The sequence below is a fragment of the Rhipicephalus sanguineus genome, chromosome 11, assembly GCF_013339695.2.
Source record: "Rhipicephalus sanguineus isolate Rsan-2018 chromosome 11, BIME_Rsan_1.4, whole genome shotgun sequence".
NCBI classification, from domain to species: domain Eukaryota; kingdom Metazoa; phylum Arthropoda; class Arachnida; order Ixodida; family Ixodidae; genus Rhipicephalus; species Rhipicephalus sanguineus.
This window is the reverse complement of record NC_051186.1, coordinates 5733819-5876495: the sequence shown is the minus strand read 5'-3', so window position 1 is coordinate 5876495 and position 142677 is coordinate 5733819. Positions and strand designations below refer to the sequence as shown.

The 142677-nt window shown below is 46.8% G+C and overlaps 8 protein-coding genes across 9 annotated transcripts; 3 read left to right on the top strand and 5 right to left on the bottom strand.

Moving 5' to 3' along the window:
- Positions 1–17755: 17755 nt before the first annotated feature.
- On the bottom strand, positions 17756–25465 carry LOC119374261 (BTB/POZ domain-containing protein 6). Its single transcript, XM_037644336.1, has 4 exons — positions 25456–25465; positions 23047–23105; positions 21690–21913; positions 17756–18341 (listed from the first exon to the last, which is right to left on the bottom strand). The coding sequence occupies exons 1-4, from the start codon at positions 25463–25465 to the stop codon at positions 17756–17758; spliced, it is 879 nt and encodes a 292-aa protein (XP_037500264.1).
- Positions 25466–42914: 17449 nt separating this feature from the next.
- On the bottom strand, positions 42915–49147 carry LOC119373924 (BTB/POZ domain-containing protein 6). Its single transcript, XM_049410847.1, has 4 exons — positions 49062–49147; positions 48321–48444; positions 46155–46378; positions 42915–43791 (listed from the first exon to the last, which is right to left on the bottom strand). Exons 1-4 carry the CDS (start codon positions 49145–49147, stop codon positions 43206–43208), a joined length of 1020 nt encoding a protein of 339 aa, XP_049266804.1. The 3' UTR covers positions 42915–43205.
- Positions 49148–65978: 16831 nt separating this feature from the next.
- LOC119374259 (globin) lies at positions 65979–68594 on the top strand. Its single transcript, XM_037644335.2, has 2 exons — positions 65979–66434; positions 68304–68594. Exons 1-2 carry the CDS (start codon positions 65979–65981, stop codon positions 68592–68594), a joined length of 747 nt encoding a protein of 248 aa, XP_037500263.1.
- A 1386-nt stretch (positions 68595–69980) lies between these two features.
- Positions 69981–74176, top strand: LOC119374258 (myoglobin). The gene is made up of 2 exons (XM_037644334.2): positions 69981–70514; positions 73868–74176. The coding sequence occupies exons 1-2, from the start codon at positions 70059–70061 to the stop codon at positions 74174–74176; spliced, it is 765 nt and encodes a 254-aa protein (XP_037500262.1). The 5' UTR covers positions 69981–70058.
- Positions 74177–77353: 3177 nt separating this feature from the next.
- LOC119374255 (mucin-1-like) lies at positions 77354–89750 on the bottom strand. The gene is made up of 5 exons (XM_037644332.2): positions 89717–89750; positions 88283–88546; positions 83929–84135; positions 79743–80127; positions 77354–77494 (listed from the first exon to the last, which is right to left on the bottom strand). Exons 1-5 carry the CDS (start codon positions 89748–89750, stop codon positions 77371–77373), a joined length of 1014 nt encoding a protein of 337 aa, XP_037500260.1. The 3' UTR covers positions 77354–77370.
- An 18547-nt stretch (positions 89751–108297) lies between these two features.
- On the top strand, positions 108298–128601 carry LOC119373376 (uncharacterized). Of its 2 annotated transcripts, none has more exons than XM_049420420.1 (5): positions 108298–108992; positions 110779–110910; positions 117877–118035; positions 124181–124365; positions 128388–128601. In XM_049420420.1, the coding sequence occupies exons 1-4, from the start codon at positions 108531–108533 to the stop codon at positions 124355–124357; spliced, it is 930 nt and encodes a 309-aa protein (XP_049276377.1). In that variant the 5' UTR covers positions 108298–108530; the 3' UTR covers positions 124358–124365; positions 128388–128601. The 2 variants fall into 2 exon arrangements, with proteins under 2 accessions (XP_049276377.1, XP_037499328.1); XM_037643400.2 differs by having other exon boundaries at positions 108299–108992; positions 124181–124361; positions 128386–128601.
- On the bottom strand, positions 125185–125856 carry LOC119374254 (tigger transposable element-derived protein 6). The gene has a single exon (XM_037644331.1). The coding sequence runs from the start codon at positions 125854–125856 to the stop codon at positions 125185–125187; it is 672 nt and encodes a 223-aa protein (XP_037500259.1).
- Positions 128602–133865: 5264 nt separating the features above from the next.
- LOC119373378 (DNA-directed RNA polymerase II subunit RPB4) lies at positions 133866–135724 on the bottom strand. The gene is made up of 2 exons (XM_037643403.2): positions 135419–135724; positions 133866–134218 (listed from the first exon to the last, which is right to left on the bottom strand). Exons 1-2 carry the CDS (start codon positions 135599–135601, stop codon positions 133967–133969), a joined length of 435 nt encoding a protein of 144 aa, XP_037499331.1. The 5' UTR covers positions 135602–135724; the 3' UTR covers positions 133866–133966.
- Between the last annotated feature and the right edge of the window lie 6953 nt (positions 135725–142677).

The window sequence follows — 142677 nt, the reverse complement described above, 5'->3', positions numbered from 1 at the left end:
AGCCGCTGGCACATAGTCGTTCGCCGCCGCATCGAAAATCCGTGCTTGGCCATGAATCGCTGGAGCCATCCACGGCTCGCATGAAACTCGCGTGAGATGTTCATCTCGCGGGCCAACCTCAGCGCTTTTATTTGCGCCATCTCCGTTGACACAGCGTAGCCGCGACTCCTCCGCTCCTCAATAAATTTGACAAGCTGCGTCTCAAGAAGGGGGTACGCACCAGTCTTCGGGCCGCGAAATGCTCGCTTCTCCTTGTGTGCACTTTCGAGAGAGGCCTTTTTTTTTCGCCAGTCGCGAATGCAGGGCTCGTCGACGTCGTGCCTCCTCGCAGCAGCTCTGTTGCCGATTTCTTCCGCAGCAGCTATAATCTCGAGTTTTTCTTTCACGGTGAAAGATTGCCGCCGAGACCCACTCATGGTGCCTCACCAGACAAGGCTGACCAACGGTGCAAACTGGCCACACCTGACTCAGAGACAGACGCTGTCAAATCGTTGTTGTGACGCGGTTGGCCAAATCAAACAAAGTACGTAAAAAGTGAATAAACACGCTAGGGAGGGGATCTGTCTGTGGCATGTGTTGGCTTTTATTGGCTTTGCACCAGACGATGCCGATGGGGATGCGGACTGCACGGCAGGCCATGCATTGCCGTGAAGCCGACCTCTGCTTCCGGATTATTCGCAGATAACCCGCACCCCCACCTTTCAGGCGATTTTTTTTTTCAATTTTTGGTGCGAGTTATATGCGAGAAAATACGCATATGGCTGAATTCTTTTGCAACTCCTAATGATTTCTTTTGCCACCTCATCCAATGATTTTCTTTTGTAATCTGTCACGTATTCTGTATTTTAGGACCCTTGCACACGATGCTTATATTACGGATCCGTCCTTGTTTTCTTGTCATCACCCTCTCGCCTTGATTAGACGCTTTGTACACTATCACAAGCAAAACAGTTTGAAACTTTGAGTTTATCAATCATTCATATCACCGCCACAAGTTCACGCATCATGCGTCCACCGACCGTCTAAACGATCAGTGTATAATTAGCATGGAACTTAAAGGCTCTTACGGCGTCGCAGGCGTAACGTTCAAGTGGAAGCCTGTCTGCGTCGGCCGAGACGCCATTTTAAGATGGCGGAACTCAAGAGGTGTGCCACGACAGACAACAGCGATAATAGGAAGGTGCAGAGCAAATGTGGCACTTCTCTAAAGGTGGATACAACTTAAACGGGTATTCACACGAGGGGAAAATCCGCGGGGGACACGGGGGATTGCGGATCACGTGACCGCGACGTCACGGATTAGTGAGTGGGCGCGAACCCCCCGCGCCTCCTCGGAGGACACGTTGTTGGGGTTTGTTAAATCCAAACAACATAATAGTTGTTGGGTTTTAACGTCCCAAAACCACGATATGATTATAAGGAACGCCGTAGTGGAGGGTTCCCGAAATTTTGATCACCTGAAGTTCTTTACCGTGCGCTAAATCTAAGTACACGGGCCTTTAGCATTCTCGCCTCCATCGAAAATGCGGCCACCGCGGCCGTGATTCGATCCCGCAGTCGAGGACCTTAACCACTAGACCATCGAGGCGGGTTGATCTCGAAGTTCAAAGCAGCCGAATGTTAAAAGGAAAATATTGATCACCAATGACCTATTTACACGTGTCGTCCCAGCTGCGCGCTACTAATTGCATTCACCAAATACTATTGGGCTAGTCGGTAACCTATCTCTATAGAGAGCGACAATCCCTCATGCAACGTTAAGGAGAGCACAGGCCTATGCTCTCTGCTCTTCGCCTGGTGTCGCCTCACATCTGGGATCGGGCCACATCAAATGTGGGCCGATCCCAGATGTGATTTGGCGTCATCAGTTGACGTCACAAAATACCGCAATTTATGACGACATCGATGACGTCATGTGCGGTTATGTGGCTTTTTGTGCCGTTCATGTTTGACGAAGACGACGACGCCGGACTTTCAGACTTAAGATACATATAAGGCTTTTGCCTTAAGATAATTAGAGCGCGATTAGGTACACTTGCATGCGCGCACACATCTGCACTCGCAAACACTCGAATACACTCACGGGCACTCGCCAACAAATGTTTATTGATTATATTAATACCCACATTTATACTGTATGTGACGTACACGGTATCGAAATCATGGACCGTTTTGTTTCCATCAACACGTGACATTTGTTTTGTCATCGCCTAGACTTCACGAAAGACGAACCGTTGCCACCAATATGTTACGTACACATCCGCAACGAAAATAAGCCTGCATATTCTCCGAAGGTGAACTCTCAATATCCAGCCTGACATATCTGATTTCATTGTCACTTTTCGGCCTTGGTGCTAGTAAGGTTGAGAAAGCACTGCAAATGTGCCAGATAGTGTGCATTCATAACTTATTGAAGAGAACGGAAAGGGGGAGTGCATTCCATTCGTATTCAGTCCATCTTGCTCTATCAGTAATTACTCAGTTAGTAGTATTGCATCATTAGCGAGACATTTCCAGGTCCTTCAAAAATGTTTGACTTCTTGGGACTACGGAAGTGGCAATTTCAATGCGCTCAATACACTTTTACACCTTGAATATCCATTTCGAAATGGCCGCTTTTCTTTCAATCTTCATCGCGCTCATTTCACTTGTAACAGTTGATCTGTCCCCGAGCGGTAATCCCTCAAAAAATAAATAATGGCGCGCACCACAGAGCAGTAGTAGGCAGAGCCGTGAATTGTAAGGGAAAATTCGCGTAGTGTTGCTGATGAGTACGGCGGAAATGTGAGAGGTCAAGCAACTGACTGGAGTTTTCGGTGATCTCTTCCACGGCGTACAGGTTCTGGCCTCGTATCTTGTGCTTCCGTCGCCAAGCCACACGCAGCCGTCGTCGATCCAACGCGTCGTCGGCCACGCTGAGCCTCAGCTGCAGACGCGAGGTTCGGTTCAGTGGCCACATCAGCCAGCAGCTCCATTCGGTTCGGTTGAAGAGGTCACAGGGAATCGCTGACGTCACACCGCCTCTAGCACCATTTGCCCTGTAAGTGTAATCACCGAATCACTCATTCAATCTATCATTATTGTACGTAACAGTTTTAATATCAGTTCCCGTTTCTTCCATCAGTTCACCAGTCTTTTTCGAGGTTTGTTCTCGTCGCATATGCTAGAACCCGACAGTTAGAAGTACATTTCGTGGCCGGATTCAATCCCGCACTTGAGCACACTGAAGCACCGTCTCCAAGGCAGATCCTATGAATGCATACCCTGCTATCATTATCAGGCATGAAAGATATGTGAAAAAAAGCTCTCGTGGTTGAATTAGGTTAAATCAAGTTCGTCGAGCGACACCTTGCTTTTGGTTGCTTTTGGAAAGGACGAGACTTTTTAAACTTTTTCGCTATATGAGATGGGCGATTGGATTGGGCTCGCCGTTTCTGATGTTACCGGTGGTATTGTGAGCCTCTTGGCTCGACGGTACTGCTCCTCTTTATTCTTCCTCCATGCTTGGTTCTAGCGAAGCGGCTCCCAGACAGCCGCTTTTTAGCAGCGACTACAGCATCTACAATTTCGCCAGAAGGTAACACACACATACTGCACAGCGGCGCCGGCGCATCTCCACGGAGTCCACGTGGGGCGCTTTGAACGAAGCACGTGATGGGATGGAAACAACTTTATTGAACGAAGCACGTGATCAAAGCGCTCATACGCTGGAGAGACGCAAACTCATCAGCGAAGACATTGCGCCATCTCGCGGGCAATACGTAAACATTCTTCTGCGGCGCTCGGAGATGCCGGCATGACCTTGGCTGAGCTTTAAGGTCAGATTCGCGGAGCCAGCCTTTCCGGGAGTTTACCTGGAGGCGCAGAGCTCTCGCTCTGGAAGCATATATCGAGAAAAATATAACTCAACCATTCGTCTTTATGGTGCACGCGTAGTGCTCTCTAACATAACTGATGATGATGACACCGCAGCATACAATGAGCGTGCAAATACCCTCCCACCATGTTTCAAAGCAGTTTGTTAATGCAGCTTGCTTCATATTCGGTTCCTGTTTTCACCGTAAGGTCACCAATTCCTATTAGTGACCCTAGCAACATGCTCCTATAGGAAGATGGCGCTAAATTACGCATGATAATAATAGCGCGAAAATAATTATGCATGGTGATATATACGCACGATGATAATTGCGGTATACCGCTACTTTCATGCATCGTCTTGCAAAGCATGTCGGGTGCTTTGAGTAGCTTTGTATCTCGGCCGCGCTGGTTGCCGCCGAATGCGCTCCACTCAAAGCCATACTCCACCTAAGTACCAAACAACGTCGGCCGCCTTCGTGCAGTTCACCAAAATGACCGTATACCTTGTTTCTTTCCCAAAAACGTAGCGAATGTTCCCTCCATTTTAAACGAGAAACAGTCCTGCCTCGTCTTTTGGTTCTCTTGGACGCGTGCGCCGATGGGTGTGCCTGCGCATCTACTTTTTTGTTTTCCTGTGCTCATGCGTATAGAAAGACTAAAGAAAATATTGCACACGATGCAGTGATGAGGTCTGATAAGGAAGTTATTGTTCTGTTTTCTCCCTTGAATAAGAAAACTAGCTGTAACAGTGTTTTACAAGAAAGGAGCTCGCATTCGGCCTACCTTTCCTTACAAAAAAACGTTTTCATCGTGGATTATTATAAATTACAGTACAGCGATGACCAATCATAGTGGCACAGTCCTAGTAACGTCTTCTTATTCCTGCCTATCAACGTTTTCCTATTTTTATGTCGATGAAGCCTACAAAATACAGCACAAAAGAATGTGCTTTAAAATTAAATCAGCTATGGTCTTATTCAATCGTAACCATCTTCGCAAATAAGAAAAGTGTTACGGCCCGAAACAAAGCCCGAATGTTTGAAAATGGTCTGCAAAGTTCGCAAAAGCTAAGCGCTTCACCAACGTAGGCAAAAAATAGAGCGGCAGTTCTAGAGAAAGTTAGTCTAAAAAGAGCGTGCCGATATCGATTCGGGCTGTTCTCTATTCGAGGCAGTGAGTATATCTTCCTTCCATTTCCTTCAAAGCGAACTTAGATTGGGGACCCGTAGTTCTGAAACGGATGCTACCTGGATGTTTTTTTAAGCGTGTGCACCGACCATTTCAGGCGCTGAACATTCTATGAGCGAACAGCACTTAAAGACAAAAACGTTTCTCAATTAGGTTACAATAAAGCTATTGGCTGGGTTGAGATCGAGAGCCCTGCGGCTATAATAGAGCGCTCTACTATTAATGCCCGAGCGCATTTTATGCTATGCATAAAAAACGTTGCTTTAGAACTTTCAACACTTGCGCTCCTATTTTTCAAAATTTTAAAATTAATATATGAGGTTTCAACGTCCCAAAACCACGCTATGATTATGAGAGACGCCGTAGTGGAGGGCTCCGGAAATTCCGAGCATCTGGTGTTCTTCAACACCATAACCACTCCTCCACCGCGCCGGACTATTTTTAGAAATTTAGTTAATGAGTAGCGTTAAGGGCAGAACAATAATACCAGATACCGTTTTATACTGATTCGTAATGAATATGAAGTACTGTTAAATCAACAAATTCTGACATCGTTGTGGTATACGGATACCATGCAGTCGACTGTGTAAAGAGTATGACACACTTCCGTGGACTTCGAAATTCACAGCGCCGTGATTTAGGGTTCATGTACCACATTCCGGATATGCAACTGTGTAAACACGCACGCTTCGTGCGTCGTGTTTAAAAGTATGCCTTATATTAAGCCAATGCCCCGTACTCAAGGGTGCAGCAGTCACAATAACATTTCATTTATTTGATTTATTTTGCCCTCAATCGCTTAAAGCTTTACAGAGGGGAGTGGGGTACATAACATAACAAATTATAAACAAAAGCAAGCGAAATAATATCAGAATAATAACAATTACGATACATTTGAAGATACAGTACTAGGCTAATACAACTTAATGCAAATGTAGGTAAGATAAGAAATGCAGAACAAATAAAGTAGAAAATTTATATATACAATATGCACTTTACGCGTCATCAAGTAATTGTGTACTAAAGTAATTGTAAACATTACTTGCGTTGCGCTGCGGAAATAAATGTCTAAGGATTTTGTCTTGATGACACATGCTGCTGACACGCTCGAGAACTAAAATTGAGATTACAGAGAGACGATGAATGTCACGAAGTGGAAGCATTTCCCGGCTTTCAGTTCCAAATGTTAAGAATGAGCAGGGCACACGGTGGAGTTTTGTCAAAGGGAAATATCTACTGCGCCTTCCGTTAAAACAAAGTCGTGTCAAGTGGTGCATAACACCGAATGTTGAGATCTCAGTCGTCGGCGTCAGGATAAGAGGTCCTTCCGAAGAATTTAGGATTTTCTTTCACAATCCTGTCATACGCATACTGTCCACTTTTGCGCACGACCCTCACTGTGTCGCCAAAGTCAGGACGTACCCGTCCCCTGGGCTGCTGGTATCAGGCGGAACATTAGCGCCAGCCACGATGGCGCGTTCGCGAATCCTCTCCATCAAACCGACCTCCTCGGTCTGCTGCCAGTAGCCCCGATCGACAAACGCCGTCGCCGCCGCCAGCACCTGTAGAGGAAACGATATCGCCCATGCTTGATCTCACGCCCAGGTTCACGACAGAAGCACATAAGAGCCGCGACTGTTTGAAATCCTGAAGTTCCAGGTCTGCGGCGGTTTCGAACCTCAAGCTTTGCCGTATTTCGTTCCTATTTTGTTAGATTAATAAGCGTTTTCATAGTTTGCTCGTTTGTAACTGCCAAAAAAATTGACAAATTGAATTGAGAAAAAGCACGCCACCAATTTCGTTGAACGCGAAGTAGGTGTGGTACACAGGATCCCACTTGCGGAATGTGCTATGTCAGTCAAATTGGCCGCCGCATTAGTGAAAGGTTGAGAGAGCATCGCGCAGCTGTCATTTCATTGGCGGGGGGTGGACATTTGGCAGATCACTGCCGCAGGTGTTCTAGCGTGCTTCACTTTAAGGGCACCCGTATCTTGCGCAGCTTTGCTGCTCGGCAAGCTCGCGAAATCTACGAGACATACTGCATCAGTATATAAGCAGATGACTGAGTACACCTTGGCTGCCTTTGCATGCGAAAGAAACGGCTTATCTGAAGTGGCATTGCAGGTATGTGCGTTAGTAGCGCCGTCTGCACCTCCTGGTGGGTTCTGCGCATCTTTGAACATTTCAAACGGTTTGTCAGTAAACTTTCAGTTGATATCTAGCGCCCGTCCTGTTTACGGGTCTCTTTCTTCTGTGTTTGTTCTGGTGCGCTTGCTAAGATGCACAAGTTCTATCCATCGCGACATTTCGCACACGAACAACGATGATTTTTCGCACACAACCGCCGACGCCGACACCGGAACTTTTGCAAAACGAGTTCTTTAACGCTATCGCGTTTATCATTCTGACAGCCACTACACAGCGTGCATGTTAACTGGGCGTAGGTCAATATAAGGTTTAATAAGTAAAACGGCGTTTCGTTGTCACGACCTAGGGCATATTGCTCCCTCATGCTCACGTTCCTCAATCAGACGTGTGGGGCAACCAAACTTCACATACAAAACTTAAATTTGGTAAACTACATCAAACATAGCTTTTTTTATGTATAACGACAGTTTCTGGCGATACCAAATATTGCCGGTTTCTAGGTCGTCATTATCTCATCTTTAAGCCGTGGTCACTTAAATACACCGAAAACCTATCTTTCCCTAGAGAAGTTGCAGGCGTCGAAACGATGCTATACTTGTAACTGTGCGTGGATGCGCATATCGATGTAGTTGCAGTGAGATGCTGCGATGATCAAGGTGTGATTTGCCTTAGTTTGCAGTGAGTAAGTGATTTTAGGGGCGAAGCTCCTTAAGGCGGCACCCGTTCGTCCCTCGTAGTCGTGGTAGTGCGTAACCAGTCGTAACGCTAGTACCAGATCTTGACCTCCAAGGTTGTGTCGGTGGGAGATTTTTCCTGTGCGTTGTTGAACAATAAAAAATTCGCAGCGTGCGCGTTAACTAAAAGCAGAATTCTTCTGTCTCTCATTCCCCATTAGCAGCCATTGGCATGTTCCAGTAGGAAACGTTAGTAGAAGTGTGAGTATTAGCTAAAAGCCGACTTCTTCTGTCTCTCATTCCCATCAGCAGCCATTGTTTACCTCCAAGGTAGTGCCTGGTGAGATTTCTCCTGTGCGTGATTAAACAATAAAAATTTTGTTCAAAACGCCGTTGATTGATGAAATAAACCAACGAAAGACGCCAGATGTTTTCTAAAAGCAAAACGAAAAGACGCCAGCTGCTTAACGAAAGACGCCAGATGTTTTCTAAAGCAATGGTTTTCTAAACAATGAAAATTCACAGTGTACATGTAAAATTAAAGTGAGCTGCAAGTTGTCATAACTCATCGAACCTTTAGTATAAACGCGCCCGATCTCACGCCGGTGATGATGTACTGGGCAGAATTCACGGAAGATTCACGGTTTACCGATGAACCTCCGCAGCTTCGCCCACTCATAATCATTCACTCCTTGGATATGCTGTGATTTTTACCATTGGTCAGCCGGCTTTAGCTTAGCTTGTCCCTTATACCCTGCATCACGACTGCCTGCAAACCTCTCTTATGAACAAGCCTATAGGCGATGCGCAAAGCGCCGACGACGCCATCTGCCGCCACGGCTCGGAAGCGCTGACGGGTCCCGGCGAGCAGTGTTCCCGCGAGCGTCTACGCGAGTGCACGGATGGATGTGTTTTCGTCGTGATTTAACGACTCTGTCGAGCCTCAGCGATGTCGAAAAATAACTGCTGCGTTGTCGGCTGCTTAAACACACACAAAAAATCGCAGGAACGCACTTCTACAGGTTTCCGGTGCTGTTTCATGAGCGAGAGCGACGGTGGATTGCGGCTGTACGACGTAGAAAGTAAGCAATCGCGCTTTGTTTACGGCAGTGTTAGAATGATTACCGTGTTTTTATTTCTCCATTTATGTCGCTACGTATTCGGCGCACGCTACTACGTTTACACATGGTCCCCTCGCCTGCATTGTAGACGCTACAATGCACATTAGGTTGTTATTAGTGTGGAGACGCGATGCCTAGGCTCTCTTGAAAAACGAATGGCGCGAAGCGCAATGCCAGAGAATGTGGGGAAGGTGACGGCTCTTTTACAAAAGCGCCGTGGAATCACACGTGTGCTGGACGAAATCGGCTGCATTCTCCTCTTGATGGCACTGGAATGCGATCATCGGTGCAGAATGTTCGCTGTGCGCTTCTGCACCGATCATAACAAGTGTATCGTTTATTTTTTCACAAGTTTATCGTGCTGGTTTCAAAGTTTTACCAACGCTGACCCTTCGCGTGGCCGCACCTGTGAAATCTATACGACGGTGCGACAGCACTCCCTCAAAATCTGCTATATAAACACATGGCACGTAAACGAAGCTACTGTGTCGAGAAAAAACGTTGGTTCACGCGTCTACGCATGCAGGCATTATTGATCGCGACGTTATAACGAAGGCGGTGTACTTACGGTGAGCTCCACTTCAAGGGAAGCTTGTTGACGCTTGTCTGTGGCAAACACTTGGCGCGTATGGTGACGTACACTGTGGTCCCGCACAGCTTTGACATCGGACACATGTCCACTATTATAAAGTGCGGCTCCTTTGCGCACACTATCGCCGCAAAAGTAATTATCTGGGACGCGCACAAGCGGCAAATCGCACACGCGCAAACGAAGCGTCTGCTGCGACCGACCAGCGGTTCAAACGGCCGCCGCTACGCGGCTTTCAGTGGCGCCCCTATAGGCGCTGCGCATCGCGGATACGTCGAAAGTGTTTTTGTGAACACTTTAACTAAAGCCGCAATGCATTGGCCGCGCACATACAAACTGGTGGTGGTCCACCACCGACTAGCAATCTTGATTGTGCTTGTAACTTGCGCTTCATTGCCAAGAACTGCCATGACATTTTAAAGCTTGTACAGAATCGAACGGTGCGGTGTGATCAACAGCTACCGACACAGTATTTCCAATTCCCAGCAAAAGCCAGCAAAGATAATTATCTGCCACCTGCCTTGTCAGCTGCAGAGGCATACAGCGACAGGCGTGATTCCGACACTGCCACACTTTCATGCGTTGACCGTTATCGAATAACGCATCTTGGTCGACGAGTCGGTCATACATCATTAGGCAAGGTGCTACGCGATACGGGCGTAGACGAGAAGCGCACAAGGACAGGTGCAGACAAGCGGCTGGTTTTATTCTGAGTACGTATATTTATGCCTTACAATCTGCAAATGTATCGTGTACGCGTATGCTAGAAACCTGCTTTCATTCTGGTGCGAATTGAGCGAGATATCACTTACAATCTTCTGGCTTGCTCGTTGTGAAAAAATTGCGGGCAGCTTGCACTAAGTCGTGCAAAGCTTTCGACAGCGAAGCATGGGCCCGTCATTGCTCGTACGCCCCGTCGAGAGACAAGTCTAGCTTCGAGATGCGCGGCTTCCTCCTCGGGAATACGCAGCGGAGGTTGTGCGCGATGTCTCCGTCGGTGGCCGTGACTTAGCTACTGCGTATGCGCAGCTTGGCCACGTGGCGCGTTATCTGGTCCCTAGACGGCGCGATGCCTGAATCCTCTTTCCTTCTATCTTTCTTTCTCTCTCTAAGTATTTCTCTCTTTCGCTGATGTTCTCTCTGTCTCTCTTTTTTTCTTTCTGTACTTCTTTCCCTCTTCGTTTCTCTCTGTACTAGTTCTCAGGTTTATTTCAGGCCACGCCGTAGCGGCGAGTAGTGGGATCTGCCCAAATTATGTGGCACATAATTATGTACACTATTATGGCACAAATTATGTAGCACATAATTATGTCGCGCATAGTCTGCGACTGTCCAAGTGCTCTGCTCGCCCGTTTTTTGTGTTGCGTAACACTTTGCTACACTGTGGACCCTAGTGTACTTTCTCAGAAACGCACGCCACAGATGCGGCAGTAACTCCCAGTAAGGGCGCAGTATGACTTCGTCGAAAGGGCAACAAGACCTCGACTGAACGTCGATCATGCAAACTCACTTGGAAGGCGAACATCCAAAGGGTGAGAAGGCGGCGGCGGCCGCTCCACACGGGCGACATCGCCCGCGGCGCCCATGCGGCGAGGCGCCCAGGTGTGGCGGTTGTTCATCGCAGAAGTGCCTCATACCCATTACGGGGGATACGGATAAAAATGCGAAAGCTTTAAGCGCCTCATCAGAAGAAGACTTGTAGCGGGCTTGAGCTTCGGCTTCAAGAGTAGAACGCGATAGCGTAATCGGGCCCCGTGCGCATCGCCTTCTCAATTGCAAGCGTACCTTCGGTTCTCTGTGCATGTCTCAACGTTGCCGCAAGAAAACGAACGTCTGTGCGCTTAACATTGGCCGTTTCAAACTATCCTAGAATGCCTACGGCAAGTAAAGTTACGGAGGGCGAACTACGCCATAATTCTTCCTTTTGCGAAGCAGCGGAGGACACACAACACGCGAACCTACGCAGCTGTTCAAGAGGCCCGTGTACTTAGATTTAGGTGCACGTTAAAAAAAAACGGGTGGTCAAAATTTCCGGAGCCTTCCACTACGGCGTCTCCAATAATCATATCGTGATTTGTAGACGTTAAACCCCAACAATTATTATTACGCAGCTGTTACTTTTGTTGATGTTTTTGCAGCTGATGACGATTAAATATGTGTGAACGCTTTTTTTGCAATGGTTGGGCCTTTAAAACGCCCACTCGTTGCTCAATTCACATGTTTTGACGCCTGGCGCGATTCTACGCTTCTGCCACGCAATATTACGTGCGTTAAGGAGTTTCGTTCCGCTACATGACATTCCCACAGTATTTTTTCTTTCGAAGCCGTTTCAAGCAACAGCGTGGATTTCTGTTAGAACACCTGCTTGCCACGCAGACGGCCTAGGTTCTATTCGCACTCGAACCTAACATTTTAAATGCGAAGCATTTCTTAGCTAACCTCTGGCACTTTAAGCGTTTCTATATACATATCTATCTATCTATATGTCTATCTAGCCGCCTACGTCTGGGTGCTCTCATAATCGCCTCCTTAACTTGGTGTAGACCAAAATTTGCATGGGAGGGTAAGGGGATTTGACGAATATGACTGCCGGGTCATGACACAAATAACGTTAAAATCATGTCGCGTACGTCGTCAAACCCTTTCCACTAGACACGTGTGGCACATACCCGTTTACCACGGGCCGCGGTGTACGGGTATGCGCCACAGGTGATTAACAGTTTATATCTACCCAGGAACGGCGAGAACAGACATTGGTAACTTAAATGCTAGAGTGTTAAGGAAAACCAATATCGGCAGCGTTGACTCAACGAATGGAAAGAATGAAAATTAGGATCCCAGCAGGAATCGAACCCAAGCTTTCTGCGTGGCAATCAGGTATTCTACCATTGAGCCACGCCAGGTCTATAAACTGGTTTGGAAAAACAGCCTACGCAGGCGTAATATCGGTGCAACGTCAATTGTGGTTGTGGTGCTAACTTTCCAAGAAAGCAATAAACACTACATGATACTCCTACGATACAGGCGTCATATCAGATTAACGTCTGTAGTTCCAGTGTTGGCTACGCTTTTATAGCAGTCTAATAAACATTACATTTGTATTCCTATGATTCAGCAAGCTATATTGAAGCATTGTTCGACCCCGGAGGAATACAATAACAAAAAGTTACATATGATATCCACACCGCCGCACCGTAAAGTGCACTTCGTCCACCAGAACGACGCAGTGTCTCTTCATTTCTTACGAGGCTGGGCGATGGCCTCATGCTGACCGAGGATGATGCCAGATTGATTGACAGCCGCTCTGTAGACTAGGCTACGTAGGCCACATACGCCCAGGTAGTCTACGAATACGACAAACACCATCCACTGATGTTGGTCTATGTAGCACTATCCAGGCCCAGCCTCGACGGCCTATACCTCACCAATGCGAAGGGTGGCTTCAGGTTCCGACATGTCGCCGGCTCTGTCGACAGATAATTTGTCGACGAAATGACCGAAGCATCCACGAATTCCAACAGCTCTACTATACCACATACTTCCCTACACATGGACCCCTCGTCACCACGATCACGACCGGATCCCATAACAAGTCATGACCAGCTGCTGGTGCTCACTGATCACGGTGATGATGCCCTTGTTCAAGAACTGTCAACTTCTTGCACACATGCACACGGGTTCGTAAAACGTGCGTGCGTTCTCGGGACACGTATAAGCACTACATATGAGCTTACCGCTTCTGGTGTTGGTAATACCCACGTTGCCATTGGCAGCGTTACCCAACCATAAACAACTGGTTATATAACACATATGCTGCTCTTCAACATATATATGTGTGCGTATAAAATTTATACAAATCTTTAGCGTCATTTTGTAACATGTCGCTCAGTAAAAAAGTTACGCCACAGTCACCTACCCGCCGCATGCTTCGCATAACATCGACTCCCACGTTTCGTGGGATCTGCCGATTTTTTTATTATTTATTTTATCTGCATCTTTCTCGATTTTTCGGTCACGGACAAGAAGATGATTTTTCGCTCAGAAACAACGACGCCGGCACCGGAATGCCTGCGAAACGAGCTATTTAACGCTATTGCGTTAAGAACGAGGCGTGCGGTACAAAATTTATACGCTTAATGTAGCGCTGTAGTCGTTCTCGCGTAGGCTCTGGCGTAATTCGAAATCCCGCGCTTAATGCGACTCCACTATCGTGAAACCCGAGGAAGTGTAGCACGGACAACCCAGCGTTTCCCTTCACAATCGCGCGCCTGCCAAGGCGGTGGTGGCGCCCTCTCTTGCGCGGCACGGGTGTCACCCGGATGCTTGAGAAGCGTTTGTCGCGATTTTGCGGTAAATTAATGCGATTAATTCGTAGTTATTTCTGTAGTTTATATTATTTTAGACCTCGTTAGTTTATTTCGAACTGGTTTTGAGCATTTTTAGCCTTGTTGTCGGGCTGTATTTACTGTATTGACCACTGCGTGACCATGCGGCACGGGACGGCGGACGACAAGCCGGGTCCTTAAGTGCTACGCACTTGAAACACACGACTGTAAGAAAATTCGGAGTTCGTTCCGGAATGGAACTCAGGCATTCTGCTTGGTAGTCAAGTCTTCTACCACAGAACGACGCCAGTGCATCAAAGCGCTTTGGAAAACGACCCTATGCGGTCGGGGTCGGGGAGGTGAGAGGTGGAGCGATCCCCTCCCAGCGGGTCGCCGGTGGCCGCGCAAGTACACGAATACACAAGAGTCTCGTATAGCTGCTTGTGCACGAAAGCGATGCCGAAGGCAAGGTTTTCCAAGATGCGGACGCGAAGTCCGAGAAACACATAAAGGCGAACAAAGATCTGCACACCTTTGAAAAAGACTACGTAATTCCGGTTGATCCCAGAAATTGCGAGAATCCATTTCATACGAAGCAGACAGCGAGTTGCTGCTTATGTGGCATTTTAAGGCTTTGAGCGAAGTCCGACGAGGTTTACGCCGCCTTTGTGTAATTTGAGTAATTGCGTGCATAATGGGCCATTACCAGGCATGTGGACTGCACTGGCGTGTAAAGGGCCCCACGTTGCTGTCCAGCGTAACGTCGGCGCTCGCGTTACAGCACAGATGTCACTTTCACCGAAATGAATTGTTAGCAGCGCTCGTTGGCGAATGCCTGCTGGGACAAGCAACGGCCCGCTATAGCGGTTTGTGTCATAGTAGTGCATATTTAAAGTTTATTAGACTGTTACAAGGCGGAAGGTCAACACTGCAAGCATACTTCGCGTTAGAAAAGAGCTACCTCCGCCAAATGATATTTGGCGGAGGTAGCTCCGTTGATGTGCAACCGTTGATATGCAACCGTTGATGTAATACATTTATTCACGATCTGTTTACCGTGTGGTTGCTGGCTAAGTGTCGTTGCAGCACGTTTTTGAGAATTTGTCCCATACATTAAGATTAACAACTATAACGAACGGCAAGCCCAGGTCTTATCTAACCCATGCAAAGAGGCTTATACTTTTTTTTCTCTGTTCCTTGGTTGGTATAGACAGGTCATCACCCTATGGCGCATACAGGCATACCACGGCACTTGTTATACGACTATGATCCAAACAGATCAAGAAAGAAGACAAGCAAGCTTCGTCCACGTCGTGTAAAGTAGCGAAACCGTTGGTGGATGAAACCACACAAGGTAATCAGCCCAAAGAACGTATCTTGCAAACACCCAGTGCATCTGCGATCGTCTATCGTATGAGTACTTGTTACCTTCGCACTGTGATTTCTCCAGCCTGTCCGTCTTAATTAATTCTAACGGAACGAAATATGACGTCATAAATTCGGATCGCAAATGTCTTTTTCATTTCGCAACCTGTAATAAAGATACGCGAGCATCTTCGCAACGGATCCCGCGCGACAACCAGAGAGGTACCACTGTGGGTCCGTGGACCAAATCTACAATGTTCCCGCGGCATTTAAAGTAATTTTCATGTACACGAAGCTGAAGGAAACTTCCGCAAACGTTTTCATGCGGTATCGGCGCCCGGCAGAGTGGTGAATATTAGGACGTCAATTAAAGGGCAGCTAGTATGCATGTGTGCGTGCGGATGGTAAATGCCAGCGATAGAGATAAATAAAAAGCCGAAGAGGACTGGTGACATGAATGTAGAGATACAAGAAAAATCTAAATAGCATCAAAACCAACTTTGTTCTACCACTAAGCGCGGAAAGTTAGGCTATGAATTTACAGTTAATTTACGAAAATACTACTGCGGTAAAGGGGCTCTGCATGAAAGGAGTTTATTGCCTCACGAATCAATCGCCGCAAAAATTTTTAGAATCCGTCAAGTACGAGCGGAGTCACAGAGACATCGCACGCTGTAATCGCTTCCTGTCTTCTCTCGTCCTGACGACCGCGCTGGAAGCTAAGCAGGGATGGATGGCACGGGGGGGGGAAGAAGTTACGTCACGCGCACGTCATGACCTTGAGCACTTTTTTTTTGCAAACGCGCGGCTTACCTTCAGTGTGATTGCGGGCACGTGGCGGCATCCCGCGGCCACCAGAGTAACTATGCAGCTCAGGGTGCTCAAATCAGCCAATGGCCGTAAATTTGGGAGTATGGCGCGGGAATTTGGGTATTTCGCATCAATTGTATAAAGAGGGAAATTTCTAGCTGACATTGGGATTTGTAAATTCCAGGCCGCGTGCTGCTCTATGTTTCGCTCGCGTGTTCTCAAAAGCCTCGACTACCGATCGGCAGCGCTTTCCGACCGTACTGAAGAAGTGCTGCAGGGCCCCTTTAAAACATGGAGGCCATGAGGCCGAATTATATTTGATCTTTGTTTTACAAGTCACCCTCCCTTATAGAGGCACCGTGGTATCCATTCATTTATCCACCGACTGCGTTAACAGATTTTCGTGTTTTCATTTTTTTATTTATTTCTGCAGACTGCAGCCCGTTGGGACTATTGCAGAAGTGGGAATCATACATAACACCTCAAGTGCAGACAAAAAGTAACGACACGGTAATTGGCGAACCCCTCCTGGTAACCAGCATTGTAGTGTTCAATTGTTGAGGAAAAAACCAGCATTTTAACATGTCAACTCTAGTTTGAAATGTTAAAAAAACATTTCTTAAAATGTACTGATGGGCTAGTTGGTGCGCCATGATTTTCGAATAGGCAGCGCACAAAAGGGCAACGAACACGTACACAAAAAAGACGCAAACACAAGCGCTGTGCTTGCAAACACAGCGCTTGTGCTTGCGTCTTTTTTATGTACGTGTTCGTTGCCCTTTTGTGCGCCGCTTATTAAAACATTTAGTTTGCGAGAGTTGCGAGTACGGAAAGAAGCGGCGAACTTGACATATTTTTCTAAACAATTGAGGAATGTCAAGTTAATTAGGGGGCACAGAAACTTTAAACAATCAGTGTGGCGACGGTTGACAAAGGGGCAAGGCTAAGACTAGAAATGTTAGAGAAAAGCGAAAAATATCTGTCATATTTGCGGCGTATAAAATCAACGGCTTTAGACTGTACAGGCTCATTCTTGTGAATGTTATTTTTCAGAAAAGGGTTCCATGCTATAGACACGTATTGCATAATTCATCGGATTAGTGCTTCACCGGTCAGTAAGCTCACCAGGCCACCTCCACATAGCTTCGCTTACACCGATTCCTAAATTGTGGTATTCTGTATTATGCTTCATTGCTCCCTTTTATGATCACCTTTGCTAAGACAGACTACTTGAAATCAAGTTAAAGTTCCAAGTAACCTGTCAAATCTTTATTTTGCCGAGATACGCTACAAGTATCCATCACTATGATAGTTCGGAAACAGCGAAAGGTAGACCACGTAGAACTCACGTTTCATCGCGTCACTTCATGCGATTGACCCACCGGAATATTACGGTACATCACCTTCGCAGTGACAATCAATCGCTTATTTCGAGTCGTCGCCCGTGGTAGTTTGCACGGCATTGCAATTCGTGAATTTGTAGGACTTCTGAGAAAAACACACTATGTTATTAGACAAACAGTTCCTTAATAAAATAACTTTATTGTACCAGAGCAAAATGGCACTAAATTCAACCGTGTGGCCGAAGTGGCAGTTAACGGATATGGACGGACCACGACGAGATCAACGGCCACCACACGTTCTTGTGCGACAAGGTCGTAACCGTTCTCCCCATAACTAGAAGCGATTGTTGGTGACGTTGCAGAATCCTTCCGGCAGACTCTGACATCCTCTCTTTACGATATTGCGCAGTATCGCAAGATTCTCGGCGTCTTCAAGCAGACCCCAGGAACTGAATCCCGCTACAAACTCTTCAGCCGTCATGGTCAAGAACCGCAGCTTTGGATAGAAAGTGCGCATAAGTGCCTTCACTTCGATCGGGTTGTCCGAATGCAGGCTTTTGACGCACTGTTCCTGGGCCCAGCCGAACACGGCCTTGATCACGCTGCCTTCGGAAACCTTCCTGATTTTATCCACGATGTACCGAACAGTCTCCTCGAGGGCCAAGTTGAATTCCTTCGAGGTGAGGATGGCCGGGGCATTGAACGACGTAAGGAGTGAATCCACAACGGCGTCCATTTCTGGCTCGCGGCTTTGCATGTAGTAGTCTATAAATGAGCACAGCCGATCGGCCTTGAGGTTTTTCGCTATGTATTCACTGCAAGCGTCGACAAGACCCTGAACCAGGTACTTTTTGGCGGCGAACCTCGCGTGAAGCGCGTCGTCAATGCTCCTGATCTTAGGCTTGCCAGAGTACAGGAACCTGAGTGCAACAATTGAAAGGTCGATCAGAAAGACACTTCACGGACTGCTAGCTTCGCAAGGCAAGTTGCGTAATGTTAACACATATCAACCACAATTCCTCGTATTCAAGTAACACGAGGGACTACGGGTAACAAACAAACAAGCGCAGACGTGCGTGCAAGGACAAAACCCAATGTATTTGAATGCACAGATACCTGAGTGCATGGATTTAAAAGTCGATCAGAAAGACACGTATGAGACCACACTACGCAAGGCAAGTTGCGTAATGTTAAGACATCAAGCACAATTCCTCGTATTTCAGCAACATGAGAGACTACGGGTAACAAATAAACAAGCGCAGGCGTATGTGAAAGAACAAGAGACAATGCATGTGACTGTTTATGTATGTACCGTCATCAGATTCGCATGTTTCGCCCGTTTTCCCAGCAGTGCCTGTCAGTGACACATTTATAAATCCTTACTATGGAGCACTGCTTTCGTGCACACGATGCACGCTCGTTTCATCTTTATTCATTATCGCGTTCAAACTCAGAAACGCAGAAAGACCTAGTATAGTCAGGCGCAACATTAAAAGGCAGCACCATTTCCACCTCAAAAGCGAATGCACGCAAGGCTTCATCAATGGGCTCTGTATACTAACGTCGTAAGCCGGTGACCTCGTCGTCCGACCGTCAGGAGCGGGACTATTTCCTGTAGTCGCTGCGGCAATCGGCGGTCGCGACTGGGTAACCTGGGCGGGGCCGCTACAGACTTCTTAAGTTGTATCCGACTGTGCAAACAATGTAACTCACCGCGAACTTTTAAATATGACGTTTCAAAGAGTAATGCACAGCACGACATTCAACTTGGCACTAAAAATTAAAATTATTTCTCAAATTTATTTCTGCTCGCCTACTCAATAACCAGAACTTTTTCTGTATGTATTTTTTTCCTGCCAAATACCGCTGTTGACATGACTGACTTTTAGAACAAGGGCGCCAAAAGTTTGCACGTTTTATCTTTCGGTTGCACAGGATGTACGAAACTTAGAAATGGGTGTTGCGCTTGCACTTGCGCCTAGGACTTGAAGCACTACGGCGACTAGAAAGAGAAGCTGCGATTAATAGTTATTAAAACCTCATATAACCATATGGCTTCGCTGCGCGTATGCTGTTAATTGTAGTTAAAACATGGTTACGGGTCCGTGGTTGATAGTCACCAATTCTGTGAGTAAAACTGCTTGCGATCCTCAGCCAAGATAATCCATCCCTGATTCAACAGCCACCTTGAGCCTAGGGGCTCTCAAACCGCCAACCAGCCTTAAAAAGCAGCAGCTAGTTTTCTACGAAACTTCGTTGCATGTGTGAGATGGGAGAGCGTGGCCTACACTAGAAATTGCAGTAAAACCTCGGTGATACGAATCTCGCGGGGTTACCAAAAATATTTGTATCATCAGAAGTTCGTATCACCAGAAAACATGGGAAATCAGTATGCGACAAAAGCAAGTTGGCCTACGCTTTGATTTAGTGTTTTTCAGGGCCGCAGCGACGTCATGAACAGCTCTGAATGATTGCAAGTAAAGTTTTTAGACGTCAGCGATCATACCTGCACTCGTATATATACGGTGCATGCGAGCCTGTGTAATTAATGAACCAGATGTGTTGTGCCCCGTGACCGCTAGTAGCCCCTTCATAATCTTACTGCGCTTTTCCGCATGACACCAAAGTACTGCGGTGAAAGTGATTTAAGAAGCGCTTTGCACATGATAGATAGAGGCCAAGCTCTTTCGCCAAGACCCTCCGCTTCGTCTCTTGGAGTCTTCGTCCACGTTTAATGGGACTTCATGAAGAACCCGCCGCCCAGGTTTCAGTCTTGTTTGATAGAACCTCTGATTGCGGGGACATGGCTTGCATCGACGTGGCAGGCACGAGTTAACACAGTACAAACACGCTGCCGCCTCGAGCACAGGAGCACGAGTCAACGCTTCGGGGAAAAAAAAAAAAGCGACGTCAACGTCATCTGTAACCTGAACGCGAGGGCGCCTAAAGGCCTCCAAGATTCGCGCGCTCTATCTCGGAGGCAACGACGCACCGTTCATGGTCGCGCCGCGCGCATGCCCGCGCCCGCGCGTGACTGCCGGGTCTTCCGTGACAACGCGGGCAGCGCTGTTCGTACCTGTGCGCTAGCGTACCTTCGTATCAAACGTCGCGGGGTGCAAATCGGTTCGCAACAACCGTACTCCAATACATTGCAGGATAATGGGCCTTGGCCGGGACCACAGAAAAATTCGTATCACACCGAAATTCGTACGAGCCGTGATCGTATCACCGAGGTTTTACTGTATTTACTAATGACGTCATTATTTAACCAGCGGTAGGATGCCTGGATATAGATTACAGCGATCGCTTCAGTAAGTGCCGCCATGGTTGCTGACGGAAAGCTATTGGCCCACGTTTTGGGGTTCCCGCTGAATTCGGGCTTAGCGTGCCCGACGCAAAACTTTAACAAAGTATACGCGTCTCGCGCATGCGCACTGGCTTCGACGCATTTCCTTTGGGGCCTTTACTCTTAAAGTCTCAGTGCCGTTGATTTCATCATTTATTTCGTATGATGTTTTTATTTTTTTCTCAATTACAGTGACATATATGGCAGGTAAATGAAGGAAGGGATTGAGGGCGTATCTTTGTTTGACGCAACCTTGAAGGTACACTAAAGAGGAACAATGAATCGGTTTAGATCGATAAATTGTGCTCCGAGAAGTCTAATGTCGTTAATTTCGCCATCATAGGTTTATTAATACAGGACAAAATCAAGTTCAAAGTTTCATTTTTAAATTTCGCGCCGGAATCTCCCCGCGTGACGTCACGAACTTCAAAGTGTATTCATCGTATTTTGTCGCCATTGGCTCAACAAAATTACCCCGGACTTGGTATGTTAAGTCTATGGACACCTCAGAGGACAATGCACTTCATTTTTATCGAGTGGGAACTACGTAGTCCCTAGTAGGCGCCGTCAAAATATGTGACGTCATGGCGAATGGTGCGGAAACTTCTAGGTGGCGCCGCCACCCACATTTCCTTTTCGCGCGTTTTCTCGCTTACTAAGCGTCTCCTCGCCGCAAGCGTGGTGTTTTTGGTATCGTGAAAGAGTACTTTACTAGTTTGAGAAAAATAGTATTGCTCTTTAGTGCCCTTTAAATCTACCACAACTCACAATGAATCAAAAGCGGCTCATCTTGCGTATAGTTATTTGTGCTGGTTTTAGTTAGATGCCAAATGACATGCCTCACGATAACCTATGTCAAAGGAGAAACTTCCTGCTAGCCTGCAGGACGCTGTAGCTGAGACACTGTGACCGTTCATCTCACCTGAGGAGCAAATCGAAGCCGTCTGGGTGTACGTCCGTGATGACGACCTCACTTTTCTCAGCCAGGTCTCCAAAAAACATGGCGTCGAACACCTCGTTCCTCATGGCTAGGAAGAGTTTGTGCACACGGAATCTCCGCTCGGGGATGTCGGGATCGTCGTCCGGCTTCACCCGGAACTCGAAGTCCGTCATTCTGCCACTGTCCAGGAAAGCCTCGACACTGAACTGCGTCCACAGAGGAGTTGGCATAATAGAATGCGTGAACTTAGTTGTAGTTCTTGCGGAAAGGTCAACACGCACAACCAGAGACTAGTCTGAGTGGAACATACTTTTCGCCATCTTTCAACCACGTCAAAACATCGTGCTCGATAACCGTAATATATTGACGCCTAATATGCTTAATGCCTAATAATACAAACGGAAACTATTCCCAGTGGCTGTGGATTACTTACAATAGCTTTTTTTTTCTGTAATTAGCGCGAGTACCGCCTACACATTAGCCGGGGACTGAGCATGCGCGGAGGGGGCGTACAATGCAATGCAACTCCTGAACTGGCGTATGTAATTTCGGTAAGCACGGATATTGCATCATATTTAGACTGGATGAGGCGCGCACAAAGACAGGGACACAAGAAGGAAACCATGCGAACAACACAAGCGCGGTTTCCTTCTTGTGCCCCAGTCTGTGTGCGCGCCCCATCCAGTCTAAATATGAACCAATACCAACTAGCCCAATTAGCCGTGCTTTTGCAAGGATATTGCAGTTTCTCACTTATTGAGAAAACATATGGATGCGAAAGATGGCTAAGTGTGACGCGCGTAAACATTACAAGACGACGTCCATGCACTTCTAGCTAACCATACCATTTCGGCAAGCGGAACTTGCCACGAGCAGCTCAGAGTCTTGAGACTGTGTACATCGGGCCCACCACTTCGGTTAGCAGGGGTGGCTCTTTCTTTTGGGCAGAGGGTAGGCGCTCTTCTTGTATGGTTAGTACCTGTGGCATATAAAAGCTACCCGTCGGGTCTATTCACTAGGTCCGCAAATAACCAGTACGGACCTAGTAAATGGAACCTTTACGAAACGATTATTGGCGAACAAAGGGCGAGCCGACCTCTGCGCAGGAGCATGCAGCGAGCTCGTCACTGATTGGCGAGACACGCTATAGTGCAACATACCCGCCTATCGTACCAATAGCATCGGATAGTTCATTTAGCACGGCCACCTAAACTATAAATGGAGCGGAACCATCAGCCTATCTGTCCCGACGTGGGAGCGGCCCGCTACGTGCTAGTTCACGCCCCGATGGACCTGAATAAAGTTTTTTTTCCATTCAATCACGCATAGTAGGACTCACCGCGTGTTGGATCTCCCACTTATTGGCCTCTGGAAGCTTGACACGGCAGTTGTTGCAGTCTGTGGATGAAACCAACGGAACATTAATACACTTCAAGCGTATACGACATAAAAAGATTACAAACCAGTATGTGTGATGTTGCATAAAAAGGCAGCGTGAAAGTGAAACCAGAAATTATAGCCGGTTAGCACTGAGGTTGACCTGACTGGAACGCTAGATGTTTATACAGAATACAGCCGTAAACAATAGCGAAAATTGAAAAATTGGGTAAATAAAAATTTGGCAGATCCCACGTACCGTGGTAGTCGACGTTATGCGAAGCATGCGCCGGGAAGGTGACTGTGGCGTAACTTTTTTTAACTGAGCGACACGTTACAAAATGACGCTAAAGATTTGTATAAATTTTATACGCACACATATATATGTTGAAGAGCCGCATATGTGTTATATAACCAGTTGTTTACGGTTGGGTAACGCTGCCAATGGCAACGTGGGTATTACCAACACCAGAAGCGGTAAGCTGATATGCTTATACGTGTCCCGAGAACGCACGCACGTTTCACAAACCCGTGTGCATTTGTGCAAGAAGTTCTTGACAGTTCTTGAACAAGGGCATCATCACCGTGATCAGTGAGCACCAGCAGCGATCGTGATGACGAGGGGCCCATGTGTAGTGAAGTATGTGGTATAGTAGAGCTGCTGGAATTCGTGGAAGCCTCGGTCATTTCGTAGACAAATTGTCTGACGACAGAGCCAGCGACATGTCGGAACCTGAAGCCACCCTTCGCGTTGGTGAAGTATAGGCCGTCGAGGCTGGTAGGCCTGCATAGTGCGACGTAGACCAACATCAGTGGATGATGTTTGTCGTATTCGTAGATTACCTGGACGTATGTGTCTGCGTAGCCTAGTGTACAAAGCGGCTGTCAATCAATCTGGCATCATCCTCGGTCAGCATGAGGCCATCGCCCAGCCTCGTAAGAAATGAATAGGACACTGCGTCGTTCTGGTGGACGAAGTGCACTTTACGGTGCGGTGATGTGGATATCATATGTAACTTTCGCTAGTGTATTCCTCCGGGGTCGAGCAATGCTTCAATATAGCTTGCTGAATCATAGGAATACAAACGTTATGTTTATTAGACTGCCATAAAAGCGGAGCCAACACTGGAACTACAGACGTTAATCTGATATGACACCTGTATCGTAGGAGTACACATCGTAGGAGTATCATGTAGTGTTTATTGCTTTCTTGTAAAATTAGATAGCCAGTACCACAACCACAATTGACGTTGCACCGATCTTACGCCTGCGTAGGCTATTTTTCCAAACCAGTTTATAGACCTGGCGTGGCTAAGTGGTAGAATACCTGATTGCCACGCAGAATGCTTGGGTTCGATTCCTGCTGGGATACTAATTTTCATTCTTTCCATTCGTTGAGTCAACGCTGCCAATGTAAGTTACCAATGTCTGTTCTCGCCGTTCCTGGGTAGATATACACTGTCAGTCACCTGTGGCGCATACCCGTAGACCGCGGCCCGTGGTTTACGGGTATGTGCCACACGTGTCCAGTGGAAAGGGTTTGACGTCGTACGCGAAAGGATTTTAAGGTTATTCATGTCATGACCCGGCAATCATATTTGTCAGATCCTTTTACCCTCCCATGCAAATTTTGGTCTACACCAAGTTAAGGAGGCGATCATGAGAGCACCCAGACGTAGGCGGCTAGATAGATAGATAGATAGATAGATAGATAGATACGTAGATAGAAACGCTCAAAGTGCCAGAGGTTCGCTAAGAAATGCTTCGCATTTAAAACCAACGAACGCACTAACTAGCGAATCGCTGACACCAATATGCCTGATACTTTCGCTGATACTTTCGTCGCAGTCATTCGCAAAAAAAGCACGATATATATATATATATATATATATATATATATATATATATATATATATATATATATATATATATATGGGTCATTCTATGTAAATAGAGCCCGGTGGTTTTTCGACCATATCCGATCGCGCTGAAAAAATCGTACCAGTATATGCCAATGTGAGCAGTAGATACTCAGGCGTTATATTTCGGGATCAAATTTTGTGATGCGGTGAGGGTGCTTGGAATTTTACGCGCGGGAGTAAAACTGTGTCGCGCTAAATAACTTATGTGACATTACCGGTTTGGGCCATTACTACGGAACATTTCTTTTTTTTTTTAATTTCAAGACTTTTTGGACCCGACGCTTGAGCAACGCGAATGGTAAAACTTAAAATAAAAGTTTGATATGATTTAATTTGCATGGCGGATATCTTCGTTTTGCTTGGCCACCTCTTTAAACTAGGCGATTACTTGCCAATGGATTTGCATCGCATTGGTAGGCAAACTCACTCATGAGTTGACGTTGACTCACTGATGACCATGGGCCAGTCTCGATCTGACCGAGAGATCCTGGATGAGTAGGTCTGGTGAACGTGATATATATATATATATATATATATATATATATATATATATATATATATATATATATATATATATATATATATATATATATATATATATATATATATCGGTCAGATCGAGACTGGCCCATGGTCATCAGTGAGTCAACGTCAACTCATGAGTGAGTTTGCCTACCAATGCGATATATACCAATGCGATATATATACACCAGCTGTCCCAGCCAACTTGGACCAAGATTTTTATAAAAGGCATGCGCTCTAGGAAATGTGTACTTGTACATTAGTGGTACTTGTGTGTACATACAACCTGTATGTTTTCATGACTAAGCGCTAATTAAGTCACAAACTTTAATTAGCCAACTTTTTATTTTTGCTCGAATCGGTAAAATCGCGAACTTAGCTCGAATCGCGAACATAGGTGAACACCGCTGACACAAGAACAGGTCCTCGATTGTATAAAAGTTCATGCTACGCTTCGCCCGGTCGATTCACTCAACGTTTCTCCCTCCTTTTTCCGTGATACGAAACGGCCGTGCACTACCCGAAGATGTCTGCTATGCATAGGTGACTCAAGAATGCACAGATGACACTGCCAGCGAGAAGTTGTTGCATATTGGCAATAAAATAATTGGGCATATCTGGGGGATTTAGCTAACACCGAACGACACATACCAGAACTTATGTGCACTCACGCAAGGCTTTTATCCGGGATTCTAGTTCTTTCCTTCTTTCTGGGGGAGAGAAGGAAAGGGTGTACAGCTAAGCCACCTCTCAGAGCCGTCTTCTGGAAATCGAAAACAGTAGGGGAGAGAGGAGGGGGTCCCTCTGAGGAATATGTGTTTTAGTGGGATGTTTGCAGAAACCTGTTTAAAACCACCAGCTCATACTCAACGACACATATAATAAATGCGAAGCATTTATTAGCGAACCTTTGGCACTTTGAGCGTTTCTGTCTACGTACCTGTCTATCTATCTATCTAGCAGCCTACGTCTGGGTGCTTTCATGATCGCCTCCTTAACTTGGTGTAGAGAAAAAATGGCACGGAAGGGTAAGAGGATTTGACGAATATGACTGTCGGGTCATGACATGAAAATTCGGCAGATCCCACGTACCGTGGGAGTCAATGTTATGCGAAGCATGCGGCGGGTAGGTGACTGGCGTAACTTTTTTTAGTCAGCGACACGTTACAAAATGATGCTAAAGATTTGTATAAATTTTATACGCACACATATATATGCTGAAGAGCCGCATATGTGTTATATAACCAGTTGTTTACGGTTGGGTAACGCTGCCAATGGCAACGTGGGTATTACCAACACCAGAAGCGGTGAGCTGATACGTAGTGCTTATACGTGTCCCGAGAACACACGCACGTTTTACGAACCCGTGTGCTTGTGTGGAAGAATTTCTTGACAGTTCTTGAACAAGGGCATCATCACCGTCATCAGTGAGCACCAGCAGCTGGTCATGACTTGGTATAGGATCCGGTCGTGATCGTGGTGACGAGGGGTGCATGTGTAGTGAAGTATGTGGTATAGTAGAGCTGTTGGGAATTCGTGGATGCCTCGGTCATTTCGTCGACAAATTGTCTGTCGACAGAGCCGGCGACATGTCGGAACCTGAAGCAACCCTTCGCGTAGGCCGTCGAGGCTGGGCCTGGATAGTGCTACGTAGACCAACATCAGTGGCTGGTATTTGTCGTATTCGTAGACTACCTGGGCGTATGTGGCCTACGTAGCCTAGTCCACAAAGCGGCTGTCAATCAATCTGGCATCATCCTCGGTCAGCACGAGGCCATCGCCCAGCCTCGTAAGAAATGAAGAGGAGACTGCGTCGTTCTGGCGGACGAAGTGCACTTTACGGTGCGGTGATGAGGATATCATATGTAACTTTCGTTAATGTATTCTCCTGGGGTCGAAGAATGCTTCAATATATCTTGCTCAATCATAGAAATACAAATGTAATCTTTATTAGACTGCTATAAAAGCGGAGCCAACACTGGAACTACAGACGTTAATCTGATATGACGCCTGCATCGTAGGAGTATCATGTAGTGTTTATTGCGTTCTTTTAAAATTAGGCAGCCAGCACCACAACCACAATTGACGTTGCACCGATATAACGCCTGCGTAAGCTGTTTTTCCAAACCAGTTTATATAACTGGCGTGGCTCAGTGGTAGAATATCTGATTGCCACGCAGAATTCTTGGGTTCGATTCCGGCTGGGATCCTAATTTTCATTCTTTCCATTCGTTGAGTCAACGCTGCCGATGTTGGTTTTCCTTAACGCTCTAGCATTTAAGTTACCAATGTCTGATCTCGCTGATCCTGGGTAGATATAAACTGTCAATCACCTGTGGCGCATACCCGTACACCGCGGCCCGTGGTAAACGGGTATGTGCCACACGTGTCTAGTGGAAAGGGTTTGACGACGTACGCGACAGGATTTTAATGTTATTCATGTCCTGAACCGGCAATCATATTCGTCAAATACTCTTACCCTGCCATGCAAATTTTGGTCTGCACCAAGTTAAGGAGGCGATCATGAGAGCACCCAGACGTAGGCGGCTAGATAGATAGATAGATAGATAGATAGATAGATACGTAGATAGAAACGCTCAAAGTGCCAGAGGTTCGCTAAGAAATGCTTCGCATTTAAAACGTGAAAATCCTGTCGCGTACGTCGTCAAACCCATTCCTCCAGACACATGTGGCACATACCCGTTTACCACGGGCCACGGTGTACGGGTATGCGCCACAGGTTATTGACAGTTTATATCTACCCAGGAAAGGCGAGAAAAGACATTGGTCATTTAAAGGCGACAGCGTTAAGAAAAACCGACATCGGCTGCGTTGACCTGACGAATGGAAAGAATAGAAATTAGGACCTCAGCAGGAATCGAACCCAAGCATTCTACGTGGCACTCAGGTATTATACCAAAGAGCCATGCCAGGTCTATAAACTGGTTTCCAAAAAGAGCCTATGCAGGCGTAATGCCGGCGCAATGACAACTGTGGTTGTGGTGCTGGCTATCTATTTTACAAGAAAGCAGTAAACGCTACATATGTACTCCCGCGATACAGGCGTCATACCAGATCTGTGGTTCCAGCGTTGGCTCCGCTTTTCTAGTAATCTAATAAACATTACATTTGTATTCGAATGATTCAGCAAGCTATATTGAAGCATTGCTCGACCCCGGAGGAATACGCTAACGAAAGTTATGGATGATATTCACGTCATCTCAGCGTAAATTGCACTTCGTTTCGATAATACTGACGGATGTGCTCTAACGTGAGTGCTGACGTTACGTCAGACCATAAGTTATTCTTTAAACGCTTGTGTTGTCGACGTGCCTGGTAAGCCCACCATGTGCGTACAACTACTACACTTACAAAAACACGTCGATCCACTTCGTAACGCTAGGCTCAAAGCCATAAAATACAGCATAGTAGTACTCCCTGACTGCTTCGCATGAAACCGATTCCCACAACGGGTATCCGCCGAATTTTTTTCGTGCTCGTATCCTTAGTATGAACGTGAGATTTTCATTGAGTTTAATCCCGACTTATTGGGCTCAATCGTGTGCCTAGTCACGTTCACTGGCACTCAGTTTTACTCACAGATTTAGACGCTCATGATGTGTACCAAATAATATCACCTCCCAAGCATAATTCCGCAAGCATGGTTCCCCAGCGACGCTGAAACGCGCGGCCGCGGCCTCGATCACAGGGTTAATCCCGACAGTTAATTAAAATTATCTCTCAATTATCTGTTAGTCTGTTCAGAAATCTTTGTCGGTTTCTGCCACCCGCGTGATCTTTTCTTCATTTCTAGTGGACCAGTGGTTAGGAGAGGGGCTTGTCCAATTTCTGTGGCACGTAGGCGCTATGTGTTTTTGCGCAGATAGCAAAGGCGAATTTCGGTTTCGCTTAGCCCTACACACCTTCGCTGTAAAGGTTAAGTAAGCGCACACAGCGAGTAGAGAGCAACCAGTGATTTCTACAGTCCGGCAACAGCCTTTCCGTGCCCACAAGCGGCCCTCGGGCCCAAGCAGCGGTAGCATAGGTGCCTTCCGGGTATCCATTCTATCAAACAAGCTACGCTGCTTGCTCAGGACGATGCGCAGCTGAAGGGAATCAGCTTTTAGGACGACAAACGCGCACCAAGACTCCCTTCCTCCCGATGTGGCCACGTCAGATGTGGAGAAGGGGGGACCACGTGAAATGACCGCCGGCGAGGTCATGTCACGCGGTGTTTTTTTTTTTTGCATTTGGAGGCCACCGCACAGCAAGCGAAAAAACACTAATACTTAATAGAAAGTTGGAAACTGTCTAATCGTGCGTTTGGCAAACCTATCTACAGCTTTCTCATTGGAATTCCTTGCCCACCTTCGTTGCTGTAGAAGTTAATTAATTAATCTTCCCTAATTATTTATAAGCTCTCAAGCACAACACAAAAGATAGTGTGAGTCACTCCATGCAGTAGTCAGCAACACGCATTTGGTCGCGTCGTCATAAAGAGTTTCATATTTCACCGAAGCTTTTCGGCGCACACTAAGACACGGGCGCAAGGAACACAATGAACAACGCAATGAATGTCTTGTTCATTGTCTTCATTGTGTCCGTGTTTTTGTTTTCGCCGGGGAATTTTCGTGAAATATGAATCTTCTCGAACTATACTCACACCAAGATAGTGTCATAAAGAGCGCTGGCATATTTTTAAACTCTGGCTAGAGTTGGCGCCCCGCCACAGTGGTCTAGTGGTTATGGTGCTCGACTGCATACCGAAGGCCGCGGGATCGAATCCCGGCCGCGGCGGCTGCATTTTCTATGGAGGCGAAAATGTTTGAGGCCCGTGTACTTAGGTTTAGGTGCACGTTAAAGAACCCCAGGTGGTCAAAATTTCCGGAGCCCTCCACTACGATGTCCCTCATAATCATATTGCCACGAGTAAAGATCGCCTAGCACTGTTCTTGGCAGGCTTGTATGTGCCGCTGTCGAAAAGATGATGAGGACGAGCTCGTAAAAAAGACGATGAGGTCGTGGTGCCAGTGATCGGACCAGCCTGACGTCCTGCTGTACTGCTAGTTACAGGTTCCCGTTACAGTATCACGTGACAATATCGTGGTTTTGGGACGTTAAACCCCGGGTATTATTATTATTATTGTTGGTTAGAGTTGGCTGAGGCAGCCTGTAATACGCATGCAGACATACAAACACACGCGCACTCATACACAAAGGGGGGTCACAACAAACACTCCCGCCCTCCAAAACAAAAGTAATTTCTGGCTACGTCCCTGATGAGGACATACCCCTATATAAGCAGAAGACTTGTGGAGACAGAATAAGGACGCTCGTGGGGTAATAGAAGAGGAGGAATAGGCCCACACCGAGAAGCGTCAATAGAAGTGCAAGGAAGCAATGCATTTTGCTGGAAAGCGAGCCTGAGAGAGAGAGAGAGAGAGAGAGAGAGAGAGAGAGAGAGAGAGAGAGAGAAATAGATGAAAAGGAAACGCAGGGAGGTTAACCTGGCGCGAGTGACCGGCTTGCTACCCTGCACAGGGGTGGGGAAATAGGGGTAAGAAAGAGGACAGGGAGAGAAATAAAATGAAAGCGAACACACACACACACACACACACACACACACACACACACACACACAAGCAAGACGTTCCTGTCAGAGCCGTTCTGAGAGACCGGTTCAACGCAGAAATCGCAGTATAGCGCTTGCACAGCCTTTTTCTGTGACGTTGGGTCCGGTCGATGGCGCAGGATTCTTTTTTCCGACAGAGTGCGGTCGTCCAATTTGTCGAGCGCGTTGCAAAGTGACTGTCTCTGTGAACAGTACTGTGGGCAGTCGCACAGAACGTGTTGAATAGTTTCATCACTGCCGCAGTGGTCACATGATGCGGTGTCGTCCATTCCTGTGCGGCACGCGTACGCGCGCGTAAATGCGACACCCAACCATAACCTGCACAGGAGGGTAGCGTCACCTCGGCGAAGGCCTGCAGGTATTTGAAGGATGAGAGTTGGGTCCAGGGAATATAGTCGCGCACGCTTGAAGTGTGGCTCGTTAAATTGCGACGTGGTGCATTGACGAGCAAGCACGCAGAGCTTCCATGCCTCGTCAGTTCTAGAGAGCGGTATTATTATTTGACTGTTTTCTGTATGGGCCGAACGGGCACCTTGATCGGCCCGTTCATTGCCGATAATGCCACAGTGACTTGGTAGCCATTGAAAAGTTAATAATAATAATAATAATATCTGGGGTTTAACGTCCCAAAACCACGATATGATTATGAGAGACGCCGTAGTGGAGGGCTCCGGAAATTTCGACCACCTGAGGTTCTTTAACGTGCACCTAAAGCTAAGTACACGGGCCTCAAACATTTTCGCCTCCATCGAAAATGCAGCCGCCGCGGTCGGGATTCGATCCCGCGACCTTCGGGTCAGCAGTCTAGCGCCATAACCACTAGACCACCGTGGTGGGGCAGCCATTGAAAAGTTATTTCATGGCCTTTCTCAATTAAATGGTGCGTCTTTTCTGCAATCTCAAATACCAGTTGCTCGGGCGGGCCGCGGCGTAAAGGTGACAGAAGTGATTGTAGTGCCGCCTTTGAGTCACTGAAGATCGTCCTTTCCTGTGACCGTTCATCAGTAATGAAATATAATGCGGCAAGAAGCGCAGCGAGCTCTGCTGCTGTCGGTGTCGTAAGGTGAGAGGTCTTAAATTTGATTGTTGTAGCTTTCATAGGTATCACGACAGCTGCTGTTGAGCTGTTCGGCATAACGGAGCCGTCGGTGTATACGTGCATTGAGCCTCCGTACTTCTGATATAGCAGGAGCAAAGCGAGCTGTTTAAGAGCCAGTGACGACATATCTGCCTTTTTACGGATGCCAGGTATCGCCAGGCTGATGATAGGCTGAGTCAGGAACCACGGAGTTCAGGCTCAAGCGCTTCGAATTTGCCTAGGCTTGCCTCTTAGCGCATCGACGGTGGCTTCTCTAGCGATCGCCAGAGACCACCTCGTCAAGACACACATTGACTCTGGAACATTCAGGACACATATAAGACATCTTGCTCGGACTCCCCGCCACCACCTAGCCTCTTTACCAGCAGACAGACCATGCACCTCTTTTTGCCGAACGGTAGCCATGTACCGCGAGTCTTCAGCGCCAACCTGGAGCAGTAGGCGACACAGTTCTCTCAATAGCTACGGCACCAAAAAAAAGACGAGAAGTAAGGCTCCCATCACAGAGCAAAAAGAGCGGCACAGGCATCGAATGCCATCGTTGCATATCACGCCATCTGTAGGACATTCCCCCTCCACTTATTTCCTTCGTTTACCTTCGCCTTTGTTTATGCGAGGCTTCAAAGATGAATAGTGCTCTGAATGAAATTTAGCCAGGATGCGCATCTTTCGAAACAGTCATGTTCCTCACTATCCAGTCACCGCATTTCGTTTACTTTAAACTTCGCCATTCGGAGCCACATAAAACGGGAGCACTGTAATCTCGACTCCTCTTGAGCGCGGACAGCGACTTATCTCGAGCATAAGGTTTGCGATGAGTTGACAAGACACAATAAGCGATTAGGCTACGTTATTCTGGCATATTATGGTATTGGACGCGAGGCCCACCAGTGGAAAAGCTGGCGGCTTAATCGGCGAGACGTGCTATGCAGGATCAGCGGCACCCGTCTACTTCAGGGAGACTAAGGCGCGCTGTACACCATCTCCGCCGATCCCGCGCGACCATGACCTGCAGTTAAATGTAATATGAGAGCAAGCGCAGCGCGAGGTTAGCGCGCAAGCACGCTCACAGGAGCACTGCGAGCAAGAGTACAGGGTTGCCAGATGGTGCCGTGCTAAGAAGCAAATAATCGTCACAAAAGAAGCCCCAAAAAAGCGGCGCGGCCTTCACGAAGAAGCCTAAAACACGGGGAAACTTAATAAAATTTCTCATTCTTGAAAATATTTTTAATTATAATAAAAAATGTCACTCAAATAAGAAGCGGAGCTGAAAAAAATAACTTTAATTATTTTGTACAGAGAAAATATGCGCAACTCTGAATGAAAAGCACATACTTGCTTTTTAACATTGTCTCCAGGGTGGTCTCCATTGGGTTGAATGCACGTTTGCCAATGCATGATTAACGTTACTTGTTGATTCCACCAACATATGTTTGCGTTCAACACACGACTACTCAAAGTCATCGACAAACGCGCTATTGGTAAACGTGATGACCACTAATATAACTCTATTTGCTGGGAAAATGCAAGTAAGCCCAAAAAACGCGACAAGCAACTCGGCGAAGAAAGAGGCCCAAACCCGCTTATTGTAAGCAAAACTGGCGCGAGCAGAGAACGAAATAGAAAGCACGCGCGCCTGCGCGCTGCAAGCCTGCGCAGCCGCAGTGCAAACAAACCACCGACGGAGCGCCGTGCACAACCGTATACCGAGATTTCCGGAAAAGAAGGCACTCTTCAGAAAGGCACAAGAGGACATTCGAGAACGTCGTTCCACGCCGCAGCGCACTTTGACCCGGCACGCAGCAGTTCGAGGTCAGGGGAGGAGGCGGGCGAATCCCGGGGACGCACCTCGCACGGAGCGAGCCCAACAAGCGTGCAGACGATAGCACCATGCTCTGCCCCTCCTCAAAAACCACCATATTACTTAAACCCCAACAACTGTGTTTTTCTTTTTTTCTTTTACGGGACGGTACAAGGACACGACTACATATCGGACAGATCAATAATAGACCCACTTATTCAAGCTTCCAAACGGGTATACGCAATCTTAAGGTGCATTTCATGTATTCACACCACTAAAAAATTCTCACGAGGACGGCGTGTTGGGCGGATCGGTAAATGAGAAGGAACGCAACGTGGACCATTACAAATGTCGCGGTCCTCTCATTTCCTGCCAATTCTCCGCCTTCCAATACGCATTGCAGATTCGCCGTAATAAATATCACCATCGAATTCGCCAGGAGTACTGAATAACAACATAAGCAGGGGTCTCATCGCGAACCCGAAACATTCTCGCTATTTACGTGCCATCGGTGATAATCAAATAAGCCAGCGCGGCGATGTTGCTTCGCGATTATCACAGGAAGACGAAAAGACACTAAGGCGCAAACGACTATCATATTAAAACTAGATTAAAACCACCAAGCAGTGCTCACGTGTCATCGTCGGCGCTTCCCAAGGTGCAGCTTACAAAACAACTGTCGTCAACGTGGAGAATCACGCCTTCGAAAACGATCGGATCGCGGACGTCTTCGCCTGTTGCAGGCCCCTACAAAAACGAAACTTCTCCGTCTGAACTGATGACAGCTACCACAACGACGGCCAGCCACGATGCGCTGTGGCTGGTGCAATGTGACACGATCGACACGATGGCGATTGGCTCATCTTTCAAGAAGGAAAGACAGATGAGTGCATAGGAAAGAGAGAGAAGGCGGAGAGCAAGGGTGGTGCGTACTGTAAAATGCTCGGAGAGTGAGCGGCCCAGCGGCGCGCGATGCGAAGATGCGAATGCTTGGGAAGCGTGAAGCTTGTGCGAAGTGCAGTTCAGACGCCAGAGGCGTTGCTGTACTGAACCTGCGCTCGAGAAGTGGCAGGCGCCTGCTACGCGCCCGATTTGGCTGGTATTCTCCCTTGCTTTGATAACGCTGTTGTCTGTCCAAAATGATACTGATCCCATGCAAAATGTTGGCGTCTGTGTGTTGTGGACACGGGTAGCATATATCTATCCTTTCACGAGGGGCTTGCGTGTTAGCACTCGCAATGCTGAGAGCTTCATTCATACTGTATTGAAGGAGGTACCCATCTCGTTCCTGAATTTTCGTGCTGAGTGAAATGTGGCATTACCAACGAGCATAATAAGGGTCTTTGTATTTATTTAGATGTTTTTATAAACGATCCGCTGTACGTCTGTGTCTCAGGGCCCTCCGGTTCTGTTCGTGACGTAGATTTAAAGAGTATTAATTCATTTGTACGCACTCGCTGACAAGAACGACGTAAGTGAAACTGTTGGTAAATAGGAGTCGCAGGCGACCATTTATTACGATGACTCAAGATGTTCCAGCCGTACCGTCGTTTAAGAAAATACCACTATCAATAATTGCTCTCTATTCCAGCTACAGTAATTAAAATGAAGCGTTTCAGGGTTCTCGAATTCACGGGTGTGTGAATATTCGAAAATCTCGAATAACGAATGGAATAGCGCACTATTCGATTCGGCACTAGAATCGAATAGTCTACATTCGAAAGGCCGAATGTTATTCGACTTTTTCGAATAATCAGCAGTGGCAGAAAAACTCCAAAGGAACAACGCATTGGGAACATCGATGGAGCACGTTTCTTGTTTTAAATATTGGATTAATAAGACACATGCAGCCAATCCTCATACGGGACCATCGATGCTGTACTAATCGCAGGTGATCGTACTTCTATTTAAAATTCTAGTGTCGCCAAGCGAAAGTGTCCTCAATCTGCCATGCTCATCATGATTATGTTGATTCATCAAACGTTGTTTATTTTTATGCCTCAGTTTTATTTTAATGGTGGCGACAAAGTACTCCCGTGAATTCTGTAGTAACCGCTGTATTTCAGCGTACAGTTACAAAATATCTCGTAGGCTGTCACTGCTTATACGAGCTTACCTCAGTTTACATAACTGTGGCTTTTCTGTCAGTTAATGTTAGTCGTAACGTTCTTTTGTTAACATTTGTGACTATTTGTTGCAAATAAAATAGCGTTGAATTATTGAACCGTTTTAAAAATGTTTACCTTGTTATTCAAAACTATTCGAATATTATTGAATTTGTATTAGCATTCGATTCGTTATCATCCCTCTTCGATTCGCATTCGATTCGGTTCTAAAATTTACTATTCGCACACACCTACTCGAATTACGTCGTCAACGGGGCTGTTCTAAAATTGTCGGTTGCAGGTACGGGTTGATGGCGACACATGGAAGAGGCCTTTGCCCTGCAGTGGTCGTAGTCAGTCTGATGACAGATGTCCCAACAGTGATGCTGCGAAATATTTTTGCACTGCACCGTTCAGAAGGTTTGCCACAACTTAAAGGAACACTAAAGAGCAAAACGATTTTTCACATATTAGTAAAGTACTCTTTCACGATACCAAAAACGCCACGCTTGCTGCGAGAAGACGCTAAGCGAGAAAACGCACAAAAACAAAATGTGGGTGGCGACGCCACCTCGAAGTTTCTGCACCATTCGCCGTGACGTCACATGTTTTGACGGTGCCTACTAGGGACTGCGTAGTACCTAATAGGCAAAAGAGAAGTACGTTGTCCTCTGGGGGGGGGGGGGGGGGGGGGGGGGGGGACATAGACTTAACATATCAAGTTTGGGGTAATTTTGTTGAGCCAATGGCGCCAAAATACGATTAATACATTTTGAAATGCGTGACTTCACACGGGGAGATTTCGGCGCGAAATCTAAAAATGAAACTTTGAATTTGATTGTCTCCTCTATTAATAAACCTATGGCGGCGAAATTAACGACACAAGAGATCCCGGAGCACAATTTATCGATATAGGCCAATTCATTGTTTCTCTTCAGTGTCCCTTTAAGCTCACCACCATTTGTACGTTCCGTCACGCTCATTTGAAAAGGTGTCAGAGGCGGCGTCAGCGGGGGGCGCGGGCAGCTGCCCCCCCACTAATCTGGTTGCCGCCCCGTCCCACCCCCCCCCCCCCCCTCTACCCCTACAGCAAAGGTATTCAAAATACAACACATAAGTTCCCAGCATCCCTACCCCCTGAATGACCTCACTTGATGTGGGTGCCCCCCTTCCCCTCTCCCCATCGTAAAAAAACTCTGGCGCCGCCACGGAAACTTCATGCGTATGAGCATTAGTCAGCGGTAAGTCATTGTCAACAAGTGAAAGCAGAGGCGGGTAAGAATTTCCCTGAATGCCTATTGTAGAGTGTATCGCCCGACTATCGACGGGACACATGAAAGATACACAAACAACGGAGCGCTAAACTGATGGTTTAGCAACACGCCTAGTCTTCAACCTTAGAACGCCTATTATTCTGATTGTAATTCGCTTCATTCACGGTACCACGGTGCATGCGTCCTTCACCTAGCGGAAAGGTCGCGAAAGGCCCTCCATCTCGGAGGCTTTCCTTCTGCAATTACCGGTTCTCCCGGCCTCTACCAAAACCCTGCCAAAACAGCAGAGAGCAGCACAGGAAGATGATAGAGACGGACTGTTGGGGTTTAACGTCCCAGAACCACGATTTGATTATGAGGGACGCCGTAGCGGAGGTCTCCGGAAATTTTGACCATCTGGGGTTCTTTAACGTGCCTCTAAACTTAAGTGCACGGGCCTCAGGCATTTTCGCCTCCACGGAAAACGCGGCCGCCGCGGCGGAGATTCGCTCCTGCGATCTTCGTGTCAGAAGTCAGGCACCATAACCACTAGACCATCGCAGCGTTTGCCTATTCCTATGAGAAGACGTGAGTATGGGTGTAAGTGAATGCCAGTAGTGTGCGTGGGCGTGTGTAATGAGATTACTACGTCTTGAACTTCGTTACAGCGCAACACTAAACACGGACAAAAGGAAGGAAAGCGTACAACACGGCGCTAACCAACTGGCCCAACTTGCCGTCTTGGTGAATGACTAAGCTGAGTGAGTTGGTATAAGTGCCACCGTGTGTTACTATATATCTGAGTATAAAACGTTACTGAGTAACTGTGAGTAAAGTAAACGTACAAGTGTATCGTTGAGAATGAGTACATGTGTTATGAACGTGAGCACGTGTTATTGTAGGTGGACATGAATTGAGTGCAAGTGGGCACTATGCGTGTGAGTCCACATCACTGAGCGTACGAATGGATGGATTGATAAATGGATGCTGTTAGGGAGAGTTGCATTCATGTATCGATCCATCCACCCACCACTAGTTTAACAGATTTAACTGTTTGTCTCGCCGGCTCAACGAAACATGAATTACGCCGACACCCAAAATTGTGGAAATAAGCCTAGTTTCCTCATTAATGCGCTTTTTATTGCTCCCTTTTATGACCACCCTTCGTAAGAGAGACTAGTTGAAACCAAACACAGCCTGCCGAGATACTTCACAACTATATACATCAATTTGTTTGATAGTTTAGCTGGGAAACCTGACAGGAAGACCATAGATGACTCGACTTTTATTGCATCACTTCATGTTATCGACCAATCGGAATACTGCTTTATGTCACCTGCAAAGTGAAATTCGCGTATTTCTCATAATCGTGCCCAAGCGGGGCAGTTTACAGGGCAATGCAATTTGTGAATTTCCATCAGAACTCGCGACGAAAAGTAAGAAAGACATACACTGAGCTCATTTCACCAACGGCCCCTTGGAGACACAACTTCATTGTCTGAGAGGACAACGGCACTAAATCGAACCATTTGGCAAAAGTGGCCATGAACGGATATGGATGGGCCAATGTGGTTTTGCGCTGTCTCCGGGATCGGAGGCATTTAAGCTTTCGGCAACTCACCTTGTTTTGCCCCGCCTCCGGGATCGGCCCACCTTTGACCAAGCAATGACGTCATTCCATCACGTCATGGTTTGATGGCACGTTATGTGACGTTATGATGAAGTCATGGTGGCGTCATAACGTGATGATGATTTGTAGCATCACCCGTGTTGACGCCGCCGACGCCAACGGTCAATTTTCCCGTTTGCTGAGGCATCTAAGGCTTTCACCTTAATAGACCAATGTCTGTTGAAACCATTCTTACGTGTCGTCGCAGAATACATCGCGGCTGAAGGCGACGAAGGCACTATTTAGGTTTTTAAAAGAAACAGACTTGGGCAAGCAGCTGTGACAGTGATGTCGCGTACCACGCAGTCGTAACGGATTGTGACTGCCTGTGTGTGTTCTGTGTTATGTGCTGTATTTCTCTCTCTCTACTCTCCTTCTTTCAATTTCTCTGATGCTGTTCCCATGTGTAGGGTAGCCAACTGGTTGTCCCTAAACTGGTGAACCACTGCCTCTCCTTCTCTACTATTTCGTCTCCCACAGTGATAACAGTGGCAGATAGAGACGGGGGAGAACACATTACTTGAATGCTCCGCGTACCGCGACGAGCGACTTTTTGAGCGACAAATGAACACGATTTGTCACGATCCGCTAACGTTACGCCGCATACAATGTCTAATGCCCGGGCCTTGAAGGTAGCGACATGTTATGGAGTTCTTATTCCATTATCTGTCCGAACTCGGCCGAATAAGAAAACTTTTAAGATTAACTGCTACATATAGAAAGGCCTAACTTACCTGAAATCCCAGTTTTAAATATTAGTGTCAGGTCCACTTGCGCATTCCTTGTATATTTATATACTTTCTTTTTTATTATTTCTCCCTCTACTCTGGAGTCGTTTAAGTCCATTCCCCATCCATATGCACAGTAGCATGCCAGCGGTTATATACGTTCTGGCAAAAATTTGCGTTCTTTTTTTTTTCGAAAGAGAGTCTATCACCACAATTCAGGTTATAATTCCGAAGCTTCTCGAGAACAGAAATTTAATAACGTCGACATTTTCGCCACAGTCGTGAAGATGCGAAGACGAAATAAGAAATATGTATGACAGTATTCGCTTGTTATGCTCTTTCCAGCAAAGGCAAAGACTAAGACCAGAGACGAAAAACCCACCTGAAAAACGCCTGTATGCTGTTGATGTTTACAACTCGCACTGCTGGCGCTGTTCTCTTTCTCGAAATGTCACTGAACTGACCAGCAAAACTTCACACTCCTGCACTATGACTCGTTTTATGTAGGAATGAAACAAATGTTGAGCAGGGATCGTCGGTTGAGCCAAGCGACATTCCCTGTTCAACATTTTTTATTTTGCACCACTTCGAGCCTCCATCCACCCTTAAACTTCTCTACTGTTTCAATTCTATGTAGGAACATTTACAACGCTGTATCTACAACAAAAATAAATGAAGAGTGGATATCAACACTCAGTTAGCTACTTAAGCACCGGCTGGCTTTTTCATCCATCGAAACGCATGTAAATTTCATGGTTTTCTTATCTTGTTTCCTTTCGCTCACCGGTCGAAGTTTTTCGCCGAAACCATTCCATCAAGAATTCCATAATTTCAGCACGCACACTCTTTCATTCTGTATTGCGGACAGGACGTTAAGTAAACAGTGTGGACCACAGTGTAACTGTCATTCTCTGGTAAGTGCTCGGGTGCTGACCCGAAAGTCGCGGTTTGGTCGCGGCTTTCGATCGAAGCAAAATGCTTGAGGCACGCGTAGTGTACGATGTCAGTGCGCGCTGAAGAATACCACATGGTAGAAACTTCCGGAGCCCTCCTCTACGTCATGCCTCATAACGATATGGCGGTTTAGGCCTACAAGGCCCCACATATAAATAACTGTAAATAATTAGCTGCTAAGACTTAACGCCTCTTGATGCATAGCATCGTTTTTTCTTCCCCGGTTAGCGGGTATTCATCGGATTCTGAGAACTGTAGGGAGATCTGCATCCGGTCTTTTGCTCATGTAGCCTCTGTTGACTAAGTGGGTCAAGGTGAATACAGGATAATTTTCGGCAGTCTGGTCTGACCACTCATTCGCTCTCATTACCGGACTTGACCAATCACCGTCGCCCCTTCGGCAGCATACACACAGCTGGCAAAAGTAACACTGTCCCTTGCATCCCTTGCATATGCATTGACCTAAGACAGCGGTATGAAACCCACACATGCTAGCGGCTGCATTCCCGACATTTAGTCTACCGCAGAGGCCGGGACAGTGAAGAATATGGGGGAGGGGATGGGGGAGAGTTTTAACAAAATGTCAGCTAACGTTGCCATTTGAAAGAAGGCCCTTTCCATGTCTGACCTATGGGCCATTCTGAAGGCTGTTTGACGTCAGGTTTCGAGAAACGTATCCATACTAATTTCCAGAATGACAGAATCCAGACGTAGTTTCTGAAGTACAGCAATTTGTTTCGCAGTCATGTTTTAAAAGATGGTGAGCGCATGGGGTGCATCACGAAAAAAAAATGCGTGAAACCAGTGACATCTGTGTAGCTCATGAAGATACTTATTACAGCGAAAGCTGTTATGAGATCACAACAAGGGCCGTTTTTGGCGCCGTTGTGATAAGAAAAAAAAAAGAAACAAGAAAAGATTTCCAAGATGGAACAAGGTTCGAACCTGGGCCCTCTGCTTGGGAGCCCAGTATTCTACCTCAGAGCCACGCCGGTGCTTGGAACTGCTTTGCAAAAAGACCCTATACAGGCTTGATGTCGAGAAGGAACCACATTAATATATGTAATGTAGCGTGGTAGAAGAGTAAAATAACAACCAAGCGTCACACAACGCGAATTCTGTAACCAGGCGTCACACAATGCGAATTGCTCAACGAGTGGTTTGTTGAATGCTTCCAATCCATTACAAAGGACTCTGCCATAATTCTTTGTCGTCATCAGTCACAGCATCAACAAAGTGTACATAATGCCTTACAGGTGTTTAGCAGGTACCAGGTTCTCCGCAAAATGGCGAAAAATTGCATAGTGGCTGCTTCCCTACTTCACAAAAATTATGATGATTTATAGCATAGTGGGTTCCTCGCAAGTGCGCTTCTACTAGTTGCCAAGGAAGCCCATAAGGCTCCCATGATCCCTTTCCTCAGGGTCTCAATAAAGTTAATTCCCTCTCTCTATCTCTTTCTCACATTAGCGTAGGTTATAAACCCGTGGTGGAAGAGTGAAATAACGACCGGGCGTCACTCAATCCGAATTACGCAACTAGTGGGTCGTTTAAAGGTTCCAACCCATTACAAAAGGCTCAGTCATAATTCTTCATCGTCATCAGCCGTCGCATCAAGAAACTGCACATAATGCCTTACACATCGTACCTCGCTTCTCCGCAGAATGAAGAGTAATGTCGTGGTGGGTGCTTCCAGACTTTACAAAAATTATGATTTGTGGCGTAGTGGGTACGTTGCTAGTGTACTTGTATTAGTAGCCACATGCCAGTTTATAACGAGCTCTAGAAATGCCGCTCTTCGAGCTTTCGCTTTGACTGTGCTGCGCTTTCCGCGCAAGGCCTGGCGTTTTTAAGAAAATTAAATATATATCCTAAGACGACTCGAAGGCGAAATCCATCTTCTTCTTCCCCGTTGATTTTATTGTTAATTTTAATTAAAAATCTGTACATTACTTGGCCTTCATTTATATTCAATTCATGATAACGATCTACTGGAATAAGGCGACACATTGCTTATAGTGACACCGGATGCATATTACGTCCAATTATGGATGCAGATAATGGTTTGCAGTGAAGTGGAGTCGTTAAATTCATTATTCATCTTGTCATGTACATTATCGAAGCCCCACTTCAAATATTGCGAAAAATAGTTCATTACCGGTAAACGTTTACTGCCAATTATATCTACACAGCCACAGTATCATACACTGCACGCCATGTCTTGCCGCTTTCCGGCAATCACTGGCATTTGCGGCATTTTCAAGCTTTAGACATTATTACAATGCCAACCACTTGGGAAAAAATAGCACTAAATGCACATGACCGTAAAACGGCAGGATGAACGGCCATCGAAAGTTTCTGTGCGACACGGACTTTACTAAACAAAATAAAGTTTTTCAACCAACCAACCAACGGACTTTACTGTTCTCCTCGGAACTAGAAGCGATCATCAGTGACGTCACAAAATCCTTCGGGCAGCGGCTGAGAGCCACACTTCACAATATTGCGCAGCAAGGCGAGGTTCTCGACGTCTTCTAACAGACCCCAGGAACCAGGTCCCACCACGAACTCCTCCGCCGTCATGGTCAAGAATCGCAGCATAGGATAGAAAGTGCGCATCAGCTCCTTCACTTCGATAGGGTTGTCCGAATGCAGGCTGTTGACGCACTGTTCCTGGGCCCAGCCGAACACTGCTTTGGTAACGCTGTCTTCGGAAACCTTCCTTATCCTCTCCACGATATATCGGACCGTTTCCTCCAGGGCGCCATTGAATTCCTTGGACGTGAGGATCTCCGGCGCCTTGGAGGACGTCAGAAGTGTCTCCGCGATGGCGTCAATTTCTGGCTCGCGGCTCTGCATGTAGTAGTCTATGAAGGAGCACAGCCGATCCGGCTTCAGGTTTTTCTCGATATAGGTGCCACATGCGTCTACAAGTCCCTGAACAAGGTACTTTTTGGCGGCGAACCTCGCGTGCAGAGCGTCGTCGATGCTCTTCATCTTGGGCTTGCCAGAGTACAGGTACCTGAGTGCATGGATGGAAAGATAGATCAGAAAGACGCTAAACGTCATGAATGGCTTCATATACAAAGCTCTGTATACCTATAAGCGTCAACATGAGCCACCCATAAAACGGTTCATCACCATCGTCATGAAGCTATTCGCACGAACGCCTGACAAACGTATCGTCAACAAGTATTCAATGATCCATGATTAGCATTGCCGAGTTCGTCATGTGCCTGATAATTTCGTCATGCGCCTGGTCATGATATTCTGCCGCCCTCGACTACCCGTTTACCTTCCCATAACGTTTATTCTGACAAACGGAGCAATGGTCATCAAATCTGCGCGTTGCATCACCTGCCTTATTACAAGCTGTAGAAACATGCACTAATTGCCGTGGTTTATTACCGACCTACGAACACCCGCACTAGGTCATTCCCTGCACCGGAGTCAAGACATTTAGTTCAGCGTACATTTGGACGAACTTGGTTTACTTTGCCTCGTGTTGCTGCTTTTTGGTGCTGCTTTCGAAACATGGCAATCACGTTTAATGGCATTTTCCGAAAAAGACAACTTTTACGTAACTGATGGCCTGAGAGTCAATAGCTCTAAATTTGTCAACCGTAAAACGGCTTGGTGTGTGTTTTAGGCGTGTTTTATGCTTAGCATGGTATGGCTGTCATTTTTGGTCTTTCCATGTATGACGATATGAGTTTCCACATGATGCCCGTTATGTTCTTTGTCCGTGCGTCTTTTCCGCGCATGCGTGACTTGACATGATCAGAACATACGAATCTGCCTTGCACGGCGATGAATATTCGGTTGAAGTTAGCTCCTACGTTGCGTATCACTTTGTTAGTCCTTGTCCTCTAAATCTAAGCTGCCGTTTTATACATCAGGTCAAACGGCATTACTGCACGATTCCCTACCCTTTGCTCCCTGTATTTATGTTGGTGTACTTCAGAAGGGTAGGCCCAACTGGTGATGCATACTTGGTAAAATGAAGCGCCACAAACGGGACAGGAAGGTGAGACAGATGGGACGAACGCTACTGACAACAGTGAACATTTATTGGAAAGCATCGCAAAACCTTTTTTTATTTGTCAGGTCACCGACGGTCTTGTGCTCATGCGAACATTGTCAAGCTGCTTTGATGCTTCTCAATAAATTGTCAGCGTTGTTATTTCCCTTCCGTATCACCTGTCCTTTTCCCTTCCGTATCACCTGTCTTTCCTGTTTATTGCGTTTCACTTTTACCAAGTTATGCTGACGTCAACAAGAAAAAATCACAGCATATCCACGGAGTGAATGATGATGAGTGGGCGAAGCTGCGAAGGTTCATCGGTAAACCGTGAATCTTCCGTGAATTCTGCCCAGTACATCATCACCGACGTGAGATCGGGCGCGTTTATACTAAAGGTTCGATGAGTTATGACGACTTGCAGCTCACTTTAATTTTACATGTACGCTGTGAATTTTCATTGTTTAGAAAACCATTGCTTTAGAAAACATCTGGCGTCTTTCGTTAAGCAGCTGGCGTCTTTTTGTTTTGCTTTAGAAACATCTGGCGTTCTTTCGTTTTGCTTTTACAAAACATCTGGCGTCTTTCGTTGGTTTATTTCATCAATCAACGGCGTTTTGAACAAAATTTTTATTGTTTAATCACGCACAGGAGAAATCTCACCAGGCACTGCCTTGGATGTAAACAATGGCTGCTAATGGGAATGAGAGACAGAAGAAGTCGGCTTTTAGCTAACACTTACACTTCTACTTCTACTAACGTTTCCTACTGGAACATGTCAATGGCTGCTAATGGGGAATGAGAGACAGAAGAATTCGGCTTTTAGTTAACGCGCACGCTGCAAATTTTTTATTGTTCAACAACGCACAGGAAAAATCTCCCACCGGCACAACCTTGGAGGTCAAAGCGTAAGACTGGTTACGCACTACGACTACTACGACTACGACTACGAGGGACGAACGGGTGCCGCCTTAAGGAGCTTCGCCCCTAAAATCTATGCGCGTTTAAAGAGCAAGTGTTGTTTTAATTATATCAGTTTTACTGTGAATTTGCGGGAGCTATTCGCATGCATCTTCGCAGTAAACCTTAGAAGAGTTGTTGGATCACTCTAGTATAAAAGGAAGAATTACTGAACATTTCATAAAGTAATCGATAATGCTTATGTGACTTGTCGTCTTGCACCTACTGATTAAACGCAACTTATGCGGCATTTAGCTGTTGCAGCAAAGGTACCTGGATAGCTTCTATGAATTTGTAGTGGATCCGAAGCTCGATAACAACATCTCTACGTACAAGAAGTCGGAAATGAGACCCAAGACGTTCGAACTCGTGGAGCAAGTGGCGACCCCGGTCAACCTTCTCACCTGAGCAGCAAGTCGAAGCCGTCTGGGTGCACGTCCGTAATGAGCACTTCGCTTTTCTCAGCCAGGTCTCCGAAAAACATGGCATGGAAGACTTCGTTCCTCATGGCCAGGAACTGCTTGTGCACGCGAAACTTCCGCTCGAGGATGTCGGGATGATCCTCCGGCTTCACCCGAAACTCGAAATCCGTGAACTCGCCGCTGTCCAGAAACGTCTCGACGCTGAACTGCGTTCACACATAAAGGAGTTGGTTCAAGTGAAAGGTGGGATAGTAGAACCCATTTTTAGGTGATTTCTACCTTGTGCAATAAACGGCATCGCATCACCAAAGCATCCATACCTGCGGCGTGTAGTTCATTCGCGTTATAGGTGTGTGTTTGTGGGCAGAGCGGAGAGCTCCGTAGATCGGCGCTAGAGGGGGGGGGGGGGGGGGGGGCGCCGGGTCTGTCCCATACATTTACTCAGTCTTCCCATACTTACCCCTGGAAAGCCAGATACCAAAAATATGCCATTGTGAGAAGAACACCAACAATTCAATTGAATTTTTGCATTCATTGCGAAGCTCCTTAATGGAAAGAGCGGGGGGGGGGGGGAGGAAGTGCCGTAAAGGTTGCCCCCTTCCCCCCATAATGGAGAATCCTGCGAGTGCCTTTGGATATCACTACAGACGGCACACTTGTGTGTTCTGCAGCACAGAGTGATTTTCTGTCCACACGTTCACCGCTCACCTTAAGATCACATGTACCAAACTCTTCACATGATCCTGCTGTTCAATAAAAATCGGCGCATTTTTTCACTTGGAGGCCCTTCACCCGTTAAAGGTGACCTAATTGCTATAATAACGACGAAAAAATTACAGCAACGCTTTTGCTTTGTTCTGAGGGTTAGATGAAGCTTGCTCATGACATATTTATTCATTAACTTCTCGCTGACGCGACGCAAGCATGCAACACAGGTGATGAAGGGCTGATTATTATCATTATCTTGTTAGACAAACCCTTCCGAACGGAGTGGCAACATGTGGCTACCTATAGCCTCTTATTGGCTTGCGTAAATTGATCCATTGCGGCCTAGCTTCCTGGCTCTCTCTTTCCGAGATTTTTATTTTTCCCTAATACAAGTTTCTATTCCTATACTGCGCTGTTAACTTGCATTTGTAATGAATGTGTCTCCATCAGTCTCTTCCCTGATGTTTTTTTTTTCTTCCAGTACTTTAAACTTATCTTGCCTCTCTCGCACCTATAAGCTGTGTATGCACGCATACTAGTTGTCCTCTCCTTTCTCCATTCTTTTCCTTTCCTTTGCCCTCCCCAGTGTAGGGTAGCAAACCGGGTGCCATCTGGTTAACGTCCCCGCCTTTCCCTTGCACTTCTCTTTCCCCCTATCTCTTGTACTAACCGATTGAATACCTGCATCCGCTTGGGAGTAGTGTAGGTGGATGCCTTCTCATGGCCTTGCTTCGTAAATATCTTGGCATTCTATCGCAATGTGTTGAGCAGTTTGCAGACTTTCGTTGCTGCAGACGCAATCCCCTTTCCATAGCGGGTATTCTTTTCGGTTAGTGTTTGTTCTGAGGAAAACAACCCACGCGTCCAATATACCAAACAGCTGTCTCGTGTGCTATCATACTGATCTTGCCCTCAGATTTCCTTCTTCTTTGCCTTATATACCTTCTTGGGTGAAGGTTTTCGACCTAAACGACAACCAACAGACAATCAAACCAAGGAAAGTAAAGGGGACGTTATTTGCAGTAATTGCGATATAAATGTGAAGAAACTGAATTGGACAAAAAGACAACTTGCCGCCGGCAGGGACCGAACCTGCAACCGTCGGATAACGCGTCCCATGCTCCACCAATTGAGCTAAAGCGGCGGTCGTCATCCCGTCAATTTGACCTTGACCCTGTCTGTTTGACCGTATTTGACTTTGAAACACCTAAAATGATGTCTTTCGAACTTAATACAGGCGACTCAAAGAGCACTGGTTTTTACCCGTACAGCTAACGATGTCGACATCTTGTTTTTGAGATATCAATTTTTGTAAATAAGATAGATAAATAAACATCAGTCGATAAATGTTCTCCAACAAGCAACACACGTAGTTAAAAGAAGCCTCATGAAAGAACAGCCACAAAACAATAGATAGCCGTCACGCGTGGCGGAACTCACGGGATGTTGTATTTCCGCGTCCTTCTCCTCTGGCAGTCTGGCACGACAGCTCTCGCAGTCTGTAAACAAAACAACAATGGCGTGGTTTAACAATAAGGCGCGATTTCCTTCGCTTTGCAGACAACTGCTCAGCCCGATACGTACAGCTTACAAATGACACCGCCATTCTTGAACTGCAATTCTGCTTAAAAGCGCCGCTCGCAAACGACTCGAAACGAGCAGCTTCCTACCAAGATAAGTAGAAGAAATTCTGGCGCTGCGAATGTTAATTGGTCACTGCAAAGGCTTCTGTAATCTCCGTGCTTGTGATTTCCAACTTTCTCGTATTGCCAATATAATTTCTAAATTTCGAAGTGCTGATCCTCCCCAACCCCCGTGAGACCCCGCGAAGGATTACAGTATTGCAAATAAACACAATACCTTTCTAAGCGTAGCAAACCAAGACGCCTCGTATCCATGAATGCTAAAAGCGAATTATATAGCGCTTATAAGGATATATTTCTCGAAATTAATCGATATCGTATAACAACGGAACGCTTACAGCGGAAAGGACCAAGTGCAGGCAGATTCATGAGTGTGCAATTCCATCCTTCTCACGCTTGGTCAAACGACGTGCCTGCAAATGCTGTACCACATCATTTCAATTCCCGCTAGCTGCATTTGTTCGTAATATGATAGCTGGGAAGGCCTGTTATCGCGTCGCTCAGCTCGCATCGATGTTTGCTCGTCCGAGGCGCCGGCCTTGTGGCCATGGGTGCGCCAGGAATGCACGCGTTGGCTGCCAATAGCAAGCGGTGCGCAATGCAGACAGCCGCGATGCGCTCCATATCGTGCGACCTAAACGCGGGAAGGGTCTTGTTCATACCTGTGGCGAATTGGGCCTGTTGGTTGATCATCTTAAACACTTCGCAGCGCAGGAAAAACAGATAAAAAGAAAACGACACCAGATAGCGCTCGTATGTTGTCTGGTGTCGTTTTCTTTGTGTCTGTTTTTCCTGCGCTGCGAAGTGTTTAACTTGTTCATACCGACGGATACCAAGAACTGCGTGATGCAAGCGTCACTTCACGTGCCAGAGCTCAACTCAATACCACTAAAGCAATGAAGACCAGTCCAGGTGTATTATACTTATGGATATCTCCAACTCAGGTCTACTGTAAAAACAAGCTAACCACCCGGTAGTAACCTTGAAAGTATATTTCGTCGTGGCTTATTTACTATTTCCAACACAGCCGCCACCGCTATAAGCCGCTGTTTTGTTAAAATACGGGCTGTTATTTCTCTGCTAAGTATTTCAACACCACGGGATGCAACAGAATATAATAATAATTGTTTGGGTCTTACGTGACAATACCACGATACGATTATGAGGGATGTCGTAGTGGAGGGCTCCGCAAATTTCAGCCATCTGGTGTTCCTAACGTGCACTTAAATCTGAGGACACGGGCCTCTAGCAATCCGGTTCCATCGAAATGCGGCCACCGCGTCCGGGATTCGAACCAGCAACCTTCGGGTCAGCAGTCTAACCCGAAGGTCAGGCTGCTCACCACCACCACTAAACCACGCGATGCTATTCAGCGTGGATAACTGTGCGACTATTGCTACATAGGATGTTCAAGCACGCTCACTCGATGTGTTAGAGGACAGTTTCCTTTCTGCAGATTTCTCTAGCATGAGCACTCCTAGGCGCCGGTCGACACCTGATGTGATTTTCCGTAATTTTCCGTGATGTGAATTTTCCGTAGTTTTCTTCAGAAATTTATTATGACTAATACCACGCTATTGTGTCATTGCAGACAATAAAACGCAATCATCACCGTTCGACTACTACCGCGCGCACATGAGATTCTACAGCAGGATGCATCGATGAACATTGCATCACGTATTTTCATCGGCATGAAGCGTTTCTGGAGATTCGCATGGCTACTGAAGCTGTGTATTTTTGTAGCCGTTAAAATAGCAGAAGCTTTCTTGTATTCACAGAAGAGCGACTGTGTAGGTTGCAATTTTTTTTCGGTGAACGAAAATTAGTTCTTCAGTCCAAAAAGCGTATTGCATCCGTTTTTTTTTTACTTTTTTTGCAGAATCGCACGCTGCACAGGTTGCCGTTTCCATGATGGCTTGTAAAAGGCTCTCGCTATATAATGTTATTTTCCGAAATAACTAAAAAAAAAAACGCTTAAAGGGACACTAAAGGCAAATAACAAATTATGTCAGAGTGAAAGCCCAATGTATGACAACTTCTAAAACGGCAATATTATCAACAGCAGTGCCCTACTTACCGAGAAATTAAGCTAAATGTATCACATGATGAGCGCCACGAGTGGGACATTTTCGAAGTGATCCCGATGACGTATGGAAGTCGGCCTACAATAAATCACTAGTAATCAAACTAGCAGCCGTAAAAAAAGAACAGTCCGAGCATCAAAAGACGTAATAAAATGCTGTTTGTTCGTTTCCGCTTGATTCATGGAAAACAAAACCTCCGTGGCGTTGCCATGGGGAACGGCGCGCCTGGTTCAAAGGTTCCGTTTTCGCCGAACTGCGCCTCGTCCGTCTCAGTGGTAGTTTCGGGATCGCGTACTGCCGTGCGTGTTTTGCGCGCTCGTGAAAGTCGCTCTGACAGAAAGTTCGACAAAATGCCGCATGCGTGTGATATTGCCGGATGCCCGAATGGTGCACAACGCCAGTGCTGCAGCAAGGAAACCGGTGTGTCTTTTGACTGGGTGCCGCGGAATGAACCCTTACGCTCGAAGTGGCTTAGTGTCATGCCATTGCGCCAGTGTGCTAAACAGTCAAAACCTCTGCGTGTGTGCTCGCTGCACTTTCGTACTGAGGATTACGAGACCAATCGCAACTTGGTGAAGGCTTTGAATGTGCCCATCCGAGCAAGCCTTTGCCGCAGCGCCGTTGTTGCTACTGTGGGTCCCGCTACTTCCGCTCGGCTGCTACTAGTGTCGGCGGCCGCGCAGTAAAAGCGGGCAACGTTGGGCACGGCAGCAGTGACGTATGAAAGTCGTATTTTCAGGCGGGAGATTTGAAGCGCGCTAACGCGATGCGGACCACTAAAACGTGATTTTATTTCAAAATAAGCACTTCCTTGGCACAAAAGCAGCACTACGAGGTTTCTGGACCGCTATTTCAACAATCAACGTCGACTTAATATTTGCCTTTAGTGTCCCTTTAAGCATACAAGTATCCGCAGAAGTGCCACAGACAATAAAAATACCCATAAAACGCGTGCATGAACACCTGTAGTAAAAAGACACTCCACAACCTGGTGCCAGGGTTGCGGACAGAAATTTTCATCGCAGGGGGGGGGGGGGGGGCAATGGCTAGCCCTAGAACTGCTCAGGCCTAAAATCGAAACCGGCATTTAGTATTTTACCTAGCAGCTTAGTGCGCCTACAGGGCCCAACGGCGGTGTACAACCTTACAGATTATTTCCCCGTGGTTGGTCCGTCTTACGCAGTACTGTAAGGTTTGCCGCAGCGCAATGCACTTTTCGCACTGTCACTCATTGATGGCCAGCTTCACCAACAACAGAGCCGTGGGCTTTCCGTGCCGGTCGCAGGATCATGCGCGCCTGAAGAAGTAGTTGTCGACCTAGAAGATGCAAACAGCCCCAGAAATTTCAAATACAACATGAGCTACAGAAATTACTAACAAGAGCACCAGTAAAACGCCAATCGTACCCAGGACCAAGCAGTCATCAAGGAAGTGCTTTAGCACACTGCAACATGAAAGATATTTTATGTTATTAATTGCACACCTGCAGACTCTACATACATGCGGTCAAAATAGACTGAAGTGTTGGTCAGGGTGTAATCGTTAACCGCCGCCGAATCGCCGAATAGCAGTGGTGGGCGGCCCTGACGATTCTCTCAGCCACGCGACTGTCTGCACGCTTCCCAGGCCAAGGCCCCAACCACACGTAAAAGCTGGAACACGTCAGCACGCGATACTCCACGTCAGAGTCAGCCTAGGAGGACGGATCACGCGTTGACGCGCGTCGAAGGCGAGAGCTAGGGCTTTAAGCTTTTTTTCTTTTTTTGCGTCATGCGTCGGTAGCTGCTGCGGGCGTCGCCTGCTTGAGAGACCCAACGTGAGGAGCATCTCAAGATCGTGTCGCTTCCGGAAAGATGTTTTGATTTGACATCCGTGACACCACTTCCATCAAGCTACGTTTGGCTGGCTGCGTGAGTGCATGCGATTATATATTATACCTACAGCAGTGCGATCATCTCGGTGAAGTCGTGCGATGTTGTCGATGGCTCGCGGTGCACTCGGCAGTGTTGGCACATCCGGCGTAGTGCGTCCCGGCGTGTGGCGTACGCGCCGGTTCAAAGCACAGGACGAACGAACGAGCAGTGCCTGTGCTCCGCCCAGATATCCAGTGCATCAGTACGTACTACGTTCGGAAGACTTCGTATCCTTGTCGAGAGCTCCAAAACAGATTTGCGCAGCACTACCTCGTTTTAGATGCGAAGCATCTTATGGCGAAGTTCAATCCGGTGATGGTGGTGGTGGACCACCCTTACTGCGCATGCGCAAACCCTCTCCACACACCTCCTCTCCACTCCCCCTCCTCGCTTAGATAAAAGGCTCGCGTTACGTCGGCACACGCTCAGTCAGTGCGCTGGCTGCGCCGGTGTCATGACTTCCAACGTCAACGTCGGCGCCAGTTGCAGTAATACCTTAACGCTTGCCGATATTGCGGAGCAGCGGAAGGCTCGACGCGCCGAAGGGCTACGTAAACGTCGGCAAGCGGACCCGGAGCTCCGGGCTAGGGAAGCCCAGCGCAAACGGCAATGTCGGCGAGAAACTGCTACGGATGAAACACGGGCTCTGATGCCGAAACGCTGCTTCGCATCGCCTCATGGTCCCCTTTAGCGGGAGATGGTGTAGTTTTTCTTTTTCAAGAACACAGTCAATAAAAGCGTTCCTTCGTGAGCTACGAGCAAGCCTCGAGCTGTTGTAGCTCGCATTCACTGACGGCTCTGCTGGAAGCCACAGCAGCCCTAGCTAGGCGGAAGCCTCGGCCGATGCCGTTTCCGACCCAGTGCGAGCTCGTCATACAGCGCTTATTTTCGCCAACACGATTATTCACCAACACAACATTTATATTCTAATGTCGTCCGGTTACATATGCAATCAGAGAGAGAGAGAGAGGTTTATTTTCAGAAAGGCAGAGAGGTCGGCCTGAGCGATAGTATGCTCTAGCCTGCTACTATACACTGCGCAAATCAGAGAGAGAGAAGGAGCAGAGGAAGGCAGGGAGGTTAACCAGAAGTTTGTATCCGGTATGCTACACTGCACTGGGGTTGGGGAATAGGGGGTTTAAAGCGAGAGAGTGTTCTCAATGTCCCCTATGGGAAGAGCAAACACGAAAGGCAAAGCGTACCGCTTTCCTGAGGCGGCCGGCGTCCTTGTGGGGCGCAGGGTTGTCAAGTCGAAAGGGTAAAAAATAGCCATGAAATCGCAAAAACTATCCAAAAAGTAGCCAACTACAGCCAAGGGCTGTAAAAATAGTCAAAAGTAGCCATGCGTGTGTGAAAAAAAAAAACTGCAACATTTTTACTTAAATGACTAAATGGAAGCGCGTTTCGGTGGACATATAAATAAGTACAGCAAAAACCCCTCAAAATTATAATTGCTTAGATTAAAGCATACGTTTTTTTTTTATCTTAGCGATCATATCGTGCAGGATGGCGAAGTTTCTTGCGCTGTTAAAGAAATGGCACTCTCTTCACGGTTATAGCGTGACTTTTTTTTAAAGGACTAGAAGTACAGCCCTGTGAGTCTGTGACTACAATAAAAATGAGTCCTCCATGATTGTGCTCAAAATCACACTTCTGGGATTGAAGCATAAATTGTAATCACTTTCGCAGTCGTTTCTCGCGTGATGGCGAAGTCCGAGCAGTCAATAATTCCGAGTTGCAATACGAACCTAATTCCAAGAAATAACACGTACAGTTCGTCGGATATCCGATTTCCAATGTCGATGAGTGCAGAGCGTCCTAGATGCGGAGCGTTTCGTTTGTCCTGTCCAATTCCAATTACATTTAAAAGTCGCGTTCAGCAATAGGTGAATTTCGTTTGTGTAATGGAAGTGCTAATTTCGGGAGCTGGAAATACCCCTTTGTCGCCATATTTTGACACCGCATACTCGAAAAGCAGCGGCTTCGATGTCGCAATATATTGAGCACTAGGCTGCAATCGAGGGAACAAGAAAGCAGCCAAAAAATAGCTCAGTAGCCAAGACGTATTTCTTGCCGCCAGCAGCCTCAAAAAATAGCCAAATTGGCACAATGTAGCCAAACCTGGCAACCCTGGTAGGGCAATCGGGGCTCTCGATCTCGTGAGTGGTTTGACTGTTGTGAGCCACTTTGTTGAAGAGACACACTTTAGACACCCCATTATTCAAATAAGCCAATCTTTCTCATGCCACCGTTAGCGGTGATACAGGCAAATGTCTCCGTTGCCTTTGCCACGGCGACGCGTGGCAGCTCACGAAGCGCATAGTAGCGTGGCCGTTCTCACCATAGCAACGCGACGTCGAGTCTGCACGACACGCTCCGACGCGTTATTACAGGTGCGTGCAACCAGGTTGGGGCTTTAGGCCCCTTCGCCGAACCTTAAACAGCGTCGCATCAAGGTTCATTGCGACTCAAACTGCACGGACTGTTTTTTTTTATATATCGTGCCTTGCGTAACCCCTTCCCCTCCCCCTTCCCTCAGCTTCGTTTAACACAACAGTTTTCGATGAAAATCGTGCTTAATAAGTGAATTTACCTACAGTGAAACCTCGGTGATACGATCACGGCTCATACGAATTTCGGGGTGATACGAATTTTTCTTTAGTCCCGGCCGAGGCCCATTGGCCTGCAATGTAATGGAGTACGGTTGTTTACTAACAGGTTTTCACCCCGCGACGTTTGATACGAACGTACGCTACCAAGCAGGTACGAAGATGGGCTGTCCGCGCTGTCGCGGAAGACGCGCCAAGCACGTGCGAGCGCAGAAACGCAAGCGCGGGCATGCACCGCACCGCCGAATCGCCAGAATCACGGTGTAAGAAAAATACTTTTCTTACACAATGATCGCAATAAACATTCAGTGACGCGTCGTAGCCTCTGATATTGTGTGCGCGAATCTTGGAGGCCCTAATGTGCTTCCGTGTGTTTTCGCGTTTAGATTACAAGTCATGTCCTTCCATGCAAGCGATGTCCTCGTGCATCAGACATCCTATGAAAGGCGGATGAGGACCGAAAGAAAAATCTCTCTAAAAACATCTGAAAAACATTTCGAGGATCTCTCGAAAAACATCCCCAACACCACCTCGATAAGAAAAAAATAACATAGGACCGCGGTTCTGAAATTTTCTGTCCTTCATTTTCCCCGCACTACTCTAGTGTCACGCGGAAAAGCAGACTGAGATTTGGAAAGGGCTACTAGCTGTCGCGAGTCGCAACACACCTGGTTCAATAATTACACACGCGCGCACAGGCCGTATATTTACGAGTGCAGGTATGATCGTTGACGTCTAACAACTTCAGTAGTAATCATTCAGAGCTGTGCGTGACTTTACTGCGGCCCTGAAAAACAATAACTAAAAATGTACGCCAGCTTTCCTTTGCCGCATGCCAATTTTCCATACTTTCTTGTGATACGAATTTCGGATGATACGAATATTTTTGGTGATCCCGCGAGATTCATATCACCGAGGTTTTACTGCATACACTGCCCGTTTTTATAAACACACTTCACCACACTTGAGCGTGTTTGCATGCGCCGGTTATTGCCTAATCGAGAGAGCAAATTCTACATTTTTTAAAGGAACCCCTTTTTTTGTGCGCAAAACGTTTGAGGAAAAAACTGGAGATAGGACAGAGCGCACACTTACAACCATTTTATTGCTCAGATGGCGGGAGAATATATACACGTTCAGATGGGTGCTTTTTCATGGTTGCTTCATCCCCTCACCCATCTGAACGTGTATATATTCTCCCGCCATCTGAGCAATAAAATGGTTGTAAGTGTGCGCTCTGTCCTATCTCCAGTTTTTTCCTCAAACGTTTTGCGCACAAAAAAAGGGGTTCCTTTAAAGAATGCAGTACCAACCAGCCCAAGCAGCTACCCTGTTGCAATTCTACATTATCCTAGAACAGAAGAAACGCTTTGTTTTTTAACTCCGTGCTGTAGTCAGTGCCCGCCCCGACAACATTCTCCAATTGTTTGTCCTTTCTGCGCAATACACACTCGATTCACGGTCAAACATACGCACTTCCTAATTTGTGAGGAAAATCCTCATTGGTACTGGTGGCAAGCAGGGGCATTACGAAATGCGGAAACGATTGCTCAGCAGGGAGAGGATGTGTGCGCGACTTGCGATAACGAACGCACATAGTGCAGCCAAGCTAGTAGCGTCGATGCCTAGATGGTTTCCCGACATCGCCGCTTACCCGAATAAAGAGAGGGCCGAAGGCATTAGGAGTGCGCGTGCACAGGACCTATCCACTATGCTGCATGCAATACTTTCCATGTCTAACATCCTTGTACACTTACATCACTGGACATGCGTTCCAGGTTATATTGATTGAGAGTCGCACTAACGCTGCTGAAATTACGAGCTGTTTTTCAATAAAATTTGCTGGATTATGCGTTTTTTTTAAAGGACATATGCGTTATTTGAGTTGATTCGACCATGGGACGGAACATGCTGACGGTGAAGAAGAGAGAAGGGAGAAGAGGCAGTAACATCACTCGCTGGTTTTGGTTTAGAAGAGTTTCTTAAATGTTCACTTATAGAATGAATCTACTCCTCAGTTTCCTTTTTTTTCTCATTTATTTCATTTTTTTCTCCATTTTCTTAGCGTCATAATATTTATTTGTATTACGGGCCTCTAGCATTACGCCTTCATCGAAATGCGATCGCCACGACCTTCGGGTCAGCAGCCGAGAACCGTAACCCCTGCAACACGGAGCCGGACTGCTGTGTTATAGAGGTCGGGGTAAGAACTCTAAGACTTAAGTACATATCGAGCAACACTTAGTTGTACTGCACTAAGTAACAGGGGCGTAGCAAGGGGGGGGCGGGTTCAACCCCCCCTCCCCGAAATTTTTCAGTTTTGCTTGCGTATATATACACGCGCACATACAAACGCACGCACGAACATACATGAAGTATGGTTGAACCCCCCCCCCCCCCCCCCGAAAAAAATTTCTGGCTACGCCCCTGCTAAGTAAACAGGTAGCACTTGTAATGAAGCAAAGTGCAATAAATGTTGTGCAAGCCAAAGCAGTAACATCCAGCGATGGTGAACAATAAATGCTGCCTATGCGTGAGGATGTTCAAGTTGCAACGAAAATGATTCAAACAAAGTGTACAGTATTCACGGGCGACGTCAGTGTGAAAGAGGGGTAAATCAAGACCTGCGGAAGGGGCACTGGCACGTAAGGCATTGAGCCTGTGACCAGAAGCTCTAGAAAAGAAATCATACAGGTGCTGCTACAATTCCGAGAAGGAACCACTCCAAACAAATAATGCGTTACGAAATAATATCCATTTTATGGTCTGTGCTGGCTCCAGCGCAGTGCAGGTTCTAGAAATGTTAGGTAGAGTAACGGATAGGAATCATATCTTAGTGAGAGCTGGGAGTGTTGTCACAATGAAGAGACACCGGGCAAAATTAGTCTAGAGCAGAGTTGACAATCTGGATGCAGTCTAGGTATATAAGAAGGTAAACTTCGGCCTTGACTTCGTACATAAGTGTGCACCTTTACTCAGCATGACTCAAACGAATTAAACCTCGAATACGCTGACTTTAGAAGCGGCAATTGAAGGGGCAAGTAAGGTGATAACAGTGACGGAAAAGCGTGCGGCATCAGAACCTGCAGAGCTATAATCGAGTGAAGGTTTGGAATGCTAGCCATTGGGTTGGCCTCTCGCGGTTTGGAGGAGGTGCACTTTTGCTGATCAAAAGAAAATATCGTTGCAAATAACCCAAGGGTATACACACGCATGAGGTTTCTTTTTCGCATGTCTGTAGAACCACACACCATTTGTAACGCATCACCACTAACGGCTCGTAGATACGTATCCAGATGCGATGGATAATGAATTTATCAATGCATCGGATACGCAGGCTCGTTCTTCGCCTATGCGTTGTAAGAAGCACTTGGAACAAAAGCCGAGAAACGTGAATTCAGGTTTGGTTGAGAGCTTCGAATTTTTCTTGTTTTAAAGAAATATTGGGAATAAACTTTAACCGAGCATTCGCTCTCCCCCTTCCATTTCCTCGGCTTTCCCGCTTTGGCGTGCGAGATAGATAATCAATAGAATTTGTTCTTGGCAAGTAAAGCTGCTCGTTGTTGGCCTAGTTGGTTTCAACAAGCTTGCCTAACACGTTGTTCCTGGTGCAAGGTTTAAAACGAAAGGGGCATGTAAATGACAGAGGAGCACCAATCACCAACTTTTCAATGAGCTCAAAGCTGCAATACAATGTAAACTTGCGACCATGCGCAGCATAATGTAAACATGACGCCAAACAAATCTTGAAGAAATACGTATCTCAATAAAGCGCATTTCCGAGGCATACAGCGCGACAATGTGTCACTAATTAAAGCGGAACCTTTCCTTTTTATGTGTAATGCTTCAAAATCCCTCGCGGCAGGGATCTTGTACTGTTCTTTTTTTCATAGGCATCTTTGGTGATGACATATGTGAAGTCATGCTTGCACTCTGCTGTTCATACTCGGAACTTCAGGTCTTGTTGTACTTTTGACCGTTAATAAACAGTTGGTAGCTGGTGCTCCGCTGTCTTTTTTGCCTGTCCCCTTTTTTTTCTTGTTTGAAACTTTGCGCCACGAAGAATATCTTGAGCGAAAGAATATAGTCGCAGTACGTTGGGAGGGTCTCGCAACACGTCCCGCAAGGAAGCGTCCTGATCTGGTGCAAGAGCAGCCGAAATAATGAAAGAAGGATGCGATATTATCCTTCAAAATATTCCTACCTTTTAAGCACAGTGCCTCAGCACATCAACAGTACGCGAGAGTTCAAAGAACATCAGCATTATACTAAAAAGTAAAGGGATACAAGATTGATAAGTCCACGCAAGGTATTCACCATGGTAATGCTGAACATAATCAGGCTTCAGGAATGAGCATATTCTAGTGAATCACATCCATGTCATCCGCCAGATCAGTAAGGAACCTGCTGAGTACAAGCAATCTATTTCTATAGCGTTTATAGACAGCGAAAATGCACTGGGCTTAGTGGACATATTTGGAAGTCGTGGAGACAGGTGTGGCAAGTTGGGCGGACTGGCACAATTTCATGGGGCCTTACTGAATAGCGCTAAAAAACTGCTATGACAAAGAAAAGAGATTTACGTGACATAGCTGACTTCATGATAGGCCGCTTAATGTTGTCCTCGAAACGATGCAGGAAGTCACTTCATCCTACCGAGACTAGTGTACGGGGCAGAACCTTGTAGGTTAACAATGAAGCTCGAGAAGAAGTTAAGGCGTTGAGAGTTAAATAACAAAAAATATTAGGCGCAACGCGTTAAAAAGACAGGAAGACAGCGGTGTTTGTTTGAGGGAAAACGAAGATTGTCGATATTTTATACTTGCAGAAGGAAGTACGCGAACTGAAAAAGAAGGCTTGGTCTTACGAAATTAGGAACATTGCAGGAAACACCCCGTCTCTCTCGGCGTTCCATATACAAACAGCCTGAGAGAGGGAAACTACGAGGCAATTGTGTTTTTGTTTTATCTCGAAAGCCTGCCCTTAGGCAGAGCATTACGCGGTGTCATAAATACACACGCAAATTTGCTTCATGTATGAACTGTAACAGTGAGCGGTGGAACGGTCCGAAGGTCCAGCGATCAAGGTCGTGCGGTCAACCAAGCCTGAGGCCTGTTGCACGGAGGTGCCTAATACGGGTCAAATGCAGGCCTTTGTACCAGTGCCTCCTATATAAAAGTATATAGCATATATTGCACTACATGTACAAGTCCACAACAAGTGTTTCGCAGTCACATTGCGGAAAGCATACTCATCCCATACAATAACCGCACCGTCCAGTTCAGGTGGCAAAGCGAACCGCTCGCAGATATATACTTTTGTGCTCTCCTGCAACAAGCGATCGCATCTCAGTCACTTCCCACAACGGCCGTTTTTGGCCATCTTGTGGACATCTGCTTGTAAATTCCTCGATGAGTGCGTAACGAGCCGGTCATTAGAACATACCCCTCCTCGGTCGCCGCTTCCGGAAAACGTCTTCAGGCGATGCATGCTGTGCGGCTGTCAAAAATCTCCCGCCGATCTATCAAAGAAGCCTCACGTTAGACATGACGCCGCCTCGAACATGAAGTAACGGCGCGACACGCTTCCGAGAAGAAGCCATTGTAGAAACTCCCCTACCTCGTCGAGCCGTCCTTTACAGCAGGGCTCTCAGCTCACCCCAGCTACACGCATTCATGAAACTTGGTATCGCAAGGGCCAGGACAGTGAAGAGGTAAGGCGGGGGGGGGGGGGGGGGGTGGGGGGGGGGGGGGGTCGCTGTTTGTGCCATTTGACAGAAGACCTTTCCCATATTCACATATATGGGTCATTTCTGAAGGGGATTCGGCGGCAAGATTCCTACAACATATCGACAGCGATCTTCAAAATGCCTGAACTTTTGCAGCCGCTTCTCAAATATAGAGTCGTTTCACGTTTATGTATCAACACATGGTGAGTACAGGGTGTGCCTCACGAAAAAAAAATGCTTTAAACTCTGTAGCTTATGAACATACTTAATAGGACAATAAAGAAAATATGGCACGAAGGCAGTCATGTGCGGGCCGGACCGCTAGCGGAAGGTCCGTGGGCCGCGTGTTTGGGTTCCCTGCTTTACAGGATGCTTAATAGTTTTCCAGCGCAGAATCTACAAAAAAAGCGCACGCGAGTGCGCACTTGTCCACACACAGAATGAGTGAGAGGGTGATGGAAGAAGCGGACAGGCTGTTGCGTACTTTTTTTTTCCCCATCACACAATTTGTCTGATAAGCCAACTTCGCCTAAGCCATAAGCCCACTTTGGTCTTTAAGGCAAGCTCTACGGCGAGAGGAAAATACTTTTCCTCTGCTAAGGTTACACGGAATAGAGCAGCCAAGGAAACTGAATCAATTTTAAATTTTGTGCTTGAGGGTATATTGGTGATAGAGAAACGTTCTAGGTCATCACAAACCATGCTAGCCTCATATCTTCTTCAGGAATTCAAACAATAGCACGCAATTCAAGATATTCATAATCGAGTTCCCACATGCGCCGGGAGCTCAGGAAAGGCGGGTGCTCGCTCACGTCAGACTGAAGTTCGAGTGAAGGCGCCTCGCGGCAGTATCCTGAGTGACAAGTCATGTGACTTACCAAGGTGGTAAAGTGGGCATGTTGGTATTCCATGCTTATGAAGGGTAAGCGCGCACTGAAGATGAACACACAATTGTGTGTTCGTCTTCAGTGTGCTCTTACCCTTCATAATCATCTTACTTACAAAGCGGGGTCACTTAACCTTTGCCTGTTCTGTTTGGTGCTTAGCTGTTTCTTCTCCACTGTACAAAAGGAAACCTTAAATTCGACCTGTTCTTTCATTGTACAGCAAGGGCGTAGCCAGATTTTTTTTTTTCGTTACTGGGAGTCCATTTTTAGGCGTGCGTGTATTTACACCACACACATGCAAAATTGAAAAATTATGTGGGGAGGGGGGGTTCACCCCCTCCCTCACCCTGGTTACGCCGATTCCGTATACAGCATCAGTCATTGCGGCGCTTGTTCCATAGAGTGCTAGAGCAAGGGATGCTTGGCGCCTATTGATAATTCAGTAAACGAACAGATAAGCAAGCACATCACATCGCACGCTAAGATTAAGCAGTTCGTTTGCATATTTGAGACGCCATTTTCCCCGATAAGTCTGGGCCACGTCGCGTATTCATTGAAATTTCATCACTCCGTCTGACACAAAAGTGAGGCCGCCATTCCGGCGCTCCCGGTGCGCTTAGTTTTCACGTCTCCTAGACCTTTGTTTCCGTGCAATGCTATACATTGTGCGAAGCTACAGTGCGCACAAGGTAATTTTTGTACAGTGCGATCTTCTCGTCCGAGAACGCAGCTGATCTTTTAACGGCGCTTGACCCTGCTCTGATTCCTCTCTAAATATTTATGTCTTCATTTCATTTTTGACTGTTTATAACAGTTACGCACGAGGCTTAAATTCTGCCTCGTTTAATCTACTTAATCTGCGTCGCTATCTTTAAGACCAACGCGTCTCTATTTCTCGCTCTTGGCCACCGCTATTGACTTAAAATAATAATAAGTCAATTTGTATAAGTCGGTCAAAGTCTGGCTGATCAAGTAGCTATACAGGCCAGCGCACCACGCATGCGCTTGTAATTCATGCTTAAGTAGTATACCGGTGGCGATGAAACTCGTGTTTTCGTGCCAAATTCACGTTCACCTAAATGCAGTTGAAATTAACAAATTATTCAACAGACACTGTTTTACGAACAATACAGGAACAAAATTCAATTCGGAAGACCAATATTCAGTTCGGTATTAAATTTGTTTCCAATATCTGCGCACCACTGTAGTATAGGAGCGGTGTACTCACATGCCATGATGCCGCACGGCGATGGTTGGAGAACAAAGCAGAAAGTGTATATGGTGTATATCCGAGGGGCGCGAGTAACGCGACGCACCGCGACTGCGAGTGGAACGAAGGCGTTTTCTCTTGGCTCGAAAGGGAAACTTCGCTCAGCAAGCGTCGTGGGAACCGATAAGGGCCGGCAAGCTAGACTCTCGTTTCCTGTGGCGTCTTGCGTCACCGCGGCGCTCGCTCTCGTACTGTAAATCGCGCCTGGATATAGCATAGAGGCGTTATTCGAATTGTTTTTTTTTTTCCTCATCCTGTAGCGCGCCGATGTACGAAGTCTGGCTCCGGATCGGATGGCTGCATACGTTGCTCGCGTTTCATATCTGCTCATCGATAAGGGTACGTGGTGAGCGAGCAGGCGTAGCGACGGCATGCGGGCAGCTCGCGCGATCGTGTATGTCATTCTTTATCGGAAAAGAAAAGATGTAGCAGCAGAATCCGATAGCGATAAATATTAATTAACTATGAAGCGATAAGGTGTCCTCGGTTCAGGCTACTTGATACATGATTACGTGTAACATTCTTGCCAGATAAAGGAGAATGTTTCGCACTGCTTGCCTTCCTATGTTATAGGGGCTCTTATTAACCTGAACAATTTGAAAATGCAGCCGCGGCGGCTGAATTTTCAATGGAGGCGAAAATGTTTGAGGCCTGTGTAGATAGATTTAGGTGCACGTTAAAGAACTCCAGGTGGTCCAAATTTCCGGAGCCCTCCACTACGGCGTCCCTCATAATCTTATCGTGGTTTTGGCATGTTAAACCGCAGATATTATTATTATTATTATTATTATTATTATTATTATTATTATTATTATTATTATTATTATTATTATTATTATTATTAGTTTGAATATACCAATCCGCGCGTGCAAACCCACTTCTTTTTGATTGCCCCACGCGCTAGCGGAGTGGCAGTCACTCTCGTTACAACTTCCGCAGCAGCACTAACAGTGAACAATAATTGTTAGGGTTTCACGCTCCAAAACCACGATGTAATTATGAGACGCCATGGCGGAGGGCTCCGTAAATTTCCACCACGAGGGGTTCTTTGACGTGCGCCTAAACCGGCCAATAGCAAGCGGTCTGCAATGCAGCCACTCGCGAGGCGCGCCGCATCGTGCGACCCAAATGCGGGGGTGGTCTTCTTCACACCAACGAATACCAGAGTCTGAATGACGTCACTTTAATAACGTGCCAGAGCTCAACTCAATAGCACTAAAGCAATGGAAACAATTATGTAGGCGTACTATATATACATTTAGTGATAACTCCAACTTGGGTCTATTGTAAAAACAAGCTAACCACATGGCAGTGATTTTCAAGGTATATGTTGTCCTCGCTTATAAGTTATTTCTAACACCGCCGGTACCACTATACACTGCTGGTTTGTTCAAATACGAGCGGTTGTTTCTGTGCTAGGTATTTCAGCGCAACGCGATGCAATTCAGTATAATAAAAATTGGGGGACGCTTAAGCTTCGCCTTTAAGAGTTGAACGCGATAGCGATCACCTGCCCCCAGTGCGCACTTCGAACACTACGAGTGTTTAACAGAATGCGCGCACTAAGGTGTGCGCCTTATGTAATGGGTAGCATGCTTTTAACCAGGAGCAAATATGCGCGAGAAACTTTTTCGAAGTTGCGATGCACCCACTACGTGGACTTAAGGGAATACGCGTAGTAATGTGTGTGCCTTTTTGTAATGGGTGGCTGTCTTTAAACCACCAAGTCGTTATGATATGGACATGGTGTGACGCCCGATGGCAATGTACGCTTGTACCACACAATATTACTGCGACATTACATCTCGTACTGTGACACCTGTATACAGGACGCGTATTTTTGGAAAGTATGAACGTTACTTTCAGTGCAGCTCCAAGCAGAGGCGTGGCTTTTGTGGTAGAACACCTGCTTGCCACGCAGACGGCCTGGGTTCGATTCTCACTCGGACCCAACATTTTTATTATTTACTTTATTTGCAGCTTTTTCGATTTTTCGGTCACGGACAAGATGATTTTTCGTTCACAACCAACGGCGCCGACGCCGACGGCGGAATTTCTGCGATACGAGCTCTTTAACGCTATCGCGTTGAAAAGTAGTCTGACTTACTCCATGAATAGTCAGCGACATGCATTTCGTCGTGTCTTCATAGAGTCGGTCGGCATAGTCTTAAACACTGGCTAGATTTAGCTGGGGCACCCTGCATATCTTCATTATTAAATCTTTTGCACCTCTTTTATGATTATCCCTTGAGAACTATCGACCAGTTAATCGGACTGCTTGGACGATCAATGTTTTCGTTAACGCATGTTTCGTTTCACTTCGTCCGTTTCTTGCCCCGCTTAACTTAATCATTCTTGCATATACCTCGTGTCACCCCTTTCTTGGCCCATCCCCCTTAGCGGGTATGCGCCATGAAAAAAGGATTATCATCATCCTCAACGTCATCAACACCATATTTATGATAGACAAAAGAAGAAGAGCAAGACGAAGAAAGCGATCACTCATCATTGTGCTTCTTCTTCTTATTATTATTCTTATTCTAATTCCTATTCGGGAGAACGATTAAAGTGTCTGCTCTGAATGTTTCAAAAACTATTATTGCACTCTTTCGTTGTTGCGTACATTATTTTTGTTTTATTTATTTATTTTATTCATTTTTTATTCATTCATTCATTCACTCATTCCTTCGTTCATTCATTCTTTTTTTATTGCGATCAACATTCAATACTCAAAACACTCTAAAAAAGTTTCATAAGATGAATTCTTGGCCAATCCCCCGGAGTGGGTATGAGCCATGCAGTAGAGGATACTACTACTACTACTACTCATCATCAGTTGATTTCTCGTATAGCCACTGAATTATCGTTCAGTCCCCCGTTGTGGGCATACGTGCCACGAGCTTTAGGGCGATCCACAAGAACGACTTCGACGCCAAGTCAGCCGTACGACGGCACAAGACGGCTATGGGCAACTTGTGGGTCAAGGACCGGGCGAACAAGCAGACGGGCATGACGAGGCGCGAGAACAAGCTGGTGCAAACCACCTGGAACACGTTCTGCCGCAAGCACCCGGACTTCGGCAGCCTCCTGCTGTTGGCCATGTTCACTCAGCACCCAGACTACCAGGCGCTGTTCCCCAAGTTCAAGGGTCGCGAACTGCGTCAGCTTCGCGACGACGCCAAGTTCCGGGCGTTCGGCCAAGCGGTTGGCCGCCAGCTGACTGCCATCGTCGACTCGGTGGACGACTACGACGCCTTGTTGACTGTGGCGCGTAAGAACGCGGTCGAACACGCCCATCGCGAAGGAGTCCAGGCAGAGCACTTTGAGGGCTTCTTCTCGGCCGCTTTGAGCCAGATGATCGAGGGTAACAAATCGGCCATGAAGGCCGCCGCCATCACCGCCTGGGAGAAATTCTTTGAGGTGAGTCATTCTGCGCTCAACCACGCGGTTGTACTGCTCGCACACATAGGCGTGCGCAGGGGGGGGGGGGCAAGGGGGCGAGAAGGGGGGGCGCAAAGTCAGCCCTATACATTGTAGGGGGGGGGGGGGGCGAGAAGAGGGGCGCAAAGGCAGCCGCATACATTGACATAATAGGGAGGGGGGCGCTGCGTAGAACCTTCGCCCCCCCTGAAGGGGAACCCTGCGCACGCTTATGCTCGCACACGCCGAAGAAAGCGTTCAAAGCGCACTGAAGAGTATTCTCGCATTGGATTTGACAACGCGGCCGTTCACGGTGGCCACAAGCGCGAGGGCTGACGAGGGGGGTTCGGTCGACCGTATCGTTTTATATTATGCACGGAATGCTTTCCTTTTTACTATGGGATACGCAAGGGTACAAGGAGCCAATAGGCGTGCCTGTCACTTAGCAATGACACCTTACTGGTGAATTTAGCACGGAGCCGAAGGGCAGTTAAAAGGGGGGGGGGGGGTCACAAAGGTACGTTCGCCCTGCCCCCACCCGGCCGTCTACCCTATTGTTCCCAATTACTGCTGAACTTCATTCTTTCATTCTACGCGTGACATACTGCTAGAGTAAAGCTCGTGGAATAAGCTTCAAATTTTGATCATTGCGATTATGCCTGTCTGTGCCTACCTGAAAACACGGTACTTCGGCTTGAAGTGTACCTTCGCCCTGGCGCATGGATCAGCGCTTCCCCTCGGAAAATAGGAAACATCCGCCCCTGATAAGCAGGATACAGTAACAAGCCAAACTTACATGGGGCAAAACTTAGTCAAACTTCTTCAAATCCATGCAAAACGCACGAATTTTGTCGTTAGGCCTTACCCGTGCTGCCTTAACGCCCCTACACGTTATTGTCACTCTCGCGGTTTTCGTACGGAGAGAAGGTTTTCGAGTTGTTTTTTATAGAAGACGGGCCACCGGAGTCATTTAGCGGTGCGTCGCCGGCACGGCGATGGAAGTCCGCCCCAACAGTATCGAAATATCGGGAGTTCAACGCTGTCCATAAACACATCCTTCTTATAAAGCAGTACTGCCAGTCACCGCGGTTAGCGGAGAGGCTGTACAAATGGGGTGTCTTAGCAGGGAAGGGGTATATCCGTGCACACCGTAAGGTAAACCGGCGCTCCTAAAACACCCCAATGTCACAATCCGATCCACATCAAGTGTTGCGTTGACCTCTGTGTTGTGCTTGCGTTTCACTTTGGTACGTCTCATACAGATCAACTCATAAAGATCGTTGACGATTGAACAGGTCTGCTGAGTCCGTACCAACGTGTAGCTCCATCCGTGTTTTCTGACGACAAGGCGGTTAGATGTAAGGGTTTTAGTCATGGCCACCGTCGTAGCCTGTTCCTGCAGTGCGATGTGACTCTTTCCTTCGTCGCAACGGTAGTGAGGTCGCAGAGCGTCTTCCTGCAGTAAAGGAGGTATTGGGTTGGTTTCCCAGTGCTGCCAGGCGCGCGCCGGTTTTTCGATCCCCACTTTCCGCTCGGCAGTGTCGGTACTCATCTATCCTTCGCTCCCTCCTCCCTTCCCTCCGCCACGTTGTGCTCTCTTATGGGTTGCAAAAATTAGTCACATTACTAACCTCAAAGCCGCATGTCTCTCTATCCGGCTCGTCAACACTGTGGAAGGGTTTCAGAGAACAACCGATGTAGAATGCGGTGCGCCTAAATTCCCTAGAGAAAAAAAAATCTAGGGACTTTAGGTGCGACAAGGGAGGTGATAATGATGATAGCAGTTGCACAGTCTATTTTTCCTGTACAACCTTCTCGGCACGTCCAAGTTGGTTATGCGACGTTTCTTTGGCTCGCTGTCTGTTGCAGACGCTGAAAATGATCACAAAACACGCATTCGACGAGGCTGCCAAGGAAGCTGAAAATTCAAAGCGAGCAGCGAGTTCCAAGTCAGCACCACGGGATGTGCCGCCTTCGTCAACTGGAAACCCTGCGTACACTGTAACCTCCAGCCTGGCAAGCCCGGCAAATGCGACCCAGAAGGCCACGAACACCAAGAGCCCGTTGGCCGTAAAGAGCGTCATCAAAGGTGCCCACTCAGAGCGGCAATCGTTCTGGAAGAGCGGGGCCAAAGGCAAGGGCGGCAAAAAGTCTCCATGAGCACGCCCTGAAGCTTCCCATTGGTACCAGTTTGAAGACGCACAGCCTCATCACTAGAACCACTTTGAACATTCCTTCCGTATGGCTGTGCGTCTGCGTGCCGTTTTGACGCGCACATAGTAAGCGCGTTAATTTTGATGCGATAAACAGATTGATTATTTGGAAGCACGTTTTGATGACACTTTATATGGATATATTCTGCGGCGATCGTTGTCCAGGCTCGAGAAAGGAAACGGGACCGAACAGGTATGTCTTCTTCCTGGCGTTAGGGGAACAGCCTATAGTTATCCTGGACAACACAACACTGTTAGCAACAAACATTGAGGGATCCAAGATACGTGAGAATAAATGACGCTGTCTGCGCAGTCTCTTTCACGTTCAAGACCGCCAGTATAACACGAACTTTGACAACCTCCGCTATTCATTAGCACCGAGAATAAAAGTGTTCAGTATCTGCACTGAAACGCCGCCGTGAAAGTAGAGTGCTTTTAAGCTCCTTGAAATGAATGTTGTGCCTCTCTCCATATCCGCCACGAGTGAAGGGAGGGGGGTGGGGGGTTGTCCCTTCTTGAAGCTGTCAAATTTTGACGAACAATGGCATTAATGCACACCTGTAGACCACTATTCGCAAAACAGGTCCTACGAAAAAGACCCCCAACAGAAGCATTCATTTGATGATCATCTTTTCGAGCAAAACCACGTTCCTCACTCACTTGAAATACGAGGAAGGGTCATTTGCGGGCAACACTGCGCCCCCCGGTCCAGAGGAGGACGGCAGGTGTGGGTGACAAATGCGTTATCCGCAGGGAGGAGGCGAGGGGAGAGAGGGGGGTGTTCCCCCAGTGTCCCAGAAGCCTGCAAGACTCTTTTGCGGAGTTGCCACAACGCTTTACAAGGCTTTGTAACAATGGTCATTACTGTACAACGGCAAAAAAAGCTTAAAAGTTACAGTACACGTGTTTGAATTCAAAAAGCTAAACATAAAGGCACTGCAACTGGTAATACAAATGCTATTGCAAAAGAGTAGTACGACCGGTAGACCTGAAGTAACAGTGCAGCGGTGGCAGATCAAGGGTTTAAAAAGCGTGGTAGTAGGTGCTTAATACCCCTGTCACACGGCAAATCTAATGTCATTTACAGACACACTACGATGCTATACAATAAGAAATTGCAAAAAAGTTACACCGCAGAGTTCAGACTGCGATAATGGCAAATACGTTTACACTTCGTTGGCCAGGTAACTGGTCAATGAGTTACGGAATGCATCAATGTTTGTCAGACATGCGCTCATCATAATTACGTTGGTCGCGAAGGAAAAGAAGAAGAAGATCCAAGCCACCAAGCGGTTCGTCTCGTAGCCAATCAGCCAGTATTCCCGTTGCGGGCGCACGTGCCACGAGCCTTCGGGCGTTCGACGAGAACGACATTGACGTCACGTCAGCCGGACGACAGCACAAGACGGCTATGGGCAACTTGTGGGCCAAGGAGCCGCCGAGCACTCCGACGGGCATGACGAAACACGAGAACAAGCTTGTGCACCGCACCTGGAACATGTTCTGCAGCAAGCGCCCGGACTTCGGCAGTTTCCTGCTGCTGGCCATGTTCACTGAACACCCAGACACCCAGACGGTGTTCCCCAAGTTCAAGGGCCGCGAACTGCGCAAGCTTCGTGACGACGCCAAGTTCCGGGCGTTCGGCGACGCGGTTGGCCAACAGCTGGCTGCGATCATCGAGTCGGTGGACGACTACGAAGCACTCTTGTCGCTGGCGCGTCAGACTGCGGTCGAGCACGCCCGCCTCGAAGGGCTCCAGGTGAAGCACTTTCAGCTCTTCTTCTCGGTCCTGTTGACCCAGATGCTCGAGAGCAACAGATCGGCCATGACGACCGCCGTCGTCGCCGCCTGGGAGAAATTGTTTCAAGTAAGGCACTTCTCGCTTAAAGCGTGCCGTTGTGCTACCGGCAGTGTTGGCGGTAATGCGTTACAAGTAACGGCGTTACCGGTAACGCGTTACTTTTTTCGGCAACTTATAGTAACGTACTCGTTACCATTTTAGCACTGTAACGGGTAACGTACTTACCTTAACATTTTTCGATAACGTGAAGTGTCACGTCACTCCTCACGTATTTTTTTTATTAATTATTCCAGGAGTTTTACACAAAGCTCCTTTGCGCCATACGCGCCACTATTGCAAATCTCGTCCCGACGTTCTCTTGTCGCAGCGGCGGACTGATGCCGGGCCGCCAGGCGTTCACAATAGGAGTACTATCCAATGCGTCCATCCAGCGCCTGTTTAGCGTAGGTGCGAACGTATTCATTAAGAAGAGAGGCAATCTGTCCGATGACAGCTTTGAAATGAAGCTGTTGCTTAAATTCTACAAGTAGTTATTAGAAAGTTCTCCATGCAATAATCTAGCGCTGGTTATCAACTTTGTTTTCAAAATGGAATTTGCTTCGTTCTATCGGCAACTGCGAAGCACACGTTTCTATAGTTACTGAATTTTTCAGCGAATGAGGCTGGCCTTGGAACACCTTCACATAAGCGCTCGCAATTTTCGCGGCAATTATACCGTTTAAAGGGGAAAGATTGTATACATGTGCACAAATATTTTTCCCCGGAACTAAGTCGTTTGAGTATTTATTTATTACTTTACTATTTGAGCATCTGTCTTGTTAGTAGAAGCACGCCGTCAGAATTAATCGAAATTTGTTAAGAGTTTTATTTCTTCACGGAGAGCGTTGATGATGATTAGATACCAGATTTTTATGCATTAAGAAAGCGCGTTTTAGGCGCCCAAAAACAGGCGGGCAGAACAACGCTTTACGACCCCGACATCGTAAACATAGGCACAATAGATTTTTGCATAAATGAAAACTGCAAACGAAGACGCGTTCGACCTGTATGTACGACAGGAAAAAAAAAATTATTATGTTAGCACAATGGCGCCAACAGTTAAACATAGACGTGCAACTGTGTCCTGCACGGTTCGCAGAACACGGTCTCTCCGTTTATTCTGTAGCGTGGTGCGTCAACTGTCCACTGTCGAATCGACACACTCCTGGGTGTTATTCTTTTCGGCATGATTGAGGACGACAGAGCAGGGGCAGGTAGTCAGACTGCTAATAGACGAGACTTGAGGGATGCCTCCTATTGGCCAGGTCGAATCACGTGGAGCCAATTGGTCCCCTGGTGGTGAACACCTTAAAGAGTAAATTACAAAAAAAAAGCGGCGTTGGACATTACATTTTTCTTTCTTCTTTTGCTCTTCACCCTCCTTTTCCTTAGCGACTCTCCGCGGTTTCGCATTCGCCAAGCACTCACGGCATTGTTAACGCGGCGGCGTATGGCGGCGGCGTATGTTAACGGCCGGCGTGTCCGCCTTCATTGCTGCGAGCGGTTGTTTTCCTGCAGTTGGTTGTAGAGGGTTAGGTTGAATCCTAGAGAGTTCCGAACAGTCAATGTTGCTGGTTAGTATAAGTAACGGTCTTTAACTGCACCCGAAAACAAAACTTGAGGCTAAATAGCGTTCGTATAGGCGCAGATTTTGAAAATAAGCCCTTACAGGTATTTACAGGCATTTAGACTTAAACGCCAGAGACCTTTATAAGGACTATAAAAACACTACAAAAGTCCTTCTAAACCTCAAATTCATGTTACATATAAAAGTGGGGAACGCTATGAATAAAATAAGTTTTGCCTAAAATTCGGTCTCTAATGATAATCTCTCATTTTGTATTAATTGTCACGCTGAGAAAAATTGCTTTACCATGTGCTACAGATTTGGAAGCTGTCACATGTAGCTGTACAGGCGGTTTTAGGTCACTATACTATTGCCAAGGGACGACACACTTGTGCAATTTATTCTCGTTAAATAAGCACTTCGCGTAAAATTGCCCTTTGGGCTAGAAGTTTTATATTAAATATCAGCGTTCTAAAACTGTCACTTGGGATTCCTGTAGCGAAAATTCACCGATTAAAATTTCTGACCATGGAATAACGGCGGAATTAAGTAACGTCTGTTACTTTATTTTTCGGTAACTGTAACGGTAACGCGTTCCTTTTTTGTTAGCGTATCGAGTAGTTAGTTACTTCTTTTTCGGTAACGGCTACAACACTGACTACCGGTAACCCAGAAGGAAATTTTAAAGACGTTAAAGTACTCTGGTATCCGAACTGACGACGCAACCTTAAGGGGGGCCACCGCCACGAGGCCTAACGACAAGGGACACGCAGTCCACAAAGGAAAAAGGACGAGCGAGCTATTTCATTTTATACCAGGCAAGGACTCTAATGCGGTTTAGGCAACTTGAATGCGGGATAGGGAACGCTACAATGCGCCAACCGGCATGCCTGTCGATTAAATAACATTGGCTCTTTGGTGCTGGCGTTAGCAGACAACTACAATGAACACAGCTGGCGCGTCAGTTGCAAGCGAGGAGGGGCCGCACTGGTGCGCTTGCCCAGCTCCCCACCCAGCCGGCAACCTTACTATGTCCAATTACGCCTGAGCTTATGTTAATAACCGGTAATTACTGCAAGAACGAACCACGTGGAAATAAACTTTAAGCTTTGATCACGTTAATGATAGGTTTTGTGCGCGTCCCTGAAAACACCGCTACTTCTGCTTGCAGTAGTGCAGGTGCCCATCTCGAAAGGTGGCTGCTCCTTTATTCTCTCTTTCCCTCCGACGCTGTGCTGTGCTCTGTAATGGGTTGCAAGGGTGTGGAGATATCATTAACCTGAAGTCCCTGTCTCTCTCTATCGGGCTAGTCACCTTTTATAGAACCGCAAATATGAACGTGGTGTGACGAGGAAGGTGCCAATGATGATAGCTGTTGCGTAGTCTGTTTATCCTGCACAACCACCTCGGCATTGGTGTGACCCCCCCCCCCTTTCCTATTCACACAGGGGGAGGGGGTTCGTCTGCCCCATATACGTTTACTCAGTTATGGCCACGCAGGTTTTTGACGATAATGGCGGCCGCAGGCCCCTGATCTATTCTATTCCAAGAACTGCTTACCTCCTATCTTTACTTCAGGAAAGGCAGGGACCAAAGGCAAGCCACTGTAAGAAGCTCGTAATCTTTTCATTTTCATTTTTTTATCTGTTGTGAAACACGCTTTCCTTTCTACTCGACCGCAGGGGGGAGGGGGGGACGCTGCGATGAAACTTCGCCCCCCCCCCCCTTTAATGGGGAACCTTGTGCGCGCTTATGCACCTCGGCACGTTGAACATGGCTATACAATGTTGCTTTGGCTGCTTGTCTGTCGCAGACACTGAAAACGATCACAAGGCAGGCATTCGACGAGGCTGCCGAGGAAGCCAAGCATTCGGAGCGGACCAAGGAGACTAAGTCATCGCCACATCACAAGCGGCATTCGTCGCCTCGAAAGCCGGCGTCCAGAAAAATTTCCTCCGTGGCAAGCCCAGCGACTCCAAGAAGCCCCATCAGCCACCACGCCACGAGCCCCAAGAGCCCGCTGGCCATACAGAGCGTCATCAGGGGTACCCACTCAGAACGGCAGTCTATCTGGAAGAGCGCGGTCGAGAACAAGGGCAAGCATAGCAAGAGGTCTCCGTGAGCGCGCCCTTACGCCTCCTGTTGGCGCCATTTTCAAGACTCAAAGCATTAGCACTAGAACAACTTTGAGCATTCCTTGCGCCTAGCTGTGCGTCTTGTGTGTCGTTTGTGCGCGCACCCTGTGAGGGCGCTAATTTTGATACGATAAACAGATAAACTGAAAAGCAGTTCATTGTCGCTTGACAGGCATATATTTTGGAGGGATCTTTACGCAGGCTCGTGAAACGAAATGAGACCATGCAGGTATGTCTTCTTGCAGACGTTAGAAAAACTGCTTAGTTGTCGAAGACAAAACTATGGCATGCTTGTTAAAGTTATGTCTTCTTGCAGACGTTAGAAAAACTGCTTGGTTATCGAAGACAAAACTAGCATTTGTTATCAACAGCTTTAACATCCAGAAGGAACCACACACGAAAGGCTATAAACTTCGGCAACCTTTGTAATTTATAAGCACAGCGATAACTCACAGGGTCCCTTATGCATTCGCCTACGACCATAGGCGTGCGTACAGGGGGGGGGGGGGGGCGGCAGCCCCCCCCCCCAATCACCTAAGAGGGGGGGCGCGAAATCTGCCCCGTACATTGACCCTTCTATAACATTTGCTGGCAGGCTAGTTGGTGATGCATAGTTCATGGGTAAAATACAGCACAAACCAGACGATTAACGCAAGGAAGACACGGGACAGTGCTGACATCAACAGAGTTCTCAAGAGCCTCGACCCTTCTAGTCACCTAAGAGGGGGGGGGGGGGCGCAAAATCTGCCCCATACATTGACATAGTAGGTTGGGGGGGTGATGTGATGAACCTTTGCCCCCCCCCCTAATGGGGAACCCTGCGCACGTCTACGCTTACGACGACTCGAAGGCGAAAGCCATCTTTTCTTTTTTATTTTTATCGATGTATTGATCCTCCCCCTGCCCCAACCGAAACCTTTCTGCTCCTAACGTGGCTTTCCAATGCCTCCAAGATAGGAGGCGTTGCAAATATGATTGGAGACTGCCGTAAAAAGAGCCCGTCAAGTACGAGTGGAAGGTCTTTACAGGGATCTGTCGCACGATTCAAGCTTCGCAGAGAGGCGGATGACAAGGGGGCAAGAAGATGCGTCGCTTCGTCAGCACATATGACCTTGAGCCATTTTTTTTTTCTTTTTTGCTTCTAACGCGCACCTTACTTTCGTGTGATCGCGAGCGCACGACTGGGCATGTGGCGGCGTCCCGCCGCTGCCGCGGTAACTGTGCAGCTCATGATGCTCAAATCAGCTAAAGCCCGTGGACTTTGGTTTTATGGCGCTGTTATTTGGGTTGATGGCGTCATTTGTAGGGAGAAGACGCAACGATTTCTAGCCGATTTTTATCATTAATTGTGAATGCCACACCACGCGCTGTGCAGGCGTGTTCTCAACAACTGATCGGCAGCGTCTTCTGACCATGCTGAAGAAGTGTTAGAGGTACCTTTTAACAACGTGTAACACTATATCGCAGGAGCCACAGTAAGCGTCCCAGCCTTCACGCAAGCCTCTAGCCTTCTCTCTACCATGCAAGCCGCAGGAGGTCGTCGTAGTTTGAGTAAAGTTGTGCTGTTGTGTAACACCAATAAAATTTTGAAGGAAAGTAACGCAAAAGTAATGGATTACATTTGCTCAGTTTTCTGGAGCTGTAATTGACGACTGCAATCAGTTACGTTTTAAAGGAAGTAATTGTAGTTGTAATCGGTTACTTCTTTGCTGTAACGTGTAAAGTCAGATATACATTGGTTGACCGACCGGTCTTGGTCGCCTGCGGTCGTGCGTGCCCTATCCCGTGTGTTTAAAGGCGATCAGCAGATGGCTCATAGCTTTGTGTGTGTTGTTCTCTCACCGCAAAGTTTGTGTTGAAGCTCAAGATCGTGATGTGTTGCACCAGTTGCTGCAACACATTGTAAAGGTATGAAGGAAAGAACAGCAGGACGGAAAGGTCTGTCCTGGCATTACCTTTCCCTTCGTGCTGCTTTACCGCTCACACTTTCGCAATAAATTGCGTTGAAGACATACAAAAAGACGATCACTACGCTCGCTGGAGCGGCCGCATTGCATAAAAGAGAACTGCTAGCCTTATTTCTTATAACATTCTAATTAGTTGCTATCGCATTCATTACTTCGCCCTTGCGCCGAAACTGTGGCTTTTTGTGTAATGAATTTTGTTTATTTATTGGCAATACGTAACCAGAAATAAAAACAAGGTGGTCGAAGTGACTCTTTAAGAATACCTAACCTCAGAAAAATAATAACCATGGTAATATTATATGTAAAAGAATTTGTTGGAGAGAAAGTTGAATTCTGCATTTAGAGTTTTAATCTCATTGAGTCTGCTGTAAAAATCTGAATGGCAGGACGTACAATCTTCTTGTCGATGTGTCTCCCCGCGCGACGTCACGGGTTTCAAAACGTATTTATCGTATTCTGGCGCGATTGGCTGAACACAATTACCCCAAACTTTGTATGTTAAATCTATGGCCCCCTCAGAGGACAATGTACTTCATTTTTACCGATTAGGAACTACGCAGACCCTAGTAGGGGCTGTCAAAGCATGTGACGTCACGGCGAATGGTGCGGAAACTTCAAGGTGGTGTCGTACCGACATTTTGTTTTTGCGCGCTTTCTCGCTTACTAAGCGTCTTCTCGCAGCAGGCGTAGTGTTTTTGGTATCCTTAACGCGTACTTTACCAATATGAGGAAAATCGTTTTGCCCTTTAGGGTCCCTTTAACGTCCTTGTCTGTTATGTGCGCGCTGAACACGACCCATAATGAACCTCTGTAGACAGTTTCTTCATGAGCCTTCCTTTGTACCACGATGAGACATCTTTGACCAGGGAATGCCGCTGGAGCCGAAAGCCAACGTTTCGGCAAGAGGACTAGTCTTCGTCAAGGGAGCCAATCGCCTAAAACAAGTCCACTTGCCGAAACGTCGGCTCCAACGGCATTTTATGACCAAATATGCCTCATCGCTTCAAGTCTCCTCTGTCTTGTTTGGATTTATTCCATGATAGGTGGATAGTGCTAGGATTCGACCAACACTTCGTCTTGTCTTCCCTTCCTCATAAACCAATAGAAGTCAGGCGCTCTTCGCTTTTTTTAATTATTTTTTCTATTTCGCATTAGTGATAACCGCACGCTATTATCAAACGCTGTAATAGGGTCTAAAAAGTATCGGGCACCGCTTAGGAATGCTGCAACGGGCCATATTCGTTCGGCAGCATGTCGTATTCTGCCAAACTTTTGTTCGCGACTCCTTCCAGCGAGCCGAGCCCGGACTGTGGCTCTGGGATGGTCGAGTTCGCATTCCTGAAAAACAGATGGAGATACGAAAACGTGCTTAATTAAAACCATCACAGTCGTCCCCAAACTATGCACCGCTTGAATCATCCCTAATTTTCGTTTTCTCTTGTTTGTAAGCTATCGTTCGCTGAGCCAGCGCCTCCGAGGCGTTGGCTGAGCATGAAGTAGCACCGATTGATCCAGTTGGATCTGCATTTGAATTTAGTTGTTTATCTAACCCCCACGTTGGGGATAAAACTGAATTTGCGGGCACACCGTTACTAGGCCGCCTCCGGATATTCTCGGATTCTAAGTATAATGTGTCCCATAGGCGTGCGCAGGGTTCCCCATTAGGGGGGCCAAAGGGTCGTCGCAGCGCCCCCCCCCTTCAAAGTCAATGTATGGGGCAGATTTTGCGCCCCCCCCCTCTTATGTGACTAGAAGGGTCAATGTACGGGGCAGATTTTGCGCCCCCCCCTCTTAGGTGATTAGGGGGGGGGCGACCGCCCCCCTCCCCTGCCCCCCCCCCCCTGTGCGCACGCCTATGATGCGTCCAGCATTTTCGCTTTCAGCTTTAACTGCGCTGCGAGCACCCAACGCGAATACGGTAAATCGCAAACACAGTTTAGTACAGGCGGCGGTGGTTTGCACGACTGTCTAAAATAAGCCTACCAGCGATGTCTGACTGCTTCTCTATTCTGGTAATGACAGGAAACCACAGGCTACTCTTCTCTCGGTCAAACTTTGCTGCGGCTACCCTTATGCAGCGCATCCGAGTGGACTCGAACCAATATTATGGTTTCACAAGGCCGCGGACTAGGGGACAGAGAACTAGGAAAATTGGAGCGACAATGTATTGGTAATGCTGCCTTGCGCAAACACTTGAATTATTCTGTTAGCATTGATTAGTTCGAAACTGAAAGTTTCGGATCATAGTTTATAATTATATGCATAACTGCCGAAGCTCGCATGTCCCATTTTGTGCGTGTCGTTCGGAAGCACCACGTGCAATCACTTCCAGCTCGCGTCATCTTTCCTCCATTCTTCAGCGTTTCAATGCTGCGCCGCGAAACGCGAATAGCACCCGATAATTGCTTTTAAGGCGAAACCTTGAGCGCAAACCCAGGACGGACCACAAAAAATAGATGAGACAAGCACATCAACACTGCTTGTCTCGTGCATTCTTTTAAAACCTATCAAAAGTTATGTACCAGCAGAAGTTTTACTGAACATCCAATTGATTATGCACCTGATCCTCATGCATGCGCAATAGCTGAGTTCACGACGTGCGTTTTAGAAACATTTGTTAAGCAGTGTCTTCCTTCACGACTTAGAACTTGTGACATGGCGCTGATTCATCTGCTGGTTGCTACAACAAGCAGGCAGCTGCGTGAAGCGGCGTCTCCGGTCAGCGCGTCCCGACCTGAATGACAGGCATGTGCTTTAATGCGAAGTTTCAAGCATGTGAATTCATAGTGCCGCTGTCTCGCGCGCGGGAGGCGCGGGCACGTACTGCTTTCTTCGTGGGCGAAGGCGCGCGCTCTGATAATTGGAGGAAAGCTATAGCGTACAAAAAAGGAAAGTCACACGGTCCTTTATGCATTCGCTTAAGACGTCGTGAAGGCGGAAGCCATCTTCCCCTTCTTCTCAGTCAATTTCATTGATAATGTGATTCAGTGCAGTTGTAAAGAATCACACTTGTACTCGACGGTGGCTAATCAAAAATACATTACCTCTGGTACCATGGCAGTACTTCTTGCGTCTTTTATTTCATCAGCCTTTAATGCGTTGGGACACAGTGTCTATTCTCTTAGCAAAGGGTTTCTGGGGAACGAGGGTAAAGCGCGATAAAAAAGGACAGCGTAGACCAGGGGCGTAGCCAAGGGGGGGGGGTTGGGGGGTTCAACCCGCCCCCCCCCGAAATTTTTCAGTTTTGCTGGCGTATATAGGCACGCACACATACAAACGCACGCACGAACATTCATAAAGTAAAAATTTCTGGCTACGCCCCTGGCGTAGACTGTATATGGCGGACAAGCGACAGGCGCTTCGAAACAAGCAGTCAGAAAAAGTGTATACATGAAACTTATAACCGTGGTTGGTTCGGGATAGCTGACGTTTCATGACGAACGAGGCCTTCGCAGTCCACCCTCGTTTATCACGAAACACCGACTAGCCCAAACAACCACCTTTCTGCAGAAGCTTGCGTGCGCCGAACTGCTATGCATCCATATTTGTGCGGCGTGCGTGTGAGTAAGCGCGCTGCCTCTCTCACGTTTCTTCGTCGCCATCGGTCGGCGCTCCGTGCTTCCAGTTGTCTTTAAGAAGGGCCAGAAGGCACGCAGTGGCCGCCAGGGCCGCCACCAGGACCGCGACCCCCATGAGGGTGGTGACCAGTCGCTTCCTGCGGGCTTCGCCCTCGGGAAGCGGCTGGGGCAGGTTGGAAGTGTGCATCAACTTGAGCAGGTCCTTCTTCGCGACCGGCTTGGCCTCCTCTTCGCGAGAACTGCCGACCGTCGTGACCGCCTCGGGAGGAGAGGAACTGACGCTGCTTGAATCCGAGCTGCTCATTGCGGTGGTATCGACGCTGGCGGACTTTCGCCCGCCACGTGACTTGCTGCCACTGGAGGCAGCGACAGGTTTCTTCCTCGCGTGACGACCTGAGATTAGATTCACGAACTACAGTTACGCTTCACTTGGAAGTCACTCCTCCGTCATACGCGCACAGCTCAAGTCGAATGAGGAATTAATAAGACTAATTTTGTAGCTAATCCTTCCGTGCCGTGGTGACGCGTCAGTGAAATCTACAGCGCGTCTCTTGTGCACCATTTTAGGGCGAAGCTCCTTAACGCGGCACCCGTTCGTTCTCGTAGTTGTCGTAGTCGTAGTGCGTAACCAGTCGTAACGCTAGTACCAGATCTTGACCTCCAAGGTGGTGCCGGTGGGAGATTTTTCCTGTGCGTTGTTGAACAATAAAAAAATCGCAGCGTGCGCGTTAACTAAAAGCCAAATTCTTCTGTCTCTCATTCCCCATTAGCAGCCATTGGCATGTTCCAGTAGGAAACGTTAGTAGAAGTAGAAGTGTAAGTGTTAGCTAAAAGCCGACTTCTTCTGTCTCTCATAACCATTAGCAGCCATTGTTTACCTCCAAGGTAGTGCCTGGTGAGATTTCTCCTGTGCGTGATTAAACAATAAAAATTTTGTTCAAAACGCCATTGATTGATGAAATAAACCAACGAAAGACGCCAGATGTTTTCTAAAAGCAAAACGAAAGAACGCCAGATGTTTCTAAAGCAAAACGAAAAGACGCCAGCTGATTAAAGGCCAACTCCGGCGATTTTTCGAGGTCGATGGATCTCAGTGAAATTCGCTGGGTACGTTCCTTTGCACGTTTCCGTCATTTATGCCAAATTACAGGCTTGAGACATGGGCAGATTGTTTGCAAATGAATTTTAAAGATTGTCTGCAAACGCCCTCCTGGCTTCCCAGAATTATTGGCAACATTGCGTCTGTGATGTCAATATTGGCAAGGCGGCGGAGGTGACGCAGCCGAGGGCACCGCTAATTTCGGCGCTTCGGCCGCTACAGCTAGCGTCTGCTGTGCACAAGGCGACAGACAGCGTTGGTTTGGCCGGCGCTTCGCTGGTCGTCCCGGCTGTCGCAGTTTTCATACTCCGCGCCGGCGTGACTGGCATGCCTTGCACGACTTCCGGTTCGTTCGTAACAACGTCTACGTCATACGTAGACAGTACACTCGGTTGGGTTTCGGTTTCGGTGTTGCGCTTTTTTTGCTTATTTAAAATTATTCTCCAATTTGCCGAGTATTTCTGCTATCGGGCCCGTAACAGGAGCGTCTCAGGAACATAAAAGCACCATTACTTCGACATGGCCAAAAAATCGCCGGAGTTGGCCTTTAACGAAAGACGCCAGATGTTTTTTAAAGCAATGGTTTTCTAAACAATGAAAATTCACAGCGTACATGTAAAATTAAAGTGAGCTGCAAGTCGTCATAACTCATCGAACCTTTAGTATAAACGCGCCCGATCTCACGTCGGTGATGATGTACTGGGCAGAATTCACGGAAGATTCACGGTTTACCGATGAACCTCCGCAGCTTCGCCCACTCATCATCATTCACTCCGTGGATATGCTGTGATTTTTTCCTTTTGCTGACCCCTGAGGGCTATTTGTACACCGAGTCCCACAAGCAGTGGCATCTGCAAGCTTTCTCAAGGTCTGTGGGTACACAGGTAAGGGTCATTCCAAGCCAAATGTCCCAGCCATTTTGGCCGCCATCTCAAACGTATTCGAAAAAAATCTTGCTGATTTATTGCATTGACAACAGTGAACTTCTAGAACATGGCGTAGAGAAAGCACTTTTTGGTTACGCTGGACTATTCCAAATTTCTCAGAATGTTGTCTGAGTCATCATGTTTGTCAGAAAATATATTCTGAGACTATCGTTTTTCGTTTCAATACCAAACTTGGTTTGCATATTAAGCAAATGCATATGTGTATGGTGTTCGAAGCTCAATAATGTTACCCAATTTTTCGTCCACACATGCCTCCAGAAATTTTGCCAATATCTTCTGTTTGCATTTTCCCCCTGAGAATATTTCGCTTTGTATGAATATCTGAATAATCAATACTTATACTACAAAAGGTGTATTTTTCGTTAAATATGTTTGCATACCACTGAAGTTTGTAAGTCTTATGAGGGAAAAATTTTTTTAAATGAGAAAAATTCTGGTCCACATTGAAGTTCCCTATTGACAGGAACGGGGAACTTCGACGAGGAAGCTGCCGTACGAAGAAACGTGAAGGTAACCGTCAGTGTGGAACTTCAAAAATTAGTGTCCTCTGGAAGTTCCACGTCATACGCACTGGACATTTTATCTCGAACACCATACTCATCTTCGCGGAAGCGTGTGCTGCACGCACGATAACGAACGAAGGGCTGGTTCCCAATTTATTAGTCAAGCATCTCTCTGCCACGACGTTTTGGAGTGACTCATCCACACTGGGCTCGCTCGAATACATTCGGCAATGTGGCACCGAGCAGTAACTCATGATGTAATAACAGGAAAATGAACTTCCTTGGGGATAAAAGCAAGCGAACTGCGCTGGCGGTCCACGTGATGCCGTTTACTAAGTCACAGCGAGGGCAGCGCCGTTGTCTGCAGTGGTCGCCCTCGAGGCAAATACATTTCTCGCGTGGCCTCCCCGATTATCTACGGCAGGGCGGCGCGCTGCCGGAGGTAATCCCGGAGGCCACAATTTTTTTACAGCGAAAGCTGTTATGAGATCATTTAAACGGCCGTTTTTGGCGCCGTAGTTATCCGCCGCCGCCGCCGCCGGTGTCCGCAACCGCTATCGCACGAATTAAAAAAAAAGGAAATAAGAAAAAAATTTCAGGATGGAACGAGGCTCGAACCTGGGCCCTCTGCGTGGGAACCCAGTGTTCTACCTCAGGGCCATGCCGGTGCTTGAAACTGCGTTGCAAAAAGACCCTATACAGGCTTCATGTCGGAAAGGAACCACATTAACATATTCTACCACAGAACCACGCAGGTCATCCACATTAACATATGTAATGTAGTGTGGTAGAAGAGTAAAATAACAACCAGGCGTCACAAAAACGTGAATTCTGTAACCGGGCGTCACGCAATGCGAATTGCGCGACGAGTGGGTTGTTGAATGCTTCCAACCCATTACAAAAGCCTCTGCGATAATTCTTCATCGTCATCAGCCATGGCATCAACAAGTGCACATAATGCCTATACGGGTGTTTAGCGAGTACCACGGTTCTCCGCAGAATGACGAGAAATTGCATAGTGGCTGCTTCCCTACTTCACAATAATTATGATGATTTATAGCGTAGTGGGTTCCTTGAAAGTGCACTTCTATTGGTTGCCAAGGAAGCCCATGAGGCTCTCATGATCCATTTCCTCGGGGTCTCAATAAAGTTAATTCCCCCTCTCTTTTTCCGTTTCTCCGGTTAACGTATGTTATAAAGCGTGGTGGGATAGTTAAACAACGACCGCGATTCACACAATGTGAATTACGTAACTAGTGGGCCGTTTAAAGCTTCCAACCCATTACAAAGTGCTCAGCCCTAATTCTTCGTCGTCATCAACCATCGCATCAACAAAATGCACATAATGCCTAACAGATGGTACCTCGCTTCTCCGCAGCATAACGAGTAATGTCGTGGCGGGTGCTTCCCAACTTCCAAAAAATTATGATTTGTGGCGTAGTGGGTACGTTCCTAATGTACTTGTATTAGTAACCACAAGAGAGTTTATAACGGGCTCTAGAAATGCCGCTCTTCCAGCTTTCGCTGTGACTGTGCTGCGCTTTCCGAGCAGGCCTGGCGTTTTTTGGTTCAAGCATTAGTTGTCTAATAGATTTCGGACTGCAAGCGTCTTCAAAGCAAACGTGAGACGCGGTCAGCCACCTACCGGCTGCCGTGGATCGCTGCTTCCGGCGACGAACCGCAGCTTTGGCCACAGGAGCGGCGGGTACCACCGGAGGCCGCTGCACCGCTGGTCCCGTCGCCGAAGCTGCGGGAGGAGCTTGAGCGACGAGGTTGGGGGCACTTCCTGTTCCGCCAGCGCCGTGGGCTTGGGGCGCCAAGCAAAACCGCTGAGGGAAGGCGATTCCCGCACCTGGAAATGCATATATAGGAGCGATAGCGAGTGACATTTACACATGGACCCATAGTGGCAAAGTGGCTCTGCAGACGTCCGCCAGGTAATGGTCGTGAAAGAAAGAAAAAATACATATATAATCCAACCGTTTATTGATTGAAGGTGCAAGGGAAAGCGGATTTAGCAGGATGAAAGCTTTTCAGATAACTGAAAGTTTGTCCTGGACCAACACCTTTCTGAGGTATTGGTCCCGAGCGACCCAGGATGTTGGCAGAGAACAGCGCAAGGCCGAATTGATGGGCAACTCGATCGAAGGACACGGACACTAAATGTGACAAATGAGCTCAATCACTGCAGTGCCTGACACGCCAAAGCATCACATGGCTCTCCTGCCCACGCCGTATAGTGGGTGACCGTCAATTAATTTTGACAACGTGGGGTTCATTAGAATAGTGTCACTTTAAACCTCAGAACAAGGACATTTTCACGTTTCGTTCCCGTTTAGAGGCGGCCACCACAGCGCGAACTTTTTCCACAAGAAGCGTTGCTGTCGTGTGCCCGAAAATACGGCGTCTATTATGCGATTGTATTGGCCTGTCAGGCATAATTAAGGTACTACTTTGATGACGCTGTTGCTAATCATTATTCCTCCTCGAGACGACGCACGTGCGAAAGAGGTGCTATTTCGTTCACTCGGCCGGAGTGAACCGGTCAGTGTAGACATACATGTGTGCTAGTGCGTGCGTGTGTGCGTGTGACATTTTCCTTTTTATTTTAGATTACTGGAGTGAATCAGTGAAAATCAAAGTTCGTACTCTGCTCGTTTCCTTTCTCACCTGCGCCCATCAGCATTTCGTGACACTTCTAACTAGTCTCAACCTCCGTATGTCTTTTTAAGGCGTTGGAACTTGAAATAGTTGGTGCCTATTAACAGCCAAAAACAGCGCGAAATTAAGACGTGCAAGAAATACGGGACACGACTTCACGAGGAAATAGCACGACAACCAAACCCGTTATCGTGCTCTTTCCTGCTCACGCACGATGCGTTGGTCGCACGACTGAAATTTCTGTTAAAACCGAAGTTTAGCCCGCCATTCTAAGTCGACTCACCTTTCCACCTTATCACTCCACCAAGTCGGATTTCTTTGTCTTCAAAAGAAAAGAATTACGCATGGTTTCATCTGCATTGCTCATTCTTGAGCATAGTACGAACCACAATGGGCGCGTTAAGTAGCTCGAACGCGCTCTAGTCGGCGCATTGCGCTCTTGTAAACCTAACGGTTCACAAGCGACTTCCGGTGCATGATTACGGAGCGCGGTCTACGCGCTGCAACCCTCAGACGGTGCACGAGGGCGTGCACAAGAGCTCGCGCCTGCGACGGCTTCCGGAAAAGTGACGTATTTCCGACTCTCTCCTCCAATAAATATTACACCATTTCCCGCTAAAGGGGACCATGAGGCGATGCAAAGCCGGAGCACTTGCACGATCGCGTTCCGTTGGCGTTCGTTGGGCATGCTACCGACCTCGCGTCGTGGAACGCGAAGAGAAACGCTACGCGCGTCTTGTCTTCCCTCTAGCCTGGCCGTGAATTCTCACAGGGCGAACGGGGAACGCGGTAGACAGGCACGCGAGAGGGCGGCAGCGTAGGAGAGGAGAGAGTGGGGGAGGGGACGCGCATGCGCAGGGGCTCATCGCGGCATTGCGCAGGAGAGAATTTCCGCATGTCAAGCCCGCGTTTCAGAAGAAGTGTGGAAAGGGGAGGGGAGAAGGGAAGTGGAGAGGGTTATGGGAGAGGGAGAAAGGGGAGAGGAGAAGGGGAGAGGGTATGCGCATGCGCAGTAATGGTGGTCACGCCGCACACCACCACCACCGGATTGAACTCCGCCATAAGATACTTCGCATCCAAAAGTGCGTTCTCCTTCCCCACTCGCAGCTCCCGCGGAAGCAAGATAGCATTCGCCGTGTGACGCTTTCGTGCCCCCGAAAGCAGTAGGCGGAAACCACCGTTAAGCTAAGCTCCGAAGGCGTCGCACTCGAGCGCATTCCAGCGTGTTCCTTTGGAGTTCGGAGCGTGCTAACTTAACGCGCCCATCCTTTTAGTGGCACGAGCAATGAGGGACACTCTTGTTCCTCTTCCAAGAACTTCCGGTCGAGCACTCACTTCCGGTTTTCCGAATATTAAGAAAAAGACAAGAACCCTCACGACCACAAGCCTGGACACCCATCTCCGGGCCATCAAACGCGCTGACGAGATGGCAACCAGGCACGGCCTGACAGCCATCTCCGCTTAGGAAACCGACGGCTTTCCTAATAAAGTTGTTTACTACTTGCAACAATTAAAACCGGTTACGAAATCGATCGTTCTGATTGAAGTTAAGAGTTATATTAGATACACGTGTTATCGGTGGATACGTCTACTTAAGGCCAATTAACTGCAACGAAAATTAACTGATTGAGTTCACTGAAAGAGCGCACGGTTTTCTAGAGAGTAGCTTGGATCGTTGCGCCTCTCTACGTGATCTCTGAGACCCGCTTTGCCAGCGCGACGAAACATTCAGGCAAAGGAATACGCCGGGACACGGGAACGCCGACGTGCGAATGCCAGTGCGAGACACCTGTCAAACGTTAGGGTCGCTTCCCAATATTGTTTTCTCTTTCGATCCTTATGCAATATATTTATACTGACGCGACTACACTTACGTATGCTACATTTGTTATACTTTACGCTCACTGCTAGGGGCGTCGTTTACATAGGATGCGGCCAACATATATTGTTGGCTAATCACGTCGTTTACTTTCGCTACTCAGTCTGAAGCGCACTGACCCCGACTAAAAATGCCGAAACTATATCGATCTTTTTTTACAACGCTGGAAAATGATTTTCTAGCTGTTCCTCTGCCTGTGCAATAGTTGTGCACATGAAAAAGATGTCATAAGGATTATTACTGGTGAATTCAAGGGTATGTCCGGATTCCCTGAACCCTCTTCTCGACCTAAAGATTCGTGTGTACAGCGCCAGCGTAAATATTGCGAAAAACAAAAAAAAAATCTTTTTTTCACAGCTGTTCTTGTTCTGGCGGTCTGGAGAGACAAGAAAGGATGGATGATTATCGAAGATAATTATATTATTTACTCGTCATTCCCTATCGGTGCCCATAGGACCAACCAGCAGACTTTAATATAGTTTTATTCCTTTCCTATCCAGCCGAAAACTGATATAGAGCGGCACTACTGCTATTTCCATATCCCTGAAGAAATCAATTGCGTCGAGGTCCACAACACACAAGTAAAACGGCATGCTTGAATGCCAATAGCTGTTTAAAACAAATGGCCGCTGTGGAATGCTCACTAGATTGTGAATAGCAATCATTATTCATAGTAGGTACCCGTGTAGTCTTTAATACCCGTGCCACACAGGCACAAGAAATGACATTCAGTAGTTACGGCATTGAGTTCCTGAATGACATTTTTTTTCGGCCGAGCTGCCACACGTCTAAACTTAATGGCATCTGACCTGATGATGTCAATAACAGTGACTTTTGAAATCGGCAATCTTAGGGCAATAATAAAAAATAAACACTCATTTTAACAACTCTACTCTGCGTTCACGAATAATTAAATATAGAAGTAAGTATATTATGGTGCCATTAGCTTGAACTTGTTCCTGTCTTTCACAACATTGCAAGCAACCATAGCAACTTCGGCCATTGCATGTTGAATCCGAAGCCTAGAATCCGGCATGGCGCCTGTCATGTCGAAGCCATTGCAATTCTGAAGTGAATTTCGCTATAGTGCAACTTGTAAATAACATCCTATGTGCTAAATGTCATGCTTAAAATATTTTGGCACGATAGATGCTCTTTTAAATGTTTTATGTGCACTGCACTAGCAAGCTTTGGCGTCAAGAGTGGACATTTCTAATGAGTTCAAGCGAAGGCATTAGCTGACGAATGACATTAAAACAAATGCCATTTGATTTTCCCGTTTGGCACCGCACAAATTGCATTAAATCTTAAGGCATTAGGAAGTTAATGCCATTTTCTATGCCCGTGTGGCCCGGGTGGATATCAATCTATATTTAAAAGGTTTTACCTGCGCCTGAATAATTGATCGTTATAGCACGCGGTCACCTGCCCACAGCCGCCTGGCGCTGATGGTCCCTACCTTTGACCGCAGCTGCGGGCGGAACCTGACCAGCGCTCGGATCTGCGGGTACCGCTGCAGTAACACCGGTTTGGTCGGGAGGGAGGAAGCAGTAATGCGGAGGGAAGTACAGTCCCTCAGTGTGGAAGGGGATTCCCACATTGGGACCGATGGCGGCGCCTTGCGCGTAAGCGGGACCAGCAGGGGACGCTGGACCGTTGGCCACGAGCGACACCGGCGGCTCGTTGGGGACTGCGGCCACTGGTACGTTTGTCGCTGCAGTACCTGCGTAAGAACGACAGTAATATCAATGATAGCTCATGATCTTATATTCATGATCTTATATTCAAAAGCTGCAGCAAGAAAATGAAGCACCAGCATATGTTACGCTCGTTGAAGAAGAGATACCCAGATTAAACAGGCAACAATGCGACGGATCATGAGATCTAAATATAAAATTCAGTTGCGTCGGATACCGTTACGCAGTTCGTAATTTTAAAAAGCAGACTGACATTATGGTAAGAAAGACACCTTTTCTCTCGTGTGCATTGAAACAATCAAGTTCTCCGGCTTTACCTGCTATTGGCCGCGAAATCGAGCGGAGCCGCCACCTGGCGGCTTCTGACTGAACCGCGCCTAGTGTGGATTGCTCCATGTGTAGTCTGCTAGCCACGTTGTGTTTGCATGTGCACGTACGTCATGCAGGTCCTCAAAAGGCGGTTTGTTCCGTTGCGTTAGTGCAACTTAAACCGCTCGTACGTATGCCTAACGCGACGTAAAGAAGCATTTCGCCTTGATCGGCAGTATATGTACTGCAATAAGATCAATGACTGCACTTGTCAAGAGTGCTGTGTGTGGTCGTCGTATACCCTCCGTTCACGAGAGTTACATCAGTGTAGGTGCCGCTCTGTGGTTCAAGCGCATAGCAAAGTGCACTTGGCGTTGCCCTAAAGATGAGAAGTATTAAATCTCATGTGAATATAGCCTTTTAGCGGCTCAGTGGTAAAAAAAAGGGCTCTCATGCACTTGAGGGTTGTGGTTAGGTGTATAACTTCGGGACTGTCGTTTGTAGGTTACGCGACGAGCTTTAGTTGTCTATGGTCCTGGTCCCACTGCACAGAAATATTTCTGTCAAGTCACGTCTGACACTTCGGTACTTAAATTGTCCCCTAAAAAGAACAGAAAATGGAATGTACGGAAATCGCAAAACTGAGTTGTCTTGCGCAATTTTAACATGTGGCGAAATTTATACAAAAACACCCGCATACTTAGATTAAGTTACGCGTTAAAAAGCCCCGATGGTCAAAATTAATCCAAACGGCGTACTTTACATTTATGTCGTAGTAATTTCACGCGAAGCCACATCTTCTTTGCTTTACATTATCTTGAACGTTTGTGTTGCGTTGTAATAGATTGACGGAAGGCAGTGGACATTATTCGCGTGAAAAAACGTACTTTTGTCCCTTGAAATAACCGGGCTTTGTTCCATTACTGTCGAGCAAGTAATTAATCGAAGAAAGTTCAATGCTTTACAGTTACCTTTGTGTACTTTTGCTGGAATAAAAACAAGCGTGTGCGTGTTAAACGCTTCTGTAGCGCTAAAGCGCTGTCAGCCACGTAGCTTTACTCAGTAAACCTATCATATGTTCTACATTAGAGAACTGAATAAGAAATGCGGATGAATATTTAAGCACGCAGTGCACAAAGTGCTATTTGAACTCATCGTGCAGGAATACGGGCTTTCTTTTTGTTGGGGGGTATCCAGATGAACAAGTAAATACTTAATTCAGTCGCGCTACAGCAGTGCGTAGTAGGTGGAACACAAGCTGAACATGTACAAATAAAACAAGAAAACGTCATCCATTGCGAAAACGCCGACTGTTGCCGAAGGAGAGCAACCCCGTTCGTTGGCAGAATGCGCTTCGCTCACAAGTAATAGTAACGTTCGGCGCGCTTCGTGCTTTAATTCGGGAATGAAGAGCGCACATATTACCAGAAGCTGCAGCCAACGCATTTTGTTTGGCGGAAATCAGGTCAAATCGCTCACAACGAAGCGCTGTCGGCGCTGTTGTGTGCGTTTGCGTACGCGCCGACGACCGCCTATCCACACTGGCGCGGCGACGGTGCTGCCACCTGTAGCGCGATCTCGCGGCGAATATAGGGTCACAATATGATGATAAGGCGTGCTGTAGTGAAGGGCGCCAAAATAACATTGGTCACATGTGGTTTTCTAGATAGTAAAATGTTCCTGCAGTACGGCCCCATCACAATGCGGACTACGTTGCCGGGAATCCAACCCGCGCCCAGCATAGCGTCACTGCCACTAAGTCACCACGGCGGTTATCAGTCTCTCCCCAACGTGCATCGCAAGGCAATCGGTCGTAATAAGTATTTCGTAAAAAAAAAATGCTGATAGCAAATTGTACTCAACCAGGAAAGTGAATAAGATGGCGTCAGGGTCTCCTCAATGTAGCCTACCTGTTTTGGTGCCAGTCGCCGATATTCGGGCATGTCTTCGTTGAATAGCAGTGCTGTACGCTCTCCGAGTGTCAGTGGCTAGAACTATGCCAGTGCAAATATCAAGTTTTCAACTTCGAAGCGAATTCGAACAATGAAAACCAAGCGCGAATCGAATCGAATATTTTCATATACAAATTGTGCAAATGCTGAATTCTTCAAAAAGATTTTTTTTTGACTCGCAAGAGATGAGAAAGTGTGTTGAACAGCAAGTAATACACAATAAATTTATGCACTGTGCAGCACTACTCATTTACAGTACAACCCACGCAGTTATTTAATGTTGTCACAGAGTATAGATAGCTGCTTGGTATGTTTGGGAAGCATCGACATCGCTGTTCATGACACCATTCCTCAAGACAACGAAAACAGCCGCTCACTATAGGTACGCTATAGTGCTGACGTGTTAATCCTGCCTTCATAGTTTAGTCCTCTAAGCATGCTTTCGGAATTGGGAGGAGCAATGGCAACAGACCGGCACCATGTGCATGCAGGTGCTTCATCTCAAGATAACCCATAATAGTGCTGGGTTTCTTATTCTTAGACTTTTCTTCTTCATTTTGCAATGGCTCCCCGCTTGTTTCGGTGGTGTTAATATTAAGCATAATTTCGGCACTCTAATGCATCGACGTGCTCGGCCTCATAGACGATGTCATGCTCTGACCACTACATTTGAATCTTGGCTCATTTCCAAAACCACAATAAGGGGTGGGGGCGAAAGAGGCTGATGTGTTAAGTGAAACTAACTTATGCATTTGTCTACATCTAATTAGACGATATTTAGCCCAAGCATGCAATTCTTTGCACTAATTTGAATACTTACTATTTGAACACTCGGGGTGTTTGAATATTTCGAACGGTAAAAATGCCTTGCGAATCGAATCGAATATTCGAAGTTTTGAATATTCGACCACCCCTATAGCTACATATATATATATATATATATATATATATATATATATATATATATATATATATATATATATATATATATATATATATATATATATATATATCTTGAATAGCTCTGCTGGAGGGGGGGGGCAGGGAGGCCTCTTTTATTTAATGTTTTACCAGCTAGGTGCAGTAAGAATGGGTCTTCATTGCGGACACATGCATATCATTCGCGATCAAAAAACGCTGGTGTCAGAGATTGCGGCCGCTCCAGGGAGAGATGAGGATTTCATGCAGTGTCTTCGCGTTGAGAGCGCAGGACGTAGAAGGGTATACGAGCCGTCCCCTGGTGCCTGCCGAGATAGCACGCGCGCGCCAGCGATCGCGGCCGCGCACTTAGAATCAAAGTTCAGAGTTTGGTGCTGAAGCAACACCTCCCCCCCCCCTTCTGCGTCACTTTATCCTCGTTCAAGAGGGGCGGGGCGCTTCCTCTGCTTGAGCAGCATTCGATGGCAGCCTTACACATGGGGGGATGTTATCGATTTGCATTTTATAGGAAACATGACGGCGACGGCGACGGCCAAACCCTCAATAAAATAAAAGATACAAGGGTACCAAATCTTGCGGCACACAGCATTGGGATACATGAGTGCAAGAGTTTTTCCCGTACGCGCCGACAAATAACTGGCGCGGCATGCACAGCGCAATCATCGTTCCAACATTGAAATAAAGATGGTGAAAACCCGTTGATATTCATAGCAGAAAATATCATTAGGCGAGAAGCACATTCTTCTATGCCCTCAATAGCCATTCGATTGACAGCTGGCCTCAATAGACACACGAGAGACGCGGTTAAGACACACTCGTACCATGGGTGCCGTTCCTCTCGCGATCCCTTGGCTGGTCCCGTTTATGATAATCGTGGCGGGCATGCTGTCGATGTTTTTCGTACCTCGTCATGTCCTGCGATAAAACACTACAGTTAAACAATGTACTTACTAGGCGTCTAGGTTAGCGCGGGTTACTTACGGTCTCACAAAACGTCACCCATAGCACACCATACCGGCGAAGTTTCAATAACATGTACATGATAGTCCAGTTGACATAAGTGTGATGTCATCTAATTCTGATAGCCTTTTGAAAGCTCGTATAAGTTTCAAACTTCTTTCTCTATCGTCATTCTGCCCCACACCGGAAATATTTCTGGGGGCGCTGAATTAAGCGTCATGACCGTGAAATCATACCAAGACCCCAATTGTAAGTTGCAAATTTGGTGGAGCAAAATTACTCCCTACAAAATAGCTATACGGACATGGAATTCGGGCGTAATTTCTGTCGTAGTATGAGTACAGTGTAGGATGAAATATTGAGGGACGGCACGTGAAAAACACCATGTTGTGAGAAACAAGATAGGAAGAGGTAATGTATATATGCGGGGTATAGCTGAGCGAATCTCTCTGTGCAGAACATATCGAAGTAACACGGCACATAGGAAGCGCACAAAAGGAGCACGCCTTCTATCCGACTAGAAGGAAGATATCGGTTGGTGATTTCAAGAAATCAGCTCAATTATATATAAATCCCGCTTTTCTCCAGTTTCAGAATTTGTATCTGCATGAATACCACACAGTGGTGCACGCACCTTTTATAGCATGGTAACCAAAAACTCCAAGTTGGATCTACTTAATCTTTTTTTTTTCTTTTTGAAGCTGACATGACGGTAATAGACACAGTTTTCATTTTACTGGGGCGAGTATGTGTGTGGGGGGTGGGGGTGGCAATGCCGTCGCAATTCACTACCAGAGCTGTCTCTGTAATTTTATGTCATTATGAGACAGCGACAGCTCGGTGACACCAGCGATCGCCGGTTGCGCACAAAAGCACCCGGCTGCCACCTGACCGACTGTGGCGTATTTAGCAATTGCCGAGCACTTACGCATACGAGTACATCGTCTGCTTGGAGAGGCCATTCCCTCTGTTTACTTTGTGATACAGTACGTGTATCCTACAGTCTCGGGACGACCCTGGAGGCATCGACCACCTCCATCTGGCTAAAATCAAACTACCCGATGCATAATAAGGGAGAGAAGATTGATAATGCCGACTTATAGGACTCACATGCGTCGCTCTTCTTCTTGCTTCCCAATAATGCCTCACACCCATTACGGGGGAGATCGCCCGAAGAGAAGGCCTTGTTGGGCCTATTCTGAACGCCTAAGCATTTGTATGCCGAGTCAAACAGGAAACTTTGTTAGTCCATGCGCTTGTCTGTCAAGTAAGACAAATCGTTGTAAAGAGAATGTGTGAATAAGGTAAAATACCATTCCTTCGTGCTTCTAGGCTATGAACCCATATGTATACCGCCCCACGCTCAGAATCAGAGACTTCTACTTACTGTTATAGCACGTGGGAATACCAGGCAGCATACAGGTCCACGCACTGCCAAAGGACGCACACCACCAGGGGCGTAGCTAGGGGGGGAGGGGGCTTGGGGGGTTCAAACACCCCCCCCCCCCCCCGAAATTTTTCATTTTTGCTTGCGTATATATACACGCACACATACAAACGCACGCACGAACACGAACATACGTAAGGTATGATTGAACATCCCCCCCCCCCCGAAAAAAATTTCTGGCTACGCCCCTGCACACCACTGAAACACAACGGTCAAAAGTGTACATGTAGACGCCTCGGAATAGAAAAGGCACATAGTGAGGCTACTGCTGCTGTGCTACAGCAGTCGCCTCATTGTGTGCCTTTTGTGTACGTCTTGTGTGCCTTGTACGCTCTAAGAAAAAAGAGAGTCAAAAGAGGGTCATGGAACCGTGACTCCCTTCGGGTGTCCATCTGACCCCTTTTGGAAGGTACAGGCAGAAAAAAGGAGTTCGCATTTGGGAAGGAGTCACTGGACCCTCCTGAAGCGCGTTTCGATTGGCTTCGGTATACGGAAGAGCCGCCGTATACGCCATACATATCGCATGCTCGCCCTTTGGCGCCGTTGTGGCGCCTTGCTCGGCGACGCAGACGCAGACGGGGTTGGCGCCGGGGTGGCGCGCCGCTCTCTTCTCTCAGTCAGAGAACACCCATGTCTCAGTCGTCTCAGTCTCCTGCAGGGTTGCCGTTGGTGGCTACTTTGCGCCAAATTGGCTACTTTACGACCCAGTCTGGCGACAAAAATTTCAGGTTGGCGCCATGGCTACTTTCTGGCTACTTTGAACCTCTATTTTAGCGCATTCAGTAGCCATTTTTCTCATTATCTGCAGATAAAATACCAAGCAAGCCTGACGACTACCCTTTGTTTCCAAGCTTTTCTGACGCGTCAGCCAGTGTAAGCGCGTGTCCTAGCCCCGCCATGAGTCTGGTGCTCATCGAGGCACCTGAACGCAACGCGCGGTGCGCCTGCCGAGACGGAATGATGAAGTACTTGTTCGCCCAGTCATTGTCTCACACCCACTATGGGGGATAGGCCATGAATTCGGTGGTTTTATGAATTTAAAGAAAAATTAAGAAATTGGAAATATAACTTACAAATAAATTAAACATGAAATTTAAGTACGCCTTTTGGCTAAGATCAAACTGACGAAGTTGCACGCATGTTGGCAAACGCGTGCCTAGTACGCTGTTCACGCTGCCCGCCATCTATGCTGACGCTACGAGCCAGTTTTGTAGTTCTGATGCACGGCGCGTGTTTTCGGGTGAACTTGACAGACACAGAGATCCGCTACAAAATGAAGCTGGACCGGTCATCTTCCAGCGGATATCGCTACTTGAAGCTGGTCGTGCTTGAAGTCGCAGACTTCAAGCACAACCTTCTTTTACCATTAGTATTCCTACTGACTGGTTGGCTGGAATGTTTCACTCTTACTGTCTCTCTGGCAATTACTATATCTATTCTATATAAAATGTATACAGGTGCACGGAACTTATAATATGTTCATTTATTTGCAACTTGCTTACAGCTTGAAGACCAAGCATGAAGGAGAAAATAACTGTGCTCGTATGCTATTTTATTGCTGACACAAAATGGCATTATATATTGTTCAATGATAAAACCTCTTTTCATAATACCGCTTTTCTGCCATTTGGCTACAAGTTTGGCGATAAGATTAAAAGACCTGGCTACTTTGGCTACTTTTAGCTTGAATTCTGGCTCCTTTTCAAATCTACCCAACGGCAACCCTGGTCTCCTGGTCTATTGGAATGCGTTGCGTGGATGAGTTGGTTGCGCGTCTTCGGTGGCATTGAAGCCGGCTCCGTACACGAAGTGACGCTTGGAGGGAGGAATGTTCATGGAGCTGCAGACACCGACAACGGGCGCCAGTAAACGGTGAGTGTACTGCTTTCGTAGGTACTAATTATACAGCTTTAGCTGGGCGTCTGCAGCAGCCCTGCGGAATCTGCCCGTCATTTCCAACAGTAGCCTGTATCCGCGGGGCTGTTGCGGATGTCCAACTAAAGCTGTCAGTTAACGAGTTGCCACCGTTATGCGCGTTGCTGTACAAGCTCCCATAAAGTGAGCGATGCAAACAATAATCGAGGGTCATTTCTTGCTGATCGCACGTCGTGTCTGCACTACTCAAGGTGCAAATGTCGTTTTGAGGTGCACTTTAGTCTACGTCATAATAACATTTCCATCGGCCTTGAGTGTGCGGCGTTCTTCCACGCGTGGGAATGCGAAAAAAAAAAAAACCCTGTGTACAGAACGCTCAGACGCACTATATGTAATGGTTTTTGTTGGCTTAAAGACGGTAGTTTGAGGTGCAGATATATAGTACGGTGGCTTCCAGAATGTACGCGGTAGTCATTCAAGTTGGACACGTCTCGCCGGTAAAGTGAAAAAAGCTCTAGACTTTCGACGGCGCGCGTTGTTCCGGCCGCCGGCGTGCACTCTTTTCCCTCGTTTCTGTTTGCTGTTTTCGTGGTTTGCATACACTGCAGCGATGACGTTGGGCGCTATAACAGAATCGAGTGAGTGTATACGTGATTGTGGGCGTTATGTGCGCTAATTCTAGCATATGACATGTCTGATCTCGACGTAGACGGCGTACGCACGCGCTGGGTATCGTTCGGGCCCTAGTACTCGCATCTGTTTATCTGAGTATTTAAGGATGGGTTACGTTTGTAAAACGTGCGGTCAATAACCGCTCATGGCATGCCCCTGGCTGCCGGAGGATGTGCTTTTTTGTTTTGTTGTTAGCCTTTATTATGTCTGTGTGAACAACTTATTGTGTAGGTTTTGCAAACTTTTACTGCAATTTCATTTTATCTTCATAATATCACGTTCTGCTTTTCAGATACCGTTTTTCATGGTGCTCGCGCTGGACAGGAGCGACAACCTAGCAAGCCACAAGTCTGATGCCTCAAGCCGTCACCACTTTTTTATTTATTCTTAATCACAAGGAATAAATATGGAAACATGATGGCGATTTCTGCTGTTCATTTAGCACCATATATGACACTGTGCACATCACAGTCACTCATTTTAGTTGGCTATACTCATAGAAGCATGCAAATGAGGTATACCCAAACTTCTTAATTGGAAATCACAGACCATCTTTTCGCGCTTTCTATATAACTTTGTTGGAAAATATGTATTTTTTTGACGAGTTTTATTAAAATAATGCTAAAACTGAACTATTCTTTTTTTTTTACAGTCGCTGGGCAGAACGGCAAGTATTATTCGACTTGCTTAAAATGAATGCTCCACTATTTTCAACAGTAGTCGCGCAAAAGTAGAGCAAGGATCAAATGAGTAGCTTGGGTCCCTTGACTCCCCTAGGAGCGTTACCGGCAAGAGTCGTCTGACTCCCTATGAGTGGTAACGTGATCCTCCCGATGAGAGTCTTTGCACTCTTTCTAGAGGGTCAGGGGACTCTCCTTGAGCGAGCCGACCCTGGCCCACCAAGAGAGTCACCGTGACTATTTAAAGAGAGTCCTATACGTGGCAAGTCAGAACTCTCCGAAAAGAGTCACGCATACTCTTTTTTTTCTTAGAGTGTATAGGCCTTGTGTGCGCCTTCAGTGCGCATGGGCAAAGCGCAGCGGCGCCTATACCGTCTTTCGCTCACCTGGAACTGAGCTTCTTTAGAGACCGCACTCGTAATGGCTTCCGCAAAAGTAAGGTTGCCTTGTGCAGGCTACACTTAAGTTTTCTTACACGTGATAAAGTGAAAGCGAACAAGTCCCTGGAAGCACACTAGCACTAACGAGGGGCTTTGTTAAAGAGCGCCTCGCACACGCTGTGTATGCGAAGGTCCAGAGGCGCAGCCAGAATTTTTTTTCGGGGGAAGGGTGGGTTCAAGCATATTTTATGTATGTTCGTGGGTGCATTTGTATGTGAAATTGAAAATTTTAATCGATCTTTTGATATTTTTCGCGGGGGCTTTCCAAGGGGCCGAAATACTTATATGCTTATGTAAGACCATCAGTTATTTTTCGAGGAACCAGAACGAAAAGTACAGGCGTTTATGTTTGATAAAATAGATATTTTACATATCATGCATACCTGCTACCGAAAACGGGACAACCGAATTTGCACGTGGAGAAACCCGAATGGCGAGGCTAGAAATGAAATGGACTTCATACTATGCGCTCGCCCTGGCATCGTGCAGGATGTGGAGGTGCTCGGCTAGATCAGATGTAATAACCACAGGATGGTAAGATCGCGAGTTATCCTATATTTGAGGAGGGGGTGGGGGGGCACAATGGAATAGAAGAAGCACATCAGTGAGCTCGCGGCAACAGGGAAAATAGAAAATATTCTGGATATTGTGGCAGAACTGATATTCGGCTGTAACCGAGGAAGCGGTCCTTAGCGTCCACGTAACGAACGATAATCTTTCCAGCTAGTATAATTAGCCACAGGTACGATCGTAAGACTGTCGAGGTCTTTCAGGAGACGAAAGATTTGCTCAAGAAACGACAGAGCATGAAAGCTTCTATAACCCAATTAACAGACGAAATAGAACTGGCAATGCTTATGAAGTAATCAATAGGCGAAAGGTAGCCGACATTAGAAAGCATAATGATGAGAGACGTGGACATATTCTGAAGAATGAAGCAAACATAGGAGCGCTGAAGAGAAAGGGGCTGAGGCAAAAACCGGTTGTATGGGCTAAGAGAGAAGAAACACTGCAGTGCCACTACCAATATTGATACTAGAGTTGAGGCAGCCGAGGAGCTCTATCTGTACAGTACGTAATAGAACTTTTTGTTGGGCTAGTTGGTACATGCTTACTGAAAAACCAAAAAGACGCGTACCATCAAGGAAAAAAGTAAGGACAGGACAGAAAGGGCGTCACTCGCAACTAACTTTATTCCCAGAACATCAGCATCATATATAACCACAGCGACCCTGCGATTAGTTAATCTTGTTATCGCGGGTTTTTGACGAGCTTGTGAGGCGATGTGCGCGCGCAGGGTCGCTGTGGTTATATATGATGCTGATGTTCTGGGAATAAAGTTAGTTGCGAGTGACGCCCTTTCTGTCCTGTCCTTACTTTTTTCCTTGATGGTACGCGTCTTTTTGGTTTTTCAGTACAGTACGTAGCCGGGATAACAAGGGCGATAATGGAAAAAGTAGTTATCCAGAGTATTCAGACATCCCATTTATCGACAGAGGAAGAGAGCCTTGGAAGGAATGCGAGAAGGCATAGGCGTGCGCAGAGGGGGGGGCGGCCGCCCCCCCTAATCATCTAAGAGGGGGGGCGTAAAATCTGCCCAGTACATTGACCCTTGTAGTCACCTAAGAGGGGGGGGGGGCGCAGAATCTGCCCCATACATGGACTTTTTAGGATGGGGGGGGGGCGCTGCGATGAACCTTCGCTCCCCCTAATGAGGAACCCTGCGCACGCCTATGCGAAAAGGGCAAAACAGCTAGTCGGATACAACTTTAGAAGGCAGGAGAGGCCCCGCCCAGACGACCGAAGCGCGGCAGCCGCCTCCGCGTCTAAAAAAATAGTCCCGCTCATGCGCGCGCCGATGTTCTTCGAAGGCGGAGCCACCGGCCGTCCCGCTCATGATGTCAGTCCCGAGTACGCGCCCATTGGTGCAGGCTTGTGTTCATTCGCCTTTGAGGAGGAAATGCTGCTGCCTTCTAAAGTTGTATCCGACTATATAGTGAAGGTTTGACGGAAGACGGAGGGCAGATTGTTCTAGAAATAACTGCCCACCCTACAGAGGCCTAGCCAGACACTTTTTTCGGGGGGTGTCCAACCATACTTTATGTATGTTCGAGCGTGTGTTTGTATGTGCGCGTGCATATATACGCAAGCAAAACTGAAAAATTTTGCGGTGGGGGGATTGAACCCTCCAACAACCCCCCCCCCCCCCCCCCCGGCTACGCCCTTGCCCCTATATACGCAATGCCTCTTGTCTATGAGCGTATGGGAATAATCTTTAATCCATATGAGAAAAGGGACGTCAAGGACATGAAAAAAAAAAAACACGCATTGTCTCTTTGGGAGTTGTCTAAGTGATGCGTAAGCGTACTAGTTTACCGTTTGAACTTTGATTTCGGGTGACATCGCCACGGCGTGTTTCTTCTTATTTGCAGCGTACCGTCAGCGGCGGCAACAGCCTAACGAGTGAGTGAGTGAGTGAGTGAGTGAGTGAGTGAGTGTGTGAGTGAGTGAGTGAGTGAGTGAGTGAGTGAGTGAGTGAGTGAGTGAGTGAGTGAGTGAGTGAGTGAGTGAGTGAGTGAGTGAGTGAGTGAGTGAGTGAGTGAGTGAGTGAGTGAGTGAGTGAGTGAGTGAGTGAGTGAGTGAGTGAGTGAGTGAGAACTTTATTGTGGTCCAAAAGTGGCAGAAGCTGAACGCGACTGGAGGTCCCGCTAGCTCAGCCGGGTGGCTCCACCCAGGAAGGTGCCTAACGGAAGGTTCATCCCACGGTCATCGAAATGCATGCCTGAGGTGTAATTTGCGCAAAGATCGAGACAATCGACCAAGAAGAAAAAAGAAGAAGATGGCTTCCGGCTTCGAGTCGTCGGTGTGAGCCAGAGATTTTAAGGTCTACATCTACATCGGGACCGTGTGACTTTTAGTTCGTTGGATCGGCATATAAAATGCTTACGCATTTAAAATTATATGCAAGCCGATCTTGCTGTCCGTTGCCTACAAGGTATTCACTAGGTAACATTAGCGCGCCCAGGATTTCTCTCGGGGGGGGGGGGGGGGGGGGGTTGAACTTCTGACATGATTACAGGAGTGCGGGCGGGGGGGGGGGGGGAGCACATTGCATAATATGCCATTTCCTTGCTTCAGCTGGGGTAATGCGGCAACAAATTAAATACCAAATAATAATAATAATAATAATAATAATAATAATAATAATAATAATAATAATAATAATAATAATAATAATAATAATAACATGAATTATGATGATGATTATTCAGCGTTTTACAGAAAGGTCTTGAAATAACTTGACAAGGCCAAAAAACCGTTCAGTGGAGCAGCTGTGCACGTAGAAAATAAGCTACATATATTGAACCGACATGTCGGCTGGCTGGCGGGTCGCGCAATGATGTTAAAACTTTATTACTAAGGTAGGTAGCGCATACAAACGGGACGCAAGAAAGGCACATGAAGACACCCAGCGCCGTGTGTGTGTGTTTTCGTGTGCGTTTCTTGTGTCCCGTGTATTTGCACTACCAGTGTAATAAGAAAATGTCATGCGAACAAGCCCGCATGCATGGCAACTTCAACTCTTAAAAAACGCTGCAGCTGATAATTTCCTACGCTTCCTTGGAGTCTCGCCAAACTATAAATTTCAAAGTGCACCATAAATATTACTTATAAACTACATAGTATTGATTATAAATAGCACAGTACAATTCTCAGCTCACTGATAAACTGCATTATAACCACACTTACTGACTTTCCAGCGTAGATTCCCAGGTCACTCCGGCGCATATAGGTTCGGCGGCTGAACCATCCTTAGTAAAAATTGACTGGTCAATGGACGCATGAGACGACGATATCCGCTGAGTTGGACGTAATCGGGCATTCCGGTGTTGTTGCTGCGTCGCTTGAATATGAACACGAAATCCTTTTTGGGTAGTAGGTGAGGATGTGTTCGACCATAGCCTCGTTCGCCTGGCGCTTCGAGAGAGGGCTTCGGCGAGGTAGGTCATTGCCAACGCAGATTCACGCAGCAAACACGGCCACAAGTTCTAGCAAGCAAACTGAACGTGCACGCATGTGTGCACATCAAACTTTGTAGTTTCTGTCCGATGTGCATGCAAAAAAGAAGTGGTAAAAAGAATGGGCGAGAGACGTTTACTGAGAAAAAGAAAAGGAAACGTGCCGCCCCAACAGACCTTCCGCACTTTCCCAAGGTTCTTTTTTTCTTACCAGACGTCGTTCAAAACATTTACTCCTTCTGCCACGGCTTCTTGCTCCTCCCATCTTTGCAACGGCCGGACTCCGCATGGCATGCTTAGAGTCACTGTGTGCGTGCGATGCTGCGACAATGGCTGGCGACGCACACACTAGCTGCTCCAAGGGTTGCTCAGAAATGCAGGAACCACTCAATGTGCTTAAACTCGTCGTGTGCTCGTGCTACGCAGCCTCCGTGGGTTCGCGGTCGCTTTGATGAACGAGCCGCTTGCGAGGTGGCCTTTCTTCTCGCCGCACTAACACGTCTCGTTCGTCCGCTGTCAACGAGGTTCAGAAAAGTGCGCGACCACTCCGTTGCAGACGGTACCATTCACCAGCAGCCCCGAAGAAAATAGAAAACACGTGCGTCGAAGCTTGGCGGATGGATCATGCAGATGCCGCCGACGCCTTCTTATCTTTAAAATTTGAGTGAGCATTGTCCCGACGTTTCAGAAGCCATGCGGTTCCCTCTTGGGAGTTTGAGGAAGGGAAGCACATGAAAAGGGCTTCTTTTCTTGTTCGGCGGGTATGGAAGGGTGCTTCAGGCGGCGGCGGTGCTTGTCGGCAAAAGAACAGAGCAGTGCAAGGGCTTGACCGGAAGGCATGAGTTGAACAGTGAAGGGGGTGGGGAGCTTTTTAGATGGACGCGTCGAAGTGGGTACGCAGATGCCTCTCTCTCTCTCTGTTCTTCTTTCTTTTTTTTTGTGCGCTGTACACAAGGGGTAGGTTGCATTGAGCGCGGTTCACGTTGTTTGGGTCGTTAACATATGTCAAGATTCATTTCCGGTAGTTGGTTTCAACTGCGAAAACTGTAGTTTAAGGAAAATTGATTCGGCGGTCCGCGTCCTCGGAATCTTCGGCTATGGGGTTGCGATCTCTTGCAAAATTGGGGACGTCGTTCCCGTCTTTCTTTCAGGTTCTCGGTTCAGCTGGTGTCTTGAATTTTCTCTTTCGGCGGCCGGTCGTTGAGAGCGATGGTTTCGATCACTACTCGGATACTAGAGACTGATGCATTTCTGTGGTGGTGTTGATTGGAAAAGGGGGGGGGGGGGTTGCTGGATTTATCGCTTGCGTCGTGTTTTTGGAAGTGAACTGCTTTCTGAATAAAAGACTTTCCATAGATGTTCTTGGTGAGTTTCTTGAATATATCATGTTTTTTTTTGTTGTTTTCACGTTGTGCGCTACACTATGCTCCGGCTCTTCGCATTAATGTCTAAGACTAATATATTCCGCATTTTTGGGGGGTCTGAAGAAAACAGAAGATATCGACTTGTGTAGATGTTTTTGCAGCGTTTTATTTTCCGGCTATGGGATCATTCAAACACGGCCGAGAGTCTTATGTTTCAAGGGCGAATTTAAATTCTCGTTCAATGAAATTTATATGAGAGAGAAAAATTATGACGTAGGATCTCTTGACGATCGAAAAACAGTCGTTTAGACGTATCTGAGAAATATTTTTGGTTGCGGCTGGAGTGAAATGAGAGCTCGTCCCTCGATGTGTTCCATTCTTATATTTGCCATGGCATGCTCTATTGTAGTAATCAAAGGGGCAAGAAAATAAAAAAGGGGCCAGACTGACGACCAGTGAAAGCATATTTTTTCTTGGAAAGCTGCGCCCCGCCACGGTGGTCTAGTGATAAGTTATGGCGCTCGACTGCTGACCCGAAGGTCGCGGGATCGAATCCCGGCCGCGGCGGCTGCATTTTCGATGGAGGCGAAAATATGATTGAGGCCCGTGTACTTACATTTAGGTGCACGTTAAAGAACCCCAGGGGTTCAAAATTTCAGGAGCCCTCCACTACGGCGTCCCTCATAATCATATCGTGGTTTTGGGACGTTAAACCACAGATATTATTATTGGAAAGCTGCTTCCCTGGAAATTTAGGAACGCAGAGCCATAGAGCATGCGGTGTGCGTTTTTTTTATTTTTCAATTTAGGAGTAGGTGAGTGAATACAACACTTTTCTAGAGCCAGTCAGGAAAAGTCGACCTCAGGACACCTCTGGATATGAACTTTGGACTCCCGGTGAGAAGGACAGCGGGGCAGTTACGGGGGGGGGGGGGTCGGCCTTAGGGGGGGGGGTTACAACCCCGAACCCCCCCCCCCCCCCCGTCGGTGCGCCACTGCTAGGTAATCGCTACCTTACAATTCAATTACCCAAAGGGCCAAGGAGCATTTCGTAAAGGCTATAGGCCATTTGTGAATAGATCATATTCACTCCGCGGGTTTTTCAATAATACCAGTCGCGAAACTCCGGTTCGAAACCCCGATTAATGAATTCGCGGAGACCAGCGGAGCGCGCGGGCATCAAGGCACCCTAGAAGAACAGCAAATTGACGCGCCACCTGGAAGCGACGGCAGAAAACAAACAGCATCGCCACAATCGCTGCAGTCATCACTGTGAAAGCGCGAGTTGCCGCAGTTAAGAGAAGTGCTGTAAAGAAAGGCCGAAGCGTTCAATTTCTTAAGAATACATTGCCAAATGTAAGCCGCAAACCTAAACACACACTGCAGCATCGCTTGTAGCCACTTGTAAACTTTAAGCATGGGAACACTAAAAAAAAAAAAATTATTAGCTTGTTTTTCCGCCTAAAGGTGGTGCGACAATCAGCAAAACTCAGCGATTTCAGCCAATGGGTATTTGGCATGGTAGTTCGATTTTGATGCATGGAAGTTGAAACCCCACTTGGAGAAGTTTCGCAACTCATATGATCGAAGAACTCTGCAGGTAAAAGTGATGTATCAGCACTGAAACCAGGCTAAACCTTGTATTTTTAGGACGCTCGAAGCACGAGTTTCAGTAGGTCGCGGCTCGCAGTACCTAAAAGCGTAACCTTTGTGATGGGCAGCGAGTTACAGTAGCGTCATTCCATAGCTGTTCCATAGGAATCACTCCATATGGAATCACTCGGACAAAACTGTCCTCAGGATCTGAATATGGAGAGCGGCTGTCTACTAAGTACTAAAGAGTGATCTCAAAGGCTGCACTTTACAAAACGGGACTACGAAAGAGTGCAAAAGGGCAGAATACACGTCGTCTACGTCATCGCAGCCATGTTTCGTTGCCAAATGACAAACCACTGGTTACCGCTGGACGCAGGTTTGACGGGTCTAGTCGTGTGTCTAGCAACCAAGAGCAGCAGCTGTCAGCTGAAAAGGGGAGAGTACAGTGTTCTAGAAGTTTATAGTGCGCTCACTGAGCGGCGGAGCGTGACGCACTTCATGTGGCCGCCGACAGGCGGCGCGGCTCACAGCGTCACCTGAAACTTTCCGGCGGGTTGCAGGGCGCGGATAGCGCGCGTTGTTGTTTTGCGCGCAAGAAAAGTCAATCTTACGGTGCGCAACTCACGGAAGTTCTTTTGATGCAAGTTTTCTGTGTGTTGTGAAATAAATTACTGTCGTTGTGACTGATTTACGGAGGGCGAGCGATGTTTTAAGCGGCTATTGCATAAATGAATGCTCCTCCACGCAGCCGCTGCAATAGGTGTGTAATTGGGGGCGTTCGGTTTTTTTTTTTTTTTTGTCCGGCTGATCGATACGATTTTCAATGCACTTTCGCCACTGTAGCTGTCATACCGACTTCACTCCCGCCTTTCGAGCCCCACTATGCCGAATATAAACAACGCCTCATTTAAAAAATTTTTTCGCGTATATATGATCTAGCTGGTCTGTGTAACTAACCCACTTAATGTTCTCTTTTTTTTTTCGCGAATCAATAATGGGCGGAATCACTCGGCTTCGTAATAAATGTATCCGCACCGTACGCTTAAAAATTTTTTTATTTACAGACGTAGATCGTACAAGGTTACCAAAACTGCAGTTGGACTCGTATACCCAATAAAAAAATATTTATACATAGTTAATATGAGTACATAACAAGTAACATGTATCACGTGCGTACACATTTTTATTGCACCTTGGAATTGCACCAGCGCGGATAAAACAGGACACGAAGAAACACTCGACAGTGTCACGCACTGACGTACTGATTTTATATACACAAAACCCTGCCTATGTATGCGCAAATGTTTGCCATATCACAATATGAATTATCAATGCCGAAAATGTCACTCGTGGTCGAACAATAAACAGATGCAACAAACGTGTATGAACATCTGCTAGTCGACTACGAAAATGAAAAATAAAGGACAGCAAGAAACGCCGGCGATGTTTGCAGTCGACAGCCGACGACAACGTCGACCTACCAGCAACTGGGGCATCCCAAAGAGAGCCCAATCCCTTTGGACCTCCCCCGCTTCCTAATGAGAGCTACTTCAGCCCCCATCTACATCTCCTTTTTCTGTACGTCACTATCCAGCCCGTTTCATCCGTCAGTATAGTTCTGTGCTAAGGACTTCGATAGCGAAACAAGCAACGACGTACCAGCATTCTTTATTATTTTTTTAGAAGTACCCCTAACCCCCCCCCCCCCCCCCCCCCCCCCCCCCCCCCCCCCCTTTTTTTTTTACTAAAGCACGAGTATGGTTTTGTTGTCACCACCCTCGCGCGTTTTCTTGCTTTTATTGCTTTCACACTTGACTCTGCGGTCACTCCTAGCTTCGTTGGGTCCAGCTGTTTTTTGTTGTCAAACGCAGCCCCAGAAATTTCTCCGCACGTACGCTGCATGCTCTATGTGCACGACCGCCTGAGGCTGTAAAAAAGCGCGTCCCTCCCGTCCAGATGCAGCGGCGGGCCGTCTTTGAGACAGTTGCGATTTGCGGATAGACACAGATGCCGATCCTTCAGAAAAACAAGCATATATAAGTGCAGTAAAGCGGCACGCGGGGTGCCGACAAAGGTCCTTCAAGCGAATGAACGGAGTGAACATGCGCTGCAGGGCACACACAAATGGAAACAGCAGCTTCAACTACTTGGATCAGTTTAAAAAAAAAAGAATAAAATGCTCGACTCCCTCCCCTCCTCATTTTTTTTTTTTTTTGTGATCTCTTTTTGTGTCATTGTGGTGGCCCTCTCCCCGCCACCAAGCCCGCGTTTGTTGATACCCCCGCAACTACAGCGTAACCAGCCTAACCCCCACCGACCAAGGGGACGCGCTCCACACCCCGCAAGAGTTTTCAGGAGAAACTGGCGGCAGCGCCCCTGGCGGGCGCTCAAGCTGTCGACGCGGAGAGGGCCGCGGCGGCGCGGCGCAGGGATACGGCAGTGAGCCCACTGCCCCATTCTAGTACACTGTAGGGGAGAGTATTTCGGCCGCGCGTTAAAAAAGTGCGGCCGGTGCGGCCCTCTGGCGGGCGTCTGGCCGTTGCCAGGCGAGCGAGACCGGCGAGACGCGTAGACGCGGTGGCTCCGGCCATCGTATCGATAGTATGCGCTCCCCTTCTGCGGTAGTGTTATGTTATTTCGGCAGAGTAAAAAGCTGGGCTTGGTGTTCCCTGACTACTGTGCGATGGAGTTAGGAGAGGCCAGGATAGACGCACATCATTATCTTTGTTTATTGCTAGCGTGCATGCTTGTTGACATCCGACCGTCAGTTCGTACGTGTTGCATATCGTGCTTTAATTGTGGTGTTAATTCTAATGCGGCCGGACTGCTCGCACTGAGCTTACAAGAGTGCCCCCTACCTCTAGGCCGCACACCTTGATTTAACAGCACTAACATTGTTTCATTTCGTTGTTGCTGCAAGTATAAATTCTGAGTGAACAAAGCAGTACAAAAGCGTGCACTGTCGGCGCAGAGCATTACGACGTTCGGCGACGAGTATGGCGAGTACGAACAAGGTTCTGTCTTCGGGAGAAGAAGCGGCGCGGCGGGAATTATGATGGGAATTCGCTAGAGCATATGGGCCCAACGATGACGGGCCGACCCCGAGTTTCGAGTGAGAGAAGCGTGTCGCCGCAACTGCACGACAAAACTCGTCGGGAAGAGAGACGTCGGCCGCCCAGCAACGAAGGGAATCCGATCCTGACTTGCGAGTGGCCAAAGCAGGAGCTCACGGACCGTTTAGCGGCGTCATATTATCATCACTGTATCGACAGCTAAAATAGTACTTAGTAAAAAACGCACCCCAAAGCCAAGGAAAAGGCACCAGCTCCGCAGTTTCATCAGTCTTCGCGACGCCAAGTCAGTGAAGCTGTGCTAAATTTTACCCTTGAATGTTGCATTTGTGCGCTGTGACGTGCAGCTCATGCAGTCACTGCTTCATCGCAATGCCCACTGAATACTTTGTAATACCAAAGGAAACATGGCACTGCCGCAGAACCCAACGACGGTCGGAGTGCCGCCGCGGCCGCGTCTTCGTCGTCTAGGCAACCGCGACCGCCGCGCGCGGAGCAGCTCTGTGTACCACGTGACTTTTTTAACGCGCGGCCGAAATACTCTCCCGCTGAAAAGGCGGCAGCGTTCGACCTCGACGGTTGCGGTTATAGTGTACTAGAATAATCGTTGCGGTAGTTGCGGTAGGCAGTTGTCAGTTTCTTTCGACAACATTAGCCTGCTTCAACCGGCCAAGGGCATCGTCGATATGAGTGGAATGTCGGTAGCCGACCTAGTCAAGTGCCGCGACGCCTCCGTGCTGCTGGGTGCGTTCAACATGCATACCAACGACGACGGAGACGACGAAATCCACGACTTTTTTTTCGCTCCCGGACTCGAGCGTCTGGAGCTCCTTTGCTGGGTGCTCGTCGCCATCGACCCGTCGGGAAAACACGAACGAGAACTGAACACCGGCGAGGACAGCGCAGCGGCACTGACGAAGCGCGCGACGTCAGTGCTGTCGCATCTGAACCCGCGTCGCGTCAAGGAGTTCGCCGCTTTCGCCAGAGGCACGGCTCCTGTAAGCAAACAGAAGCCCATCTGGGAGCTGCTCCTGGGCACCGCCGAGTTCGTCCAGAATCTTGAGGAGGGATCTTCGGGGTCCTCTGCCGCATCTTGCGCAGCGGACATGACGTTCAAGCCCACGGTGGCCTCTACGCCCATGCCGCAGGTGGATGGTTGTTGCCATTGGTGTGGCCAAGGGTGGGGTTCATATTCCCCCCGTCCCCCACCCCTTCTCGAAAATTTTTCATTTTGCATTGATACATGCAGGCACACATACAAACACACGCATGGACATACATAAAGACTGTTTGACCACTCCCCCTCGGAAAAAATAATTCTGGCTACGCTCCTTGTGAATACAACCTGTAAAATATAACAATGCGGTTACATAAGTAGTTATTATGGTGGGTAGGTGCGTGAGCACTACTTGTTGCCGAGTTACTGAGCTAAAGATATTTTATCCAGGAATGACAATTCTTTAGTTTCCAATGTGCTCTGTATTTTCATTAGCACAGAAATTATGCTTCGGCCAGCATGGAAGATTATTTTTTTTTTTGAAGCATTTCTAACCATTGAAGTGCAGCCCTTGCCGTCCTGCATGTAGCGGTCGAAGAAACTAATGCGTTAGTGTGGAAAAAAAAACCTGTCGGTACACATTGCGTACAGGTATCACCACGTCAGTCCACTCGAGGGGCTCCATTGGTGCAGTCGTCTGTGGCAAGTAGGGGTTGACCATGCACTGCAAGTAGGCCAAAGGTCGGTGCACTTGCGAAGAACAGTGATGAGAGCTGATGCAGTAGTGCAACTGTCAGTACTGAGCAGCAAGACCTCAGGTCTGTGAACAACATGCTCAACGTAAGAGATTAGCAACAGCAGCACCCGAGGGAATGCCGTGGGCGTTACGTTAGAGTGCCTTTTTTTTTTTTCACTTTTAAGTGTTGAAAAATTTGTGAACACGGGGTGTTGATGGAGACAGTTTCAACAAGTGGTCTTGTCTTCTTCAAGGCTGCAATCTTGAAGACAAGACCACTTGTCGAAACATTGGCTTCAGCGACACCCTGAGTTCGCAAATTTTTCATCACTTCTAGCTTCCATCTTCCCCCGAACTTCTGACAGTTTTGAAGTTAAACTCGAACTGTTAAACTCGAACTGTTTTTTTCTGCATGCAGCAGAAAAAAACATTATGCTAACAATATAGTGTCTTTTACAGCTTCTTAGGTAACACCCACCTTTACAGCGTGGAATGGCTCCATTTTTTTTTTTCAGATATTGATTATACAATAATATGTGTGGTTTTTATGTGCCAAAACTACAGTATGTATATGAGCATGCCGTAGTGGAGTGCTCTGTAAATTTTGGTCATCTGGGTGTTCTTTAACCACATGCACTGACATCGCACAGAACACGGGCCTCTAGAATTTTGCCTCCATCGATATGTGACCACCGTGGCAGCAATTAAAGGTATACCACTGGCGAAGGTCTCTTGGTGGTGCTTAATTTTTTCAGAGTTTGTAACCGGCTGTACTTAAAGAAGGCGCCTCGGCTTGCCAGTGCCGACAAACTTCAGCTGAAGGGAGAGAATAGCAGTTTGCTTGCCTTTTTTTCTCATACATACTTTGCTACTGCAGCACTAAGCTTGGTCTCAGCGTTTGTCGCCCAGAAATTGAATGCAAGGCACGTACCCACCTGAGCCTGTCTTTCTGCGATACTCTTGCAATGAGCACGCCTGTTGATGTGGTCGAGCCAACCATGCTTGAGCACTTGGCCGTCTCTTCTATGCCAAGTCCGTTCTCAGTACTTCTCTATCCTATTAAGTCTAGAATAGTGCTTACAAACTGATAGGTGCTTGCTCATAAACTGTAAGTAAGGCATGATTTTGTGTATATGTGCCAATGGTTCGGTTTAGTGAGATGTAATACAAGACACGAAATTTTTAACTTTATTTCTCGCAGGCTGAGCCGACTGTGGCCTCATTGTCTAATATGAAGCACGAGGGAAAGGCTGCCAAGTGTCTCTGGCAATCTGATGACCTGGCTGCACCTGGAGTAAAGTCAGCAGCTGGGACAGATCCTGTAGACCATGTGGTATGCTGCTCAGACATGAGGCTCTTTTCACATCTGTGACTGGCACCTGTCACGCGACCATGTGTAACGGGAGGCTACAACGTGACTCAGGGCGACTGATGTTCACAGCTGCGTGCGACCATACCCGTCGTCACACTGAATTCACGTCTGCTAACATTGCCATTGCCCCGTAACCTAAGCTTGCGTGCTGTTCCTGTCCAGTGTTGTACACGTTCCTCTAAAACAAGAACAAAAGCTCGTTCCTTTTTCCTTCGCAATCTTGCAACGAGTTCCAGTTACAAGTTCCTTTAATGCGAAAGGAATTCGGTCCAGTTACATTTCAAAAATTGGAATGTGTCATTAGATTAACGTTACATTTGAGTTTTTAATCAAAATATAGTTCCAATCACCGCTGGATAATCTTAAGGCACAATAAAGTGAGCAATTTAAAGCTCACATCGAACTACGTGTATTTTACGAATGTGACATCGGCGGCAGCAGGTTATATGTAGATAACAAAAATCTAAAGAAACGCTCCTAGACAAGGTTTTTTAGAGACCACCGGCCGTACTGCAGACATGTCTAACTGCAACTTTCGTGCTTATCTATAACAAGTACAGCACATATGGCACTTTCCACGTCAGTCTTCAAATGCGCAGTCAGAATGCTGCGCTTCAGATATCCAAATAGAAATGTCCACACGTGCATCATTATAAATAAGTTTCTTGCACAAAATCCATTATGGTTAAGCAATTTACCAACTTAGCAACTAGCCCAGTTGTCGATGTTGCTCAGCAAACCGCATCAAAAGGAACAATACATAGGTGTTTAATGAGCGCTGATTCAATCCTGCAGTGTAACTAGAAAATAATGTCCAGAATACACATTCGCAGCTTAGTAGAGTCCCTTGTTCGCACTCAGCAAGAGTTGCATCTTGATGTTGGTGTCCGACAAACGAATGTTTTCTCGTGAGCACTTCGTTGCTAATGCTGAAGAGTGGTTCCATCGAGTTGCTTGAGAGTACGTACTGCCATGTTGTACACAAATACGAACAAAGTCAACCAAGGTCGTAGGGGCGAGGACAGGCTCACCGGGCGCAACAAGAATGTAGCGCTTGATGTACTACGCGTATTTACTGCATGACAGACGTATCGGTGCGGCGGCTGTCGAACTGAACTGTCATAAAAATTTGACTGATAGCCGCGGAGATAACTAGCATTTTGAAGGGATGCCTGCCCAAACGCTACCATCGAAGGCACTGGGCAGGCGCCATTGCGGCACCCACATCTACTGCATTTTAGTCCTCTTCGCCGCCATTCACGCAACCTTGTGTCAAAACACAGATTTGTCGATAGCTGCTGGCGGCATGCACGAGATACTAAAGGGACGATTGAGCCAGCCGCTAAAGACCACGCGACGAGAAAAACATTCCCAGGGAATGGGCCGAAGCTTCACAGTCGGCAAACGCGTGAACATAAAACCAATAAAACGTCGGAATCGTACGCTGCACACGGCAAGGCGATCACTCCCAAGGCATGGAACCAAAGCATAACTTGGGTCCCACCGTTACGTTGGGGCCCAAGACCATTTATGCGCAGTGGAAGGCCACCGCACGGGATTTCGGTGGTTAGCACGTCGCTGCTTCACTCAATCTCTGCGGCCTCTAGCGTTGTGATTTCCTGTCCTCTGTCCCAAGAGTATGAAACACCAGATTCGTGATGATGAGTCGCGCCGTTCGAGGACTCCGCGGAACCATGTGCAGGCGCCTCGACTATGGTAAGCTGGCTCCTCCACTTTTCGCTATGCTGACAAGACCACGAGGGCGCGTAGCAGAACAAGCAGAACTGCCCGAATACACACACACGCACACACACACACACACAAAAAGCTGCTTTTGAGTTGGCCGAACAAAAGTCACGGAGGTAAAAAAATAGCGCGCCCTTTCCTGGCGCCGGCCTTACAATGGGGTTCTATGATTCCCGAATGACTAGTAGAAGTTCATCAATGTGTGCCTACACTGCAGAATGGCGCTTGATTGCTGTCAGACTGGCTCAAGCAAAAAAAACAATCGGGTGTCAGACGAGGCCTTCCCGCACGTGGTCGGTCTCATCATCGCGCTCTTCCCTGTGCCCCTGGTGGACGCCCTAAAGTGAAAATCAGGATGCAGCATAGTCAAGTGACAGGTGAGCGGTAGATTCTTGTACCTAACGCTGTCGCCCATCTGCCCTGTCATGCATGATGTGCTGCGTGCGTGTGCCTGTTCAGTGTTAAGGAACATTTACAGAAGGAACGCCGTTCCCTCAGTCGTTCCTACGCAAACGTAATGAGTTACCGTTACAGTTCCACCGATCCTTAGTGGAACGGTGACGTTCCGCCGTTCCTCCAAAAAGGAACTAGTTCCTGGAACGTCGTTCCTTGGAACGCCATTCTGTACAACACCGTTCCTGTCCATCTGATGGGTTCAGAGGTTTGCTACTGCAGTCATGCAACTGAAAAATGAAGCATCGAGCGACTGAGCCAAAGCAGTTGCTTTGCGACCAGTTGTGTTGAGACTAACTTGGGCGCACGACTGGTGCTAGTCGCGGGTGTTAGCAAGTCTACAGAGCTGACCTGTATTTCATTGAAAGTTACTGAAGCCATAGATTTTTGGTTTACACAACATTTTCAGACATTGATCTGAACGTGTTATGAAATAGTCTTGAAGGGGCCGTGCAACACTTTTCTGAGTCATCATCGAATGGCTTTATTAAGGGAGCTTATTGCTTCACCAATCGACTGCAGCAACAATAAAAGCGGAGTTACGGGGATTTGTCGCATGCTTCAGGCGCTTTCTCTCTTTTCCTATCAGCGAGCGCTGAAAGCTACGCAAGAAGGGGGATGACAAGGAGGCAAGAAGATGCGTCCTTTTGACAGCACACGTCATGACCTTGAGCACTCTTTTCTTTCTTCTTCGAACACTCGGCTTACTTTTAGTGTGATCACAGGCACATGGCGGCATCCCGCAGCCCCTGCAATGACTATGCAGCTCGGGATGCTCAAACCAGCCAATTGTCATCGACATTGAGTTTATGGTGCGGTCATGCGCGTTTATGGTATCACTTAGAGAGAAGAGTGAGCCATTTGTAGCTGACTTTGAGAATTAATTCAAAATTTCAGGTTGGTGCTGTGCTATCACGTTTGGCTTGTCGTGTTTTCGGGAGCCTCGACAACCGATTGGCAGCGTTTTGTGACCATGCTGAAAAAGTGTTGCAGGGCCCCTTTAGGGGAGTTATCACACAAGCGAGATAGATTTATATATTCACGAAGCACTATTATATTGTCACGCATGCCTCTTTCCACTTGACCGTGCTGTTACACGTGTGACCACCACTTGGCAGAGGCCTTGCCGAAGGTCTGGGAACCTTCCGATATTGTCACAACCACGTGACAATATCTGCATTTGCAAAACTGCCTGTGCAACCTACTGCGGGGAGTTGGAGAGTATGGCATTGTGTTGCTAAGCAAAGGTGCGTAGGTTTGATCGCCAACCACGGCAGCCATATTGTCACGGATGTGAGATGCAAAAATGCCCATGTACAGTGCTCGTCAAATGAAACCCGAACAGCGGCAAGCCTTCACATGGTATAGTGCGCGCCGTCCAGTTATCACCATTGACAGGTGCGCGCATCCGGTTTGACTGCACTGCGCATATGCGCACCTGTCCATGGTGATAACTGGACAGCGCGCACTATACCACTGCAAAGGCTTGCCGGTGTGCAGGTTTCATTTGACGAGCACTGTACTTATGTTTTGGTGCATGCTAGATGAAACGCTTGCTGTCAAAATAGTTTTGGGAACTGCTACTATGTTGTACCTTATACGCGTGTCATGGATTTTCCACATCCAATTTAATTAATTGCTGTTGCAAAGCTGATTTTGCAAACACCGAGCAAATGCAAATGCTGCTCTGAAGTTTTTGCATTTCTTGTACATGAGCACGTTACAGCCGCCCAGGGCCTCTTGGAGGCTACTTTATGGCAAACAAAAAAATGCTCATGCAACTAAGAGCAATGTAAATAGTTTAGTAGTTTTTCTGCTGCCAATTGCGGTTTTCTAGGCTTTAAAGTAGCAATATAGTGTTCCCTCCCGACTCCCTTTCTGCGTCGTGACACAGTAGCTACCTGACAACATACCTCAAACTGGCCGTAAAGAAAACTGTCGTGTATTTATGATGCTCTGATGACCTCCGGGATTTTTTGCCCTGGAATTTGTAAGTCTCAGATCTTCATTTACCAAAAAAAAAAATTACATCATGTCGCTTGCTTAAGACTGAATGATGGGAACTAATTAAATGAACCAAAGGGTTGTTTCAATTAATTTTACCCAATTTGTAGAAAAGGGAGGCACAAGAAAACATGGGACATGAAGGACACGGAATATGTTCGCGTTCTTTGTGTCCCATGTGTTCTTGTTGTGGCTTCCTTTTCTATGAAATATGTACCAACTAGCCCAGGAGCGCGTTTCGGTAATTTTACTTACTCCGTGATTCATCAGCCGTGGTGTATAATGCTGGGTGATTCCATGTAAGATGGAACAATCGATGGCTGGTCGACCTCTTAAATTTATTTCCAAATTTTATATATTACTGCCTGATGAGTGGAAAGAGATCCGCAATTTGTTTTGTCGCCAAAAATTTTTTCGAAGCACAGGGAATCAATCAATAATGACGAAGAGGTGGAGTGGAGCGCTCATCCACTCTGATCAACACTGGGATACACACATCTGCAGCCAAAGCTTCGCCCTCCGAAGACACCGTGACCACTTTTCCCGTGTTTACGCTTATTGGTGATTCTTCTCGGATATCGGATACGTTTAGTTAGTCCATATACTTCTTGGTGTTTGCAGTATATTGTCATCTTGGAAATTAACATGTGAGCAGTGAGTATCATTGGGGCACATAGTGGCGTAGATCTCAGTCGTGCACCTCCTTCTACGCGGCCTCCGCAATGCGCTTCAACAGCACGACAGCATGCTGCTAGGGTTGGTTGCGGAGGCCACACAGCGAGAATCGCTGCTCAACCAGTCAAATGCGCTGCTGTTGCCCTCGACGTGTGCGTTCGACATATTAAGTGAGACAAGCAATGCTGAGAAAGAGGGGTACATCCGATTGCCCGTAGCCGACTTCACACAAGGTGCATGGCTTAATTTGTGGTGCAAATGATTTGATCACGCTGCAGCTTGAACGCTGACAAAATGTCAAATATTTTCAGGGACCATTTAAACCAGAGTGCATGGGCATTTTTCTATTTCATCCCTATCAAAGTATGAAGGTGTATCAAGCTAGTAAGTAAGTATCAAGTATGAAGGTAATTTCCGGTTATTGTGTCTGGAAATCGCCTTCATGCTCCTCTGTGCAACACCTCAGCTTCTAGGCCACCATGGCAGGTCAGCCAGAGTTATTTATGAGCCCTTCACAATCATGCCATACATATCCATGCCAAGTCTTGCTTTGGGATGTTAAATCTAATCATTAAATCGAAATTATGGATAGATTCTTGTGCTTGCCTGATAATTGTACTTTATATCTGAGCAACTCGGCAATACCTTAAAAGGTATTGGAGTGTCAGTTGGTTGTTCTTTATCACTTTGAAGACAGTACTTCGGTTGAGGCATAGACGAATATAAAAAGTAATGCTTACCACAAATGTGCGTGCTGTGTTTCGGGAGTGCATTATTTTTTGTCTTCACCTATGTCTGAAAGAGAGCTTTCAATTTTCAATAACAGTATTCAACTGCGGTTCTTGCGGCACTGTTGACGTGCATCGTGAGCCTGATTTGTACAGTGGGTGCATTTGCTCCACCAGACGTGCCTTCCAGTTGTCTGGTATGAAAAATTCGTGCCCGGACACTGGTTGATCACGCGGAAGTGCACAGAAATATGGTAATTACTGTAAAGCATAAGGAACCGTTGGCAGACTTAATTACAAAAGGAGCAGCACCTTTGTGATGTAGGGAAAGGAGTCACGGAGTATAAAACAAAGGGAGCTATGTAAACTATTTTCTGGCTCCTGTTACTACATAGGAAGCAAGATATTTCTGTGAAGCTCTCTTTGGTCCCTGTTTTAGTCTATTTCTCAGGATCGTTGGCCGGAGGACAGGTCTGAAATAGTGGTTTGTGTCTGCCTTATTTTTCTTGGCAAATTTCTGAAGTACAGACGAGAGTGTCGCAACAGTTAGGCTAGCCAGTGAAAACAAGGCCCACAAGATGCACTTAAAGGGACACTAAAGAGCAAAACTATGTTTCTCGTGTTGGTAAATTACTCGTTCACAATTCAGAATCGCCACGCTTGCCGTGAGAAGACGTTTGGTAAGAGAGAAAATGGGCAAAAAGAAAATGTGAGCGGAGACGCCACCTTGAAATTCTCGCACCAAATGCCATGATGTCATGAATTTTGAAGGCATCTACTAGGTCCTAGGTACACTCAAACCTCGTTATAACGAACACGGATATAACGAATTATCGGTTATAACGAAGTAAATGAATAATCTTGTAATAGCTACAGTGTTACAAATAAACGTTTATAACGAATTTTCGGCTATAACGAAGTTATTTTCGTGGCAGATGCGACTTTGTTATAATGAGGTTTGAGTGTAGTTCCTAATCATTAAAAATGAGAAACATTGTCCTTTCAGAAGGCCGGAGACTTAGCATACAAAGTTTCCGGAAATTTCATTGAGCCAGTGTCTCCAAAATACGAAAAATACACTGTAATATCCGTGATGCTATGTGCGGGGATTTCGGCGCAAAATTGTTTTACCAACTCATTGTTTCACTTTAGTGTCCCTTTAAGATCAGACTCATCTGGTTTATTGAGAGTAACTGAGCTTTCTTTACAAGGAAAATATCCCAAGCCCAGTTCTGCCTCTGAACAGCGAGGTGTCGCTGCACACTTCGGTTACTGATGCTTCGGGCAAGCTCAGTCTTCTTTGTGAACTTTGTACGTGCAGATTGAGCAGCTGGAGGAGGCGATCCTGGTAAGCAAGAAAAGGCTGGCTGCTTTGGAGGCATCCCAGGAGCCCGAAGAGCCACCACTGGACGCGCCGCTCTGTGCGAGGTACCGTCGAGCTGCCGAGGAACTTGCCAGGGCTGGCGATTGCATGGCACAGGTAAGCAACGTCTGACAAACTCTTGTTCAAGGCCACAGCCAAAGTGTGAAGTATTCGTGAATGGTAGTGTACCACTATCCTTCAAGAGGAAGGCGTATAACAGCTGCATCTTACCGGTACTTGCCTACGGAGCAGAAACCTGGAGGCTTACAAAGAGGGTTCAACTTAAATTGAGGACGATGCAGCGTGCCGTGGAAAGGAAACAGCGTCTTCAGTTTGTCCTGCTTGTTTTCTATTTGTGTGTGTGCACTGTTTTACGATGTTTGACCAACTTGCCCAAACAGCTACCTTGCTCATGGAAAGGAAAATGATAGGTGTAACCTTAAGGAATCATAAGGTGTAACTTTAACCTTATAGGTGTAATCTTAAGGGAAAAGGAGAGAGCAGAGCCTGTATTCTCAAACGATCGCAAAAGGCGATAGTATCGCGTTTGGTGACGTATCTGATGCATTTAATAACTGAAGGAACACTTGCCTGTGACATCATTGTTGCACTGGCCGTTGGTGTTACGAATGTCTCACAACATAGGAGTAAGCATACTGTACGAGCGCAGAGCAACCCGAGTGTGGCTTTTTCGAGCGTATGCTGGCTCCTATGCAGTGGCCAGGCTTGGCTGTGGCTACTTGAAATATAAGACGTGTTGAAAGTGCTTTCAAGATCTTTTGTGCAATTGTTTAATGCACAGTGTAATATTTAAAGAATGCAACTTTGTGTGAAATGTATTTTCGTTAAGAGTTTACACGGCGTACTCAGAGAGTTCAACTGTAGTGTGCAGCCGCAGCGATATCACCTCAACATCTCAATATGTTGCCGGTGCGCAGTAAACCAAGGAAGCAACGCACAGTTCATGTTCCTGGAACGTTCAAACCATGAAAAAACACGCGCTGGCAAATAACGAGTATCGAAAACACCCCACGGTAATGCTTGCTGAAAGTTTCAGCGTAAAAAATCCTGCGCACATCCACCAAGGATTGAATACTAGAAGCCACCGTCTACGTCACTGAAATGCTAGACTTGACCATCAACCGATGGTGATAAGGTGTGTTCGTTTATTCCAGGCATGTCTGGAGTGCCGTAAAGCGCCGTCACATCGCCGGAAATACTAGAAGGCGCCCTCACTTTTCCGGTTTTGCTCACTAGCAAACCAGTGCGCACCAAAGGCAACACTTTTGCGATTGTTTGAGAATACGGCCCCAGAGTGAGTCAGGGAACAAACGGGTGTTAAGGACATCTTAGCGGAAATCAAAAAGAAGTGGGTATGGGCAGGGCATGTAGCGTGTAGGCAAGATAACCGCCAGTCATTAGGATTAACCTTTATAGTAACCTTCATAGGAGTGGCCTTCATAGAGCTTTGTGTGAACTCTCCTAAGGCACCTACTGCAAGTACAGTTGCGAGGCACCCACTGCACAATAAATCGTCACATTTTGTGAAGTAGTGAAGCACCCACTGCACGTCTCGAAGGCATTACGCTCACCTATGTAGCTGCACTTTGTTGTTGCTGTGGCGGATGGTGAGAATAATGAAGGATTTTAACTTGGCCCTTCATAATGGCTTGGCAACATTAAACTACCCACTCTTTATGCACTTCACATGGTGTGATGCCTGGTGCAATTCTCCTCTTCTGCCATGCAATATTACAACTGGTAACCTGGCTCCTTGCCTAACATATCGAGTGTATAGGGTCATCTTCCTACAAATATTCAAGCACTGGTGGGGCTGTGTGGTAAAACACTTGCTTGTCACTCAGAGTGGCTGTTCTTTCTCTCATTGTGTTAGTTGTGACGGACACCAGTGGTGGCGGCGGTCAACTTTGCCACCAAAACTGGCTGCGAGCTCATAACAACCTCCGCTGTAAAGATGGTGCTCGCCGCATCATAGGCTGTCTCCTGTATGGGTAGAGTGTTATGAGTGGCGAAAGCTGACTATGACAAGGGTCTTGCCAAGAGCTACCACCTGCTTGAAAGGTCCAGCAACCACGCCAGGCCTATTTGCCAAGAGTTTGTGTGTAGGTGGGCTGCAGTGTAGGAAGACATTGGCTTTTGAATACTGGCTGCCCTTACGCTACCAGAGCAGAAGATTAGCACCACCATTAGCAGATTTCCACGCTGGGCTGCTGAGTTTGACAGACTTGCCACCTTGTTGGCTTGTAGGGCTGCTACAGCCTTCGACTCGCTCAAAATACCAATGTTTGGCGATGCCCAGAACAACTACCGAGAGGTGTCATAGCAGCCTTCTGAGCCAATTGCAGCTGAAGAGATTGCGATTCACAGTATTCAGGACAATACCCAACTGTTCCCTGGTGGCCTGCCTTTTCGCAACGTACTGTATTTTCCGGTGTATAAGTTGCACCTTTGTATAAGGCGCACCCCCTACTTATTACGACTTTCGCTGAAAAGAATGATATATATAAGACGCATCTATTTTCAACTCTGTCAACATGATAAAACACAAAGATGCACGCAGAATACATTAATTACGAAATGTGTAGTCACGCACGGCAATGAGTATCCGTGAGCAGCAGTACAAAACTTGTAAATAATGCTGTGCTAAGGCACAGAAAACCAATATTTATTCCACTGGATTCGAAGCCACGTCCTTTGGCGCACTGTGAAAAGTTGTTCCACCTCGGTTGGCAGCATCACTGACTTGCTGTTGTCGGCCTCTGAGTAACTCTTTTATGCGGCGTTGTAAGCACCTTGGAGCACATCGTTGGCGTTGCCTCTACGGCAATACGAGGCTTAGCGGGAACACATAAACAACGATCGCACCACATGATTAACTGCTACACGCGCGTACAAAAAGTAAATGGCGACCGGAAGCTGGAAACTGCGACTACTGCTGGACTGAAATGAACTCTTGGGCATCTCCACACAGAAACGAATGATGATGACGATAATGAAGTGGTACTTTCGTTTTTGTGACTGGTATTGTGGGCACTACAACACTACAATGAGCCATTGTGGTGCCCTTTTTTTATTTGTTGCCTGAGTGGCATGAGTGTAATACTTCGTTTAAGAACAAATAAATTTGAGCAGTACACTAGTGGGCGTGACGGTGGTGTCTTTTATTGCGGACGTAATCTGCATGGTTGCCACACTGTTTGAACAAGTAGCTAGCTGACATCTAAGACCACACCCGCCTCATTGTTATAACGAGATTAAATATACTTTTACGAATGCTCTCGCACTCAGTATATTATACTCGCGAATGAAATATGGACATATCAGTCTCGGAAAATCGCATGACTTTTTGCATATATAACGCACCAGCGAAAATATTGGAAGAAAGGTGCGTCTTATACCCCGGAAAATACAGTAGTTGCTTTTATTAGAGGTGTGCGAATAGTGAAATTTTTTCTCGAATCGAACAGTGCCGAATAGTGGCCAAAAATGTCGAATATTGAATAGAATATCGAATACAAAACATGTTATTGAAAATTAAAAGATGGAAATGAAATGTGCTCATGTCCTCGGACGTATTACGCGGTTAGTGACGGCTACCGGAAGACTATGAATTGTCACGCAGAAACACAAGCTGTTTCACATGGTCTGGTTTCAGGCTCTCTCGCCGTGATGTTACGGGGCTTACGGCTCATCTGACAACGGTAATGCTGGGTTTCATCGTGAGGAGTGCTTTGGGGCCCAAAAATCGTCGAGTGCCCGTTCACAGCAGCGTTCTAACTGCACGCCTGAATGATGGGAGTTTCTGAACGAGTGGTGCGGGGTGGCAATGGCGACTGCACAGCGTGAACAAGTTTTCACAAGTGAAGCCGATCACTGAGTGTTTCGAAGGCCAAAGTCAGGACGTTTTACGGCACTTGCGGAGAACGCGACCGAACCACGCAAGTAGTCCGTGCCTTCGTTTTGGTAGCAAAGTTGTGAAGGACTTGATGGTTTTCTCGTGTTTTTTTTTTTTTTTTCACACGGAAATGATATAATCTAGTTTAAAATAAACATGCGCTCACTTTTGAACCAGGACATCAGTAAAAGTTTTAAAGAAAGGCTTGCGGCAACGGCGTTAGCTTTAGCCACCCCACTCTAACCAATTTGCACCATTGGCCTTTGTTATGTTTTAGATGTGTATTCGTCCAGTCGAATTATTCGAAACATCGAATACTTGCTATTCGAAAGTCGAATCGAATTATTCGATTCAGTATTATTAGATTCGAATTCGAAACTCGAATATTTGCACACCCCTAGTTTTTATGGCTTTTAACTGTGGCAACCATGTGCATACTGTGGGCCAGGCAGGTGAGCAGCTTCTTGTGTCAGCCACCCTCTATATCTTTTCCAATGTGTTCGTTTATTTTTAAAAAAAAGCTACGAACTGCTGTGCTTTGCAGTTCATTACAAAACCATAAGAGCATTCAGGCTTTCATCACTGTAACTTGGCTCTGCTTTTAAGCCTCTGGTGCAGTAACTTTGTCTACTTCTGAGAACTGCCAGTGATCTACATTGGAGGACAGACCTGGTAACATGGTGGCTATACTCCGTTTCACACCTAGCTGGAAGTACCGTAAAGCTTTACAATTTTTATCTATTCTCTTCTAACACACATGCGTGAAAAGACTCAATGCCTTGGATGAAATGCGATTGTCTGAGGAGCATCCAGTTCGTATGGTGACTGGAGCAAACCAGCCACCATATGTTTAGACAGCACACTCGCAGAGTTCAGGCATCGTGTATGGCCGCAGCAACATCGTCTCAACATCTCGACATGTTGCCGGTGCACGATAAACCATACGAGCAACGTGTGGTTCATGCCGGTGGCATGTTCATACCCCAACAAAATGTGTGCTTGCAAAACCATGATTACTGAAATGTAACGAGGTAGGCAAAAAAAAATAAAAAATGCTGTGCACATCCTTCGTGAAACAATGCTAGCATCTACCATCTATGTCACTGAAACTCTAGACTTTACCACCAAGCGACAGTGAAAAGATTTGTCGATTTATTTGAGGTGCGTCACGAGCATTGTACGGCACTGTGATGTAAAACTGACGTCGCCAGAAATACTAGATGGTGCCATTAATTTTCGGGCTCGCCAGCCAATCAGGCTGCTTCGATGACGACAGCTGTGATGCTTTCCGCTCGGAAGTTATCGAGGCATACCTATGATATGGAATCTCGCCTCCATTTATTACTGATGACTGCTGAACTGTGTGAAACCAATGAGTTCAGCGACTAGAAAACAGATTGTCATTGAAATGTCACCCTTGACATGTGACCAGGTTTCAAAAACCACACTGTTTTGGTATTCGATCCTCGTGGATGAGTGTAGTGCGGCACGTAGTGAAATGGTTCAGCAGGATCACGAGACTGGTTAGAACCACTGCCACTTCATCTACGTATTTTTGAAGGCGGTGTCATAGCCCCATAGAAGTTCTGGATTCTGATGAAACTTAGTGATCCCACGATGCGTACATTTTTTGGCTTTTTTGTCTCTTTTCATACAAAAGAACTGTTGGTTGGCAAAGTAACAATACCACGACAGCTGTTTTTTTTTTGCAGTTATATCCTTGGAGCAGCTCAAGACTGAATTATCAGTGGCTGCAGTTTCCTCGGCCTCCTTTACGTCGAGTGTTTCCTGGTTCCTGTAGATTTTTTTTAGAAGTTGGGCATGTGGCTCACATCATTGACAAACTTATGAACTATGTATGCACAGAGCTCACTATGGCGAGGACACAATCGAGCGTTATATTCGAGAGTCCCATCAAGTTGTGGTTAAGCTTCTTTTGCTAATTGCTGTGTGATAAGTGTGCATTGGCTACCCGTTAAAGTGTCCTCTCCAAGCAGCCCATGCTCAATGTTCTGCGTGCATATCAGGTGGTTCGAAGCTTCCATTTCATGTCATCGAATGAAACCTTATTGCATTTCTAGTCATCAAATAAGAATGATTTGTGTAGTACTACAGCCTACGTAATAATGGGCAGCGATTTATTATTGAACCAGTCTCGTCACGTGCGCATTTTTCAGAAATGACACGTGTGCCCTAGCGTTGCACGTCTCTCCTTCTGCTAACAAAACTCTCTCCTTCTAAAACGTAAAGTTTACACTTTCTCTCAGCATTCTAAGCCTACCCTCACCATAAGTGTAGGCTGGCAACAGCGACAGTGAGACTAGACGGATTGTGGTGTCGTTGCAGGTGCCTCCACCTCGCGTGCCGCCTGTGGTACTTGACGAGGAAGGCGAGAAGCTCATTGCAGACACCCTGAATTTCCTCAGGGCCTTCAGGAACAACGTGTGCTACGCAACTCTGCTCAACGCGATGGAAGGCCATGCTCAGAAGGGCAGGTCACGTGACACTGGACCCAAGAAGTGAATAGGTGGGTTGGACCAACACGAGCACTCCGAGATTGTTCCAGTGTGCCAGACAAGACCTCCTTTACCACGGCACCCTCAGCAAAATGAAGCTTTTGCCAATGATGGGAGAGAAAGGAATTGGCACATGGCGGCAACTCAAGAAGACTACCTTATGCTTATGCTTATTAGGATACGAAGTTCAGTAAAGCTGAAAGTTGGGCCGGTTGGTGACAGTTCATTTTAACGTGCGAAGCAGCGTATGGAGACAACGCACAAAAGGAAGAAACGTCGAAGCATCCTGTCCTGTCGAATCGTTTCTTTTTTGTCTTGTCTCCGTGCGCTACTTCACACCTTAAAATGCATATTAGAATACGTATGTATGAATGGATAATAATTTATTTGCCGTTCGGTGTTTGTACAATTCCCCCTTCTGCTTCTATTAACTGTTCTTGAAGGGACCTTCTGACTAGGAATGTGCGAATACAGTCTACGCCCGTTACAACGGACCCTCATAATCCGGGAAAAAACGTCCGCTTTATCCGTAGTATGCAGTATCCAAACGGCGGGCGAGGGGGGGGGGGGGCGATCGTGTGGCCACTACCGCATAGAAATGTTACCGGAACATAATCTTTTTTTTCGCGTTCTTGCCAGTAGAACAGCTGATACGAAATAATCGTACGAATTACGGCTTTGAATCAAAGATTAGACCAGTTTAACGCCGCACGCCAGCGGCAGTTTGTACACAAGGGTCTGGTACCATCACCCCGCTTGAGGTAATTCTTACCTTTTTCATCGTATGGGAAAGGTGCATGCGAGGAAATAAACTTCACTGAACATGACTCATTTTTATTTCACAAAATAGTGAGTGATGAGGGCTTGCTTAGCTCCTGCCAGAGAAGCCGCGGTCACCTTGTGCTGCATTTCTGTGAGCTGCAGAACTTCCGCGGAGCAGTCACCTTGCTGCTGCTGCAGGAAATATCCTTTCACGGCCTCAATGTAGTCAATGGCCTGGGACGAAGAAAGCTTAGCAGGAGCTTCAGCCTCTTCGCTACTGTCGTCTTCTGATAGAGAGTCAGAAGAGTTCTTCACGAGTGCTACGATCTCGTCGTCCGTCAGTTGTTCGCTGTCGACGATTCCATTATCAAAACTGACGAAGTCGGCAAAGTCTTCGGCCCCGAAAGCTTCTTGAATTTGGGGCCACACACTTGGCACACATGGATCTTGTGGTGCAGTGCTGGGTGCGTTATTCGCTCGGCAAAAGCCTGCCTTCCGGAAGCAGTTACGAATAACATCGCTTTTCAGCTGTGCCCACACTGCCGGAAGAACTTCCACAGGAAACTTCACGTCAATTTTGGTTTCCCGCTTCTCCTGCATGTCAAAAAGCAGTCGCTCTGTAAGGCGGGTCCGGTACGCAACCTTAACGGAATGGACCACACCTTGGTCGATTGGTTGCAGTGCCGACGTCGCATTAGGCGGAAAGTATGCAAGTTCCGTTGCCTCAAGTGACGGGGGTTGCATGTGTGCCGAACAGTTATCTAGGAAGAGAAGTACTTTCCTTTTCTGTTTTGCCATCCTCTTATCAAACTTCAGCAGCCAAGCGTTAAACAAAGCCTTCGTCATCCATGCTTTTTTGTTAGCCTCCCAGTCGATCGAGAGGCTTTGCATGTGACGCAAGGCACGAGGCCGTTTTGACTTTCCAATCAGCAGAAGTCTCACCTTTTCTGACCCGTCCATGTTACAGCAAAAAAGGACAGATAAGCGCTCTTTCGAGCACTTCCCACCGTGACACTTTTCGCCGGAGAAAGCGTACGTCTTGCTCGGCCTGGCTTTGTACACAAGCCCACTCTCGTCCGCATTAAAGATGTTCCTGTCCTCATATTTCGCGAGAAGGGCAGGCAGCCGATTTGTCTGCCAATCCGAGACAACGCTCTCATTGACGCTATCACGCTCTCCACACATGGCACTGAACACAACACCATGCCGTGCCTTAAAACGGCTAAGCCAGCCCTCGCTGAAGGTGACGTCGTCATGTCCCAAAGTCACAGCGAGTTGCTCAGCTCTGCTCCTGAGCAAAAGTCCGTTGACTGGAATCCCACGAGCACGCGCATCCCGTAGCCACATCAGGAGAGCAGACTCGACGTCCGGGTGCGCCGCTTTGCGCATTCGAAAGCGCTTTTCCTGGACCTCGCCGGAGTCGCGTTTTTCGGCGACGTCCTTGTTTTTCACGATAGAGTTAACTGTCTGCTTGGACAGGCCCATTCTTCTGGCGATGTCCGCCTGTTTTTCGCCATTATCGACAGCGTTAACTATGCTTAGTTTTTCTGACAGTGAAATCTGCTTCCTCTTGCGTCCAGCCATTTCACACAAGCGCAGCCGCCGCACGAACACAAAGAAGAAAATGGACGCAGCGAGCCACTTCACTGGATTGGCTCGGCCGCGCCAGCGACCTCTTCGATGCCGACAATGTTGCCAGACATACTAGTTGTTTCCCGTCTAAGTGGGAAAAAAGCGCATATCGGGTGTCGGCCCGCGTAAGTCCGCTGTATACGCTCGATCCAAACAATTTTCCCCCTAAATTTAGTCTGTTCTAGCCGATAGTCCGCTATAGCAGGGTCCGTTGTGAGCGGAGTGGATGCCATTTAAAATGCGTGGTGACCAAACAAACCTACGGATATGGTCCGTTGTAACCGGAAGTCTGTTGTTCCCGGATCCGTTGTAACGAGCGTAGACTGTAGTAGTAAATTTTAGGTTCGAAGCGAATTCAAAGGGAATAGTGATTTGGTCGAATAATTTCGATTCGAATAGTTCAAAAAGCATAGTATATATCGCGTATAAAGAAAAATGAACATATTTGTCATGACCCAACTAACCTGCACAATATTTTTGTGCGAATGTCACTTCTTTGGTTCGTAGTGAAGTGGAAGCAACTTTGAATAGCAGAAGAATCTGAATTTCAGGAGGATGCTAGTGATAACCGGTAAAATACGTTAAATTCTAAAATGTACTATACCTAGTGCATATGAGCCTATATAACAAGCTTTTCAACTTAAAAAATAATTAATCGATGTGAGGGAAATGTGTTGATTTAACCTTCAAGTGGGTCTTGCGGCAGTGCAGATTTTTCCTGGATAGCTGTTTTCACGGCGTAGCATTCCTACGCTGCAGTAAAACCACCTTTACGGGGGGGGGGGGGTTACATGCGGTCTAATATACGCCTATTCATTCCTTTCGAATACTTTGAAATTTCGAATCATTTAAATATTTGAAGTGCTCAAATATTCACGCATGCCTACTTTCGAGACAAATTAAGCATGTCATTTTCATTGTTTCTTTTTGGTACTGTGAATGCACCACTTATAGTGTTCCACAAGTGGTAACGCCGAGAACAAAGTTGGCGTTACCACTTTCAACGGGGAAACCACTTTGATTTCGGACTACAGCGACACAGAACGGCTGTTTTGGTGATTGGAAATAATGTTTCTTCATGTGGCAGTGATGGCAATGGCTGGATGTTTTGATCGGCTTGACACGACAGGTCGCATGTAATATTGATATGGTCCCAGCTAGGCCATGCTACTCTGCGTCAAAAATTGTAAACATTTTTATACTTCCTCAGACACCAAAGGATTTACACTTTCAAATATGAAATTTTTAAAACAATTGCAAAACGACGCTAAGCGCACTATGCAACGGCCACCACGACGCGAGGCTTGCGGTTCTCTACAAGAGGCGCGCGTTGATTGGAAACGGCCGTTGGCAGCAGCATGAAGTGCGAAAGGGAGCATTTTTCGCTCATTTGCCGGTGTCGTGAAATTCGGAGACTAGTAACATCACTTCCCGTGCACCAATTTTGATCGTTATTTTTGCGTCCATCTCAGTATTCAACACTACACGCACTCCAGTGCTAGAGAAGGCAGACGAAAAAACGTTGCAGGGCCCTTTTAACACATCAGCGTCCATGACTGTTCGTTTTGTCCCGTGCTGGTAGCCTGTTTACATGCTCTAGCAACAAATGCTTACTAATGCTTTACTATTTACTTTTTACAGAGACAAGTGAAAGCTACCTTCCGTGAAAAATGCATGGACTGCACGTCCAAGGGGACCAAGCGAAGGAGAAAGGGCACTTCAAGGAAGAACATTGACGTGCACCCACAAACTCGAATGCACCCAAGGCTATGGTAGTCGAGAAGAGTGCGAGAGTTTCTTATTTATTTATGCTTTCAGTTCTTTAGTTACTTTAATAAATTTATTGCAAAATGCGCATGTTCATTGTTTTGTTAGGACTTTGTTGGAATCGTGCCGTGGCAGCTGTACATTCATGGTACGCTGCGCAGAAGCTGGAAATTGGGTAGCAAGTATCCAGTCATTTAAAGACACGGAGGTTAAAAGGACACTAAAGTGAAGCAATGAATCAGGTTAGACAGATAAATTATGCTCTGAAAGCTTTATTGTCGCTAATTTCACCACCATAGATTTATTAGTAGAAGAGAAAAATCAATGTCGAAGTTTCATTTTTAAATTTCGCGCCAAAATCTCTGCAGCGACGTCGGGAATTTCACACTACTTTTTTCGTATTTTGGTGGCATTGGTTCAATGAAATATCCTAAAACTTTGTATGGTACATCTCTGACCCCCGCAAAGGATAATGTACCACATGTTCACCAATTGGGAACTTTGTGGGCCCTAGTAGACGCCGTTAAATCTATGACGTCGTGGCGGTTGGCGCTGGAACTTCTAGCCTAGATGAACCCCTGTCTGAGTGCAAGCAGAAACTCGAATCTACAAGATCAGTAAAAACTACGCAAATTCCAAGCACTATAAAAATTTATGCTGTGCTACGCATTCTGCGAAGCGCTACAAGATGGACCGAGGTGCTTTTATGGCAATAAATTGTATGCAATATCCGTGGTACAGTTTAACTGGAGTGTAGTAATTATGGCAACCCCTCCCCTAACTCACACCTCTGATCAATAAATATTGAGACGGAGCATGAACGCTAGTGCTTTGAGGTATGTGTGAATAAACTCCAGTATAAACATAAGCCGATATGAGGCCGTTATAGTAATGCTGAAGATGAGTAGATAGGACCATAGGTCGGCAATCAAAGGTGGAGCTCGCTAAGACTCTCTTAAAAAATGTATTTTGCTGACTCGGACTCGCACTCGCCAATATTTTCCTCAACCCGACTCTCTCGGACTCGCTAAAATTTTCTTCTACCGGACTCATTTGGGCTCAAACTCGCCGAAATATTGCTCACCTGGACTCGCTCAGACGGCCCGATCTGAGTCTAAGTGAATTTGAGTGAGTCGACTTACGAGTGCGTTTGCCGACCTGTGCTTGTGCGTAGTGAACCCACGCCCATCAAGCAATGTTTGCAACTCCTTGCCAGTTGTGCCATTACAGCAGCTGCTCCTTCTGCCAAGTTTTTGGTAATGCATGTGTAATCCTGGGAGGTTTGGCTAGAACCACTTGTGGCCATGACGGCAAACGTGAAGTCTGCTTGTTTCACGGTGGCATCGTGTAGTGCTGCTGTCTGGGTGTGTTGGTTCATGAGAGCAAAAGTGCAACTAGAGCGGAATGGCAAGTTGTGCGTCTCCCTCGTAAAAGCGCTCTGTGTCTTCTCTCTCCTTCCTATGTGCATTTCGTTGTGTGCCGTTTTTCTTCAGAAAATGAACAAGAATGAAGACCAAGGCCCACGTTGGAATTGCTTAATCTTCGTTCGAGTTGCGATTTTGCCATCATGGTCATGTAGAACACGAGAACTTCAGGAGTAGGCAGACTGACAGGTGCTCTTGCGCTACCCAAAGCCATCAGGCCTGCCATAGTTTAGACGCCAGTTGTGGAATGAATGCCGACTTCATAGTTATAAATATTAAAGGGACTGACACCCAGCCAGAACATGTCACAAGACACTGGTGGAAGTGGAAACACCGGTGGAAGAAAATAATTTTTGAAGTTCCCCATTGATGGAAATGGGGAACCTCAGTAATGAAGCTGCCGTATGAACAAATGGGAAGGTAGCCGTCAATGGGGAAATTCAAAAATGATTGTCTTCCTTGAAACAAAAATTGTGATTATGAAACTTGCCACATAATAAGTAGTAGTCACTTGCTTTTGATTGTCGTATCAAGGCGATTTTTTAATTGGAGCACCACATGGCGTAAATTGCTTCTCAATGTGCAGCAAAATAATTTTATCAAATTCGCAATTTTTTCTGGTAATACCTATAAACTTCAGTTCTCTGAAAATATTTTTAACACAAAACACACCTTCCATAGAGCAAGTATTCATCATTTAGATATTCATACATCGCACAATACTACTATTGCAATGGAAAAAGTGCAAACATAGAACATGTCAGTGCAACTTCTGGAGGTGTATATGGCAGAAAAATTGCGGTAATATTATTAAGCTTTGAACACCTTACACGAACGCGTTTGCTTAACATGTAAGCCAAATTTGCTATTGAAACACCAAACTGTACTCTAAGGATAAATTTTCTGTCAAACAACACTCGGGCAACACTGCTACATTCGAAAGGCTCCCATGTGACCACAAAATTTTTTCTCTTAAATATTCTAGCAATTCACTGTTTTCAATGCACTAAATGAGCACGATTTTTTTCTAATACACTTAAGATGGCTGTCACAGTGGCTGGGACGTTTGACATGGATTGACCCACTTTTAAGATTGAGCTATGTACTATTGCGCTTGGTATGAGCTACGCCACGCGAGTGTGTGGCCGAGTGCACTGCGAGGTTGTACAGTGGTGCTTACCCATCTCAAATGTTACATCATGCTGACCAAGTGTGTGCCGTTCGTGATCTAGAACTACTTGGTGCGCAGTGTTACAGAAATGTGCGCAATGCATATGACTGTTATTGTTTGGAGACAAGATATACGGCAAAGGGTGCAAACATTTTTCGCACTGTGGTATCTAGGTGCTTCAGACTTAGGAGTTTCTAAATTACTAGGTGGCCCTTTGGTACTACTGTACTAGTTCAGATGCTATGGAAATGGTTGGTAGTAGTACGTACGTACATGTCTTGTATCTCTACTATTGTTTTTTTTTCCCTCTTGATGCAATTTTTTTTGTAAATTACCAAGAATCAATTTCTAAACACAGAAACGTAATAAGCATATTATGCCTTAAGGGCAAGTCTCTGTTGCAATACAAAAAAAAAATCTGATGTACGGGCGTGGTGATCTCCAATTCTTAATCCAGAAATATGTGAAGAACTTGTTTCATCCAGAAAATGATTAACCACTAGTGGAGAGAAGACCAATTATCCCTTCCTCAATTTCCCTCAGACCATATTCAGCATTGAAGTACTGTCATCACGGATTTCATTGCTCCCAGCGAATCAGAGGGTGTGGTAACACATTGCTGTATGCGTAAATGGTCATTGCTTCAGTGTTTGCCACGATGGATGTCATTTCCTATGATGAACCTCGCATCGAAAATCTCGCCAGGAAAGCAGGATTGAATTTATGCGACTTTGGTCAAACGGATCAAGGTGTTACTGACGGTGGGCCACTGCCCACACCAACAAAAACCAAAGCCTTGCATTCACCTCTGGAAGACATTTTGTTTTGCACTATTGTTAACGCTGACAGATAGCTCTCAATCAATTGTAGCAAGGCTGCATTTGTGATCTCTGGCATGACGAATGTCTAGTGCGGGAAATTCAAAGGGGCGTCAGCAGCTATCCTTAGTTTTTCGCTATTTTCTTGGTTATTAAAGCTTTTCTGGCAGTTGAGATACCACGAGTGTGATCGCAATAGGATAATCTGCGAAGAAATTTGTCGTTTTAGCTAGCACATTACAGTAAGGCAATCAGAAGCTGTTGTGCAAGGAACTTGGATGAAGCCAACATTTACACGTGCAGACGATGGCTTCAGCGACATTCCTTGAAAGCTTCTGATCACCTCAATCCTTTATCTTCTCGTTAACTCTCATATTTTTTGTATTCTTATGTACAGTTATCTTATGGGAAGATTTGTCTATCAAAGGGAGGGTATTTCAAGAACCCGCTCCCAGAGTACAAGTTCTTTCGCGCCTTAAAGATTGCATAAAAGAAGTAAAACTTGGAGAAATTTAACTTGCCAGTACGTGAAGAAGCAAGGCCAGCTTCCTCCACTCAATAAACAAGTGTAACGGGCTAGTTGGTATAGATCCATCTTCGTAAGAAGCGCAAAACCACTCACACGGACAGCTAGAAAGAAAGACACTACACAAGCGCTTGACTGCAACTAAGCGTTTATCGCAACAGAGATATGTTAACGAGATTAATAGTTGAAGCTGCAGAAATGAAACGGGATGATATTGATTGTGTCAGTGCACCGTCTATCGCGCTTACGCAGAAGGAACTTCGTTTTTTGGATGGTGTGTTGGACAATAATGGATGAGTAATAACCGATATGACACGTGGGCTTTTGTTTTGTTTGTCTTCTTTCTTTCCTTTTTATATGTCGTGCTTCCGAATAAACGCTTAGTTGCAGTCAAGCGCTTGTGTAGTGTCTTTCTTTCTAGCTGTCCGTGTGAGTGGTTTTGCGCTTCTTACGAAGATGGTTCCTCCACTCAATTCCTTATCCCCCTGCTTGGCATCCGAGTGGAATTCGTTACACCGTTAGATCTCATTGAAATCTAAAATCTTGTGAATGAGGACATAGTGTTTTTCACTGTTGTCTTCTCTGTTTCAAGACAAGCTTTTAAATCAGACGTTTACATTCACTTCCTTCCATGATCACAGTAAATATTTTCCGTAAATATTTAATCGGCAGTAATTTTTGACACCAGTCAAGGTACGCTGCGGGGAAAGCACGGACTTGAGGCCATCAGGTTAGCTTGAGTACTCAAGCTCCCAGAGTCCCTCTTGTCAGCACTCGTGCAGAAGTAGGTGCACCACGTACACGTGCTGTGTTGTGCCCATTCTGTGATGACACAATCCGCAATGTCACACTCAGAAACTTGCTCTGGAATTTCTTAGGCCTGCATTTAAGCCATCTTCACCACCCCAGTGCAACGCGCCTCGGACCCGGCTGACCATGCGACCTTGATCTTTGGATTCACGGACAGTTTCGCTGTTCAATAAAGACTTTCTGTATGAAGCAAACGTGTACATTATCTATGACACTGTGTTCTACTATGCTTAGGGGGCAAGCTTTCAAAATAAAGGAATATTAAGTAGGAGTGGCATAAACTGTTTGAGTAGCTATCACTACTGTTTCGAGCAGCTAACAATATGCATGAAGGAAAGGAGATGACTTTTAAGGGCTCGTTTTTTCTTTGTTAGACACAATATTAATGAAAATTAACAGACAACAATGCAAAAGAAAGTATAGGGGTGTTATTTGTGGTAATTAGGATATAAATGTGAAGAAAGTAAAGTGGACGAAAAGATAACTTGCTGCCGGAGGGACCGAACCTGTGACTTTCGAATAACGCGTCCGATGCTATATCACTGAGCTACGGCAGCGGCCATCCTCCCGTCCACTTTATGGGGTATACATGTGCATCTTAGCAGCTCAGCTGTAATAAAACTGGTAATATTTATTGGATGCTTAAGGAAATTTACAACGTATATGCCCGCACGCACACCACACATTACAACAAATGGCGGCCGTCTCAATACTGGAAGCTGCGCTGTGTCTGGATGTCGTCCAGTATCTGCCGCAGCTGGTCGTCCTCGAAGCGTCCCTCGAGACTGGGCACGAGGGCACGTGCCTCCTCGGGATTGTCGGGACACAGGTTGGCCAGCTGGGCCAGCTCGAAGCGGTGCAGCTTCTTCTGTGCCAGCAGTTGGCGCACGGCCGTGATGGTCTCCCGGTTCTTGAAGCGGCTGAACCGCTGGCAGTAGCCCAGTGTCTTCATGAACACCTGCGGAGTCGGTATTAGTGCTGTAATCACTCTGATTTGCAGGTAGTAAGACAAGTTGTTGCGGAAAAACTCATTACACTGTGGATGACAAGTTGCACGCCACAATTTATGTGAAAATGGAGAACAATGTAAAAACACGCAAGATGAAGAACAATCTAGCAAATGTTTACTCTTATTCGACAGGGAAGGTGCAAGTGCCAAAGAGGGACAATAAACATGCAGAATAAAAACAGCGACACTATTTTTTATGAAGAGTTGGACGGAATCCTGTCTGGTTGGGGAGTAACATCAACGAAGAAACACAGAGCACCAACCGAAGTAAGAATGTGTTAATAAACAAATCGAAGTTTCAGCTCGCGCATAGGAGTCCTGTTCAGAATTATCACTATGATGGTTGTGTACAAGGCTCCCATGTGGAAGCCAGAACAATTTTTGATGAATACATCCTTAGTTTGGTCAGGGCTGTGCATTTCTCTGTCCGCTATTTTTAGCATAAAGGGTGGTTGAAGACCACTCGAAAAAAAAATTTCTGGCTACGCGACTGCTTTTGGATGTGAATAAAAGAGTCAAGAGAATCTACACAACAGTTATTTGCACATCATTCGGTGCGTAGATTCTTCGATTCTCCTACCAACTATACCGCACAAGCTCGCTTAATGTTCGGCAGCCATATAAGCGATTTCCACATAATGTGAAAATATGAAATGTTAAGCAGTGACGCTCACGGCATCCGTCCATCTATCCAAGCGCTCGCATATTCGGCAGACGTACAGGCGCATTCGTTTCCGTTAGAAACGCAATGCGTGGTTTTGGAACCTTAAACCTCAGATATTATATTAAAAACGCAATGCGCTTCCATCACTTCTTGAATTCGCCCCTACCTTTCCTAAAACTGAGCCCTTGCAGAAATATGCGTCCTTCTTATCCTGAAACTACTTCTGCTAACAGAACTACACAATATATCACACAGGGACAAACGTAAACACAAGTGCACACGTGTGTCTACATTTGTCCTGTCTTTTACTTGCGCTCATGATGTGTCATCAGAAACGACGCATCGCGTCCCTCGAGCACTACGAAGTTCCCGCGATAGGTCGAAGAGTGCACGCTTGCCGTTCGGAGAGCAGGCCAACGAAACGGCGCAGTAGTACAAATGCGCAACTACGATAGATAGTAGCCGGGAATGCACTACGCACTCACCTCCGAGAGTTCCTGCTCTTCCTCGGCGCTCTCGTTCTGTTGCTTGCGGTGTTCGAGCAGCATGTGGACCTCGCTGATAAGCAGCGTCTCGGCGTTCTCGAACTCCTTGGGGAACTGCAGCTCCGACGCGTCCTCTTCCACCTGGTCGAGCACGGGCGCAGCGGCCGCCGGAACGCCGGCCATGTTCACACCGTACTTTCAACCCTTTCGATGCTTTCGACACACGCACAAACCCACAATGCGCGAGATATTTGAAGGAGGCAACGATCAGGTTAGGCTCTGGTTCGCACTCGCAGCTGACAGAGAGACGCGCGCGGCCATCTTTGAGAGGGTTGTAAATGCTGGAGAGATGAGGGTTTCAATTCTTCAACAATTAAGAAACTCTATCAAATTTACTAAATGGCTTCTGACTGCGCCTGACAGCAGGTTTTATATATTTGCAATGCTTGAACGTGAAAGCCTTGCCTTCGAGATCTGCACTTGCGACTTGGGAAGTATCAGACATCAGTTGTTTTACTTAAAATTTTTTTTTCATTTTAATTTGTTTGTTGTGAAAAATTAACAACATCCGTTTTTGTTTTGTATGTGTTGACACCGCAATAGAAATTCCGTAGGCGGCGCGCATCAACATTTAAAGCAAGCCTATCATTCTAGTTATCTTTCCTTAACGTTTCAATAAAAGAAAGAAAAAAACGGAAAAAATGCCAACGAAAAGCATAAAGAAAGCAGCATGGCAGCGCAGCGGGATGTCTTGAGCTCCCACGTGCGCTGTGTGTTGGATTTGAACTATGAGGACCCCCGGAGTTCGGAACGTCTTCATAGCATCCAGTGACATGCATTGTTATTAAGAGCGGCATCTGCTGTGCTTTCGCGCGCGTAACGCGCTCCTTTGTGGGACATGACAGCGACGTTTTATCCGACAGTGCACCGCGGCGTACAAGGTAAGCCGTAGCGCCTTCCTTTGAGCGACGTAGGATGCGTCAAATCGTAGTGTATCAATTAGAAAGTTTTGCTACTCTTGTCCGTTTGCGCTGCCCTGAGTAGAGAAGGAATCTCGAGAAATGGGCGAGTTGGCATCGATCCATGGCGAGGACAAAGGCCATGACACGAGACGAGTTTATATCCGATAGCGGAAACGTGTCCGTCTTTTAATCTTTTTCACCGTCTCATTTCGATGATGTAGTACGAACTTTTCCTTTTTGTTTATGCCTTCCTCTCCGTAGTAAACTGCCGTAATTATTTTTTGAAACAAACACCTTTGTGATGCTCGTGCACCTACCGTGGAATTGTGTAGTGCAGTGAACAAATTAGAGCGAGAAAAACGTTAAGCGAACGAGTTTTTCGATTGAAAAAAACGCAACTTGGAGCTCTCAATTTTCGTGAATACGATTCAACGAACCGACGCTTGGTAGAAAGTGGCAGATATGATGTCAGAAAGGATGGTAATGGCCATTACTTCCTCGCCAAAGATGGGAAGAATGGCTACTATTATCAAGTACAGTTTGTTTTGCACCGAAAGAACCAAATGCGATTTCTTTGTGTGGTCATCACTCAACTAATTCCTAGTCAATGTACCGTATGATATTTTGTAGCTGCCAACATAAGATTTTGTGTTTTTTTTTGTTTTCAACACTACTTGCATCGACTTTGTGCATGCAAGTGCACAGCAGGCGCCTTGTCATCTTGAAAGAGTATGAGTCAGTAGGCTTAGTCTTGATTTTTACTACAGACTGGTGCTTGAGAGAAATGTACCAGTATTTCACATAGCACAGCATATTTTAATCACGTTTGTTGTAGAATGAGGAAATTAGAGAAATCATTTCTTTTTAATTGCATCTGTGTATGGCGTGCTACTGCATTACAGTGTTTTTCCTAGGTCTGTTCCTGCCTGTGTTTCCACGGACCTTGTTTGTGAGGCAGGTGCATAATATGCGTGGTCCATTTCAACAGCCTCCCATGGTTCTTCCCATTGTACACTGCAGCTTCTAACTTTAGGCTCAGCCTGGCAGCTCACGCTGTGTTGCTCTGTCGTTTCAATTGTGCTTTCGGCTTGCTTACTGGATCTGAAGTCAGGGGGCTCAAGCCCCATGGCTACATCACTCTCTTTGTGCTGCTGGCATGGATTAGGAGATCCGCAGCCTGGTGCTTCAATTGATGCAGGAGGCTCCCTTGCATTAGACCCAGAGGCAGTTTCTTCTGAACCCTGCAAATATAGCAAATGCACTGTTTTTAGATAAACTGCATTTTCAGCTTTCATCAAGCTTCATGCAATATACTCGGCAACAATGTTAGCGAATGCACATAGCCGACACGCCTTAGGGTTTTGGTCTTCTGTTCTGCATTGTGCACAGACTGCAGAAAAATTGCATTGCACACAGTGGAGGAATGTTAATTGGTTAAAGGTGGACTTAGCATTGTAGTGCTTGTCAATGTTCTGGCTGCGCACTATAATAAAACATTCAATACCTAATCAACAGACACACTTAAAGTATAAGTAACAGTCAAGCACAAGGCAGTAAAGTAGAGAAGGGAAGTCAACTCGCTAAAGTAAAAGCAGCACATGTAACTCATATGTCACGTGCATTGTATTACAGAGACACTGAATGCAACAGCGGTAACTAGAACTACAGAATAGCCAGTAGATTACCACACATCTTCCATATCGTAATGTAGTATTAAATGTGATTAATAGTAAGCAAAAACCTCTCGGAACATCCAGTGACAATGGAATAACAAAATCTCGTTTACATTTGTGTGCGGTGCTGCTCTATGATTGGGTCCATGTATCAAGGTTGTGTGTTTTTGAGAAAAGTTTGGGTGCTAAATTAGCAAATGCTCAGTGTCACAAGGAAGCCACAGAATGCACAGAACGATAGACTCCCCATGTCGTGCCAGCTGACCCGGTGCAGATTTGATGAAGTAGGGCTACATTTAGCCATTTGGTCACATCTGGGAGACTGGTGATGGCCTCAAGTCAATGAAGTGGCCTCTGACTGAATATTGTAGGTACAGCACGACAACAGTGGGAAGGAACAACAGACAGAAAAGAGCGCTGGCCTCTTACTGTTTATTTGACAGGGCAATAGCCATCTTAGAGGTCTAGGACTATTTTTTGTGCCATTCAACACTTTTGATGTTCTTAATATTCGCTTTAGTAAAACAAGATCTCCTTTTGCATCGTTGTGTTTTCTGTGTTCGGACAATTACAATGCACTTAACAATGTTCATTTGCAAGTGTTCCATGATGGACCTACACCTAGTGAACTCTGAGCAAGTGCAGCTACATATGTAATTCCAACCCTCAAGATGTCAAGAACAGCTAGAATTGGCAGCATCATTCCTCCCAGAGCAAGTAAACTGGTCACAAGCAATGCCACATTTCAAGAGGCTGAAATTTTGCCAACTCGCTGGCGTCTTTTCAATCGACAAGACTGCACCACAATGTTTAAAGAAAGGCGATCTGCTTGACAGGTGCATTCAGTACTCCTTGTAACTGCTTGTGGTCTTTCCGGTGCTGAGTTTTCGTGAAATTTTTCAGTGACTACTGTCACCAATCACCATAGCAAGTAATGAAGCTGTTAATAGCCTAATTACGTTCTCTGCTCAATGTTGGAGTTGCACACCAAAATTTCTTTGTAGCACCATGTTTAGTTAAACCGTATTAAACAATACTGATGTTCTCAAAGCTTTGAAGTGAAATCTTGTTGAAACGGCAATCGAAGCTGTTAATAAGTGAAAACATAGTGCGCGCTAGAAGAGAGAGACGAGGAACAGCGCGCGGGACGAGGGGCTTCTTCTTTGGCTGGAATAAACGGCAGCGTTGAGACGCGCTGCTCTATCTCTTCAGGCATATTGTCCTTAAAACCTGGCTTCAGATTTTACATTGGTGCCAAAACCTGACCCGGTTTTCGTGGAGGACCATGGAACGCCTGCGAAACACGAGCAGCTTGGCGGCGACCCAGCACTAAGATCATCAATGAAGTCGGTGGCCTTCTAGCCTCCAATGAGTTCGATTTGGCGGGGCTTCGCAGCATTCTTCAGCGCCTGGAGAAAAGCTCCGACGAGCTCGTCAAAGCAAACGAAGCACTGCACACAGAGATGACTGATGACGAGGTGCTTGCGGACTTCGACTCTGTGCTAGGGTACGAGGACTGAGCTGCGGGGAGTGTTGGCCTTCTACGACATCACATACAGGAGCTAACTCTCCGATCTTCGGTGTCACCAAGGCCCAACAGTGAGTTGCCAACCGGCTCTTCTCTGTTGAGTCAAGCATCCCCGAGAGAACCTTCTGTCGTCATCGGAGCAAGGCTTCCTAAGCTGGACCTAATGAGGTTCGACGGGTCCCCAACAAAATGGCTTCCATTTTGGGACCTCTTTCGCCACTCCATGCACGAGAACCTGCGCCTTAACAACGTCGATCGGTTTCACTACCTCCGATCTCTTCTAGACGGCCTGGTGGCAAAAGCTATTGCAGGCATACTGACAACAGACAACAGTTACGAGGATGTCATTTTCACCGTGAAGGAGCATTTTGGAGATGTGCGAATTATTGAGCAGAGACACCTCGAAAACAGTCGCACTCCATGTCCCGTCACTTTGTCGGCGAACGCTAGTGCCCACAGAAGCCCCTACGGCTTTGTCCAAGTAAACACAAGGTGACTCAAAGGCCTCGGAGTCGAACTGCGCTGCCATGCTGTGCGAGGTGCTGATGATGAAATTGATTCCACAAGACATAATGGTGGAATATTACCGACGGCGGCGACTTCAACCGTCAAGTGCGAACGACCCGCCGAGCTCAGAACTTCAGTAATTGCTCAAGTACCTTTGCATCAAGGTCGAGTGCGGGGAGCAGACCACCTACCAGCGACGGGTGTCGTACAGCAGTGAACAGCAGACTTCCAGCAGCCGTAAGAATCAGCCAACGGCATCAGCTGCAGTCCTCGATAACAGTGCCTTAAAGGGACCCTGAAACGGCTTTGATGATTTTGTACGAACACATTGCGCCGGTAGAGCAAGGCCTAAGGATCATTTACAGACCGATTTAAGCTCTGTGCGTAAAGTGTATAATTTATTATAAGGCTTGTCGTGCCTGGGTATTTGAATCCATCTCACCGCTGCAACCAGTTGTTGCGACCGGTTATTTGGATCCGTCCCCCATCGGCAACCAGGTTGTTGCTACGATAGGGCAGCGTCATACCCGGACTCCGTTTGGTAGCGTAGACGAGTCTCCGGGTTGAGGAACTGAGGCTAGCAAGATGGGAAAACAATAACAAGTTTACTGGCACTTTTGAACACTCAATTACATAGTGACAAGGTAAGAGTTCAGCGACGAGCGCATTGGATGAGCCTGTTACCGAGGGCTCAGAGCCCCATTTCTCACTCCGCACCGTCGTTTTAACCCCTCAGTTTGGCTCCTCCTTCTTGATGACCACCAATCACACACACGACACCTCCCACCATGGCACAGTCCATTTCACTGTCGCTGAGGGGTCGTTGCACTCTTGAAGCAGCAAGTGTCCGGTGGTCGGCGGCACGCAGGTGGGGGAAGCAGGACAACAAGTTCCTCCAGCTCTTCTATTTCCCTAAGGGCAGAAGAAGGTTTGCGGGGACTCCCGCCTATTGTCTCCGGCTTTGCCGTCCCAGACTTTGAGGCAGAGATTCTGCCCATTGTTGGTCACTCGTCCCAGAAATTCCGTTTCGTGGAAGGATGCAGGTGTTCTAGCAGTGTGAGAACGCCTCGCCTGCAGATTCTCATGGTCAGCGCATCGCCACCGACTGCCAGTCATAACAGCCTCCTGCCTCGCCAATGGAGAAACGGAGGGTAGCAGCCACCGCTGCTGCTCGAAGGGTCGACATAATTCGCCACCGTTGAATGCCCAAAGCTCGTCTTCGATTGAAGCATTGTCTGGTCAGTTGCAACCCAAATTCTGCGGCCTCTCTGAAACTCAACCACATGCAGAGCAAGCGCTCGGCCGCCTCCGAGCAAACCAGGCCAAAAGAGTGTTGGTAAACAAACTTTCATTATTAGCTTTATACGAAAAGCTCACACTCAAAACTCTCAGGACTTACTTATGCTGAGGAACCAAACGGGCTACATTACTCAATGACACAAATAGTTGCACGAAAAAGAAAAAAAAAACTCAAATAATCGAGACATTGGGAAGAGCACCCCAGAATCGCTTAGAAAGAGCGGCTAAGCGCGTCAGCGTTTCCATTCAAATTGGCCCTTCCTATCCTTAATGTCGAAAAGATATTGCTGAAGAATCAAACTCCGCCTCAGAAGGCGACTGTTCTTTGATGTCGCGGTTTGCAGCCAGTCAAAGGGATCCGTATCTACGCTGAATTTGACGCCTCCGAGATAACACTGCAACTAATGAATGGCCCACACTATGTAAGCGCACTCCCTTTCTGAAGCGCAGTACGCCATCTCACGAGAACTCAATTTTCGGCTCAAGTAGAGCACGGGATGTTCATTACCTTCGTCATCCTTCTGACATTTAACGGCACCTAGGCCTCGATCACTCACATATCTCTGGACCGTGAACTCTCGGTCGTAATCTTGAGCTCGCAAAACCGGACTGTTAATCAGTACCGCCTTCACGCTTAAGAAGGCAGCTTCCCTCTCTTCATCCTAGACCACTTTCGCCTGTTCTGTCCCGCGAAGAACATCGGTCAAATTGTGGCCAACGATGAATAACGTCCGATGCAAAGACTGCATTCCAGCGAGCCCCAAAACGCCCCTTTGTCCGTCTTTGTTTTGGGCCGCGGATAGTCTACTACTGCTGAGCTCTCAAGCTCGTTAGGTTTCCTGAAACCTAGGCCTACGCCGTGACTTTAAATAGTCTACGTTTGCACTTGCAAAACTACCTTCTCATACTTTACAGTCAGAACCCCAACAAAAGGTTCGACCGCGACTCATACATGCCGGAACAATCGCTCACGCCGTAACGTTCAGAAACCTTACTGATCCGCTCATGTGATCACTTGATAACTAATTCTTCAAAGAAAAGAACAAAACATAATGGGATAAACGCTGTCTTCTAACAGGTTCATTCGGTTAAAGCTACCTGCCCATGCCAACGCCTCTGATAAAAACCACTGTGCTCTCCTGAGCGCCTCAATACCTCATTCCTATAGCGTTGCAAAAGACAAAGCACAACTAACCCTTCACATAATACCTCTAAGTTCTTCTAAAAGCTGATCCTTACATTAAAAACACACATTGTACAGCAAAAAAAATAACCCCAGGTGCAATACAC

What these genes read in the sequence shown, in the direction of transcription:
- LOC119374261 (XM_037644336.1), bottom strand. An exon ending in AGTGGGAGATCCAACACGCG is followed by an intron (nt 21,914 to 23,046) that starts GTGAGTCCTACT and finishes CTGTGGACGCAG; the next exon opens with TTCAGTGTCGAGGCTTTCCT. An exon ending in GGCTTCGATTTGCTCCTCAG is followed by an intron (nt 18,342 to 21,689) that starts GTGAGATGAACG and finishes TGTTGCACTCAG; the next exon opens with GTTCCTGTACTCTGGCAAGC.
- LOC119373924 (XM_049410847.1), bottom strand. Translation starts at nt 49,147, where the DNA reads ATGGAGCGCATCGCGGCTGTCTGCATTGCGCACCGCTTGCTATTGGCA. An exon ending in GGCGCACCCATGGCCACAAG is followed by an intron (nt 48,445 to 49,061) that starts GCCGGCGCCTCG and finishes CGGGCTGAGCAG; the next exon opens with TTGTCTGCAAAGCGAAGGAA. An exon ending in GGCTTCGACTTGCTGCTCAG is followed by an intron (nt 43,792 to 46,154) that starts GTGAGAAGGTTG and finishes CCATGCACTCAG; the next exon opens with GTACCTGTACTCTGGCAAGC.
- LOC119374259 (XM_037644335.2), top strand. Translation starts at nt 65,979, where the DNA reads ATGGGCAACTTGTGGGTCAAGGACCGGGCGAACAAGCAGACGGGCATG. An exon ending in CCTGGGAGAAATTCTTTGAG is followed by an intron (nt 66,435 to 68,303) that starts GTGAGTCATTCT and finishes TGTCTGTTGCAG; the next exon opens with ACGCTGAAAATGATCACAAA.
- LOC119374258 (XM_037644334.2), top strand. Translation starts at nt 70,059, where the DNA reads ATGGGCAACTTGTGGGCCAAGGAGCCGCCGAGCACTCCGACGGGCATG. An exon ending in CCTGGGAGAAATTGTTTCAA is followed by an intron (nt 70,515 to 73,867) that starts GTAAGGCACTTC and finishes TGTCTGTCGCAG; the next exon opens with ACACTGAAAACGATCACAAG.
- LOC119374255 (XM_037644332.2), bottom strand. Translation starts at nt 89,750, where the DNA reads ATGGAACAAAGCCCGGTTATTTCAAGGGACAAAA. An exon ending in GCAGCGATCCACGGCAGCCG is followed by an intron (nt 80,128 to 83,928) that starts GTAGGTGGCTGA and finishes ATCTAATCTCAG; the next exon opens with GTCGTCACGCGAGGAAGAAA. An exon ending in ACCGATGGCGACGAAGAAAC is followed by an intron (nt 77,495 to 79,742) that starts GTGAGAGAGGCA and finishes TCTGTTTTTCAG; the next exon opens with GAATGCGAACTCGACCATCC.
- LOC119373376 (XM_049420420.1), top strand. Translation starts at nt 108,531, where the DNA reads ATGAGTGGAATGTCGGTAGCCGACCTAGTCAAGTGCCGCGACGCCTCC. An exon ending in CAGATCCTGTAGACCATGTG is followed by an intron (nt 110,911 to 117,876) that starts GTATGCTGCTCA and finishes TTGTACGTGCAG; the next exon opens with ATTGAGCAGCTGGAGGAGGC. An exon ending in CTGGCGATTGCATGGCACAG is followed by an intron (nt 118,036 to 124,180) that starts GTAAGCAACGTC and finishes GTGTCGTTGCAG; the next exon opens with GTGCCTCCACCTCGCGTGCC.
- LOC119374254 (XM_037644331.1), bottom strand. Translation starts at nt 125,856, where the DNA reads ATGCAACCCCCGTCACTTGAGGCAACGGAACTTGCATACTTTCCGCCT.
- LOC119373378 (XM_037643403.2), bottom strand. Translation starts at nt 135,601, where the DNA reads ATGGCCGGCGTTCCGGCGGCCGCTGCGCCCGTGCTCGACCAGGTGGAA. An exon ending in AAGAGCAGGAACTCTCGGAG is followed by an intron (nt 134,219 to 135,418) that starts GTGAGTGCGTAG and finishes CCGACTCCGCAG; the next exon opens with GTGTTCATGAAGACACTGGG.